This window comes from Zingiber officinale, chromosome 8B (genome assembly GCF_018446385.1).
Source record: "Zingiber officinale cultivar Zhangliang chromosome 8B, Zo_v1.1, whole genome shotgun sequence".
Classification (NCBI taxonomy): domain Eukaryota; kingdom Viridiplantae; phylum Streptophyta; class Magnoliopsida; order Zingiberales; family Zingiberaceae; genus Zingiber; species Zingiber officinale.
In genome coordinates, this window is record NC_056001.1 from 106,714,344 (window position 1) to 106,857,480 (window position 143,137).

The 143,137-nt window shown below is 36.9% G+C and overlaps 11 protein-coding genes across 16 annotated transcripts; 7 read left to right on the forward strand and 4 right to left on the reverse strand.

Moving 5' to 3' along the window:
- Positions 1-21,440: 21,440 nt before the first annotated feature.
- On the reverse strand, positions 21,441-24,294 carry LOC122017187. 2 transcript variants are annotated; one of them, XM_042574727.1, is made up of 7 exons: positions 23,886-24,292; positions 23,710-23,796; positions 23,420-23,641; positions 23,098-23,262; positions 22,380-22,433; positions 22,162-22,308; positions 21,441-22,084 (listed from the first exon to the last, which is right to left on the reverse strand). In XM_042574727.1, exons 1-7 carry the CDS (start codon positions 24,114-24,116, stop codon positions 21,707-21,709), a joined length of 1,284 nt encoding a protein of 427 aa, XP_042430661.1. In that variant the 5' UTR covers positions 24,117-24,292; the 3' UTR covers positions 21,441-21,706. The 2 variants fall into 2 exon arrangements, with proteins under 2 accessions (XP_042430661.1, XP_042430662.1); XM_042574728.1 differs by lacking the exon at positions 22,380-22,433 and having other exon boundaries at positions 23,886-24,294.
- An 8,197-nt stretch (positions 24,295-32,491) lies between these two features.
- LOC122017022 (probable methyltransferase At1g29790) lies at positions 32,492-34,279 on the reverse strand. The gene has a single exon (XM_042574484.1). The coding sequence runs from the start codon at positions 34,034-34,036 to the stop codon at positions 32,651-32,653; it is 1,386 nt and encodes a 461-aa protein (XP_042430418.1). The 5' UTR covers positions 34,037-34,279; the 3' UTR covers positions 32,492-32,650.
- Positions 34,280-36,219: 1,940 nt separating this feature from the next.
- Positions 36,220-41,816, reverse strand: LOC122016482 (single myb histone 4-like). Its single transcript, XM_042573786.1, has 6 exons — positions 41,531-41,816; positions 40,171-40,370; positions 39,363-39,447; positions 37,348-37,431; positions 36,535-36,817; positions 36,220-36,445 (listed from the first exon to the last, which is right to left on the reverse strand). Exons 1-6 carry the CDS (start codon positions 41,678-41,680, stop codon positions 36,414-36,416), a joined length of 834 nt encoding a protein of 277 aa, XP_042429720.1. The 5' UTR covers positions 41,681-41,816; the 3' UTR covers positions 36,220-36,413.
- A 248-nt stretch (positions 41,817-42,064) lies between these two features.
- On the forward strand, positions 42,065-51,569 carry LOC122016481. Of its 5 annotated transcripts, none has more exons than XM_042573784.1 (12): positions 42,065-42,225; positions 42,335-42,356; positions 43,121-43,191; positions 43,275-43,445; positions 44,467-44,583; positions 44,673-44,754; positions 44,831-44,941; positions 45,013-45,080; positions 50,086-50,620; positions 50,740-50,943; positions 51,016-51,108; positions 51,240-51,569. In XM_042573784.1, exons 3-12 carry the CDS (start codon positions 43,139-43,141, stop codon positions 51,270-51,272), a joined length of 1,467 nt encoding a protein of 488 aa, XP_042429718.1. In that variant the 5' UTR covers positions 42,065-42,225; positions 42,335-42,356; positions 43,121-43,138; the 3' UTR covers positions 51,273-51,569. The 5 variants fall into 5 exon arrangements, with proteins under 5 accessions (XP_042429718.1, XP_042429716.1, XP_042429715.1 ...); XM_042573782.1 differs by lacking the exon at positions 42,335-42,356 and adding an exon at positions 42,471-42,529; XM_042573781.1 differs by lacking the exon at positions 42,335-42,356.
- Positions 51,570-52,647: 1,078 nt separating this feature from the next.
- Positions 52,648-59,737, forward strand: LOC122016483 (IAA-amino acid hydrolase ILR1-like 1). The gene is made up of 5 exons (XM_042573788.1): positions 52,648-53,051; positions 53,336-53,461; positions 55,162-55,476; positions 58,814-58,942; positions 59,099-59,737. Exons 1-5 carry the CDS (start codon positions 52,677-52,679, stop codon positions 59,501-59,503), a joined length of 1,350 nt encoding a protein of 449 aa, XP_042429722.1. The 5' UTR covers positions 52,648-52,676; the 3' UTR covers positions 59,504-59,737.
- A 4,095-nt stretch (positions 59,738-63,832) lies between these two features.
- LOC122013386 (signaling peptide TAXIMIN 1-like) lies at positions 63,833-64,736 on the forward strand. Its single transcript, XM_042569646.1, has 2 exons — positions 63,833-64,105; positions 64,216-64,736. The coding sequence occupies exons 1-2, from the start codon at positions 63,993-63,995 to the stop codon at positions 64,337-64,339; spliced, it is 237 nt and encodes a 78-aa protein (XP_042425580.1). The 5' UTR covers positions 63,833-63,992; the 3' UTR covers positions 64,340-64,736.
- Positions 64,737-79,884: 15,148 nt separating this feature from the next.
- On the forward strand, positions 79,885-82,207 carry LOC122014145 (serine/threonine-protein kinase UCN-like). Its single transcript, XM_042570325.1, has 2 exons — positions 79,885-81,318; positions 82,107-82,207. Exons 1-2 carry the CDS (start codon positions 80,115-80,117, stop codon positions 82,205-82,207), a joined length of 1,305 nt encoding a protein of 434 aa, XP_042426259.1. The 5' UTR covers positions 79,885-80,114.
- A 9,708-nt stretch (positions 82,208-91,915) lies between these two features.
- LOC122016485 (pyruvate decarboxylase 1-like) lies at positions 91,916-94,682 on the forward strand. Its single transcript, XM_042573789.1, has 7 exons — positions 91,916-92,403; positions 92,494-92,657; positions 92,725-93,286; positions 93,379-93,467; positions 93,559-93,676; positions 93,999-94,187; positions 94,275-94,682. Exons 1-7 carry the CDS (start codon positions 91,975-91,977, stop codon positions 94,443-94,445), a joined length of 1,722 nt encoding a protein of 573 aa, XP_042429723.1. The 5' UTR covers positions 91,916-91,974; the 3' UTR covers positions 94,446-94,682.
- Positions 94,683-94,994: 312 nt separating this feature from the next.
- Positions 94,995-98,835, forward strand: LOC122016486 (malate dehydrogenase, mitochondrial-like). The gene is made up of 7 exons (XM_042573790.1): positions 94,995-95,316; positions 95,422-95,595; positions 95,716-95,884; positions 95,970-96,031; positions 96,123-96,247; positions 97,754-97,871; positions 98,454-98,835. Exons 1-7 carry the CDS (start codon positions 95,065-95,067, stop codon positions 98,592-98,594), a joined length of 1,041 nt encoding a protein of 346 aa, XP_042429724.1. The 5' UTR covers positions 94,995-95,064; the 3' UTR covers positions 98,595-98,835.
- Positions 98,836-99,678: 843 nt separating this feature from the next.
- On the forward strand, positions 99,679-114,107 carry LOC122016487 (splicing factor SF3a60 homolog). The gene is made up of 13 exons (XM_042573791.1): positions 99,679-99,998; positions 100,113-100,229; positions 100,461-100,565; positions 101,611-101,756; positions 102,073-102,169; positions 103,866-104,030; positions 106,800-106,871; positions 108,019-108,168; positions 108,764-108,841; positions 112,096-112,224; positions 112,782-112,928; positions 113,568-113,718; positions 113,823-114,107. Exons 1-12 carry the CDS (start codon positions 99,825-99,827, stop codon positions 113,712-113,714), a joined length of 1,527 nt encoding a protein of 508 aa, XP_042429725.1. The 5' UTR covers positions 99,679-99,824; the 3' UTR covers positions 113,715-113,718; positions 113,823-114,107.
- Positions 114,108-116,065: 1,958 nt separating this feature from the next.
- On the reverse strand, positions 116,066-120,110 carry LOC122016489 (inactive TPR repeat-containing thioredoxin TTL3-like). Its single transcript, XM_042573793.1, has 7 exons — positions 118,920-120,110; positions 117,946-118,141; positions 117,681-117,862; positions 117,271-117,604; positions 116,975-117,179; positions 116,785-116,891; positions 116,066-116,699 (listed from the first exon to the last, which is right to left on the reverse strand). The coding sequence occupies exons 1-7, from the start codon at positions 119,828-119,830 to the stop codon at positions 116,547-116,549; spliced, it is 2,088 nt and encodes a 695-aa protein (XP_042429727.1). The 5' UTR covers positions 119,831-120,110; the 3' UTR covers positions 116,066-116,546.
- Positions 120,111-143,137: the final 23,027 nt, after the last annotated feature.

The following is a 143,137-nucleotide window of genomic DNA, read 5'->3' on the forward strand; positions in this document are numbered from 1 at the left end:
TTGGTGGCCGGATCTAAGAAGGAGAAGAAGGAGAGAAAAGAAGCCTCTTTTCTAGCATCTCTTGGAGCATGGTGGTGGTGGCCGAACCTCTTCATCCTAGGAGAAGTTTTGATGGCCGAAACTTGTAAGGAAGAAGAAGGTGCTTGGTGGTTCTCATCTCGGAAGATCGTTGCCTACACAACGTCCGAGGTTAGAAGAGGAATACGGTAGAAGATCAAGAGGTCTTTCTAAAAGGTATAACTAGTAATTTTTGTTTCCGCATCATACTAGTTATTTTTGGAAATAATACTAAATACAAGAGGCATACGATTCTAGAGTTTCGAATTTGTTTTCGATATAGTGTTCTTTTGTTTTTCGTTTCCTTGTGATTTGATTGTTCTTTTCGGTTAACCTAAAGTTATTTTAGGAAATTAAATATTAGCTTTCCATAAAAGGTTTTGTCTAGTCGGTGGTGGTTGCTCCCATATCCAAGAAGGCCATGTGCCTCGCCACGTCAGTACTGGGAACCAATTATGGAAATTAATATTTAATGGAATTAATAACTTAAGGTGACTTGGGTCGAACGTGTTAAGTTCCGCAGGAGATCCAAGTCAAAACCTAAAAGAACAAATAGATTAAGTTTTGGATCAAACGTGTTAAGTTCCGCAGGCGATCCAAAATTTAATTTAAAAGAACACATGGTAGCTAGGAAAAGGTTCAGACCTTTGTACAAAATTTTTGTACAGTGGAACCTCTAGGTTTTCCGAGTAGCAACCAACAATTGGTATCAGAGCTAGGGTTTTGCCTCTGTGTATTTGGTATTAGTTTAATTATGCACATGTCATACATAATTTAGGCAGGTTAATAGTAGGATGTGCTAACTTTGTGGATGCAGGATCCAACTATTATGGCTTTTAGTTATTATGTGTGTGATTGGACCCTTGGGCATGTCAAGGGCATTTATCTGTGTGTGCATGATTGTATTAAAATATAGCAGGAGCTGTATTTAGTTTTATTAGGATTTTATTTTTGATCTAGATACATGTACATTCCTTTTATGGAATATAGGATCAAAATGTAAAATTCTATTTATGTCGCGGATCGAATCTTGCAAAGCATGGAACCTTCTAAGGACCAGAGGCGCAGCGGAACTAGGAGCAAGATGGATGCCACAGTTAGACCCGATGGCGGTGGCCAAATATGGCAGCAGCTTGGGATGACAACACACGAAGGACAACTAGAGATAAAAGCCATAATAGTTGAAAATTAAATTTTCTATTTATTGCTTTTATATTGTGCTGTGTGTGCATGTTAGTATACATGACTAGTAGGCTAGCATAGTTAAAATTCCTCGTTTATAAATAACTAAGTGGGAGAGGGATTTTTAAATAAATCCCATGGTCTCCATTACTGGTTTGTAAGTGATGCAAACAAGCTTGCGCGTTGGCTCTGAGTGCCTTCCTCCATAACGGATGAGCTTGTTTGTGGATCACTAGAACAGACTTCCATTTTTGGATGACTATAAGAAGTTAATTAAGAGCGTGTGATCTTCCCCAACGGAAGGGGCATAATCTTATTAATGGACTTAGTGTCAAGTAATGGTATACACTTAGACACATCTAATAGTATCCTCCCCATCGGAGTCACTGCTATTATTTGTGTGACCAAATGAAACCAACTATTAATTTGTCATAAAACTAGGTTGACAAGATAATAAAATTAAAGGGTTAAAACCCTCTTACAAATGATTGATTTTGTATCGTCCACACTAACGTTGCATACAAAATTAACGGTGTTTGAGATAATTTTATTTGTCATAAAGATACGTTGACAAGATAGTTAATGGGTAAAACCCTCCTTTTACAAATGTTGAATTTGTATACGTCCACACTAACGTGGCATGCAAAATTCACGGTGTTTAAGGTGTTGGTGAATTTAAATAATATTGTTTGAGGAATCAATATTTTATTTTAAATTCAAAAAGTTTTGACCAAATATTTGATCAAAGACAGATCAACTATTAATTTTATTCGTCATAAAGTAAAGTTGACGAGATAATAAAATTAATGGATAAAATCTCCTCTTTGATTTTGTATCGTCCACACTATCGTGGCATACAAAATTCATGGGGATTTTAAAGAATTGATCTTGACCAAATATTTTTGTGATTCTTAGGATTTAAAATGTTTGTCAATCCCCTAGTTGTTATACTATAGAAAAGACTTAGTAGTCCCAATTGTAATGATTGAAAATAGGACTTGGACATTAAGGTAGACTGTCTTCTTAGAACTAAGAACAATATAGGTGTATTTAATTCATTAGTTGAAACATGTTTAGTGGTGTTATCTACCAGAACCTGGAGTGTAGATACAGATGCCATCAATCATGTCCGCAATTCATTGCAGGGTTCCAGGAAATCTGGCAACTAAATGAAAATTAAAACACCGTCCACATGGGCACTACTGTAAAAATGGTAGCTGTTGCAGTGGGAGATGTTTATCTTTTGATAAGAATAAAACATGGATTTTTGAGTAATTGTCTTTACGCACCAAGTTTAGAAAGAACTAGTTTTCAGTTTCTAAACTATTCAAAGAACTTGATATTCTGCCTCTTTTAATAACAAAGTTGTTATTAAGAAAAAGAGGGAAGTTATCTGTTCTGGTACGTTGGTTGACAATTTATAAATCTAATAACTCCCACGATGCAACAAATGGAAATTAGTAACACATCTTCTAATTTTAAGAGAAAGCAACCTTCGGAAATGAACCATTAATATCTTTGGCATCTAAGGCTAGGTTATATTAACTTGAGTAGGATTCATTGGTAGCTGATGAACTTTTGGGTTCATTGGTAGTGGAAATCTTTCCAACCTGTGAGTCTTACTTGGAAGAAAAAATAACCAAGAAGCTTTTAAGTTTAAGGGTATGGAGTCAGATATATTGAAATTGGTTCATTCTGATTTGTGTGATCCTATGACTATCCAGACAAGAGGTAGTATTGAATATTTCGTCTATTTTATAGACAACTATTCAAGATACAAATAAATTTACTTAATGTACCGCAAGACTAAGTACTTTGATTAGTTCAAATAGTACAAGGCTGATGCGGAGAAATGTTAAAGTAAAAGTCACTATGGTTAGAACATAGTGGCAAGTACCTCTTGGGAGAATTTAGGAGTCACTTATCAGAAGTAGGGATTCAATTCCAACTAACTGCACCTGGTACACCCCAACAGAATGGTGTAGAAAAAGGAAGGTATATGACTCTTATGGAAATAAGTAGATTGATGAGTTATTTAGAATATTACCAAAATCATGTTTAGGATATACTCTGGAAACGGAAGTGAATATAGTACCTTCCAAAGTCAGAACTCTCTACTCATATAGAATTGCTGAATGGGCGTAAGCCTATTTCGAAGCATATTCGGATTCGGGTAGTCCAGCACATATGCTGAAGAGAGACAATGATAAGTTGGATAGGAATTCACTTGTTTGTGGGTTATCCTAGAGAAATGAAAGTAGGTTTATAGTCTTAAAAATCAGAAGGACATTGTTAGCATTAATGACCGATTTTTAGAAAAGGACTATGTAATAAACCACGTGCCCATAAGAAAATTTGTTCTTAAGAAAATAATAAAAGACATGTCTAACCTAGTACCAATTGTACAAGATGAGATACCACAAGGAAACTGCAACACGTATCACAAATGATACACAATTGCAGAAAGTGCCTTGTCGTAGTGGGAGGGTTGTTAGGCAACCTAAAAAGATTCATGTTTTGGGAGAGTTTTTGGACTCGATCCCTGGAGGACATGAACCTGATCTCCGGACATATGATGAAGCACTCCAAGATAAAGATGCAATATCTTGGCAAAGAGTAATGAATAACAGAATTAGAATATATGTATTCTAATAAAATCTGGAAGCTTGTAGAACCACCAAATGGTGTAAAAGCCTTTGGGTATAAAAAGGTCTATAATAGGAAAAGAGGGATAGACAGGAAGGTAGAAACTTTCAAAGCAAGGCTAGATGAAAAAGGAAACTTTTTCACTGGTAGCCATGCTTAAGTCTATCCGGATACTTTTATCTATTTGGTAAGTGGATGTCAAGACAACATTCCTTAATGGAAGTCTTGAAGAAAGCATCCATATAAAGCAACCAGAAGGGTTCATTGCAAAGGGCTAAGAGTATCTTGTGTGCAAGCTCAATTAGTCTATGGACTGATGCAAAGCTTCAAGGTCTTGGAACATCCAGTTTATCAAAGTAATCCAGACCTATGGATTTATTGAGTAAATGGATAAGTCTTGTGTATACAAAAGGTGTGATGGAAACGTGGTGGTATTTCTTGTACTATACGTAGATAACATTTTTGGTAGTTGGAAACAATATCAAAATGTTGTCAGAAGTAAGGGTATGGTAGTCCAAATAATTCGATATAAAGGACTTGGGAGAATGTATATATTTTTGAGATCAAAGGATCGCAAGAAAAATATACTTATCCTAAGCTTGATACATCAGAAAATCCTTGCTCGTTTTAAGCATGCAAAACTCCTAGAAAGGTTTCTTACCTTTTAAGCATGGAGTGTCTTTATCTAAAGAGATGTCTCCGATGACATCAAAGGAGATTGAGGACATGTAGGCAGTTCTTTATGCTTCGGCAGTTAGACAACCTAATGTATGCTATGCACGAGATCAGAAATCTATTTTGTCAAGGACATAGTTAGCAGATATCAAAGTAACCCTAGACAAGGACATTGGATTGCAGTAAAGCATATATTAAAGTACCTTAGAGGAACTAGAGATTATATGCTAGCTTACAAGGCAGTTAATTTAGTCCCTGTGGGTTGCATGGATTTTGACTTCCAATCGGATATGGACAATAATAAGTCAACCTCGGGGTTTTGTGTTTACTTTAGGAGGTAAAGTCATAACTATGGAAGAGTGATAAGCATAGGTATTTTTCTGGACTCCACCATAGAAGCTGAGTATATGACAAGCCTCTGAGATAGCCATAAAAGCTGAATGACTCAATAACCTCAAGATAGACTTAGATATGATTTCTGGTTTGCCCAAAGATTATTACAATTTATTGTAATAACATTGGTGCAGTAGCAAACTTGAAGAAACCATAAGTCTATAGAGTAAGAAAACACAATAGAGCGCAAGTACCACCCAATACATCAGATGATAACCTAAGGTCCTTAAGGCAAGAGCTTTTTGAAAGGCATGGGAATCAGATGTATGGCAGAAGATACGGCAGCTTAGTCTTTTAGTATAAGTGGGAGATTGTTAGAGTGTATACTAAAAGCCTAGCTTTTGGTATAAACATTTATCTAGAAATAAGAATCACATTGGTCAAATGTTTACATTTATGATAAATGTAGTTGTTCAATTAATTTATATTGTAGATAACATGGTGTGTAGTGTCACACACAGAGGATCATGTTATCAGTACCTTATAAATTATAAACAGTAGATCACGACCATAATGGAAAGGAACAAACCATTGGAAGGTCGTAGTGTAATTAGGTATTAGTTTATCTTAACTATATAATTACACTAGTACACTTAGAGTGTATTGAGTAGGACCATTAGAGGTCATTTCTTTTATACTGACTTTATAAAGAAACAAAGACCTCAGTTATTATAGAAGTGTGTGCTCTTAATCCTAATATAATAACAAGCACATATATTTGATATTTATTTCTTTAATTTATCAATGGGTGAGATTTAGTTCGATGAATCAATAAGCCCGATAAGTTGGGAAATGATATCACTTATAGTGTGTGTTGTTGATTATAGAAGGAAACTGTGTCCTAGTGATCTAGGTTGAGAATGTCCCCAAGAGGAGCTCATAAGGATTGTCATGTTAAACTCTGCAGGTGGACTTAGTCCGACATGACGATGAAGTTGAGTGGTACTACTCTTGGAGCTAAATATTAATTAAGTGAGTTGTCAGTAACTTACTTAATTAGTGGACATTTGTTATCTTAAACACAGGGAGACTAACACACTCATGATAAGAAGGAGCCCAAAATGTAATTTGGGATTGGTGCGGTAGTTCAATAATAGTTCTCTAGTGGAATGAATTATTATTGATAAAATTAAGTTGTGTGTTCGGGGCGAGCACGGGATGCTTAATTTTATCGGGAGACCAAAACCAATTCCTCCTCTCGGTCCCTATCGTAGCCTCTTAATTATAGAGTACTATACCCACCTATACCCACCTTCTTACTCATCCTATAGGGGCCGGCCAAGCTAGCTTGGAGACCAAGGTAGGGCCGGCCATGGGTATGTTCATGGGTGAATTCATGTGGCCGTCCCTATTAAAATAAAAAGGAATTTTAATTTTAAAATTTTTCTTATGTGGATAATATAATTTAAAAGAGAGTTTAAAAATTTAAATCCTTCCTTTTATAAGATTCTACAAAAGATTAAGAGAAGAGTTAAAATCTCTTTCCTTATTTGTAGATTAAAAGGTTGATTTTAATTTTGGTAAAAACTTTCCTTTTAATTATATTCATGATTTAAAAGAAAGTTTGAAAATTAAAAATTCTCTTTTATTAGTTTCTACAAAAGATTAAGAAAAGATTTAATATCTTTCCTTATTTGTAGATTGAAAGGAGATTTTAATTTTTAGAGATAATTTTCCTTTTTAGAAATTATCCACTTGTTTAAAAGAAAGATTTTAATTTATAAAATTTCTTTTTATTAACCAATCATGAAGGGATTAAAATTATTGGAGAAATTTTTATAAATTTCTAGAAACAAATTAGGAAGTTTTAATTTTTATTTTAATTAAAACTCCCCTTGTTTTGGGGAGAAGAGTGGCCGGCCATTATAATTTGAAAAGAGAAAATTATTTTAATTAAATAAATTTTCCTTTTCAATGGCAAAAGAATTAAGGAAGTTTTTATTAAATTTTCCTTATTTGCCATGACCAAGGATTATAAAAGAGGGGGTAGAGGAGGCTTTAAGGTGAACGACTCTATTCTATTTTTCCTCTCTTTTCTCCTTGGGTGTGGCCGGCCCTTTCTTTCCTCTCCTCTCCTTTGTGTGGCCGTAACCTTCTCATGGTGGAGATATCTTTGGTGGCCGGATCTAAGAAGGAGAAGAAGGAGAGAAAAGAAGCCTCTTTTCTAGCATCTCTTGGAGCATGGTGGTGGTGGCCGAACCTCTTCATCCTAGGAGAAGTTTTGATGGCCGAAACTTGTAAGGAAGAAGAAGGTGCTTGGTGGTTCTCATCTCGGAAGATCGTTGCCCACACAACGTCCGAGGTTAGAAGAGGAATACGGTAGAAGATCAAGAGGTCTTTCTAAAAGGTACAACTAGTAATTTTTGTTTCCGCATCATACTAGTTATTTTTGGAAATAATACTAAATACAAGAGGCATACGATTCTAGAGTTTCGAATTTGTTTTCGATATAGTGTTCTTTTGTTTTTCTTTCCCTTGTGATTTGATTGTTCTTTTCGGTTAACCTAAAGTTATTTTAGGAAATTAAATATTAGCTTTCTATAAAAGGTTTTGTCTAGTCGGTGGTGGTTGCTCCCATATCCAAGAAGGCCATGTGCCTCGCCACGTCAGTACTGGGAACCAATTATGGAAATTAATATTTAATGGAATTAATAACTTAAGGTGACTTGGGTCGAACGTGTTAAGTTCCGCAGGAGATCCAAGTCAAAACCTAAAAGAACAAATAGATTAAGTTTTGGATCAAACGTGTTAAGTTCCGCAGGCGATCCAAAATTTAATTTAAAAGAACACATGGTAGCTAGGAAAAGGTTCAGACCTTTGTACAAAATTTTTGTACAGTGGAACCTCTAGGTTTTCCGAGTAGCAACCAACACCTCTATCCTTGATATCTAGATTGATCAATGAGGCATAGACCGTGTCATCCTCTTCTCAACCTTTGTGTTTCTTGATCTCTAAGTAGACACACTCAATCAAATAAGGTCAATATGTCATATTGACTCATTTGTGCATGGTCATGCTTTCTTGTGTCCTATTAATCAAGGGGCCCACAGATATCGCTTCCGTCATATGGAAGTGATAGATCCTGTCTACATTACTCACATCCCTCGGCATAATTTATTGCATACTCAATGATCGACTTTATTGTCCACCTTGATACAGATGGCGTTTGACGATACCAAGGTATACAACTCCTTATGTAGGGAATCATAGTGACTTTAGGTCTAAGGACTACGCATACCAATAGTCACATGAGAATATTTATGACACTCATATAATAATGATCCATGAAACATTCTCATGGTGGGTCATTCAGTATATATTCTCTAATATATACTCATGTGTCAACCTGATATCTCATATCTATGACTTGTAAGATTAAGTCATCTGATGACCTACATGCTAGTCTCAATGCATTAATATTGTCCTTGTATATTAATGCTTGACTAGGAATAGTTAAGAGTAGTGTTCTATGTATATCTACAATATCTCACTATCAATTCAACCAATTGATATACTGTATATAAAAACCTACTACCCAAGGATATTATTATACTTATTCAATCGGTACTGAACTGAAATAAATATAATAACCAACTTTGCCTTTTATTAATATTAAAATATATGATACAAAAATGAGTCCTTTACAATTATTTCATAATCGGTACTAGGGCTAATACTAACAACTTGTTCCTCTGAAGCAAAGGCCCAAGGAGGCACTGAGAGCTTATATCAAGAGGTTCAACTAAGTGGCCATGGATATCCCATTGGTCTCTCCAGATTTATTAGTAAGTGTCTTCTCGCAGGGACTTCTAGAGGGTGAGTTCTTTCGCTCACTCATCCAAAGGCTGCCAAAAGATTTCAATCACCTGCTCATGCACGCCACCGAGTATATAAACATGGAGGAGGCCCAAGTGGCATGAAGGAAGGAAGTGCCCGCCGAGAAGACCGCTCCTCCTGAACGACAGACAACCAATTATCAGCCACCAAAGGGCCCTTGGTCGGAAGTAGCACAACCACACTTGGAGCCCCGAACCCATGTTGTGCAGCATGTAGCACCAGACCGACCAAAATTAATGAGGGAATGAAAGCATCCACGGTATCCACTTGCTTGTCATGCCAGAAGTATCATAACATCCCGACCGACCCACCTAGGAAATGAAAACATCCATGGTGTCCTGTCCGTTCTGTTGGTCCCTTGCGGCCAGCAAGAGGGGGTGACTTTCCCTGCACAAAATAAGACAAACAAAACCTTTCTCGAACTTTACAACTTGATTAAAATAAACACTTGCATAAAATGAATTAAGAAACTAATTAAAAAGAGAAAGAGGCACAGAGGTTTTACTTGGTTTGCAATTAGGGGATTGCTAATCCAAGACATTGAAAAGCCCACTAAAGTCTCCTTCAAGCGGAGAAGCCTCTTACGGTAGTGAAAGCTCACAATTACAAAGCTAAACTCAAATGAAATCATTTACAAGTATTGTGTTTAGCTTCTGGGATCAAGGTTATATTTATAGCCCTGATTGAGGTGCCTGGAAGGGGTCTAGGTGCCTCGGGGTGGATAAAATTTTATTCATGGCACAATGGATCGCAACAGTACACGTTTCGATAATTTTTCTGGTCTCAGCACCTGGAAGGGTTCCATGTGCCCGAACAGTGAGGCGCCCAGGTGATCCAGGTGCCCGGACCAAAGTCAACCTTGTTATTGACTTTTTGGTTCGGACTCTCACTCTAGCTCTACTCGCTTGTGTGATATTGGCCATCTGGAATAGGGCTTAGCCGAACCTATTTTTTAGCCTTCTCATATAACCTTCCATTCCGACTTCTCGTCCCTTGAAAACGTCGTGTGCTTCTTTCTCGTTCGCCAGCGTACTCTTCCGCAGCACCTCGTCCCTTAGAAGCACTGAACCCGTCGACTCTCTCCCGTGTCATCCTTCTCGCTAGCTGTGTCTTTTGCTCAACTTCCTATGCTCCTAAGTTCCTACACACTTAGACACATGACATCAAAACATAACAGGATCTAACTTGACTTGGTTGATCATATCAAAACTACCACGGGGTACTTACACGTTCGACCAGTGGAGTTTAGATATGGTTGGACCATTTCCCAAGGTGATCAGTCAGCGAAGGTTTCTACTCGTGGCAATAGATTATTTCTCAAAATGGGTTGAGGTCGAGCCACTAGCCAAGATAACCAAGCATATGATTATCAAATTTATATGGCAAAATATCTTGTGTCAGTTCTACATCCCTCATTGGCTCGTCTCAAACAATGGAAAATAGTTTGTAGGACGAAAGCTCAAGGAGTGGTGTGAGGACTATGACATTGCACATGCTTTCACTTAAGTGGCTTATCTATAGAGTAACGGTCGGGCGGAAGTCACCAATAGGGAAATCCACAAAGGAATTGGGGCTTGGCTCAACCACGTTGGAGGTAGTTGGGTCAATGAACTCCCCAGTGTATTGTGGGCTCATCGAACCGCACCAAGAGAGGTGATCAGCATAACCCTATTCCATCTGATGTACGAGGGTGGAGCAGTGGTTCCAGTGGATATTGGAGTAGAGTTAGACCAGGTACAACTTTATGATGATGGAAACGCCGATCAGAGACTCATGTAGCTCGACTTGATAGATGAAGTGCGAGATAAGGTCGCTGTTTAACTAATGACATACTTGCAATACATGAAGCAGAGCTATAACCGAATGGTCATCCCAAGGTCATTATGTTAGATTTTGAGGGATGTCCTAAGGCAATCGCCTTACAGTTTTTACTAAATATAGATTCACTATTTTAGTGTATATTATATATTTGATTGTCTTAAACTCATTTACTGAATGTTCGCAATATAATTCATAGCATGAGAGAAATTATGATTGAATCACAACTAGTGATTATCTCTACATGTGCAATTATGAACGTGTTGAAATTTTTTCAAATTCATGCATTCGGACATTATCAATTCTATAAAACTAGTACGAGTTATACTCCTTGGTTCGCCAAGCAGCTATTTTCTAACTGGCTGGAGGCATTGGGATATCGAGAGTTAAACATGGATGCTAGTTATGATAGCTAGTTCATTGGAGTGACTCGTTGTAAGACTTCATATGGTTATCTATATATATGGATATGTTTGTGAAGCTCTTACTGGAGCTCGAGTGTGAGTTTCCTTCGACTTGAGGCATACAAGTCATTTTGGTCATGGAGACTTATACTTTGACGTCTTAAGCAAGCACCTCATTAACGTGTGGACCTGGGATGATTGGGTATAAGTCAAAATGCCCGAAGATTTTTGGATAACCCATAAAGGATTCACCGCTCCTTGCGAGGAGACGTATACCCTATGGTCACTCGTTAGGATTATTACTCAAAATCTTTAGCCAAAGCATTACATGTTAAGAGTATGAAATTCTTGTACATATATATGAGTAATTTGAATTCGTAGAACAAGGAAGTATTACTTAGGTTAGGTGTGACGTAGTCAGACTAGTAGGCATAGACGCATAGATCATGTCTTGAACCACGTGAGTATAAGACTAGTGAAAGGAACAAGGTACGACTCACTGTAGCTGCTGAAGGGTTTAGAATTAGTTCTAAGATCAACTATGATTTTTCAGTTAATTGGGGATCATGATGTACTACTAGGTGTCACTCATGATCATTCTATAATTAAGTAGTTAATTATGGACGGTCAAGATAAATCGGGAACCTATTGGGTCACACGTACTAACGAGTCTCTAAAAGATGTAAAATAAGTTAAAGAATAGGATTCTTAAATCAAGAGATAAATGTTTGGTTGGATCATACATAGGATAAATATGAAAATATTTGTCACGATGAAAGTGCGGATGGGTTTCATCTCTTATGATAGAGTTGAACTATATTTGGTTTAATCATGAATTAGTCATGAACCAACTTGGTTTAGTTGTGAATCAAATCAAGGGGTTAATTGGCTAATTTTTGGTTAAAGGATATTGGGTTGAATTTGAGCTTTCTAATCCAACTCAAAAGAGGATTATATATAGATGTAATTGAGAGATAATTAGATAAAAGTTTCATTATTTGATTGATTATGCTTTGTAAACCCAATCCTCTTCTCCCTCTCCTCTCTCTCTCTCTCGCCGCCAACAAGAGGGTCCTCCCTCTTGTTGCCGTGACCACCATAATGGAGAAAAACTCTCCCTTGTGTGCTTCTTTTTTTCTTTCTCTTGATCCCTCTTCTTCACTCACGGCTAGTAACTTTTGAAGGAGAGGCTTGCACTCAAGGAGTTGTCTTGAGGAGCTCGATGTGGATACGAATAGAGGCGAGGTTCGACAACGTAGCTACGGTTGATGCCCTTCTCGTTACAGATCATCCGTATGGGATATTTAGCATAAATTTACTTTCCATAAAATCTTAATTATGCAATCATATTTGGTATGTTGTATCCTTGTATGTGTGTGGTGTGTGTGATATAATAATTAGGAATTATTATTATTTTCTTTTCCACTACGCATGTTTACAAAACGTGTTCTAGTACATACCCGCATCGGGCATATCCCAACAGTGGTATCAGAGTCTGATCATGCTTCGACATGATCGTAAAATTATTTTACGATTCATAATTAGTGTTGTAATTAATTTTAAAAATTTTTAGAATTATTAAGGATTTTTCTATTTTTGGAAGTTTCTAAATTGTTAGGAAATTCTATTTTTGGAAAGTTTCTGATATAATTTTGACAAGTTAAATTTAGAAATATTCTTTTAATATAGAAATTATTATCTCTAGAATTTTCAAAAATTTAAGAAATATTCTATTTATAAAAAATTTCCTAATTTGTTAGGTAATACCAAATATGAAAAGATATTGAAATTTTAAAAAAACTAGATCTGAGATATTCTAAATTAAATTATAGAATTAATTCTTTCTATAATTTTCAGATTTATTAAAATATTTCATTTTTGAAAAGTTTTCTAAATTGTTAGAAAATACCAAATTTGGAAAAAAAATTAAAAATCATTAAAAATCTAGATTTGAGATATTCTAAATTAAATTATAGAATTAACATTTTCTGTAATTTTCAGATTTATTAAAATATTTCATTTTTAGAAAGTTTCCTAAATTGTTGGAAAATACCAAATTTGGAAAATTTTAGAAAATCATTAAAAAATTTAGATTTAAATTATGTGTAATAAATTAAGAAATATTAATTATTTATTTCCTAAATTATTAGAAAATTAATTTGAAAATTTGTTTCCAAAACAATTAAAGATTCTTAAATAATAAAAAGATTCTAGATGAAATATGTTAATTAAATATACAAATTGATTTCCTAATTTGATTAGATAAATTTTGATTTGTTAAAATATTTATAATATATTTTTATTTTCAAAATATAATTATAACATATGCAAATTTATGTCATGTTTATACCATATTATATGTCATGTAGATGCATTAATTATGACATGATTAGATTTTGTCATGCGTGTGATATGATTAAATCTTATCATATGTGTGATGTGTCATGCTATGTCATACATACAATGTGTCATATCATCATTTATGTCATATGTGTGACATGTCATGTCATCATTTATGTCATGCATGTAATATCCTTTAGATAGAATATTTGTATGATATAGATGAGACCAAATCCATTACATAATATTAAAACATACAATTTCCAATAATATGGTAAGAACTAGAGTTTAAGTTCTTATTTGAGTTGTTGGTCAAAGTCAAGCTCAAACTTGAAATCAAATATGCTCAAACCATAGAGATGCAATCTCATGATTAACGGGTCGATTTTAAACTTGAAACATTGATTTATTGTGCTAAAGTCATGATCAATGTGGATAGAGGTGAAGTTGAGTGATATGCATTTGATGCATACTTGCTAATGTGTTAACAACCCAATGTTTATGTGAAGATAAATCACTTGCTAGCATAATGTGATAGTTGCATATAAGTGATATGCAATCGGTAAGCTTGTTACCTACCGCTATATCTAAGAATGACTTGTTGGCCAAAGTCAAGGTTATTCTTATATGTAGTGGATATCAACCCACTTGGAGAAAACCTACCATCTCCCGAATTCAAAAATAAGGGTATTTGATTTTGATAAATAAGCGGGCTTTATATAAATTGTTTACATAAATAATATCATGTCTCTCATACATTCTAGTTTTTGTATTTCTACATTAATCATTTAATTATGACTTCTGTTAATCTGCGTTCGATTTTGGACTCGAATAAACTGACTGGGCTGAACTTCTTGGACTAGTTTTGAAATTTGAGAATTGTTCTTAAAGCTGAGAAACTAGCTTATGTCCTTGATTAGCCTCTTCCTACAAGTATTAATGTCGATGCAACTATGGACCAATTGTAGGTCCTTCAGAAACATAAGGATGATTCTGTACTTACAAGTTGTATCATGCTAGCTGCTATGACTCCTGAACTACAGAAACTGTTGGCGCAGTGGGGCCGGCAAGAGAGGGTTGAATCACCTGGAATAGAAAAATAAAACCCTTCCTCGATCTTCAACTCAAATTAGTAGCACACTTATATAAATGACGTTAAGCAACTAATAAATAAGGAAAGACACAAAGGAATTACTTGATTACAACCTAGGTGGTTGTTAATCCAAGGTGGTTGCAAAGCTCACTGAGAATCTCGTTCGTGTAGGCAGAGAAGCTTATTACACTTTTCAAAAGCTCAGGAATGTGCTAGGAAATGAGAACTAGAGTTGATACATATTTCCTAGGTCCAGGAGTCTTTTATAGCCCCTGGAAAATCTTATCTATAGCTTGAGGGTACCTCCAAAGGGCTTGGAGGGTGCCTCCAGCGAGGCGCAATGAATAAAGTTTATCCACTGAGAACGACTACTTTGACTGGCCGAAGGCGCCTTCCATACTCATGGAGGGCACCTTCCATGCTTATGGAGGGCGCCCTCCATACTTATGGAGGGAGCCTTCCGCCTGAAGGTGGCAGAGGCGCTGGCGCGCCTCAAAAGCGCTGGTGCGCCTCGGAAGCGCCTTCAACCCTTGTTGAGGGTGACTCCAGCAGTCTTCATCAGCTTCTTTCACTCTTCTACTGCTCCGATCGCCTAGGTGACTGTGGCCAACCAAAATAGGGCTCACACGAACCTAATTTTCGGCCTTCTCCTCAAGCAAGCTTTCGCTCCGGCTTCTCGTCCCTCGAACGCTGCATACGTTCTTCTCATCCACCGGTGTACTTTTCCGCAGCACTTCATCCCTCTGATGCACAGAGCCTGTCGGCTCTCTACCAGTGTCATCCTTCTCGCTAGCTGTGTCTTCCGCTCAACTTCCTGTACTCCTAAACTCCTGCACACTTAGACACAGGGATCAAACCAAAACAGGACCTAACTTAACTTTGATCACACCAAAACGACCATGGGGTCCAACAATCTCTCCTTTTTTAATGTGCATCAACCCAAGTTCAAATTAGGGTAAAAAACAAACAAGATGCAATAAAAGAAATTACAAAATATTTTAAGCATAAAGTTGCAATAAAAGAAATTGCAACATCAAGTATAATTCAACTTGATTTATCAAAATTCATACTGATAAAATAGAGTTATCAAAATTCAAATTTTGAAAAAAAGAAATCTTAACCCTTAACCTCCCTTGAACTTGTACATATTCCTCCCCCTTTGATCACATCAAAAAAACTAGGGTACTTAAAGAGTTTTAGTAAGGTCAACAATTAGTTTGAGTTTAAGAAAACAAGTTAAAAATTTATAATTTTTCTAAATTACTTGAAATGTTCAAACAATTTACAAATATTGAAAGCATAAATATGGCATGCTTGTCAATTAAATATTCAATTCAGTAATTAGTTTCCAAACTGTGGTGAGACCCTAGGCCTTCTTGGTTATTAGATCATCAACCACTTTCTAGATAAAGCTTCTTAAAGAATTAAACATTTAATTTTCTTTTCTGAAAGCTCAAAGAAAAATTCAGTTCAAACATGATTTTGGAATCCAATACAGGTTCCTTCCTACTGGGTTAATAAAAAATTTGCGGGGTACATAAATTTTTAGAATTTTCCTAATTTGTCCCTGGTGTTTCCTAACATACCAATTGATTTTACCATAATTTCTAAATTTTGATTTTTGAAAATTGGTTAATTTCAAACATGCATGTTCTTTTAAAGTTTCAATTTGTCATTTTCTAATTTTGAATTGTTAAATAAGTTTAAGGGACATGTCTTTGCTAAGTTTAATTTAAACTCAGCATTTTCTTTTTCTAATTTGACTAAATCTTTAGAAAGAATCTTAATAAACTGAAAGGACTGCTTGGGCGATAGAGTACGTACCTCACTTACCTCATGCTCTGATACTCCCCCTTCATCGTAGCTTTCTTCTTCTGATCCTCCTCCTTCATCGATGCTCATCTCTGAGCTGGTTTCATCTTCTACTTGGTGGTTAGCTAGTAAAGCTAGTCCGGAGAAAGCTTCGACCTCAGAATCGGAGGATGATGATTCATCCCATGTGGCCTTCAGATTCTTGTGTTTAGAAGATGTTAATCTTTTGGACTTATCTTTCTCCTTGTCTCTCTTCTTCAATTTTGGGCAGTCATCCTTGATGTGCTCTTCTTTGTTGTAGTTGTAGCATCGGACCTTTCTTTTGTTTTAGTAATCCCTTTTTGTCTGTGATTTAAATTTATTAGATCAAATAAATTTATTGAACTTCCTTACCATTAGGGCTTCTTCGTTTTCATCAATTGATTCTTCGAAGTTTGAATCGTTTGTTCTTGCCTTTAGGGCAATGTTCTGACTCGATCCTTTTCTTTTTCCTACACACCGAGATTCATGTAATTCGAAAGTAGAGAAAAAACTTTCTAAAGTACTTACCTCGAGATCCTTGGATATATAGTAGGAGTCTACTATAGATGTTCATTCAGGTGTTCTTGGGAACGCATTTAATGCATACCTTTGTGCATCCCGATTCCTTATCTTTTCTCCAAGGTTTGATAATCCGGTGATTAGCTCCTTGAGTCTTCCGTGTAGTTGTGCTATTGACTCTCCTTCTTCCATCCGGAGGTTCGTCAGTTGATTCCGAAGCACGTCTCATTTCGCAAGCTTTGTTTCGGAAGTTCCTTTATGCAGTTCCAGGAACTTTTCCCAAAGTTTCTTTGCTAAGTTGTAATCTTCGATTTGATTTACTTCCTGGGGTGGAAGTACGCTGAGTAGGTGGAACTCGGCTCGTCCGTTTGCTATGAAGTCTACTTGCTCCTTCTTGGTCCACTGATATTCTTCTTTTTCTTCTCCTTGGGGGGTTTTTGGAGCTACAAAACCGTATTTAATTATTAGTAAAATTTCAAAGTCTGTTTTGAAGAATACCTTCATGTGTTTCTTCCATGACAAAAATTCTCTTTCAAATTTTGGTGGATAAATCGTTGGTCCGACCATCATCTTGATCTTGATGCTTCAGTCAGTGGTTAGTCCTTCTAAGGCGGTTGGGCTCTGATACCACTTATTGGCGCAGTGGGGCAGCAAGAGAGGGTTGAATCGCCTGAAATAGAAAAATAAAACCCTTCCTCGATCTTCAACTCATATTAGTAGCAAGCACACTTATATAAATGGCGTTAAGCAACTAATAAATAAGGAAAGATAATTACTTGGTTACAACCTAGGTGGTTGTTAAACCAAAGTGGTTGCAAAGCTCACTAAGAATCTCCTTTATGTAGGTGGAGAAGCCTATTACACTTTTCAAAAGCTTAGGAATGTGTTAGGAAGTGAGAATTAGAGTTGATACATATTTTCTAGGTCCAGGAGTCTTTTTATAGCCCCTGGAAAATCTTATCCGTAGCTTGAGGGCGCCTCCAGCAAGGTGCAGTGGATAAAGCTTTATCCACTACAAACGGCTACTTTGACTGGTCAAAGCGCCTTCCATACTCATGAGCTTTCTAATTCGGTTGGATTTGAGCTTTCTAATTCAACTCATTAAAGAGGATTATATATAGATGTAATTGGGAGAGAATTAGATACAAGTTTCACTATTTGGTCGATTGTGTTTTGGAAATCCAATCCTCCTATCCCTCTCCTCTCTCTCTCTCTCTCTCCACCAACAAGAGGGTGCTCCCTCTTGTTGTCGTGACCACCATAAGAGAGAAAAACTCTCCCTTGTGTGCTTCTCTTTTTCTTTCTCTTAATCCCTCTTCTTCGCTCATAGTTAGTAACTTTTGAAGGAGAGGCTTGCACTCAAGGAATTGTCTTGAGGAGCTCGGCATGGATACGAATAGAGGCGAGGTTCGACAGCATTGCTACAGTTGATGCTCTTCTCGTTACAGGTCATCCTTAAGGTATACCTAGTGTAAATTTACTTTCCATAAAATTTTAATTATGCAATTATATTTGGCATGTTGTATCCTTGCATGCGTGTGGTGTATGTGATGTAATAATTAGGAATTATTATTGTTTTACTTTTCACTATGCATGTTTACAAAATGTGTTCTAGCACGCACCAGCATCGGTCATATCCCAACGCATTCCAAGTCGACGACTTGGTATGGAAAAGAGTGAAGTCAATCGGTGACTTCACTAAGATAAAAGCCCCATGGGGAGGGCCCTACAAAGTTATTCAGAAGCTCCAATCAGGAGCTTACTATTTGTAAGACGAAGATAGGAGAAAGCTCGAGCAGCCCTAGAGTGCTAACCACCTCCAGCCCTATAGGGCCGGGTGAGAGATGTGTGATTAAATTTAGATACACTGTGTAAACATATATCCTGTAAGTGCAGGGGAACGATAAATAAAAATTCAAAGTGTCTCAGACTCTTGCGTCGATCGGCCAAGTTAAAAGTCGAGCAACGACTATAAACCCTTGAGTCTACGAAACAAAAGTCGAGTAGCTATTATAAACCCTTGATACTAAATTACTCAAGAAAAGTACAGCAGTCGAGCGGTGGCTATAAACCCAAGAGTCAATAAAGTCAACAGTCGAGTAGCGGTTATAAACCCAAGAGTCTATGCCAAATAAAGTCAATCGACGACTATAAACCCAAGAGTCGACGAAGTAGCCGAGCGACGGCTATAAACTCGAGAGTCTACGCTAAATAAAGTCAAGCGGTGACTATAAATCCAAGAGTCGACCAAATCAATAGTCGAGCAGCGGCTCTAAACCCATGACAGCAATTGATAGCCGAGCGGCGACTCTAAACCCTTGGGAGAAAGCAGTTTCAATGTCCATCATAGCTGGGCGGCGGCTCTAAACCTAGGTACGTAAATGACAACCGAGCGGCAGCTCTAAAACCATAGCAGCAAGTGGTAGCCGAGCGCGACCTTAGAAGCCTAAAATCTTCGATCAACCATGGAGGTCACGAAGACACTGCTTATCTACTCTGTCGAACTTACATCCTCCTTCGACTAGACTTGAGAGAAAAGCTTATGATGCGGTGATAAAGGGGGCCCACCAAGCATGGGTCAAGGGAGGAGATATTAGTTGATGTAGAAGTCAAAGTTAGGGTGGTCAACTCCAGGGAACCAACGAGCTCGCCCAAAGGGGGCCGAACGGAGGTCGACTTCAACCGCCGATCTGGCTTGAAGGGTTCGATCAGCCACAAAGCTCAACAGAGTGGATCGCTCGTCGAGACGGGATCAGTATACCCAAAACATCATATGCTCGCAACTGACCGAGCGAGTGCCAAGCCATCCGGAGTTCATGTACAGTTGGATCATAAATAATCTGTCGAACCAAGTCACTACGACAAAAAACAGCTAAGGTCGACTAGACGAAGAGTCCCGACCAAGCGGCTACTTCGCTCGGCCAAACAGTGGGATCCCTCCCATATCTCTTAATATCCCTCTGGGAGGTAATGCCGGTGACAACTGGGTATGGTCAATAGGCGAATCGTATGACGAAAGCTTCTACTATCTTGTCAGCGATTTGCATGCCCTGTTAAGGTATGGTGTCAGAGACACTTTTCTGACATGTCCTTTTATAGGATGATTGGGAAAACGTGCTCACGCCTTGAGGAGCGTGCACGTCGCCTACTGTAGCACTATATAAAAGGGGGTCCACGCACTGACGAAGGTATGTATTATTCGTTATTTGCGCTTGTGCTTTTACTGCTACTACGTTGCTCCGCCTTCTTTCTATTATTCTGGTGACTGACTTGAGCATCGGAGGGCCAACGTCGGGAACCCCTTCCCTAACCTAACACTAACATTCTGTGTGTTGCAGATAGGAACATAGTCTTCACGAGGTCAATAGAGGAGCCACATCCCCAGCTAGCCTCCTCCATTTTCAATCAGGATTAACATGTATTCAAGTTTAGTTCAATAAATTAGTTAAACTTATTCATTTAATCAAGCTTGTATATATTAGATAAATATAAATAAACTTTTACTAAGTTAAACACTAAATTTATTCGTGAAGTAGTGCTAAACAATTAGGAGCATCGGCCTAAATGATGGCGGGCAAGTTCAACCTTAGAAGAAAACCCCTAATGGGGCACAAGTGAGATTATCCACGATGCAATTTAAGGTTGAACTGGAACTCTTCCAACATTAGAGTTTTAGGGAGACCTTGTCACTACAAGATAAACAATGATTAACGATCTAATTAATTTTCATCACTAAATTAGCAATGGAAATAATGTTTTGTCACTAATTTAGTAACAAAAAAAATATCATCACTGATTAAATATAATTAGCGACAATATTTATATAATTAGCGACAGAATAAATATTTAATTAACAACTGAACATTAATTTGATCGTTAATTTTGTAATAGAATTTAAATTTCTTTACTAATTCAGTCATTAATAATCAATTTTCTCGTAGTGTGAACCCTTCTGAATCATAGTTAGAAAAAGATTAGCACAAATATAAATGCATGCACAATTAGAGTTGCAAATGAACTGAACATTCATGAATAAACTTAGTATTTGACTTAGTAAAAACTTATTTATGTTGATACAATACATGCACAGTCAAGTAAATAAACAAACTTGAACAATTCATTAAACTAAACAAATAAACTTAAACACATATATATTCAGTTCATTAATGTTAGTGAACAACGTTTGTCAACAATGTTCATAAACTATGTTTATTAATAAAACTCTTATCAACATGTTAAATAAATAAATAAAACTTTTAAAATGAATAAACAAGTTTGATTATCAAACTCAATTACCAATTAAACAAGTAAAAAATTTGAATTAATCAAACAAATTTGAATTGAGAGCTCGATAACATTTAAACAAACCAAGCTCAAGGTATGCGCAAGCTTGAATTGAGAGCTCGAAAATATCTAAATAAACTAAGCTCAAGCTCATAAAAAATAAATCAAGTTAAGTTTGAACAATTATTTCAAATTCTTGGTTTATTTAGGCTTGACCGGCTTAACTCAATTACCTTATCAAATAAGTTTGAACATCCCAAATTTGGCTCAGTTCACCTTCTTTACAACCCTATGCATAATAATCACACAACATTAACATTAAGATTAAAAAAAAACTTCGAACAAAAATAATCAAAAAATCACAAGAGCAAAATAATAATCTCCCAAGTTTAATTTCCTTTGCATTTACAGAACACGGAGCCATCCAAGAACACTCTTCTATGAGCACAACAAGAAAACAAAAAAAGAAGAGAAGATTTTCTCTCTAAAAATACCCAATAATTTTCTTCTTCTTCTGCTTCTTCTTCTTCTTTTGTTTTCAACAACAAGAACAAAACAACAAGAACAAAAATAAAAAACAAAAACAAAAATACATGTCAATATATATTTATATAACCATTAATTTCTAAGGGCACCTCACGTTCCTCCCCGGCCCTCCGTAGTAGAAATAGTTCCCCCACACTCTGTTCATCCCTCCTCGTATGCTGTAGCAATTGGGGTGGTCAGCTAAGAGCCTGAGGTTGGCCATGGGGATCAAGCTGTTGTCCCAGTCCACCAGCTGCAGGTTGCGGAAGTAAGCAGCTCTGCGGAAGCCTTCTTCCGCGAACTGCCCGCTGCCCATCTGCGTCGACGTGTGGAAACCCGACGACTGCGCGTTCACAATCTCTCCTCCGAACTGCACCATGTTCGCGTGCTCCGCCAGGTGACTGAACAGGAACGCCGGCCAGTACCCCACCAGCAATCCCGACCCCAATTCTAGCCACCAGTGCCCATGCTTCGGGTCCTGTTATTTATACGTAATTTTATCACCCATTTAATTAATGTGATGAGTTTATCTGGAAGATAATTAGTAATTGTTACCTTCCACACCAGAAGATCGATGTCGAATTGGCCGCCATTCGAGGCTGAGATTGGTGAAATAGCTGCTCCAATGGCTATCCTACTGTCTGTCTGTACGAAGCCTGAGCACAAGAGATTGTAGCAGCCAGTCTCTTCATATGCATCCGTCTGCATAACAAAGCGTCTCATATATCTGACTGTGTTAAAAGTACATGCTTGATAGTAATGTAATTACTTACAGTCCAGTATGTGAAAAATCTGGGCCTGCTGTCTCCATATAGCTGAGGACTTACCTGATCATGAGAGTTAATTATAAATGTCAAGCAGTTTTTTTTCTTCTTCTAAATATCCCAAATGATTTCTTTTCTGATGTTATTGATCAGAGCAATCAGTTTGTGGCCTGAGCTATCAAATCTCACAATGTGCAGCGTGTTTGTGTCTTGCTCTCTCTCTTCAAACAAAGACTAGAGACAAATTGTCAAATCTATTCAGCATTTTGCATTTTGTACTTAATTTTCATAATACTCCAAGTATATTCCCAGAATACCTTTCTATTCATGTTATTAAAACAATTTATCATAAACTTATTATAGGAATAGAATAATGATACTCATTAATCAACACCATCAATGAGTTATTAGGACTTTCCTAATTAAAAAAAAATTAAACTTTTAAATTTCCAATGATGTAAATCTATAAAATGATACTAAGAAGATTTCTAAAGATATATTAATTTTGATTTGAAATGATTTTAACTTCTTTTAGATCCATAGTGAATTTCGGACGAAAACCGACCGATGGCAAGAGGCATTCCGGAATAGATATTATGAAAAATTAGGTAAATGCCGAATCTAAAATGATGTGGAACTGAAAGTAAGTTTTTTTTTTTTTTCTTTTCTGAAGAATGGAAACTGAGGATAGGCTTTAACTCAAGCAGAGAGTGTTTATTAATTTTACCTGCCATCCAGCTTCAATGGTGTTAAGATCATCGCCAAAGGCTCCAGAGATGACCCAGATCTGCGACAAACTGAACTCTGATCCAATCGTCACTCTCGGTTCCCAGACACTGAGACTAGCTTTTGCACCATAATACTGATCTCCCATGGCGTAGCCAACAGCATGCTGCAGAGCAATTAACATGAGGCAGTAATGGACAAGACACCATCAACTACGAGGTGGACGAAGGTATGCATGCCTTGGAAGCATTCGAAAATACATTAATTAACTCGAGACAAAATAGATGACGGAGAGGAAGTGAACAAGGATGAAGGAGAGGGACCTCATGGCCGTTGTTGGTCGAGTCGCGGCGGAGCCGCGCAGCGGCCGGCTTCCTTCCGAATCGCCGGAGGGAACTGGCTCGCAGAATGTCTCCCGCCGTCGTCCTCCTTATCGGCACCGTGCCTTGGGGACATGACTCCCCGGAGATCGTCCAAGCTTGCAGGCTCACGCCGTTTGCTGCACTGATGTTCCATTTGTGGCCTCTCGGTCTCTCAGGAGGATCCTGGGACAATTGACTATCGATATACCACAAGAACAATTTTTTTTTTTATTTTGTTTGGTGAAACGTACCAAGGGCTTCTGTCCTCTGAGCTTGGGATGATCGAACGAGGGCTGGAGATGAGAAGGAACGCAGTCAATGACATCACCATCAGGGCTCTGCGTGCACAAGAAGAAAGAAACAGAGTTATCTCCAGCTCAAGAACAGTAACCCCAAGAGGCACAGAGAAGGAGACGACGGGGGCTGCCTCGATCGTCTTCACGGCGGGTCTGTTGACGCTCTTCAAATGGGCCGTGATCCAGTGATGCAGTGTGAGGTTGACCGCAGGCGCCGCCGCCGCCGCCGCCGAGGCAACAGGACAAACAAGAAGCGCGAGGAGAAAACAGCAAATGAGTAGGTTGTAGCTAGAATCCATGGCCGAGGATTTTTGGAGCTGCGATGCCTTCCCTCTTCTAGAGCTGTCTGTTTCTGTGGGCATCGGTGTGCTTGTCTTCTTCTTGTATCTTTCATTTGTCCCCTTCAGTAAAAGAAATTCCCCATGCCCGGGCTCTCTGTTCTACTCACTTCCAATTCACAGAAGCACCACTAGCTCCAAAGCTAAGAAGCACAAAACTAACAATATCTCCATGTTAATTTGATGCTTCCTCTCGCTTTATACTGCAGAGTGTCTCTAATACAGGACCAACTCAATATATTAAAGAGGGCATAATTTTTTTATTTGGAACTCAAAATGAGACTATCTATATGAGATCTACATTTACTATTGAGGAATTCTTAATAGTAAGATTTCATACCCAAATCCATCAACTACGTGTGCAAAATTAAAAAATCTAGGTTTGTTACTAAGGAATTCATAACTATCAAATTTCGGACCCAAATCTATCATTTTTAAGTCCTCATCCGAGCCTCTGAACATGTTTTTATTATTTTTGATAATTTATATGTTTATGGTGTTTAGGATAATTTGTATTTTTTTTTAGTATATATGAGTCAAGATTTACTTATATCAATGTCCTATTTTAGTAATTTTGATCTCTGTTAAGGAATTTTTTTTTGAGAAGATTTATTTTCTTTCTCTAAAATTGATATTCATATATTAAAAAAAATCATTTATTAATCTTAGGTCTAGAGTTTATATAAATATATCTATTTAACTACATGAGGATTTATCATATAGGTTGCGTTTGGTTAAAGATAATGTAATAAAATTTGTAATTTATATTATAATAAAATGATAAAAATATCCTGCGAACATTTATCGTTGACCATCGTCGTCATTGCTTTGCCTGGAGGCGACAACAGCAGCAGCCGGCAAGGGAGGTGGCCGGCGGCAACGGCAACGGAGGCGACGACCGATTGATGCAGGAAATTGACTAAGAGTATATTTTACATTTAAATTTTAGTCAAACATTAAACTTAGAATATAATTGGATTACATGTTGGCCTTGTAAACTAAAATTTTATTATCTTTTGTAATAGATATTATATTATCTTAACTGTATCAAATAAATTAATCAATATTGTAATGTAATTTTAATTTCTCTTTATTAATAAAGTTTTTTTTTTTTTGATAAATATTAAATTCCTCTTTATTTTTAGAGATTTCTCTATAATTCCGTCTTCTTATAAGTTTTTAGGGTAATCATTATCGTATTCGATATCAATCCCCAGTTCCGACAAGAGAAGAGAACAGGTCTTGCAAAACTAAATAATGTAATATTAAGATGAAAGAAAGATTTCAGACTTCGTTAGCAAGCCTGCAGCTTTTACTCCTTTTCTCTTCTTTTGATTCGTAATCGTTGTTGCAACTGGACCACTGAGTCGTCGAAGGCACCGTGCATGGGTTTTATCATTAATTCCTTGTTCCTTTTCGGTAATGGAGTCGAAAGTGGACTCGCAATTCATCTACACTTTCTTTCTCAGTTCCCTAGAAGTTCTTCGGCGTCTTAAACAAATCAAGTTTTGTAATATAAGGAACTGGAAAGACTCTGCAGTGAACTGTAGTTGTGCTCTTCGGAACCACTCCATGCTCTCGTATTCGATTACAGTGACGACTGTGCTTGAAATTTCCACTAAACCTTAAAAATCAAAAGGGCAGATTTATCTAATCGTCACACACACATCATTTTTTTACAAAAAAATAAAAATAAAATAAAAGAGAATTTTATTTTATGAGAATATCCTTACTTTCATTATTATTATTATAATTCATATGAATAACAGTTAAACATATATCAACAGCTAAATAGTTATTACAACATGAATTAATCAATATAAGCTTAATTATCATAGTAAGTTTAAAACAGTTGTAGAAACTATTAAGTGGTGGTTATACTACTATAAATTTACATGTTATAACAACTATTATTTAAGATACTACTTAATAGTTTCTACAACTACTAAGATGTATGATTTAGAATATGGATAGTGACGTAATCAGGATTTTTAATTAGGAGAGTTAAATTTTAAAAATTCATGAAAGAAGAAAAGAATAACTTACAATTTTTGAAAAATTATTATTTTTGAGAAAAATAGAGAAGAAGAAGAGGTAAAAAAGGGGAACTTTACTTTCTTCGTTAGCAACCTTAACTAGTTTCGATGAAAGAGAGCAGCAACTGTTGCTGCATTTCTTGCTTGTTGGAGAAGAGAAGGAAGAAGAAAAAAGAACTCTTGTACTTCAGAAGAGGAAAGAAAAAAATTATAGATTTACTAATGTTAGAGAAGAGAAGGAAAAGAAGTTAATCAAGAAGAAGAAAAAAAAAATAAAAGAGAGGAATGGGCGAAAGGGTGTCATATGGTATGGCGGGGATGTAACATGCGTAGGGAGAAGAGGGAGAGAAAAAAATAAAAGATTTAATTTTGTCCAAAATATCCTAATTTATTTTAAATCATTCGAACTTGTTTAAACATTAAATTTGGTTTGGTCATAACTCAATTTCAAATCAATCCTGATTTGAACTAACATAATTCTTATCTCTGTACCTATCCGTTGAATTTAGTTCAAACTCAATTCAATTTTAATTTAGCTTCCTTACTTCATGTCTTATGATTTAGTTCATCCGTTTATTATTATATATTTTATTTTTAAAATTTAATATTTCAAATTACAATATTTTCTCGTAAAAGTGGTACCAATAGATAACTTAGGTCATGGACTTTCCAAATATATGATCAATTTCATTTTTTGACAATGAATGGTGATGAATCGATTACTCAAAATGACTATGGGGACTTTCAAATAGATATATTATTCTTGAATAAAATATGAGAGGGGGTGGTCGCACCCCCTCTCCTTAAGGTGGCTACGCCCTTGGATATAGGGTTTAAGATTTATAATTTACTTATAACTATGTAATAGCTATTTAGTAATTTCTACAATTGTTTTAAAGTAATTTTGATCTATTTATTATGCTTTTGATAAAATTCAACTCATTTTGAGCAATTGATAAAAGGTATTTTGATATAATAGTAATCAAGATTTATAATTCAAGAATTTCGGATTTAGTATTTAAGATTTAGTTACTGCAATATGAGCTTAGTTTTGATCAATTAGAATAATTTTAATAAAATTTAAATAATTTTAACTAAATTAGTAAAAATATGTTTTAATATAATAATACTTTATATATATTAATTTTAATTAAAATAAAATAATTAAATTTTCACACTTTAGTGGCTACTCGAAAAGGTACTTTCAACAATGGATATTCTCAAAAGATGTCATTTTAACTTATTTTTTTTTTAAAAAAATTGTCCATCTAGCAATTTGATAAATCTGGAATGTCCTATTAAAAATTTTTTTTTGTTAATCCAACCGGTTAATCTTAAAGGTGAACGATATGGTCTCATCAAAATTTTTCATTGACCGTAAAGATAAATTTAAAAATATAGATGAGTCTTGAGGAATGACCAACGGCAGAGTGATTCAAGCTCCGTAGATGTTCGAGAATATCCAGCATGAAAATTGACTACTCATTCATTGCATAAGCATACCATCCTATTATTTACCATCACACCGTAATCCCATAGGCCATCCAATTGATCTTTGCCCTATTCTTTACAATCTCTCGTTAAATTATTTTCACAATTACCGACAGTGTTGCCTCAAGCACGTACGGTGACTGTCAGCTAGTTTGGTGCCTACAGCAACCAACGTATGGGGTCCCTGCCTCCTTTACGTCGATGCCTCATGTATATGTCTCCCACCTCCAACTCTTCTCTTCTCTTCTGTTCTCACTTCAAATTAAAGGCATGCTCTCTACAGCAGATACTTAATATACAGATATTGGCCCACTCCTCCACTCACTTGAACTTTGAATGGATTATATATTAAGGTATCTCACTGAAAGCAGTGCTGTCCAGATTGGCCCAGCTATCGATGTAAAGCAGCAAAAGTGAGGCATGGGCAACTAAATATGATATTTCTGGATCCATCACAATCCTTTTTACTGATAGACTACCACCTATTAATGTAAAATGTGATAATTTTCACGCCAAACCTTCCTCCTAATAGACTATCAAATCTATCACATGATTACTGACTTGGCTACCTCTTATGACAATAGATTACACCTATTGACAGTAAATTAACGAAACCATCATCTCATCGACCTTTCTAAGTGTCCCTTACTGTTTGAAAGGGAAGTAAATCACGAAGTTTTATCTAGTAACAACAGCGTATACGAGGAGTTAAAACAACCAACAAGACATTCCGCATTACTGAAAATCGACTTCATGTGTATTGACAGTGACACTCTTATATGAACTAACTGCGCTAGTCCGTGAAGACAATAATAGGTTACCACATATATTTATTATAGAGATTACAAAAGAGACACACATGTGGCAAAGGTGATTCGCTCATCCCAGCGCTCCTACCAATCCATCCTTAGACAAATACGGAGGAGGTAAATCACAGATGGCTACTAGCCATTAGTGAAAGTGACCAAGGCAAGAGGGAGGGCATCATCAGAAACCTTGTATGACAGCGCCCAATATTTCAACCACTGTGTCGTTCGGGGGGTTGAGAGAGACACATGTTTATATTATCCTAGAAGAGTGATGATGCAATTCCTACGTAACAGTCTACGTCTTCGAATTGTGTTCGTACCATGTCTTGCACATTCGCACACATATTGAGAATCCGTCCCACGTTTCCCACTCATCCTCCCATGCATTTGACCTAGTTTTTGATCGAGCTTAACTCCGATTTGATTATGATCACATGGTTTCACCTTTAATCTTCTGGCCCGACCCAAGCCTAGCTAGACTTGAGCCAGGCTGGTTTGTCTTGAGCTCAGCTATGAGTCAAGCTGCCCTGGCTCTATGTTGACCGAGTTCAAGGTCGGCTACATGGTGCTTACTATCTCCGGCATATCAAGATCATTGATTTTGAACGAGAATCGATGAATTTAGAGTTTGCAATTAGAATTTGATAGATTTTCTCTATGGTATAAATATAATCCATCATTATTATTCTCTAGAAATAAACATAAAGTTTTTCCTTATGTGTTAGTTATTATTTCAAAAGTTAATAGCCGTCCGTAATTTACCTCCTCCATATTAATCTTGAAACGAGTTGATAGGGATGTTGAAAACGAATATATTCATCTTTTACAACTATGGAAATAAACATAAAGTAGGACGGAAGGATTAATTCATGGCATGCCAGTCTTGATGATTGGTTTGCCTTTGGAAATGGAGGTGGAGCAGCACTGCCACTGCAGTAAATTCCAGCCTTCGCAGCCCACACGTCTAAAAAGAAAAGGTGTGAATTGTAGGAGAAGCAACAAATAGTGGCAAGCACACGGCTATGATTCTATCAGACATGCAGAGTCACTATCTTTCTTTTTGGGCACTCAGCCACTAACTTACTAAGGAATTGGTGCGAGTCTGTGTGGAATGATCATATTGCAACGAGGAAGATGTTCATCATACAAGTCACTGTTAAACGATCAAGAACAATCAATAGACGAAAACCTGTTAACAACGAAGAATCGGACCAAATATGGAGATGAGGTGATCAACTAGATGATAGAACCACAGATTCTCTACACAGACGATGATGATTTAGAGATCAGAATATCTTTTAGAAACTAACCATGTGACGCTGGGTAAGATAACGATTATCCTACGGGCTACAGAGAAAAAAAGAGGACAACCCGGTGCACGAAACTCCCGTCATGCGAGATCTCGGAGAAGGATCCATTGTACGCAACCTTACCTTGCTTTTTACAATAGGCTGTTTTCAGGATTCGAATCCGTGACCTTTTGGTCACATAGCAATAACTTTACCGTTACGCCAAGCTCCCCTTCGCTACAAAGAAAAGAAGATTGAGGAGAAAATAAAAAGAGGATCCTCCTAAAACAAAAAAAAATACGCTGCTCTCTAAATTTTACCACAATAAGAAAATTTTATTATGAATAAAAGATAAATCAACGTTTAAACAGAAGTCTTATATACCATAACTTAAGCCCCAAATAAAGGAAAGAATTACAATTAACAGATCTTAATTTCAATCTTAAGAAAAAAGAAAATAGATCTTTTACCCGTAAAGGAAAGAACATAACTGAATGATCTTAACTCAAAACAAAACAAGATGTAGATCAAGACAAATCATCTCATATAAATACCAAGAATATCAAAATCATCCTAAATACCCCAAAAATGAAAATTAGCAAAAATAACAAAATGACTCTGAAAAGGGTTTAAACGGTGGAATATGGGGCCAAAACTTGACAGTTAAGGTTTCACCAATAACAAATGTAGGTTTTCAAATTTTGCACGTATGATCACCAACAGAACTTTATTCTGAGTACTGAGTCAAAAGTCATGCTCTTTTGAAGTTTGAAAGGTCATATTGGATTTTAACATGAGTTGGGTTTGCATCACCATGTATTGTTAACCGCTAAATATGAACTCAAGTTTAGGGTTTGACTGAAAGATTTAATTTGTATATAAGAAGACAGCTCTTATAAACTTTGGCAATGGCATGAATGGGCTACATCAATTAAAGAGATTGAAGAGAAGAATTGAACCAAATGTTCATTCATCAATAAATAGAAAAATCTATTAAAACTATACAACTATACAAATGAATCCAAAACCGTATAAAAGGATAGGAAAAGGGTTACACTAGGCCTTAACAATGAGCATTTAAGTATATCAATGATCACCTCATGAACTAGAAGTGTAACCATATTTATTGTTGTCATATCTATTTTGAGGATTCATTCATTTCGAACCGCCAAAACACACATCCTCATGACTAAATTCTGGCAATGAGGTGAAACACCACTATACTTCTTAAGGCTATTTCTTTTAGCCTCTACCTTTTATAGTGGTAAGGCAAACTGTTTGAACCTAGAAAATACCAACTCTTCCTTTTAGTTCTTACTCATTGCTTTGACATTCTTCTTGCAACAATTTAAGAGATCATTGCACTTTTCTTGGAGCCCTCAAGATCAAATTAAGTGATCATTAGAAAATTTTAAGTTTCAAGTACATTTTAGTCATTCAAGTGGGGTAAAAAAGGTTTAATTCAACTACAGTTCTTCAAAGAGCCAACTGATTTCTAAACTATATGACCAACAACTATTGTCAACCTTGGCAAAATGTAGTATATATGCAATTGACCAAACAAACAGAATGAACTGAGTAGGTCAAATATGCTGGAAGAATTAGGCAAATCAATCAAACCAAACTTAAAATGAATGATTCTATTAGTTAAACTATTTCATTACTACAATCAAATAAAGGAATCAAATGGATTATTTTCCCTTTCTCTTCTATTTCATTCATTCTAATTCTAATTCTACACCAAGGGCTTGACTTCTCTTTGATCTTGCATGGAGACCTCCACTATCCACAGCATCTCAAATGTTCATTCATGAATAAATAGAAAAATCTGTTAAAACTATACAACTATACAAATGAATCCAAAACCGTATAAAAGGATAGGAAAAGGGTTACACTAAGCCCTAACAATGAGCATTTAACTATATCAATGACCACCTCATGAACTAGAAGTGTAACCATATTTGTCGTTGTCATATCTACTTTGAGGATTCATTCATTTCGATCCGCCAAAACACACATCCTCATGACTTTAGAAAAGCACGCAATCACAATGATAAAATTCTAGCAATGAGGTGAAGCACCACTACACTATGATAATACCAAATTCTTCTTAAGGCTATTCCTTTAGCCTCTACCTTTTATAATGGAAAGGCAAACTGTTTGAACCTAGAAAATACATACTCTTTCTTTTAGTTCTTAGTCATTGCTTTAACGTTCTTCTTGCAACAATTTGAGAGATCATTACACTTTTCTTGGAGCCCTCAAGATCAACTTGAGTGATTAGGTCAAACATGCTGGAAGAATTAGGCAAACCAATCAAACCAAACATAAAATGAATGATTCTATTAGTTATAATATTTCATTACTACAATCAAATAAAGGAATGAAATAGATTATTTTCCTTTTCTATTCTATTTCATTCATTCTATACCCCAGTGTAGAATTTTTTTTGATAAAGCTAGAGTACAATTATCAAAGGAATAAAAAATAGAATTAAGCTCCAAAAGAGAGTCAAATATCCAAATCAACAGATAACAAGTGATGAGATTTTTTCTAACAAAGACATGGCTTTACAAAACTGGATAATAGAACTAAAACAAAAAAGGGAATACTTCTGCTCTGTTAAATTTTTGATAATGATCGAGCCAATAAAATATTAAAGTGATCAAACATATCAAACCTTTTTAACATGAACAAGATCAATCATGATGAACACACTACAAATTATGATGAGCCCAATAAAATATTAAAGTGATTAGACTCATTAAGCCTTTTGAACAATGAGAAAGATCATTGTGAACTCATGCTAACAATTAGAAGGGTTAGAACTATCAACAAAACATAAAAGCAACAAAAGCTTAAGCTTTCAAGTGTTGTTCACCTGAAAGTTGGCATTGATGTCCAAATGTAACATTAGTAGTCACCTTCTCCATTCACAAAGACCTCGGCGGCTTTTCTAACAATGCGGAGAGATACACCTCGTCTTTCGACTTGAAAGAAATCACCCACTTGCGCTTCTTGTACCTAAACTGGAGGAACATGTATATGTAGTCATCAAGATCCTTTCTGCTACAGAAGAACTTGTCCAACCACAACAAGCCCCCCGGCCTTAGCACCCTGTCCCAGTCGAACAAGAAAAAGTCCAATAGTTGTAGATCAATCCAACCATCAAGGAATACACTAGAGTGTATCAAATCCATGGTGTTGTCGAAGAATGGCAGCCTTTGATTAAGTGTTACATACAGAGGGATTAAACCCCTAAGTGCAATTGTCTCACTAAAAGGAGCTCCCAAATTCAACGAAGTCGACACAATTGTCACATTCCACTCCCTCATTCGAGCCGCGAAGCTTCCTGTTCCAACACTAACATCCAATCCAATCCTGATTTCCCCTGGTTTAACTGCAAGAACATCAGCAATCAGGAAGTCAGCTAGTGAGACATTGCTAACCCATCTCAGCTTCTCCTTCTCAAATTCAAAGCATCCAATGCATTTGGAGAAGCTCCTCCTCGGATTCCTACTCGACAAGCACTTGAAGTCCCTGCATTTGTAGTTACTCCACCTCACATTGCGATCGTCTGGCATAGTCCACAAGGACATGTTAATTGGAAGTGGCTTCTGATATAGGTTGGATGCCGGAGCCAAGCACCTTCTCCGGGGAAGAGGGTCACAACCTCCGAGCATCAACTTTTGTGCTAGATTCCAATCATCTTTGCAGTAGGAGCCCATGTCGTAATCCATATACTCCTCCAGTTCCTTTCTCATGAGGACACAAGCATGGCCAATGGTGTTGTAGGTTCTATTAGTACCATACACGCTCAACTTCCCGTCCTTGTTGCCCTTTCCGGTGATATACTTCCTTGTCTCCTCCACTGTGAAGAAGTTGATTAAGGGGTCCTCCACTGCATCCGGTTTAGGAATGCGAACAAGAGTGAGTGCGACGTGAACACTGTAAAGAGGTTGCATCACTTGCTCTTCGAGGAAGATTCTGAACTCGGTGTGAGTGATGTTTTTGACAGCGATGCTCCTTTTGTTCTTCAAGCTGGACTGAAGCTTGTTCTGGATATCAGAGATCCGGGCAAGGACCTCTTCGACACGGTCATGGAGAGCCGTAAGGTCATAGTCAGCATAGCCATTGCTCATCGTCTGGAATTTTTGGCAGTTCTCTTCATTGGCATCGAGAAAGTATCCAACATGAAAGAAATGGTGAAGGCTTGCAACACTTAATATGACGAAGACGACCAAGATGATTTGCAGAATAACAATGGCTCTAGTGAACGAGGATCTGGGAATGTGCCGGGTCTCCATCCTCCACCTCATACGTAAATGAAGAAAATGATAGAAAGGAAGAACTCTCCTCTCTGTATCTCTATCTTTCTTACTTTCCTAACAGGCAATTCGTAGAGCAACTTGCAGGCACGAAAGAACTTCGCAAAAATGTCGATCCGACCCAAATTTCGACTCTCGGAACTCTTCAAAAAGAAACCATGCCCGAGGAGATCTAGCCCACAAAACGAGGCCTTCGACTCTTCGAATTCTACGAACAGAGAACTACGAACAAACGAAGGTACCTGCAGAGCAGAACAGAGCAAGAACGTGCAGAAAGAAATTTAGCATCGTCCAATGCATGCATTTATTGACGAGAAAGCTTCTGATTTGACGAAGTATGAGCCGAATAATTAATGGACAGCCAGAATCTGGCTAGTTAGAATGGACTTTTTAGTAATTTTAAGGATTATTATTACTGGATATGTAAATAATATCATATTTTATAGGTCAATTATACATTTTCCATTTATTTTAATATTTAATTTTTAAAAATTATCACTTTATATTGATATTGATGATTAATTACATTTCCAATGACATGTATTTATCAGAGACGTGCAAATTATCTCTCTATATTAATAACTAATTATATTTCCAAGATAACATGCATTTCTAAGATATATTCATTCATTAAATGAATCCTTTATAAATACGAATTTTTAAAAATCTTAAAATTTTTCAAGAATATGAAATGTTCTTTTTTATTGCACATACTCTATTCTTAATGAACTGAAGTTGAAGAGTCTCGTATGTTTTGCAATGGTAAATCAAAATACATGGGAGACCATACTATCATTAAGAAACTCATCTTGGCCGCCAATTCTAAAAATTTCATTCTCTCAATAATCTAATCCTCAATATCCTATTCTATCGTTTCCTTCCCTTTGCCAATAAATATTATTTTTTATTCTTATTTTTGAAATGTTATTATTTTTTATATAAATTTGATACGGATTATGAGATATTTCTCTATGTGATAGGGCCACCTCCATAATTTATGGATCCAATCCAAATTTCCATAATATGTAACATCTCATAATACGGATTATTGAATAAAATCAATCCTTATTTTAGGAGCTAATTAGTAATTTTTATATATAAATATTATTAATAATATTTAAAAGTAGTATAATTAAGAACGAATTATTAATTTTTTATAGGGAAATATCATTAACCGTTTTTAATAAATTCTCTAAATGATTTCTAATAAACAAGATTTACGGATTTATTATATATAAATATTAGTAACAATATTTAAAAGTAGTATAATTAAAAACTAATTATTAATTTTTATAGGAAATCTAGCGGGCCAGTTTCCAATAAATTCTTTCACTGATTTCAAGTTTCTAATAAATTTTCCAATTAATTTTAAGTAATTTCAAGAAAAGAATAAGTAATATTTTAAGTAAGGGCTAATTAGTAATTTATTAAATATAAATATTATTAATAATATTTAATTAATTTTCTAACTAGTCAGATTCTGGTCATATAGATAATTATCATATTGTTGATCCAAAAACATATAACCAACTTGAATTTCATAGTTTAGTCCACCAATAACTAAGATTGCCGACTCGTACATAGGGATGATCATTCGATTAATTTAATATTAATTTTGTATAAATTTTTTTTATTATTATTTTAAATAAATTTAATTAATTCGATGTTAACTGAAATAACTAATTCGATTAATTTAATTTTAATAAAATTTTGATTTAATTCAATTAGTAAATATTAAATTAATTTTTGATTAATCCGATTAATTTATGTATCGAATTAATCAAATGCTCACTTTCGACTCTTGGAAGGAGTTGGTCAATTTGTTGGAACTGATGTTGTTGGGGGGCGAGTTCACCCCTACATGCTCACCCCTACCCTACTCGTACGATAGCAATGCTATGCACATGGGATCATTGACTTTTGGAAGGAGTTAGTCAATTTGTTGGAACTGATGCTGTTGGGGGAGTTAATTAATGCCTTGTCCAATCGGGAAGTATTCAATATTTCAGATTAGTTATCCATGTGATGTGTGTACACATAGTTGAATGTATAATTTTTTGACAGGCTTAACTAGCAATTGACTTGATTAACTACATTGATGCATATCAGCAAGATATAGTTGAATGGATGAACGCAAACAGCATCCAAAAACAAAGTAAATAGACTCACTAGGATGCTCAAGTTCTAGTTTCGCCAATAAGTTGGTTTATGTACATCAGTCCGGTGTTCATGTTCATTTGTTAATTACAAGTTAAAACATCTGCCAATGGCTCTCACCTTTCAAGCTAGCATTACAACAAAGCAGTTCAATAGCCAATGAACCCTGGTGAATTGGATGATACCGATACCTTCTATTCTCACTCGAAGCTTACGCAACAGTGACAATCTCACCTCTTGAACCTGTAACATCAAACGAACAAATCAGTATTTAGTACGAAGAGAAAACTGAGAGAAACACAGTCAGTGAAATAGCAATTATGTGAAGGTACATCTCTCAAAAATCTCTTTTGCCAGTAGCAAAAGGGAATCAGTTTCTTCAGCCATCTGTGCAATCTTCTCGGCCTCCTTGACAGCTTCGGAGGCTAAAAATGATTTGGCTTCGGAATCTGCTATTTTGTAAGCAGCAGTTATCGCAGCCTCTTCTATAGGGTCCATGGCTTTTGCTGAACTGGTATTCTGAGGTACCCGAGTTCGATTTACTGGGTCTTTTGGTTTGGGAATAGGGGTTTTTGTTGCAAATGATGAATCTTTCAGCCTGTAACCCTTTTGGACCTACAACATGATGAACCAACAGAGAACAACCATCATTTGTACTTGCAAAGAAATAGTATGTTTGGTTTATCAGATAAATTTAATAAATAAGCTCTCATTCTTAAAGATCTGGCAACTAGTAAATACTATATATTGCGCGCTACTAAGCATTTGGTTCATGATACTGATGCTGTTCTAGCTGGCGAAAACATTAGGCTGCACCAACCTTTTGAGGGTGTTGAAACTGCCTCATAAAACACTCTGAATCATGTTACCTAAATTGAATATTATTTGTGGAAAGAAATAAAGAACCCAAAATAGATGCGTTGCATTTTAATGGCCCAAAAACATTCATGTTTGGCCATTAACATATTCCAAACTAACAAAGGTATGTAAGAATCCATATCCAATCATTGATTAAAACATATTCATTTGACATTAAAAGAACATGATATTCCTTCAACAATAGTCAAAATATGTTTAAAAACTAAATACATGTTATAAATAACATACTCTAAAAACATCAACCAAACGACTAAAGAGTTGTTTACCCTTTCTATTTTATTCTGTGCAACAAGCCTTCTTAACTTGGAACTAAGCACCCTGCGGAAGTTTTGTGGCACCTCTTGTCTTTGCTGCATAAAATAGTAGGGATCAACAATCACTGACTATTGCAAAAATATGTGGATTTTATGAGATTTTCAGTGGCAAAGTGCCAAAATGTACACGCTAGAAGCCTACACAGGTATAATTTTCATAAGATACAAGCATCAAAAGATTCCCCATAATACACAACTTTGGGGAGTAATTTTTAACAAACAATACCTGATATTACCAATAGTGAGTTTAGACATGATACAAGGGTTGATTCAAAAATATCTCAAAATGTCAGCAGAACTATTGGATAAGAAATCTTATTTGACAACATAATTTCGTGTTCTGGGTTTTGAACAATACCAGAAGCCATAAAGAGAAAGAAGACCAGTTAATAATGAAGCCAGCCAAATGGTTATGGGATCAACTAGATAATATAAAAGGAAAGATAAACATAGAAAACATTGCAATGCCCACATTTGAACACAATGCAAAATTACACAAGATGTCCCCTCATTTAGACTCTCCAAAAAATTCCATAGTTAGGTAGAATGAAACATTCTCTACACAGATGATGATATAGAGGTCAAAACATCTACGTACTTCCTAAACATCAGAGATCTTCAGCACAATATTCAATAGGAAACATCACAGTGACTTTGAAATTGGTAAAATCAGATTCAATTAAAGCTCGGGCATCTTGAGTATTCAGCATAAAATTTATGTATTGGAAAAGAATACTAACCAAGTAGACAAACTCAATGTAAAATTGTTAAATAGTATAATAGATAAATCTATCCAATTTAAAAAGTAAAGCAACAAATAACTATTAGCTAGAAATATGGCTAATTGCTCAATTCAGCTATCAAGAAATGCTTGCTTTTATGTATAAACTTTTGAAAATGTAAATATTAAAATCACAGGTCATCTCGTTGTCCAAAGTAATTGTTAATCTGTTGAGGCAGTCTCATGTTGCACTATTTCATAATCTTATGCCACATAAAGACATTAACTTGGTAAGATGGTTTGAAGTTTGGTGATAAATGGTTCTTTTAACAATTTTTCTTTGATACCACCATGTAGCCTCTGATTCTGAAATAGACACATGGTCATGTCATGTTTGCTGATTAACAATTATTTTGGACAATAAACTAGTACATTATTTTAATTTATATTTTTAAAAGCTGATATACATATAAATATAATATATAATTTAAACAATTCTTAATTTTGATTATAGTTGGTGAAATCACAAATTTTATGCCATGTTAGCAAATAGCATTTAACCCCTAAACATAACAGAAATGATTATGGACATAACAATCGTTTACTTCCAAAGTGTTCTAGTCCAGCCTATCTTCAATAGCACAAGATGCAATTCGTAATAAAGAATTAATATTGGTTATACATGATAAAAAAACCCATGAAGAAACAAACTGAGGGATGGCATATGACAAACTAGTAGTTTGAAGAAGTTCAAGGGCCAAGCTAGTAGTTTGAAGAAGTCCAAGGGTCAAGCTATGATGAAAATCATACACATATATACCCAACATATATATATATAGGAATTTGTTGCGCTGCACTGCAAATGTCTGTGCCTGTCGTGCTCGCCTGAGAGGGGAGGGGCCCACGTGGCCACTGTGGGCCCCTCCCCTCTCACACGAAAATTAATTACTTTTTCGTGAAGCATTGGTTAGAACCTCCACAAAGTGCAATTAAGTTCAAATTTTTAGAACCTTTACCATAAAAGAGGTGCTACATTATTCTCTTGTCAATAGTATATAAAGAAAACTTTTCGATACCCAATATAACTGCACAAAATATGAAACTCTGAGCATACTTGAAACGCCAATCAACATATGTCTAAACATGTGGATCTGCCAATCTTAGGAAGCCAAAGAGATAAAATGGACAGTGTGTTTTTCAGTTTAAAACTAAACTCATCCAAGATAACCAGGTTCTAATCACAAACCTCTATAAAACTGAAGATAGCACCAATTTCTACTCCATTTGGTTCTTGCATTGAAGTAATTGCCTCAATTATTAAAGCAGTGTATCTGACAGACAACAAACAAATGATTCATATAAGAAAATACTCCTATAACAAGACAAAGTACGGAGAGTCCATAGTTAATAACACATAAGAAGAAAGAAAAGGAAGACATTTAACATTTATTTATTTTTAGTTGGCACCAGATATCCAGCTTATACCGACTAATCTTGGGGGTGACCGGCCCAGTCCCACGGAAGTTTCCCACCGGCCACCAGGTAAATAGAGAAGCGCACACAACGGGCGGCCCATTAGCCCAACGTTCTTAGTTCAACCTCCCACTAAGGGAAATTCATCCGTTAATTCAAAAATAATGGTGGCACCGACATTTAATATTTATGAACCTACGGATTGTTATTTCGTATGCACCTAGGCAGATCTAAGAAATCTCTATGAAATAAGTTATCAAAACTGAAGCATCATGATGCTACAGATTGTTATTTCATATCATTTCAAGGGCAAGTTAAGAAAACATGAACCTACTTTATAAAATACTATTTCAAGCATGCCTGGCAAAACTTCTTCTCAATTGAGATAAATCATCATTTTCCTGTATAATTTTTTTTTAACTTGTTACAATGTGTGGCCCTCGTACTCTGAAGAAAGTAAATTTTAAAGATTGAAGAAATAGTCCAGGAAGGGGATACTAGATCATGATGGGAAAAAACTTATTTAGACCCAAGAGAATACTCAATTGTAATGGAAAATTGAAACAGATAACATTATGTACCGGGGAGGATTTTTTCCATCTTGTGCACTTTTTGTAGCATCCGGAGTTGTAGGTGATGCATCTTTATGTGGGAGGGGAGTGGGAGCAGCGCTTGGGGAGTCGGATTCTGGAATGGCTGAAAGAGGCTTTGGCCTTGGTGTTCTCATCTTTTCTCTAGAACCTTGGCCACTGGCACTAATGCTCATATTCCTCCATTTGTCCTAATTACCATAACTAGTGGATCAAATATGATTACAATGGAAAATGGAAAGAAAAAAAAAAAAAAAAACTAAAATCATATCATCCTTTAAAAAAATAGTAATGGCTTTACTGAGATAGTTGTCTATCTTTCTTCAAAAGTAAAATTTACATGCAAAAATGAAAGTACAACACCTATCCCAGATCACAAAGTTATAAGGGTAAACAAAATATACTCATGGAAGGAAAATCTGTCAGTACAAATGCTATGAGTGTAGCAAAGACAAGTGAAGAGCAAAAGCACTCCAAATATTATGGTTTCGTTACCAGAATGAAAGGATGGGAAAACTTATCCTTGATCACAAATTTACTAGGGTAAACTAGATTCACTCATACAGTGGAAAATATTTTTACAACCGTAGCAAGCATGAGGAGAGGAAAAGGACTTCAACTAATATGGAGAAATATGGATCATAACATACATCTAGGGTATATAAACAATAATAGTAATCTTAAAGATCACAACTACCTCAGTAATGGTCAAACACTTCCCCAGCAATTCAAAGTTCCTGTTTAAATTGTTATTCAAGCATTATCTCCAATTACACATCAAAAACTTAGGACCTCCTAAAACCAATCTATGATTTATAGAGCAACGGGCAACCAAGGGAAAAAAATAATGTTCAAAGTTACGTTTTTTATCCTAGTTTCGTTTGATTAATTTTGTTATAAAATATATAGCTAAAGCTTATCACCAAGAGATAGTAAATCTAAAAGGTTAAACCATCAAGTTATTTAAACCTTAGTAGTTCGCACAGTAGAGAGAGTCGGACACCAAATCTAAGAATGATTGTATAGATAACAAAACAACACTTGGGTTAGATAATACAATAATACACCGAAGAAGCAACAAAAGTGGAGAAGTATCCAAATAGCGAATACTAAATATCACTAGAACACAGCCTGATTTTCTTTGGCTAAATAAACCTGCAGACAAGACAGATGTACGAATAGATTGATCAAAAGCGTTGTTCGTTAGCTCTAGTGATGTTTCCGCTCCATTATCGATTTCAACTCGAGAATCATAAATGGGATAAAGAGGACATAACCAAAAAACTAAACCAGGGAAACTACATACAATGGAGTAAAGAAATCGACATAAACCAGTAAAGTTGAAGCAGACCTTGAGGTCGATGTTTGATCGGGTGGATAGGCAGCGGCTGAACTCGGGATCCTTTTGGATGGTCCTCCATTTCCCGGCGCCATGCTTGTCCACGCCGGCACGCAGCGCCTCCTCCTCCTCCGAGGTCCATTTCTGCTTCGGGGCTCCCATGACTGTTCCGACTCTTCCGCTACCTCACACCGTACTTCGGTCACTCGTCGCTTCTTCCCCCTCTTCTTCCTCCGCCCGATTAGGGCAGAACTGAATCACACCCCATGAAGAGGATCCCCTACGAGACAGGATCCACCTTAACTAGTTTCCTCCGTGTGGGGACCACCTAACTCTACCAATGGGAAAAAAGATTTTGAGTGATTGGTGTCTCGGACGAGGCAGGTTGGTTCGCAAGCGATTGCCTTGATCCATCGACTCCTCGGCCAGCCAGGATTGATCATCGCGTGCAACGATCTCTGAAAGTTGGCAGAGACTTGTGACCACGAACGACCAGGATCTCACAACTTTCCGAAAAGAACGGTTCAGATGCAGTTTATCAGGAGTTTCCAATTTCGAGATGATGGTTCGCTCGCAGAGGATCCCATCGTTTTGGTCCTTCAACGGGCGGCGACTACGAGTACGCCGAGGAGGGAGTTCGATGCTTTGGACGGAAGGTATTGCCCACGGAAATTTCCACCGGCCACATCCGCAGCGGCCGTTCTTAGGTATGCACGAAACTGTATATGTTTTAAAAAGTAGGACGAAAAAAGCAGGCCCCTAATCCCTGCTTGTTCATCCCTGTCGAATATTTTTTATCGGCATTGCTGCTAGCAGTCGACACGAAACATCAAACTTGGTAAGCTCCGTTTAGTGTTGATTGTCGAGTTCAACATTTGCTAGTAGTTTCTCTTCTTAAAGTTTCCTCCAAGCCTTCGTCGTCTTTCTCCATTTTAAAAAATGGATTTTTTAGGTTTGGTCTCGTAATACCTAAAACTGCTTGGCTCGGGATTTGTAGAAAGCTATGGCTTGGTAATGCGCTGAACCTGGATCAACATGCGTTTGCACTTTATATTGATCTGCTTCACTTGACAACCTTGAGAAGAACATGTTAGTGCCGTTCTAAAATCAACTCCCCGTCTGTCTGTGGCTTCGCTTCCCTTTTAAAAATAATGTAATTTATCCCTGAGAAAAGCATAATTTGGGAAGCTTATTAGCAGTAATAATCATGTTTAGTCCTCAATATGATACAGCCAGCATTTACTTTCATTCTATTGAGCAGGCATGGCTCTAGAGAAGCCTATAATTCAGCAATTGATTCATGTTAGGTCAAGGAAGTTGAAAGAAGTGATACTTACTTATAAATTCAATTTTGACAACCACCAGCTATAGCTGTCTTATTTTTCCCTCAAAATTTTCCTTAGAACTGATAATTCATTAGTAGATTACTAGATTTTCAAGAGATAGGTATGACTCCCTTAAAAATGACAGAGTAGCTTTCTTACTGAATCATTAGCATGAAGATTGTTGTTCTCTTCTTCTTCTTTTTTTGGCAAGTAGATGCAAATTCATTCTTTTCCCAGAAGGAGATGCCTTTATGATCAAAGTTTTTGTACTATGCAGGGTGTTTGCTAGAGAACCATGAGTGCAGGCAAGTGGATAAGCACGAACGAGTTTGATCAATACTTAGAGAGGTAAGTTCATTAATTTAAGGCTTCTAGTTGTTAGGTTTAACATCATGAATGCGTCTAATTGCTAACTTTGACATGCCTTGTAGTGTCATATGGCCAAACATTCCGCAAGATAGGAAACAGTTGTTCAATCATGTTAATTCATATGTATTTTCAAGTTATGTGATGAATGAAAAAAGAAGGAAGAACTTGGTTCGATGGTTTGTGAAACAAAACCCATTCTCCACCAATTACTTTGTGATCCCTGTATGCATATGGTAAGTAGTCTTATGTTCTTTATTTTTGTGGATGCGTAAGTCTTGTGCATGTATACTAAGTTTGTGTTAGACGGTTGTTCTATATCTTAGTAAGGGTGGGCAAAAAAATTGATATATTCAATGCAAACCAAAAATCAAACTGAACTAACCCAAAAAAATTTGGATTTTCCAGGTTTCAGATAGTTTTGGGTATTCTGTATTTTGTGTTTCAGAGTTAGATTTCCAGTTTGTTTATATAAATCCGAAAAAAACTTCTATAACAAATGCATATTATATAAGTTATATCAACCATATTATATATGATCTATCAACTAACTCATTAATAATTATACATTTTATGGTATTAAATATCAATTGTATATCTGATTTTTTGTAACTAGTTAATTTTAGAGAAATTGAAAAGCCTTGACTTGCTTTCCTTGTCCTTTGCCTTCATAATTCCTATATTTTGCCTTCCACCTTTCATGATGTCACAAGATTGATCGATTTGTTTCCATCACCTGTCCCTATCTTTGTCATCTCGTCTTCTTCTTCCAAGTTGACAATTTTGTTTTGATGCCCTCGAGATGAGCATGCAAATCACCTACCTATGCCCACACCATAGATAAGCATTTAAATTACTTAGGATATCTAAAACTATCTATAAGTATCTAAATCATGATTGGCCTCTTGGTAAATTTGAAGTTAAATATGACTTAGGTCACAATGAGTTTGCTACCTTTTGAAAAAATTTTACATCATTATACAGCATGATCGAAATTTAACGGATCTTTATTTGCAAGAGAGAAGCATGAGGAGACAACCAAGGAGAGGATTAAAGAAACTGAAGAGAGTTATATTAGCAAAAAAAGAGTCAGAAGAGGTGGGGCAGGAAACAATGAAGACAATAGACACAACTGCATCTTGTTGGATTCATCTAGATTTCAATTATATTAATCCAATCATGATTCAACACAATCTTAGCTAGGAATCTTTTATCTTTAGTTGAGTCGAATAGTTGAGAATGTGTTGGCATATGCAGGAGCCATTGGAATGTAGTGATTTTATGCAATCTTGGCACTGAGGATGGTTGCATCATTATTCTTGACTCACTCATTGATATTGGGCTGCCTAGTCAGCAAGAACCTTGGATTAGAAGGTCTTTCATTTTAATTAGTAATTTCAACTCTCTCTTATTCTGTTTTCATTGATTTCAGTTGGCACTGAAGATGGCTAATTACCATGCAGAATTTTACTTGACGTTTATAAAGAAGCAGAAAGACCTGAGGATGAAGAATCTATTTACAACATTCCTCTACATGTTCCTCATGTATATATATCTTCAGTGATTTTTTTTGTTGGCATTTTTCATTACCCTTAGAATGTTAATATTCTTGTTAGTACAGATGCCACAGCAAAAAAATGCCCATGAATGTGGAGTTTATGCATTATACTTCATATTCCTGCTAGTACGGAGAGGGCTTGGAATTTTTCTCCCAGAAAAACAAAATAATAATGTAAGTTTGTTCTATAAGTCATGTGATCTTTGAGTATGAATAAAAATGAATTTTCTTTATCTGACATGCAGGAATGCCATGATTGGTTTTGGATAGAGGAATACTATAGGTTCAAACAAGAAGTGTGCTCATATCGTAGGTAATTTGTAGGATTTTGATGTTGTTTTATTGTTACGATTGCATAGCTAACTTTCTGTACCTATAGTAGTTGTTAGTATAGTACTGAGAATTTTGTTCAAGAGAATATACAAACATTTGGAATCACCATCAAGCTTGCATCAAGGATTGTCATAAGTGGGTTGATTTGTGATTCGAATCATCCAATTCAATTCAGTGACAATTTGAATCAGAATCAGTCTCATACAGTTCAAATCAGACCTATTTGGTGCGAAATTTGCGATTCCATGATTCTGATGTGGGCGTCGAGGTGGACGTCGCTATATAGTTGGAAGTAAATTAGTTACTACCTAATTAACTACTGTTATAGTGGAAATAAATTAATTATTGCCTAATTAGTAGCAAATAAATAATAGCCTAATTTAACTACTACGATAGTAGAAACAAATAATGACCTAATTAGTTTTTCTATTTTTAATTCCTTGTTTCCTTTATGGGTTGATTTTTCCTGAATCGTGTCATGTTTGTGTCATGTTTGACTCCTTATATAAGGAGTGTTATTATTAATAAAGCCGTTAGACCAGATGATATTCCAATAGAGGTATGGAAGTACCTAGGGAAACAAGGTATGGAATGACTTACACAATTATTTAACATAATATTGAAAACGAAAAAAATGTCTAATCAATGGAGGATAAGTACTCTAGTTCCCTTATATAAGAACAAGGGAGACGTACAAAATTATGCAAACTATAGGGTATTAAACTAATGAGTTATACCATGAAACTTTTGAAAAAAGTAATAGAAAAAAGATCAAGGAAGGAAACCACAGTGATCGAAAATCAATTTGGGTTCATGTTTGGAAAGTCGACAATAAAAGCTATACATTTTCTTAGACAATTAATTGAAAAATATCGGGAGCAAAAATAAAATCTATATATGACATTCATTGACTTAGAAAAAGCTTATGATAGAGTCCCAAAAAATATTATATGGAGAATTCTAGAAAAGAAAGGTATTAGCGTAACATATATTGAACTAATTAAGGATATATACGAGAATGTAACAACCAGAGTAAAGACTTCAGGTGGATTAACTGAAGCATTTCCAACAAAGATAGGCTTACATCAAGAATCGGCTCTAAGTCCCTATCTTTTTACACTAATTATGAACGAACTCACTACGCGCATTCAAGACACAATACCGTGGTGCATGTTGTTTGCAGATGATATTATTTTGATAGATGAAGCACGTGAAGTGGTAAATGCTAAACTAGAATCTTGACGGAAAACACTAGAAGAGAAAGGTTTTAGGCTTAGTAGATTAAAGATAGAATGTATGGAATTTAAGTTTAGCAATATTAGAAGTAATGAGATAATTGTTAAGATAAGAGAGAATGAGTTCCCCGGAACCGAGAGCTTTAAATATTTAGGATCATTTTTGCAAAACGATGGAAGGATTGAGAGAGATGTCTTACATAGAATACAAACAGGATGGTTGAAATGGAGGGGAGCGTCGAGTATTTTATGTGATTGTAAAGTACCTCCAAAACTTAAAGGAAAGTTCTATAAAATCGCAGTTAGACCTACTATATTATATGAAACTGAATGTTGGGATATGACTCGAACACATGAGCAGAATATGAGAATTGCAGAGATGAGGATGTTAAGGTGGATGTGTGGACATACGAGGATGAACAAAATAAGAAATAAGAACATGAGAGAGAAAGTCAGAGTTATATTTATTTAGGGAAAACTACACGTTTAAAATGGTACGAACATGTAGTAGACAACCAATAAATGCTCCAGTTAGGCGATGTGAAACTATGACAAACACGTATATCAAACGAGGAAGAGAAAGACAAAAAAAGACTTGATTAATAAAAATAAAATAAGATAAAATGTATTGAAGTATAGGTGATGATATAGTAGGAGATAGAGTTCAATGGTGTAAAAGAATTCATATAGCCGACGAGTTATATTTATTTAGGGAAAACTACACGTTTAAAATGGTACGAACATGTATTAGACAACCAATAAATGCTCCAGTTAGGCGATGTGAAACTATGACAAACACGCATATCAAACGAGGAAGAGGAAGACAAAAAAAGACTTAATTAATAAAAATAAAATAAGATAAAATGTATTGAAGTATAGGTGATGATATAGTAGGAGATAGAGTTCAATGGTGTAAAAGAATTCATATAGCCGACCCCACCTAGTGGGATAAGGCTTGGTTGTTGTTGTCGTCTTTATTATTATTATTATTAAAGAGAGGAAGAAAATTTGAGTAACTTGGACTCTGTCTAGGACGTGTTTTCCCCCTCCCCTTTTCCCCTTACGTGTTGCATGAGTACGGATCTGGATCTCGACTTGTAACTGGATCCTACACTCAGGACCATAACAACTTGGTATCAAAGCCGATCATGGGTGAGACAGATCCTATCACATCCAAACTCGATGCCTTCATAGAATGATTGATCTCGCAACAGCAAGTTCTCATGGAGCAGATTACCTTCCACTAGTGAGAACTAGAGGAGCAAATGGCTGAGTTATCCCGGACTGTTCAAGAGACAAGACGACAGCGTGTGCCCACCGCAAATAGCCCTACTAGCATGGAATGTGACCCTTCCAAAGCCTCGGAGGTCAAACCTGAACCACCAATTAGTGGCACCCTGTTTCTGCGGTACTCGAAGATGGAGTTCCCCTCCTATTTTGGAGAAGGGTATCTACTGGATTGGATTAAAAGGTGCAAAAAATTCTTTGCCAACCAAAGGACCACAGGAACCGACAAGGTTGGCTTTGCTGCCTTCCACTTGGTAGGAGAAGCCCAACTTTGATTTGATCAGATGGAACAAGAAGAACCGGATATGACTTGGAAGTAATTCAAAAATCATTGTCATATCCGCTTTGTGCCGCCTGTGAGCAACAACCAGAGAGCTCTTGATAGAAACTACCAACGACAATTCCAATCCCACCTCGCCCGGACCTCGGACCTCCGACCACAACAACAAGTTGATTTGTTCACTACAGGGCTAGTTGAAGATCTCTATATCGACATCGAACTGCAGAAGTTTGAAAACCTAGGCATTGCAATGAATATGGCCAGTGCATTAGAATGAAAGCGGTGCTTCCATCAAGGCAAGGGGTTGCTGAGCACGAATTCAGGCAGGACCACAACCAAGCTCAACACCAAAAGTGGAGGCCCTCCTTTGGCGAAGACCAAGACAACGGGGGGCATCAACAAGGAGACTCCACCTGCTTCATTCTTCAAGCATCTGGCCTGCACCGAGATGGCAGAACGGAGAGCCAAGGGCCTCTGTTTTAATTATGATGAGTCATACTCCATGAGTCACAAGTGTAGACGGTTGTTTTGGATTAAAGTGTCTGATGATGATAAAGAAGGTGAGGAAGAGGTGGAAGTGGATTCGGAAATTTCCCTCCATGCTATTAGTGGCATTATACCCTGCTTTTGAGCTTAAGGACAAGCTCAGCGTCGAGGAGGGGAGTGATGATGTGGATGCCGAGGTGGACGCCTTTGTTGAATGCCGCTATAGTTGGAAGCAAATTAGTTACTGCCTAATTAGCTACTGTTATAGTAAAAATAAATTAGTTATTACCTAATTAATAAAAAAAAAAAATAATGGTCTAATTTAACTACTGCTACAGTAGAAACAAATCATGACCTAGTTAGCTTTTTTATTTTTGATTCCTTGTTTTCATTATGAGTTGGTCTTTCCTAAATCGTGTCATGTTTGACTCTTTATATAAGGAGTGCTATTATTAATAAACAGAGGAAGAAAATTTGAGAAACTTGGACTCTGTTTAGGACGAGTATTTTCCCCTTCTCTTTTCCCCTTACGTGTTACATGACCAAGTACGGATCCGGATCTCGACCTGTGACTCGATCCTACACTCGGGATGATAACAGATTCCTTGAATTGAATCAATTCAACTTAGTCCTATTAAAAATGTTACGTGAAATTAGGGTTAAAAAATCCCTTTGTGTTTTGCCTTCATTGGATGATCATTCATGTCTCCTGTCCCCTAGCATCCTTCCTGATGGTTGTAGGCATCTTCTTTGTTAGCATCCCTTCCTTTGTTCGTATCTTCTTTGTCAGTGCCTTCATGTCTTGGCATTGTTCTCAGTAGGCATCATGGATCAACAGACCACTTCAACAGTGGGTGTTGACCACTGGAGACTAGTGTTTCATTGGCTTCTTCCCGGAGAGTCTTCGCTCATAAGAGGTCTCAGCTCCTCATCCTTCAATAATTGAGTTTGACCAGCAGACATCTTTGACACTGGACTACTTTGTCGAAGGTTGTTTCTTCAGTGACTTCTTTTTGTCTTTGACAGAAGACCTTCTTCCAACCCTCATCTTTAACCAACAACAGTATTGTTTCTTCTCAGAGAATGTCAAACCGAGTTACAGAGACAACTTCTCAACATGATTATGTTTTCTTCCTTTTACTACTTCATTGGTGTTAGTTTATTAATCATATTAGGGTAATGTATTACTGTGTTAAATAGAATGTTCTTGCAAATTTTAGTAAGTAGAATTTTTTTTGGCTTATTTATATGATTAACATGAACCTCACGATTCACGATTCAAATGATTCATGATTCGAAAGCATCAAAACAATTTTTGATTGAAACTTTGATTTGATAACCTTGATGTGCAGTATAGGCCCATGTGAACGAATACATGCCAGAATAATACAATCAACTGGAAGAATAACAAATATTGCTAAATCAATTTATGAGTTTGTCAGCCAAGGCAATGATATTCTTTACAGAAACATATTGATTTGTTTTCAAACCATGAATTGGAGTTTAATTCCATTAGAAACTAGAACTTGATTTTAATTGGAATATGAATAACTAATGTTTGGAAATCATGTTAGTTGTAGAGAAATGCCTTGGTCGTTTATTTAATTTCGTGTTCAAGTTCACTTCATATCTTCTATTATTGGTAATGGCATGATTTGTCTCAACATCCCTGTGAAATGTACCTTTGTTGCACTTAGTCTGTTTTCCGAACAAAAACAATATCAAAAAACCGGTCAAAGAAAAACGAGACAACAGACAAAGCAAGAGGAAGTTAAAGATGATGTGGAGGTGAAAGATTACATATTGCTTGATGAACAAGAGGAAGAGAGAAAGAATGAAAGAGATGTGCAAGAACAGGGACAAAAGAAAATAAAGGGAATGGCACAAGTGAGATCTGATCGGCCAAGGACTCGCTCCCAATTAAAAGAGGCAATGATAAAAGGGAGACAACAGTCATGCACATCCACAAGTGGAGATGACGTCGCTTTAAAAGGAATGGGTGAACATCACTGTGTCCTGGTTGCTTCAGCAACGAGTGCTTTGGATATAGAGACTAAGCACAAGATTCACATCCAATTCAATGGCAAAGGGAAACCTAATGATAAAAAATCTACCAAATTGTTATCTGCCTTTTTAAGAAAGATTGCAACCGACGCTGTGGATTGCCCGCTTGATATGAAATGGACAAAGATGCCAATTCAAAAGAAGCAAGATTTGTGGGCAAAGGTTCAAGTAAGTTTCGAAGAGAAGTTGAGCAAGGCATTTTCTTTGTTTAAATATTTTCCCTAAACTATAAAACTACTGCTGTGTATCTCCAATCAGAGTACTTTATGCCGTCAATTATGTTACAGGAGAAGTTTCTTGTGCCAAAATCAGCTGAAGATTATATTATGAGGTTAATGGCCAACAAGGTGAAACACCATCGGCGAGTAATTAAAGCCTCATATTATAAGGACGGTGCAACTAGAGAGAAGAACATCAAGAATCAACCAAATTGTGTGTTGCCTGAACAATGGGCAAACCTAGTTGACTATTGGAGTTCAGACTCCGCAAGGGTGAGTTATACGTCTAATATTTCTTTTCTTAAAATACTACATACCACTTATAACAATGAACTGTCTCTGAAGGAACTGTCTCGAATAAGGAAGCTAGCTGGTCGAAATAAGCAGCCAAAGAACCATAATGTAAGGAAGACAAATTTTGCACTTGGAAACAAGAAGGTAAACAATAGTCATTGGCATGCAAGTATGGAACAACTTAGCTCCATCATGCATTCGATCTTGCAAGATAAATGCGTTTCGCGAAGCACTAAGAACTTATGGATCTTGTACTTTGTTTCTGGAAAATGCAGGTGAGGAAACAGTCAAAACTCGAACGAGAGTAAGCTGTATGCTTAACGACCTGAGGCAACAACAGCAATTGGCTTGAAAGGGAAAATGGAGTAGAAACAAGCAGCATTTGCAGGATAAAAAGCTTAATTGTTATTGATATAGGCAAGAGTGTCAGACCATACTCTCTTAATTCAAAGTCGAAATCATTTCTTAATTCAAAAGTTGAAATCAAGGTTGCCAATTGATCTTCTTATTATACTGTCTCGTGAATCTTGTAAAATATGTTGGAATCTGAGAGAATGTACAATTATATACTCTTTCATTCAATAGAATTATGATAGATTGAGGAAGTTGATGTTCATTTATAATAAAAAAATGTATAAATTCATATTATTGCTTATTTAAATGAACTTTCTTGTCAAATGTTTATTACTTAGAAAATCATTTGTAAGGAATCTATTATGTTCTTGTCCTTCTTCTATGTACTATTATCACAAGAAACCTTTGAAAAATATTGAATGGGTGTTCTTTGCAAAAAGAACGCTCATAATTGAACCGCGTGGTCCGATCGCAAAATAACTCAAAATTAAAATAATGCCCACATGTGGACGACGATTCGATCTCATCCCTAAAAAACAATAATATATATATAATCCAAATATTAAAAAAAATTAAAAATAATCAATTCAATCCAATAAAATTCTTTAATTAATAACTAAAATAAATTTAAAAATAGTCATATCAATTTATTCAAATAATTATCATTCTTATAGTCCTATTAAAAGAAAATCTTAATTACTTAGAAGATCTAATACCTAAAATTAGGATTAATCACTAAAAAAGTCTAACCATTTGCATTCCTAAAACCACTACGCCGTCCTATTATTCGATATGGATCGCAATCATCAACTATTTTGTTATGCAAATTTTTTATTTTGCCCCTCAAACTTTTCCATATATTACTCTCACGATAAATCTTACTGCCCCTGAGTGATTTAAGGCGGAAAATTAAATTCTTGGGCTTTTTTATATATATTTTGGTATTAAATGCTGATGGAAGGTCATTGTCGTGTCCTCTGCTAGTTTATTCTCCACGTGCGTAATTGTTTGAATGATTAGGAAAACAATCCACAAGAAATCCCTAGAATTAAATATGAAAAATATTTTTATTTTAATTAAGTTAGAAAAAAAATATTTTTTAATCTAGAAATGCGTATTTTTAGCTAAAATTTTTAAAAAACAATTTATATCGCAGTCGATTTTGTTAACTTAAGACTAGTAATATGTCGCGTGTTCCTATTTCTGATGTACCCAGCTTGCGTTTGGCTGAGAGAATTGATTCTCGCGGACGCAGAAGTGGGTCCATCTTATTGTGTGGAGAGTGAGATGTTGGGTAAGTTGTATGCGCTCTTGTCTGCTCTCGTTTCCTTAATAAAACCCCTAAAAGCTGCACGGGAATGGAAGAGCTCGGAAGAGAAGGGAGTGGCTCGGCGATGGTTTTTGCGAAATTGATTGCTTTGGTGGCGCTTTTCGATCTGGTGAGGTCGGCGAGCGTAGCGGGGTCGAAGCTTGACGATGCGGCGGGATTCCTGGAGAGGGCCAAGGAGGCGGAGTTCTTCGATTGGATGGTGAGTGTCAGGAGGCGGATTCACGAGAACCCCGAGCTCGGGTACGAGGAGTTCGCCACCAGCGAGCTCATCCGGAACGAGCTTGATGCTTTGGGGGTGACTTATCGGTATCCGATCGCGGTCACCGGGGTCGTGGGATACATCGGCACCGGGAAGGCTCCTTTTGTTGCGCTCAGAGCTGATATGGACGCCCTGTCGTTGCAGGTTTTGGCTACTTGAATTTCATTTCATTTCTAATGCAAACATGGAGAACATGAAGTGATCGGAAAAAAGACATCTTGTAGCTTTTTCTTGATGTAAATCGATAGAAAAATTTTGAAAGAGATGAGAAAGTAAAAAATTGAGTAAAGACTGGCTGATCTAGGAATTTCATATTACTGGCGCCACAGTTTGTTTGTGACTGTTGGTGCAGTGATGTTATTTGTTTGGTAACCTTTTTTGCTTTTGGAGAAAAAAATCTTTTTTGACGCGTTGCTTACTCTGAATAGGAGGCGGTGGAATGGGAACACAAGAGTAAGGTTCCTGGCAAGATGCATGCTTGTGGCCATGACGCACATGTTGCCATGTTGCTTGGTGCTGCTAAGATCCTTCAAGAGCATCGTGAAAATTTGCAGGTTTGTCATTCACCAGAACTATTTTGTATAAAGACGACCTGGAAAAAAGTTTAGGGAGATAATTTATTGAGAAAATAAAACTTCTCCAATTAACTTGTAAGTAATTATTCAATAAAGTTTCATTAAAAATTTGCTATAGAAAGAATTTGTCAGATGTCTCATGCGTTAGAAAGTATATTCTTCAGTTTGCATAAATTATGTTTTCATGTGAAGAATTAGTAAGAGGCATCTGCTTATGTATTCAGATTCTATTTACATTTGAAAGTCGAGTGATTATTCAGATTCGGTTTATGTATTTTAACAGATAGCCAGTAAAAAATTCCTTTTTTGTTATAGTCCTCTTTGAAGATTTCTTTGAATCAATCATAATCTATTTGAGCTGAGATTTTCATACATATTGCAAATTTTCTCATATAAGATGTTTCAAGGTAGTCAAATACTTGTCCACAAGCTTAGTTGATGAAAATATCACTTAACGCCAAGCAGGAGAATTGCCCTACCTGGGACTTGATTTTATTATCAAGTGATTCTTTGCTTAATATTGTCATCATTAGATTTCCAGGCCTAATATGGAAGACGGGTATATGCATGTCAGCATTTGATGACTGAGCATCTTGTCCTACATTGGCATGGAATGGAAAGCTTAAAGACTAAGAGATCTTCGCCCTTCGAGGCATCATTTGACAAAGGGCATAACTGTTAGGATCTCACTTCTAAAATACACAATAACTAGGTGACTCTATGATAACATGACCTGGACCAATTATAACAGAATGACCTCATTATAATGGAGTCATCTGTGGGAATAACACATACTTTCATTCTTGGAATGGGAGGTTCTGATGGGGAGGCTTTTATCCCACATTAGCAAGGAATGGAGAGCTTCAATGGCTTAAAAGGATCCCCCCCCCCCCCCCCCGAGGGCCTATTCATTCATTGGGTGGATGGACTGGACCTAACCTGTTAAACAGGTGGGATCCAGCCCACCCAACCAATGAATGAGCAAGGGACCAGGACCCAAAGGATCCCCCCCACACACACAACACACACACACAAAAAAAAAAAAAACTTCATCCTTCAATATTCCTTTTGAAAGGGCAGAGTCATCATTCTCTCACTTCTATAGCAGAAAAGACCTCAAGTTATCCGTGATTCATGCTTCAAGCCTATCATCAAAAAATAACCTCCTCAATATCCATTACATATATGACATTCTAAATTTCAACTAGATCTGGAGCCTTATTTTTTATGATGCTCGAGAACCGAGATTGACGACTATTTTTGGTTACATCTGAGCATGCATCTGTGTGCATGTATTGGAAATATAAGTTATTTATTCTCAGGTTAGCAAGACAAAATGTGCCATGTATTGTATTCCACCATCATTCTTGGGTTGTATTGATTAGTAACTGCTTCAATCCATTCTATTACCTTCATTTTAATTAACTGATGTTCCTCACTTTGCAAAATTTCCTATTTCTTCCATTTCATCTCAAAGCTAGTTTGCTGTTTTATTGGAAGAGCAAAGCATGTCAGTGTGGTCTCTTAATTATTTCAGATATAGAACCTTCTAATTCTTCTATGAGTCTACTGATATTATGCCAGTATGGATAAGTTATTTGTTCTAGTTTTCAAGATTTTATTTGATTGCTTTCGGCTAGTTGATTTTAATGCTCAAACTGTGCTTGTCCTGGAAATAGGGAACTGTTGTGCTCATTTTTCAACCTGCGGAAGAAGGAGGTGGTGGGGCAAAGAAAATGATAGAAGCTGGAGTTGTTAAAGATGTTGATGCTATTTTTGGGTTTCACGTAGCTCCCGACATACCTTCTGGTACTGTAGAATCAAGGTCGGGTCCAATAATGGCAGGGAGTGGGTTCTTTGAAGCAGTTATAGGTGGAAAGGGAGGTCATGCTGCCATCCCTCAACACACAATTGATCCAATTTTGGCAGCATCAAATGTAATTGTGAGTTTGCAACATCTTGTTTCTCGTGAAGCTGATCCATTGGATTCACAGGTAAATTTTCACACTAGCCAACCCCACCTAGTGGGAAGGCTTGGTTGTTGTTGTATTTATTCTTTCAAACTCCTTGCTTATATCTGTCTTGGCAACATTTTGATCTAGGTTAATACCATTTCCCCCCTTTTTCCTTTTTGCCTCTGTGCATGGCTAGGGTGTTGATGGCAAAATGATTACAAGAAGGGTCACAATATGAACTTAGACAAGCATAATATATGTGGGCCTAATAAAACAAAAATGTGCTAACTTAGAGCCTCTAGGGAGATAAAGTATTAATTTTCAACTACCTCTCCATGTTTTGGTTATATTATTGCATCCAGACTGTTAATAATAGTGAAAAAACTGACTTTTTTGCAATATGCTGTCTCCTCCAGCAGTTAGCATACAGCATATTGGTCTTTTGACACTGAGTTCATTGTTATCATTAAATCTCCTCATCATTTGTCTTTTGCGTATCATTTGACAAACCTTCTATGGATAAGCTGTCCTCTATTATGAACTAAAGAATGCTTGAGGTAACTTAATGCAGGGCATTAGAATAAACCTTTTTTTCCAAATAACCCAAAGTAAATTGAAATGTTTGAATTATATAAAATTAATAGAATGTAGTGTTAAAAAATATTAAAATTTGGAAACTGACCTTGTATCTCATGGGACAAAAATGTATATAGAATCCCTTTTATTCTCAAAATTATTGAAACTACAAGTCTTCCTCTTTCTTTAAGAAGTGTCATCATGCTTGTATTCTATTACCATATTTTTTCATTGATTGGATGGTTAAAAAGGAGATTAGTCACTCAAAGTCTTCTTCTCTACTCTAGTACTCTTTATCTCAAAATATGTGATAGCTTTACTGTCTGTCTCTATATATATATTTTTGAAGTAATAGCTAGGATTTTACTGTCATTTAACATTTTCTCCTCTTTTATTTCTTTTTATAATAGCTGGACACCTATTGGCTTTTGATTTGCAAGTTATCTAAATTTTTTCCTCCATCTTTGTAAGCTTCATATTCTCACAGCATTTTTAGATCGAGATGCTAGATGCTTAATACTTGTCCAATGAATACTTTTTGATATCTTCGTCAAATGGTTTAATGGAACACATTTATCTATTGTATAACAAATTGGGCATGATTACATATCTTTCCTCCGGTTCAAGTATTAATTTAGTTTCATATCAAATCAATTTCCTATGAAGGGGAGACTTGGTGTAACGATAAAGTTATTATCATGTGAGCTTGAGATCACGGGTTCGAGTTGTGGAAATAGCTTGATGCAAAAATGCTGGTTAGGCTACGTACAATTGACCCAATGTGGTCTAACCCTTCCTCGAGACCCCGCATTAGCGGGAGCTTCGTGCACTAAGCTAATTTTTTTTTTTAATCAAATCAATCTCCTACATGCTTAATAGCTCTGTTATGTTGTTTGTAGCCAACTCTCTCACTATAGATATCTATTGAATAATAGAGTATGTGAAAATGATTATTTCATCCTCAACTGTAATTCATAAAAACAACGAAAAGAGTTGACTAGTTTTATTTCAAGAATATCACTATATGCATGATTCGTTGGCATAAATATATGTAGCAAAGCCACTTGTATGGAACAATGTGTCTTGTCACATCATTTATTGTGGTACTATGTTCAATGGCGGAGCCAAAAATCTTACAGCCCGGATCCTCTGGACCGCTTTTTGCGGTCCAGGGGATGGTCCCTTGTTGTGGATTGGTGGGGATGAATAGTCCCCACCTATTTTATGAATGGGGATTATTCATTTCACCAATCCATATTAAGGGGCCATTCACTGGACCGAAAAAAAGCGGTCTAGAGGATCTGCCCTCAAAATCTTATAACCCCTAGGCTGATCGGAAAAAAAAAAAAACATCACCTATTTTCCTCTCTTTTCTTCTCGGGCTAACCTATCTTCCTCCCTTTTCTTCTTGGGCTATCCCCTCATTTTTTTCCTTTCTTCCGTCACAAATCTGACAGCTGCTCAATATCATCGGTGTTGGTCCCTCGGGCTACAACCTGGGTAGGCCATCACCCGGCTCCACTCTTGACTATGTTGAGTAACATGTTGACAGTTCTATAGATCATGGCAGCACCTCACCCGCTAATATTTGGATCTCTGATACAAATTAATACCTGGTGTATAGATATGATAGCCATTGCAACATCCTTTTCTGCCAAAGTTAATTTTCCTAATTTGTTTTATTGTAGCACTTTTTGTAGAAACTCTGTAACCAGCCCGGATCCTCTGGGCCGCTTTTTGCGGTCCAGGGGATGGTCCCTTGTTGTGGATTGGTGGGGATGAATAGTCCCCACCTATTTTATGAATGGGGACTATTCATTTCACCAATCCATATTAAGGGGCCATTCACTGGACCGAAAAAAGCGGTCCAGAGGATCTGCCCTCAAAATCTTATAACCCCTAGGCTGATCGGAAAAAAAAAAAACCTCACCTATTTTCCTCTCTTTTCTTCTCGGGCTAACCTATCTTCCTCCCTTTTCTTCCTGGGCTATCCCCTCATTTTTTTCCTTTCTTCCGTCACAAATCTGACAGCTGCTCAATATCATCGGTGTTGGTCCCTCGGGCTACAACCTGGGTAGGCCATCACCCGGCTCCACTCTTGACTATGTTGAGTAACATGTTGACAGTTCTATAGATCATGGCAGCACCTCACCCGCTAATATTTGGATCTCTGATACAAATTAATACCTGGTGTATAGATATGATAGCCATTGCAACATCCTTTTCTGCCAAAGTTAATTTTCCTAATTTGTTTTATTGTAGCACTTTTTGTAGAAACTCTGTAACCAGCTCAACATAAAACTTATTGTGAACTTTACTTATCCCATACATTTTCAGATGTTCAACAAATAGATATCTAGCAAACGTGGCATGGCCTGTGAAATGCTGTATATGTTGAAGTTACCATATTACAATTGCATGATGCTATCGCCCATTAACACGGTCTAGTTTGTGAAGGAAGTTCATGATGATGTGGTTCATCGTAATTCTCCTAAGAAATTTGCCTTCACCCCAAGTGTGATTACTTCTGGAACAATACAACAATCGATATCCTTGAAAAGGAAATAGCCAGTGTAACAACAATTTCAGATACTCACAAAGTACTGGCAGAATCATTTGGTTATTTCTGTAGGAAAAAATCACAGCCATTTAACTTTTCTAAGACCCCACAATCATTTAGCTATTATTTCCTGGATTCTCGCCCTTAGAGACCCCACAATCATTTAGCTACTATCTGCAACTCTGTTACTTATAAGTTGCATCATCTGAGAATAAATTTCTCGGGGCCTTTTAATTGCAGGTAGTAACAGTTGCAAAATTTCAAGGAGGTGGTGCATTCAATGTCATTCCTGATTCAGTTTCCATTGGCGGCACCTTCCGTGCTTTTTCCAAAGAAAGCTTTTTCCAACTCAAACAACGAATCAAAGAGGTTTGAGATTCAATTCACACTTCTCTAGCTCCTTAGTTTACAACAATCACACTCAACTAAACTAAAGATTTGATAATGGACATGGAGACAGTTTCATGTTTGATAGATTTAGTGTATACCAATTCGCTTAAATGTTTTTTCCTATTGTTTTCTTAGGTTATCATTGCGCAAGCATCAGTTCAAAGGTGCATCGCAACTGTTGATTTTCTCGACAAAGGTTATCCTTTCTTCCCTGTTACAGTAAACAGCAAGGCTCTTCATGGCCATTTTCAGAAGGTGGCTGAACGTATGCTTGGGGCCAACAACGTAAGAGACAAGAAACCTGTGATGGGATCAGAAGACTTTTCGTTTTTCAGCGAGGTTGTCCCTGCTTACTATTATTTCGTTGGGACAATGAACAAATCAGAGGGACCCGTTTACCCTCCGCATTCCCCATTCTTCACTATCAATGAAGAGGCACTCCCATACGGCGCGGCGCTTCATGCCTCACTGGCAATGAGCTACCTCTCCAAGGATCATACCACTTCACCATTGACGGCAGAGGTTCATGACGAGCTCTAAGTTCTTCTCGACTGTGCCTACTGTCTTTCACTTAAAATGAAGCCCGGTATGCAGGTTTGTCGTGTCTAGCGAAGATCATGTTCTATGCTTAAGCTTCATACCAGGCAAATTCTTGATCGTACAACTGAATATTCTGTATTTTTTTTCATATCAAATGTTGGAACCTCCATGTAATATATGAATCTACAAATCCAAGGTAGCCAAACATATATTAAGGAATGAATTATTATGCCACTAATGTTTGTTAAAAGAGGCTTTAAATAAGTTAACATTATTCGTTAACAATAATAGCTTAGTGTTTATTTCACATGATATTACTTCCCGAATACATAATTTTGTAGAGAAAATTTATACTGTGAAAGTATTTCTTATGTTTGTTTCTTAGAAGTAGACACAATTTGATTTATCAGTTCTATCAAAACATAATCTGAAAGAAACAAGGCAGTGAAAATGATAAAGGGTACAGGTTACATTTCTTTTTCTTTATTCCTAAACTTGTATTACATGTAAATCATTCAAGAGGAAAATTGTATCATTAGTGAACAAGAAAAAAAAAACTACTCTTGAAGCCAGGAAATTCCATCACCGCCACAACAACCGGAAAGATAGAAACCAGGAAAGGAAAGAAACAGCCAATAGTCCCAGCCAAAGAGTAACCCGACGCCAACCAAACGGGCAGGGATCTTCTGGTCCAGGATCCCTGGACCAGCCCTGGGGTCCAGAATTTTCTGAACAATCTCTGTCGATACTGCATGACATCACAAACTCTTTCTGCCAATGTAAATCAATTTAAAGCATGAAACACTGATTAACAAGTGATCAGGAAAATACGGTCGAGCTTTTCCTTTGGATACAAAAACATTTTTATCGATCATTACATACAAGTATACGATACAGTGGGATGATAACAAAACTAGTTCTAATCCCTGTGTAGTTTCTTTGAGCAAATAAGTGGAGTCTGACTCTGATGAGGTTTCAAAAGCCCCTCATGTTAAAAATAATTCTAATGACACAACATTGAGATTTAATTCCATGGAAGATTCAACACCATGGACATAAACGAGTTGGTACTTGAGTAGTAAATTGCTACATAAGAGCAAGGACTGAATCCCTAGGGATTTTATTTCCTTTCATCTAACTATAGGACCGACAATAAAGGACGCTTGAGGTGAGCATAATCACCCCTTTTGCACCACTAGTTAAAACATCCCACAATACCTAGGATTGAGTCTACTTTAACGTCCAATCTTACACTCAAATAAAAGGACTGAGCCATTAATATGCCAAATAACTTTTTTTTAAAAAAAAAATTGAAAGTCTAAGTTACTGATAGTTCGCTCACTAGCATCATGTAAGACCTAAAACTCCTCTGGGCTAAACTAAGGCATCATTGGGACTAGCATCATGTAAGACCTAAAACTCCTCTGGGCTGAACTAGGGCATCATTGGGCATGACATACGCATGCACCACGAGATTACAATAGATGAATATTGTGGACTATCAGAACTTATGTACACGACTAAAATTATTCTAACTATGTTATTTGACACTAGATTATGAGAGCTTTTCCTTTCTATTGGAGACTATTCAATGCAACAATAACAATCAAGTTTTATTTTACTGGGTGGGATTGGTTATATGGATCCTTCTATGCTATTGGACTCTATTTTCTATTATATCATTATTTATATTTAAATAAATTTTATCTTGTTTTATAATTAATAATCAAGTTTTTTTTGTCTTCTTCATTTGTTCATAGTTTCATATCGCCTAATTGGAGCACACGTTTGCATCATCTTAAACGTGTCTCTCGAAGTTTTTCCTCATTAGATGCAACCCCAACTTTCTCTCTAATATTTTCATTTCTTATTCTGCGCATTCTTGTATATCCACACATTCACCTTAAGATTTTTATTTTATACTCATGTGTTCGCATCATAGCCCAACATTCAACTCTATATAACATAGAAGTTCTAGCAATTTCGTAACTATTTCCTTTAAGTCTTAGAGGTACTTTACAATCACAAAGAACACCTAACGCTTTCCTCCATTTCAACATTCTCGCTTGTATTCTATGTAAGACATCTCTCTTAATCCCTCTATCCTTTTACAAAAATAATCTTAAATACTTAAAACTATCAGTTATAGATCATCTCTTATCTTAATAATTGTCTTATTACGTTTAATATTCCTAAACTTAAATTTTATATATTATGTCGTTACTCTACTAAGCCTAAAACCTTTTACTTCTATCATTTCCCGCCAAGAGTCGAGTTTAGCATTTACTCTTTCACATGTCTCATCTACCAAAATAATATCATCTGCAAACAACATGCACCGTGATGTTGTATCTTGGATGTGTCATGATTAGTGTAAAACGATAAATACTTAGAACTAGTCTTTGATATAACTCTATCTTTATGGAAAACACTTCGGTTAATCCTCTTAAAATCTTCACTCTTGTCATTGCATCCTCATATATATATTCTTAATTAGTTTAATATACACTATGTTAACACCTTTTTTTTTTCTAGAGTAGTCCGTATAATTTTCCTTGGAACTCTATTATAAATTTTTTCTAGGTCGATGAATACTATGTGTAAGTCTTGCTTCTGTATAATTTTCAATTAGTTGCTAAGAAGATATATAGCTTTTATCATCGATCTTTCAAGCATAAATTCAAATTAATTTTTGATCATCATGGTCTCCTTCCTTAGTATTTTTTCTATTAGTATTTTCCAAAATTTCATGTTATGACCCATTACTTTAATACCCCTATCGTTTATATAATTTTGTAGTCTCCTTTATTCTTATATAAGAGAAGTAGAGGACTTACCCTCCATTGATAAAATATTTTTTTAATTTTCAATTACAGGTTGAATAACTTTGTGAACTATTCAATACCTTATTTCCCAATACACTTTCATACATCTATCGAAATATCATCTGGTCTAACTGTTTTTCTATTTTGCATCTCATTTAAACCTCGCTGTACTTCTGAAGTTTAAATTCTACAATAAAAATTTGTATACTTATTTGACTTACTTAAATTACCTAAATTAAGTTGATCATCTAAACTTTCATTAAAAATTTGATAAAAATGCCTCTTCTATCGCTCTTCCTAATCATTTAGGAGTACCCTATTGCATTCATCTTTAATATATCTTATTTCGATAAGATCTTTTGTCTTCCTCTCTCTCACTTTAGTTATTCTATAAATGTCTCATTCCCCTTGTCTTATATTCAATTTTCGACATAAGCATTCAAAAATATTATTCTTAGCTTTATTCACTGCTTTCTTAACCTCTTTCTTAGTTATTATATATTTTTTAAAATTTTCTTCATTCTTACAAGTATATAATTCCTATAGGTTGTTCGTTTTTTTCTTCACTTTCTTTTGAACTTTCACATTCCACCGTCAAAATTCTTTATTTGGTGGTGCACGTCCTTTTGACTTAATATACTTTTGACTATTATTTTTAACTTTGATATTATTTTATCCTATGTCATATTTTAATCTTCTAACGGAAGATAAAAGAAAAAGAATGGCAAGCATACACCTAATGGAAGATTCTTAATTATTATTTCACCTTTGTAGCACTATTTTCCTATGAAATTTCTATGAAATTAGGTTGATCATCTCAAGCTAGACATTATCAAACTTGATTAATCATTTTTTTTTTTTTGGATAAATTGACGGAGACACTGGGACGATAAACGTATTCGTATTTTGCCTTGAGAGCTAAAATCCATCCCCATTCATCTAATAAATACATTACGAGCACAGATCTCCTGGACCACTTTTTTGTGGTCCAGGGATGTGTCACTCGTATTTACGGTCGGATCGTGGTCGCGATCCGGTCGCAAATTGTTACAATCCCTTCCTGGGTTCATCGTCCCCATCAGATTATAGTTTTTGTTCGGAGCGGGCGGTCGGAGGTCGTCCGAAGGCCTCCGGTGGTGGATAAGTGACCAGGTTACTGAGTGCCAAGCAAAGATGTCCTCCGGGCGGCCTCTAACCGTCCGCTCCGAATAAAAACTATAACCTGATGTGGACGATGAACTCAAAAAAGGATCACAATCATTTATGACCGAATCACAATCATATTTCAACTAAAAATACGAATGATACATCTCTTAGATCATGAAAAATGGTACCGAAAATCCTGCCTCATACATTACCGTACACTGGACGTTTGTTGCACAACAACTGGGTGGCATCAGCCCGAAGACGCACCCGCGGCGTTAAAATGTGAGATGCACGTGATCAATTATATGGGCCTTATATGATGTCCACCAACGCGTCCAAATAGGCCTGTGAAGCACTACTGCACCGCTGCACGACAAACTGGACGCTTCGCTTTCGTCTTCGACTACGCCGCCTACCAAACAAACATCCTTATCCTCTTCAATCGCTCGTCTCCCGATCTCATTCTCCACTCGCCGCTTAGGATTGAGGATTCAAAGTTCGAGGAAGATAGAAGAAGGATGTGCTTCGAGAGCGACAGCGAGTGCCGGCCGCTGGGTTGGTTGCTCGGCCTCCCCTTCGCCTTCCTCGCCCTCCTCCTCTCCGTCGTCGGCGTTCTGGTCTGGATCGTCGGGTACGTACCGTGGTCCAAACCCTAATTACCCCTCCCGTCCGATCCTCTAATTCGTTCTATCTAGAACAGTCGATTGAATGAAAAGAGTTCTGGATCGAAACTAATTGCAGGTTGCTGCTCTCTTGCGTCTGCCCCTGCTGCCTCTGCGTCACCATCCTGGTGGAGTTCGCGATCGAGCTCATCAAGGCGCCGCTCCACGTCATGCGGTGGTTCACCAAACAAATCCCCTGTTAGTCTTATTCCGATCGTTGATTCATGCGAGACGATGTTTTCCGGGTCTGTGCGATGATTCTTCTTATCTTCCCTTCTTCTACGACGAATTTCTACATTCTTGCAAGCAATTGAGAGGAATAATTCGCCCACGCGGGTTATCTTCGGAGGACGATTTACTCCATTATTGAAAGCAGAAATCTGTTTCGGTTGGCTAATCCAGTCCGTTGGTAGTTTCGTTTCAGTGGGGAATCTTGTTCTTGGAAAAAGCAGGATGAATTATGCCATAATTTGTGATTGTTTTCTTTTTGGAATGTAGTACCACTACCAGTCGGTGGTTCACAGTCTCGCTGTTCAATAATTTCTATTGTTGCCCCGTGGATTGGCGTAGTTGGTATTGATATTGATGTTTATTTTAATAGATTTTGAATTAAGTTCTCAGCTAGTATAAAATGACTGTGAGCTCCCCATGCAAATGATTGTAGGCTATGTTAAATTATCCATGCGATTTATCTGTCGGACCGGATATCCGGAGAGCAGATTTCTTGATCTTTGTTTTTAGATTAAGAGATGGATCATTTATAATTATTATAGGATCGTAGTTAGAATTCGATTTTAATTGATTACAATTTTTTCTGGGTTTAACGATCTTTTTATATTACAATTTAGTTCGAAGAGGATGATAAGAGGTTGTTCGGAGGCCATCGATGGTGAACAAATGATTAGGTTATTGGATATTGAGCGGGGATAGTTTTTTAGTGATCTTTGATCGTCTTGTCTAAATCAAATTATAATCCGGAGGAGACGGTGGATTAAAAAAAATGATAATTAATTATGTTCAAATCACAGTCGTAATTAGAAATGAGATCCTCCGCTCTCTCGGATATATGCTCCATTAATTTAATACTTTGGTTCCTCAATTTTTTACAGCATGTAATATTATGCAAATGTATTGTAATCAACCTTGACGAGAGCATCCACAATAGCTTAGGATATTTCTCTCAAATATTTATGGATCTCATTTCTACATCATTTTTTAAATATTCCACTATTTAAATATCTCAACTTTCATAATAAAATATCCCACCAATTTTAAGTGGAGCCCATCATATTCAATTAAAAAAAACAAAAAGTAGTAGCAACACACTTTTTGTGGGCCCCACATGAGGAAATCACCGGGCACATATGTGTGCCCGGTGATTTCCATTAATCCCTCAAATATCCCTCACAATGGGGGATATTTGAGAGGGGGGATATTTGAAAAAATATCCTTTCCAAATATTCCTCATTGAAGATGCTCTGATTACATCAATGGCCTTGTCACCTTTTTTTTCTTGACCGATGCGACTATAAACAGTAAAAGGACGTTTATTATTCAATTGTAATAAATTGAAGGACACTTCAAATTATTATTTTTCGAAAATATATTTATTTTCATAACAATTTACGTAATAATAATAATTATAACATAAAATTTGATTATTTCATTTTTGTGAGAATTATTATTATATTAAAATATTTTTTTAGAAATTTAATCAAATTTATTTAAATATTAATCATGTCTGAGAGCTGAGTCAATGGACGTTGGGGATGTGACGCTTTTGTTGACTGGTTGAGGACTCTGAAGACAAAAGTCTCCTGCTGGTGTGGACCTGCAAACACAACGTCGAGCGGGGGAGGGGTTCTCCGGCGACGGCCCTCCGACGCTCAAGTAAGATCTCCGACGAAAAAAGATTAGAGCAAAGAAGAAACGAGAACTGTAACTACAGTATATATGTGAGCGTACCTCCGCCGAAGTCTAGGGGGTCTTATATAAGGCTCCCCAGAGGCGCGTGCACGCTCCTCGAAGCGCGCACATGATCCCCGAGACGTGCACGCTCCTTAAAGCATACCCGGAATGGGTGTGTCAGAAAAATGTGTCTAACGTCATACCTTAGTAGCACAAACATATATCTGACGTGACAGTGGAAGTTTCCCCCGTACGATTCCCTGTCTAACCATGCCACCGACCATGCCTCTTGTCGGCGGCACTGGTTCCTAGGAAGATATCACCAACTGCTCCCTTTGTCCTTTACCGGGCCGAGCGTAGGAACCACTCGGCTAACGCCTTTCCCTGGCCGAGCGAAGGAACCGCTCGGCTAACGCCCTCCAGGCGACACCAAGGTCGGACCGACTCGGATGTCCGCTCGGCCGATGATTTGATGTCCGACTCTGTCTTGTCGAGCGAGGGAGCCTTAACTGTCGGGTTGTTGTCGTGTTCCTAGGTAGCCTAGCGGGATGTCTGCTTGGCCTTCGTCTCTTCCCACTCTGCCTTATGAGCGTCGGAAACTCAGTGCCCGGTCGAGATGTCGGGTCTGTTATTCTTCCTGCCGCTTGGGAAGGTATCTCGCCTGATCGGTCCCCTACCCTGGGTGTTGACCACTTTGACTTCTGACCATTTTGACTTCCTATCATGCGGACCTCATTTACCACCGGATTACATGCCTCCTCCTCAAGTCTAGTCGAAGGAGGCTGCAAGTCCGACTGACTGGACAAGTAGTCTAGTGGACGGCTGGCTGGTCGGCTAATAGATGAGTGGGATCCCGCACGGCTACCGTATGACTGATCTTTCTCCTCGGTCGGTGCTTCGTGCCTTTGTACTTGGATATTTTGGATACTTTTCCTCACCGCTTCCGAAGGGGCGCGAGCCGGCCGGATAATGTTGACGTTGTCCGCATCTCCTCATGATGTGCGCAAATCACCTCCATTAAGGCCGAGCACACGCTCATTAAATGCTACCCTGTGGGAGGACACCACGTGTCATTGGCGTAGTCACCGCACGTTCGAGGTGACAGCTACTGATGTGACGTTTGACGGTTCGAATTCGACGGTCGGATGTGCACTCCGATTCTCGTGGCCTAGATCACACGGCTCCGTTCAGCCGTACCCTATCTTTATAAAGCCGCCTCGCCGACTCCTGCTTCATCGCTGTTGTTTTCATGTTCGTGTGTTCCGGCGATTGTCCGCGTTCAGTGCCCCGGCGATTCCCGACTTTCTCCTCTGGCGCTCCATTTTCCTATAAGCTTTGCCTTCTGTTCCTTCGTCTTCTCTTCTGGCCTTTACTGTTTTCCGGTGTTCCATCGTTCTATTTAGCGAACCCCTTGTCGATCCTGCTCCGTTTTTCCGGCAATCCCCTTAGCGAATCCTTCTGCTTCTTTGTTTTCTGACTATGGCCAGTTCCTCTCAGCTAGGGGTGTAAATGAACCAAGCCGCCCGTGAGCTATTCGAAGCTCGATTCGATAAAAACTCGTTTGAGCTCGTTTAATGAGGCTCGTTAAGATAAACAAACCAAGCTCAAGCTTCGCAATACTCGGCTCGTTAGCTCGTGAACACGTTTGTTAAGCTCATGAACCAACTTTTAAATTTAAAAAATAATAATTTTGATATTAAATTTATAGATTTTACACTCTACTTATGAAAAAATATAGACAAATATATTAAATTTATTTATTATAATGAAATTATAAATTTTAGTAAGAATATTATAATTTTATCTAAATATATAATTTAATTTTTAATGAATATTTGGATTTATAATTTATACTTATTAAGCTCGTTTAGGCTCGATAAAAGCTCGAATAAGCTCGTGAGCCATGAATATATTCGTTAAATAAAGCTCGAGCTCGGCTCGATTATAAACGAGCCAAGTTCAAACATTTAAAAGTTCGGCTCAGCTCGGCTCGATTACACCCCTACTCCCAGCCAGTCGACCCCCGCCCCTGGTCTCTGGTATACCACCATGGAGACCAGGTTTGATGCGGGTGATGTGTCACACCTTATTAACGCTTTTGACATCCCGCCCGACCACGAGATTGTCCTGGTCGGACCGTCCGATCGGCCACACCACCCGTCGACCGACACTATCTGTTTCTTCCGAGACCAGTTCGTGGTCGAGCTCCGGTTTCCCATTTATCCATTCATAATCGAAGTTTGTAATTTTTTTCGAATCTCGCTCGCCCAGCTCGTCCCCAACTCCTTCCGCCTGTTGTGCGGTGTGGTGGTGTTGTTCCGCGTGCACAACATCCCACTGACCCCTCAGGTCTTCCACTACATCTACCACCCCAAACAATCCGAGTTGGGCACCTATCTGTTTCAATCTCGTATTGGCCTGGTTTTCTTCAACAAGATGCCCTCCTCCAACAAACACTGGAAGGAGTACTTTTTTTTATTTAAGACTCCCCGAGCGGCCCCACTTCTGAACTCAATGGCAGACTGCCCTGCCACCCCCGCCCGAGCTGAAGAGGTGCAAGACTCAACCGGATTACCTCCACGTCACTAATATGTTGGTCGGGCCGAAGTTCAACATTCACAAGTTGTTACCAGAAGGCGTGATGTACATGTTCAGGCTAAGTCCGAGCCGAGTGAAGCTCCCGAGCAACCTAGGTATGGAATTTCTCAATTTTCTTCCTTTGAGTCTAACTGATTTTGTTCTTCTCTTGCAGCCGACATCATGATGCGTGCCCGAGCAGCTGGTATAATGAAGACTAAGTAGGTCGAGATCGAAGCAGCTGCTGCTAAGGAGATGAAGCGGTTCGGCTTGACTCCGGTCGGCTCGCAAGAGGGCACAACTGGGGAAACTACAGTTGCGGGTGACAGGACCGCTGAAAGGACACCCAATGTAGGAGGGGCGATCGAACCAGGCTTGGTTCGCGACACCCCACCCGTCATTCCTGCTAAGGGATCGGGGTCCTCGGGCGAAGAAGTACCGCTCTCCCGCAAGAGGCGCTGAACGGAGGCGTCATCCCGATCTGCTACTTCAACCGTCCAAACTTCTGCGGGGGGAGGCGTCCCGTCCCCAGCCCTCGCAACAGTGGAGGCTACTTCCTCCGATCGGACTCCATCCATGGCTGAGCTACAGGAGCCGCTCTCCGTTCAACCAATCACCTCCCTTCCTCCGGCTAGACAGAAGATAACCTGATCAGCCATTCTTCTAGTATGCTCTGCCTAAGCCTCCGATCCTTCTGCCTCTACCCAATCGGCACCAGGCGAAAGACGATCCATCACCGCCACCCTTTGCCTACCGATTGAGGATCTTCTCACGCCGAGCGACCAGCCCAGCTCTCCCCAGCATCAAGTCTACATTCGGGGTCGGCTCGCCCACGTCTGGGAGGAGGTGAGGGTGCGAGCGGCCATGAAGCCCCCGGGTGCGCTGGCCGACAACCATTTGGAGATGTCCACCGAGGTTAGTATTTGCGTTAGTTCATAAGTCACCTCCGCTCGGCACTAATTTTTGCTTGCAGTACTGGGTGGAGAATATCGTCATGTGCCAGCGGCTGCCCCAAGTGGAAGATGAGCTGAAGAGGCACAAAATTTCTGGAGAAGCCTCTTCCCAGGGACTGTCATCCGCTCGTCTGAAGGCTGAGCTGGAGTTGGTTGCTACTCGGAAAGCCTATAGGTTCCACTGTACAAAAATTTTGTACAAAGATCTGAACTTTTTCCTAGCTACCATGTGTTCTTTTAAATTAAATTTTGGATCTCCTGCGGAACTTAACACGTTTGATCCAAAACTTAATCTATTTGTTCTTTTAGGTTTTGACTTGGATCTCCTGCGGAACTTAACACGTTCGACCCAAGTCTCCTTAAGTTATTAATTCCATTAAATATTAATTTCCATAAAAGGTTCCCAGTACTGACGTGGCGAGGCACATGGCCTTCTTGGATATGGGAGCAACCACCACCGACTAGACAAAACCTTTAATAGAAAGCTAATATTTAATTTCCTAAAATAACTTTAGGTTAACCAAAGAGAACAATCAAATCACAAGGAAAAGAAAGAAACAAAAGAACACAACTTCGAAAAAACATATTCGAAATACTAGAACGTAAGCCTCTTGTATTTGGTATTATTTCCATAAATAACTAGCATGATGCGGAAATAGAAATTACTAGTTATACTTTGTAGAAAAAACCTCTTGATCTTCTACCGTATTCCTCTTCTAACCTCGGACGTTGTGTGGGCAACGATCTTCCAAGATGAGAAACCACAAACCACCTTCTTCTCCTCCAAGCAAGGTTCGGCCACAAAAGACAAGCTTCACCAAGGCGCAAAACCAAAATACTAACCAAGCTCCAAGAGAAGCGAGCGTTATCCCCTACTTCTTCTTCTTCTCCGAGTAGTATCCGCCACCACAAGAACTCCAAGGGAGAGGGAGAGGTTCGGCCACCACAAGAGGAAGAGAAGGAGATGATGGCCGGCCACACCAAGGAACAAAAGAGGGAGAGGAATAATAGATGTTGTATCTTGTGAAGGCACCCTCACCCCTTCTTTTATATTCCTTGGCCTAGGTAAATTAGGAAATTTAATTACAATAAATTTTCCTTAATTTCCTTGACATGATTTAATTGAGAAAAATAAAATAATATTTCCCCAATTAAACAATGATGGTCGGCCAAATCAATAGGAAGCAAATTGGACAAGTTTCAATCAACAATTAAAACTTTCCTTATTTGTTTCCGGAAATTTTAAAAAATAAAATTTCTCTTTAAAATCTCTTCATGGTTAATAAAAGGAAATATCTATAATTTTAATTTTATTAACATGTGAATAATTTTAAAGAGAAAATAAAACATCTCTCCAATCTACAAATAAGGAAAGAGATCTAATCTCTTTCTTTAATCTTTTGTAAATCTTTTACAAGAGAGATATTTTAATTTTAATTCTCTTTTAAATTAAATCTTCCACATAATAATAAACATTAAAATTAAATTTTCTTTTAATTAATTATGGCCGGCCCTACTAGCTTGGGTTCAAGCTAGGGCCGACCACCTTAAACCCAAGCTTAGGCCGGCCCTAGCTTGGTTCCCAAGCTAGCTTGGCCGGCCCCCTTTAGGTGGGTATAGAAGGTGGGTATATGTGGGTATAGTACTCTATAAATAAGAGGCTACGATAGGGACCGAGAGGAGGAATTGGTTTTGGTCTCCCGATAAAATTAAGCATCCCATGTTCGCCCAACACACAACTTAATTTTATCAATGATAATTCATTCCACTAGAGAACTATCATTGAACTACCGCACCAATCCCAAATTACATTTTGGGCTCCTTCTTATTATGAGTGTGTTAGTCTCCTGTTTAAGATATCGAATGTCCACTAATTAAGTGAGTTACCGACAACTCATTTAATTAATATCTAAGTCCAAGAGTAGTACCACTCAACCTTATTATCATGTCGGACTAAGTCCACCTGCAGGGTTTAACATGACAATCTTTATGAGCTCCTCTTGAGGACATTATCAACCTAGTATCACTAGGACACAGTTTCCTTCTATAATCAACAACACACACTATGAGTGATACCATTTCCCAATTTATCGGGTTTATTGATTCATCGAACTAAATCTCACCCATTGATAAATTAAAGAAATAAATATCAAACATATGTGCTTGTTATTATATTAGGATTAAGAGCACATACTTCCATAATAACTGAGATCTTTGTTCCTTTATAAAGTCAGTATAAAAGGAACGACCTCAGATGGTCCTACTCAATACACTCTGAGTGTACTAGTGTAATTATATAGTCAAGATAAACTAATACCTAATTACACTACGACCTTCTAATGGTTTGTTCCTTTCCATTCTGGTCGTGAGCTACTGTTTATAATTTATAAGGTACTGATAACATTATCTTCTGTATGTGACACCACATACTATGTTATCTACAATATAAATTAAATGAACAACTACAAACAAATGTAGATAATTAGACCAAATGTGATTCTTTATTCATAATGAATGTTTACAAAGCTTAGGCTTTCAGTATACACTCCAACACTTCTCACGCCGAGCGACCAGCCCAGCTCTCCCCAGCATCAAGTCTACATTCGGGGTCAGCTCGCCCACGTCTGGGAGGAGGTGAGGGTGCGAGCGGCCATGAAGCCCCCGGGTGCGCTGGCCGACAACCATTTGGAGATGTCCACCGAGGTTAGTATTTGCGTTAGTTCATAAGTCACCTCCGCTCGGCACTAATTTTTGCTTGCAGTACTGGGTGGAGAATATCGTCATGTGCCAGCGGCTGCCCCAAGTGGAAGATGAGCTGAAGAGGCACAAAATTTCTGGAGAAGCCTCTTCCCAGGGACTGTCATCCGCTCGTCTGAAGGCTGAGCTGGAGAAGGTCCAACGACTTCTCACTGAGGAGCAGCAGAAGTCGGCCGAGCAAGCCAGCAGGCTAGGCCAAATTGAGGCACAATTGAAGACTTATGATAGGAAACTTGATCTGGCCTCCACGAGGAAACAAAGAGTCATCGCCGATCTGGAAGAAAAGAACAAGGAGGCTCGACAGTTGCCCGAGGATCTGAAGAAAGCAAAAGACTCCCTGTCTACCGAGCGGGAGAGTCGATCGGCTAAGGAGGCTGAACTTCAAGGCCAAGTGAAGCGCCTTGAAGAGGAATTAGAGGCTCCGCCCACCGCTCTGAAAAACCTATCAAGAGGCCGAGCCAGGTCGCTTTGCTGTCCTGAAACAACAGTACCTCCGCTCAGAACCATTCTTGGAGAAGGCGACCACCTGGATTATCCACTCGTTCGAGTTGGCGATCTACACCACGCTCGTCCAGCTGAAGGCGAACGGTCATCTCCCTGAAGCTTTCTCCGATAGGGATGTCAACTGAGTCTAGCTTCTCGAGGCTATTCCCGATGAGGCCTTTGACTGTATTGAGTGAGCGAGGGGGCGCTAGAGTGTTTTTTATAAGCCTTAACTATATTCCTGCCGTTCGGCAGCGTCTATCAATGAAATCTTTTTGCGTCTTTTTCATATGTTGTTTGTTTGCTAAGTATTTGGTCGCGCAATTCCGATCGGATATGGCGCCCATACTTATTATTGAAATATTCGCGTAGGATCATACTTCCGAGGTTTATAGTCACCGCTCGACTTCAGTTTTAGCGTCTCTGCTAGACGATTTTCTAAGGTCGGGGTTTAACGTCGCCGCTCGATGGTCTTCAAGACAGAGTTTTTATAGTTGTCGCTTCGATCTAGGGTTTAATGTCGTCGCTCGACGGTCTTCAAGGCGGGATTTTTATAGTCGCCGCTCCGACTCTAGGGTTTAACGTCGCCGCTCGAGGGTCTTCAAAGCGGGGTTTTATAGTCGCCGCTCTGACTCTAGAGTTTAACGTCGCCGCTCGACGATCTTCAAGGCGGAGTTTTTATAGTCGCCGCTTCGACTCTAGGGTTTAACGTCGCCGCTCGATGGTCTTCAAGGCGGGGTTTTTATAGTCGCCGCTCCGACTCTAGGATTTAACGTCGCCGCTCGATGGTCTTCAAGGCGAGTTGACCGTTCAGCGGTAACTTTGTAATCCTTGCTTTAGATTCTAATCCTGCAACCGAAGGACGTAGAAAAATGAAGATTACATGGTATTAGTTACATCAGCGCACCTTTCACCCAGCTCGGTATGGCTGGAGGTGGTTTGCACTCCATGGACGCTCTAGCCTTCGTCCGTCCTCGTCCTCTAGGTAATAAGCACCCGACCGGAGCTTTCCCACGACCTTGAAGGGTCCGGCCCAAGGAGCCTCCAGCTTGGTGACATCCTCGACTGGCTTCATCTTCTTCCATACAAAGTTGCCGACATGAAAACACTACAAGAAAAAAGCTAAACAACAACGCTTTTTTGGCGTTGTCGTATGTACTTAAAAGTGATGTTGTAGAAAGTCATATCAAAGACAACGCTTTAAAAGCGTTGTGGTTGGTCACAAAGACAACGCTTTTTAAGCGTTGTCTTTTCGTTCTTAAAAAGCGTTGTTATAGATGCTGTTGTAAAAATGCACATATCAAAGACAACGCTTTAAAAGCGTTGTGGTTGGTCACAAAGACAACACTTTTTAAGCGTTGTCTATTCGTTCTTAAAAAGCGTTGTTAAAGATGCTGTTGTAAAAATGCACATATTAAAGACAACGCTTTAAAAGCGTTGTGGTTGGTCTCAAAGACATTATTTTTTAAGCGTTGTCTTTTATTACTTAAAAACGTTGTCTTTTTAAATTTATAAAAAATAGTGTTTTTCTTAATTAAATAGCAAAAATTATAAAAAATACTCAAAATTTACATATAATTGAATATCCACAACCACAATCATTTTTATAATAAGACTATTTAACAAATAAATAAAACTTTATATTATACAAACAAAATGTATACATATTGATCCACAAATTAAATTTGTATCATACAAGTTATCCTTAACTTCATGACAATAATTTTTCAAACACACAAGTTTTACAAAACCTCATCATTGACTAACCACTGTTGTTGGTGTCCATCGCATGGAATTGCTTCTTTAAGTCCAGCAATCTCTTCTTCTGAAAGGCTTTCAGCTATCACTCTTAGAGCCATCTTCTTCAACTTGTCATCATCACACCTGGGGTTGTAGGCAATCAAGAAATTTTGTATGAAAACTTTCATACATGTAAATCTCGTACTAAATAATATGTCAATGTTATATATACATGTAATTCATACCGTAAGTGTGTTTATATCGTAACTGACAAGTTTTCTTTAGGGCCAACTTCTACTCAAGCTCTTTAAACACTGCATCAAAATAAAAAAATTGGCATTAGTTCTGTGCTAAATGAAAATCATATTTAGAGGAAAAAGCGGGAGTGCTGTAGATGGATATGTTAACCAAGCATATTAATGTTTGACCTGTCTTTACAAGTTCTAAGCATATATATTAACCAAGCATATAACCTAAGAGGAATAAGTTACAAAATGCTACTTGATGTTTGACCTGTCTTTATTGGATTTTGCGGCCCCGGTCTTCTTGTAGTCAGGCACAATGCAATACTTGATGTTGACTCTACCTTTGCAGTTGTTTCGGCTTGAGGAGTGGCAAAGAATGGTGGAGTAGAGGATGGATTTCAGGTATTCATCCGTGCCATCGAGGAAATGACTCCAGTAGGTGACTAGCATGTTGACCAGGGCATGCTTGGAGAAGATGACTTGTTTCAGAAGCCTTTTAGATCAAAGATACGAAGTGCATTGTTATAAAACTAGATGCACGAACACTTGCTTATACGGTTCTTGAAATAAAATACATTCGTAACCGTCACTAGCCCAAGCTCAATAAGGAAAATTCACGGTAAATGTGCATAGTATACCTCAGATACTGCAGATGATAGGGAAGGCCAGAAGACAGTTTGACGCAAATATTGAGATTGCCCAAGCCAATCCATGGTACTAATCCTGACAGCTCCTCCAAATCGCACTGACTTGATTGTGTCCACCCATCCTTGTTCATCAGCTTGGAACCTTTGAAATGAAAGTCTGCATTGGGTACATGGAAAAAACAACAAAAGGGAGGATAAATGATAGCCACCAACCTAATTGTTCACAAATATCTGTATAAGTTATTAAGGGTGTTCATAGAAGTTGATCCTTTAGCCGTGTCTGTTAGATGGTCAAATCTAGGCGCCAACTCAAAAATGTTGGCGTCCAAGTGTTAGTGTTCAACTACTTCTGATTTTCTTCATCTTTGAATTGTTAAATACATAGGGTATTTATAGGGAATACTCAAGATGTATCTAAATAAATACATGAACCAATATTAAATGACATACATTCATCATCCGAAGAGTCATTCATGAATCCTCCAATATTCATGCTCCAGATGACCATACATTAGATTATAAGTCCAATTAATTTGATTGCAAGGTTGTAAACAGTCCTTGAGGGCTATTGATAGTGATTCCAGTACGTACTGGAAAATAATGGAACAAACCTATGAAACAGCTATCAAGGGATTCACTTCAACTTCCCTAAACCAAAGAAGAAACAGATGGATTACAAAAGAAAACAATTTGCACCATCAAACTGAAACTTATAATAAGCCTTAATAAATTAATGAAAAAAGAATTGTTTAGAAGTTCACTGAGAAACATATGAAAATACAACAAATGCAACTGCAAAAAAAAAATAAAAAACTAGTATCCAATTAACTTTTTTTATACTTTCGGATCAAAAGGTCAAATTTATATACTTTGGTTCATGTTCAAGCAAGAGGATAACAATCTCATCGACAGTTAGTATTTCCTTTTAATATAGAACACTAAAAGAAGGAATATCAATGATGAAACAAACTGAAAATGCGAGCTACTGAGGCGTGAGCAATCTGCTTGAACAAGGTAATCATGCAGCGTTGGAACTCTGTCGTGAGCATCAAAGACCAAATATTACCAAATATTAAGATCACTGACAAACCAAATAATACCTTATTTTTAACAGCTATCTAGAGGATCTGGCTTTTTGACTTGAAGTTGGTTCAAAGAAGACAAATCAAATATACAAATACTAAGATGAAAGCATAATGAAGTAGTTAACTTTTTCTACTTTACCTGATTATAAGATCTACAGCTTCTTGCTCAATATTTTGCTGCAAGAGTAATTATTAGAAAAACAAACCCAATAGTGGAACAAAAGCTAGATAAAGAAACTAGATAATTTACACTGACAGAACTTTACAGAATAACATATAATACAGTGCTTTGTACTTGCATATTAATCCAGAAAACATCCTTTCACCTAAGTGACAATTTTTCCAAAACATCATCATTCACAAAACATCATCATTCACTAAAAATTTTCACAAGTTTTTAAACTTCAGTGACAACTTTTCTTTGGGGTCAATTGCTCAAGGTCGATCTGGTAACTATGCACTGCATCAAAAAAATTGGCATTAACTATGATTCCACCAAAAAAAACCACCATTCCATGAACTTAAATCTAAATAGAATTATGGCAACTATCATTCCATACCTATTCATAAATATGATCTTGTATGCACTCCGCCAACTCGGACCGAACCTCATCAATTTGTTCACGAGAGTACCCTATTTTTGTGAACTGTGAGCATACACAATTTATGTTAATGGAAAAAATAATCAACACCGATCACTTTGCAATTTTAAATAGTTTATGTCAAATAATTTGAGATAAGCTAAATAATGTTACTATTGATTGCAGCGAATCTCTCTCAATAGTCTCAACTTCTTCAATAATTTCTCTCATAAATCGCATCACAAAAAAACCACATTGTTTCGCATCCGGTTGTTGAGGAGCCTATATATAGTAATTAGAGTCAAATTGTTAATGAAAATTATACACATTACAATATATGTTAAACAAAAGTACACATACCTTAACTACTTCCCACTTAACATTTTTCCTACCTTTCCTTCCCTTGGTTGAATTAAACAATTTTAAGGCCCTTCATACGTTAAGAATATTTGTTAAATAAGATTTTTATTATAATAAATATTTACTAAAAGAAATCTGAACTCACATTTCCATTACGTATTTTGAATCATCATCGCGAATGCGGCAACTTAGGGAATCCAGCAGGTAAATAGCATCCTTGTAAGGTTCAATAACACTAAGATTCCAATGGAAACTAGGCAAATACATAGGATTAGATCATAAAATTGAATAAATTAAATTATCGAAAGGAATCAATTGAAAGTGATGTTTTACTTCTTGCTTACCCGACATTACATGGCACTAACACTAGTTGATCTGTTGATGCACTTGTCAGCTTATCTGCTAAAAGAGTTGCCCTTTGATTCAGGGTTTCAAGCTTAACTGATTTGTCTTGTGCCGTTTTTGCCAGATATGGGAGTTTGTGAGGATTCATAAATCTGAATTTCTTTGTCTTGGTATCTTTCACCATCTTTTTATACAGACACCTATCATTGCAAAGAAAAAAAATATTTAGATACTAAATAATAAAATTTAGATACAAAACACTCATAATAAGTTGGAAAAAATAATGATCACTCATAACACTAAGTTATGGCTGATGATAGTAACATCCATACATGAGAACTTACTATGAGCAGTCTTGCATATTAAACATACCAGAAATGTATACATGCAAATTCTTTTATTTCTTGAGGACAAGCACATTTAAGATACTTAAAAATATACAAGAAAAAAGATATGAGCAAAGTACTTCCTGTCTAGAAGAACAAATGGCATAAGGCAAACATTAAGGGCCGGTTGAAAATGAATGAGCTATATTTATGTAAAGTGTACCACATCAATTGATATTAGTAAACCTCTCAATAGAAATGATGAACTATTAACTTAATGAGAATAACATGGTATGAGAAAATTACTAGAAGTTGAATTTTTCAAGAGTAAACTTGTTCACACAACAATATTAGTAAACTTCTTGCAGTTCAAATCCGGGATTTTCTGTCTTGCTAGATATTAGAATTTCCCAGCAAACATAAAGCAATGCAGTAATTTCCCAGCATAAGTAAAGCAATGCAGTTGCAACTGAGAAAATAATATTTAGATACTAAATAATAAAATTTAGATACAAAACAATCATGTGGATTAAAAAATAATGATCACTCATAATAAGTTGGTGAAATTGTAACAATAAACCATAATAAGTTGCTAAAATTGGGAAGCAAACATGTGATGAAAAAGTTGTTGAAATTGCTTAAATAAACTTACTTACCATATGTAGGCAACGATCAAATTTCCTGAAATTGACTCCAAATGATACAAAGAATTGATGTCCTCAAGGTCAAGAAAAAGTTCACAATCTTCATCAAACACTTCATTATCTAAGCACATTGATATACATTTTCCTCCATCTAGAGCATGCTATAGAAACCTAGATACAAGGTCAAGAACGTTTCAAACCTGGTTGATTTATCTGCATCTGTTCTATAGAAACTCTAGCTATCACCTCTAAGTTCTCAATGCATTCACCATTAATTGATTGCAGCAAAAGGAAACCACTGCATGTAATAGACTTTTCGACTTGATCTCTTCTCCAAGTAAGAACATTTCAAACCTAGATACCTAGTAAATCCACATCTGTTCTATATAAACCCGTCACCTCTAAGCTCTCAATGCATTCATTCACCATTTACTTCCTCAATACATGCTCTAGTACTGAGAATTCAAGCTATGCAAGGAATGGCTGTTAAACTCCTCATTACACTGCTTGCCTTGGCTTCCTCACGCAAAGGGTATGCATGCATGCAACTTTACTCTCAAAAACTAGAAGATATATTGAAGTCATTATCAGAAGAACATGAAAATTTACTTACAATCTTCTGTACTGTGTCCACCAAATCTTCACCTTCAAACTCTCCTCCTTTGTTGGCGCGTCCTTTCTTCCACATAATAGCTCTATTGATGTCATTATCATCACATAATTCAGTCCCCTACAACAAAGAAAAATCAAATAACAAATGTGAAATAATTTAATGTGAATCAATTAGAGGGTTCTTAGAGGAAATATATTTTAAAAATACTTACAATTTCTTCAGCAAAGCGTGCATACCCTTTGCGTGAGAGTCGATGAGGATATCTATTTTTTTTCCTTCGCTCTTTTTGTTGATCACTGAGTTTCTAGTTATTTCAAACAGGTGACATATCAAATTTGAATAATACATAATGAATTATGATCGAATAGTTTCAAAAGAAAAAATTTAGAATCTTACAATGAAATCTTCAGAAATGCGACTAATGACAAACGCACGCCAATCTTCTCTTGTAATTTCAAAGCCAACAGGTGGCTCATTCAACTCCTCAGGTTTGTCACGCCTGCTTAAAATAAATTTTTGGGTGAGATGGGTCTTGTATTGCCTCCACTTACTGTTTGCAGACCTCAATTTTTGGGTGAGAGGAACACACGGAGCTTGAGCGCTTGAGCTGCTTCAAGAAGAACAAGAATCGAGCGAGATGTGGAAACAGAGACCATTGAGGCAAACACTCAAACACGTTACCTGCATTGTATAGGTTGGTTGATCCAAATTCAAATGGATGAGGAGGTGGTGTTGGATTTGAACCAGATCAGGGCGGTTCGCGTCCTGGGCCGTGGAGCCATGGCCTCGGTCTTCCTCGTCAGCGCCGCACCCGGCAGTCGCCTCCCCACGCTCTTCGCCCTCAAGGTGTTCGACAAGCAGTCCGCCGCCAAACCCCACGCTCTCCGCCGCGCCCGCTGGGAGCTATCCCTATTGTCCCGCCTCTCAGCCGCTCCCGGTGATCATCACCACCCGTTTCTCCCTTCCCTCCTTGGCTCCGTCGAGACGCCGGACCTCCTCGCTTGGGCGATCCCCTTCTGCCCCGGCGGCGACCTCCACGCCCTCCGCCGCTCCCTTTCTCCTTCCAACGAGGAGGCGTTCTCCGCGGACGCGATCCGCTTCTACCTCTCGGAAATCGTCACCGCTCTCGCCCACCTCCACTCCATGCGCGTCGCCTACCGCGACCTCAAGCCAGAGAACGTCCTCCTCCGCTCATCCGGCCATATTATGCTCGCCGATTTCGATCTCTCCCGCCACCTCCCTGCCAGATCGACCACCCACTCCTCCCTTCCTCCTCCACTTCCCTCCGACAACCACAGCCACGCCCCCCGGAGGAAACTCACACGCGTGTTCTCCTTCGGCGCCGCGGACGACCAGATAAAGAAAGGGAGGTCGGCGAGAGTCTCCCCGGCGAGTCGCCGTAGGACGAGTTCCTCGTCCATCTCGAAATCCAGAGAAGGATCCGGTGGTGACGACGAGCGGTCGTTCTCGTTCGTGGGGACGGAGGAGTACGTGGCGCCGGAAGTGGTGCGCGGCGAAGGGCACGGCTTCGCGGTGGACTGGTGGGCGCTTGGGATCCTGGCGTACGAAATGGCATACGGACAGACGCCCTTCCGGGGGCGGAACAGGAAGGAGACGTTGCGCAACATTCTTACGCTGCCGCCAATGTTCCCAGGCCGGCGCCGCACCGATCTCACTGACATTATCGAGCGGCTCGTGGTCAAGGACCCGGAGAGGAGATTAGGGTTTAGTGGGGGTGCGGAGGAGGTGAAGGCGCACCCTTTCTTCGATGGGGTGAAATGGGAGCTTTTGCCAGAGGTGGCGCGGCCTCCGTTCCTGGCGCCGGTAATTTTACCTTTCTTTCTTCCGTTCCTCCTACTCTCGAATCTGCTCTGCGAGGAAGGAACTAAGATCGAAGGGTTCAGAGGAGTTGAGGAGCCGTGAGAAGATTAGGAAGGGTAAGCTGACTTTGATTGAGGAGATGGGGAAATGCGAGATTAGGGATCTCGACTTGGAGGAGTTGGGTCGGCGTGAGGAGTTTTGCGTGAGGAGTTTGGGTCGAGATTAGGGTTCAGAGGAGATCACGCGGCAAGGAGAGGAGAAGGCGCTCGTGGAGAGGAGTGGAGAGGAGAAGGCGCTCGTGGAGAGGAGAAGGAGAGGAGAAGGCACTCGTGGAGAGGAGAAGGAGAGGAGAAGGCACTCGTGGAGAGGAGTGGAGAGGAGAACTCGTGGAGAGGAGTGGTGAGGAGAAGGCGCGCGCGCGTTGAGGGTTTAGAGTTTAGCAAAGCGAGGGCTGCGAATTTATTTTAAGTGAGTTTAGGGGAAACATACACAACACTTTAAAAAACGTTTTTTTAAAAAAATGTTGTCTTTGACCATAAACAACAACACTAAAGACAACACTTCATTAAAAACCGTTGTCTTTAGTAAAAAGTAAATACCATAGACAACGCTTTTCACTAAAAGCGTTGTAAAACAAAGAACGACAACGTTTTTATTAAAAAGCGTTGTCTATTGGGTGTTGTTGAATGCAAAAATTCTTGTAGTGAAAGATCTAGGTATTACCCGCTTGTTGTACAGTTGAGTAGGGGCCGAGAGAAAACTTTCTTGTAGAGTTGATCCCCAATCAGTGTGAATCTTCTTGCTCTCCTTCTCAACTGGTGAGCTTCCTCTCGATCGGACGGTGTAATTCTCGATCACAGGAACTCTGTCAGTGTTGTCCTCCAGTCGTTTGGGAAGGTGAGTCCTTCCATCCGATCAACGTGTGCCACCAGCGATACTTGCTCAATCGGCTGCGATATAACAATAGGCGATATGGAGCTGGCTAGCTTAACCAGCTCATCTGCCACTTGATTTTCCGCTCGGGTATCTTCTGAATAACCACCTCCCGGAAGTTGGCTTTTAGTCTTTCAAAGGCTTCGGCGTAGAGCTTGAGTCGAGTATTACTTATCTCAAATATTCCTGTGAGTTGCTGAGCGGCTAACTGGGAATCCGAGTGAATCAAGACCCTGATAGCTCCAACATGCCGAGTAGCTTGCAGGCCTGCTATGAGCGCCTCGTACTCGACCTCGTTATTAGTTGCCCGATATTCTAGCCGAACAGACAGATGCATCTGCTCTTCCTGAGGGGAGATCAGTAGTACACCGACTCCGTTCCCTTGCCGAGTGGATGATCCGTCCACATATATTCTCCAAGTGTCTTCTGACTCGAGATTCTGTACTTCAGTGACAAAGTCGACCAAGGATTGTGCTTTGATGGTCGTTCGGGGCTGATACTGTATGTCGAACTCACTAAACTCCGTTATCCATTTGATCAGCCGCCCGAATGCCTCTGGATTGAGGAGGACTCTACCAGAGGGTTGCTTGTCATTACTATGATCGTATGCGTAGGGATGTAAACGAGTCGAACCGAGCCGAACAGTATCAGGCTCGAGCTCGGCTCGTTTAAGTTATATTCGGGCTCGAGCTCGGCTCGAGCTCGAATCGAGCTTTTATCACAAGGCTCGAGCTCGGCTCGTTTTAGAATTATCAGGCTCGCGAACAGTTCGAGCTCGGCTCGTTATTAGCTCGATTATCAAAGTTAACGAGCCTAACTCGTTAAGCGAGCTCGGACTCGTTTTCGGGCTCGTTTAGAGCTCGTTTTTGGCTCGTTTTAGAGCTCGTTTTTTGACTCATTTAAGGCTCGTTTTAGAGCTCATTTTTTTGGCTCGTTTTAGAGCTCGTTTTTTTGGCTCGTTTAAGGCTCGTTTTAAGGCTCGATTTAAGGCTCGTTTTTTTTTGCTCGCGAGCATATAAACGAACATGTTCGCGAGCTCACGAGCTGAATATCCTTAAGCTTGAGCTCGGCTCGATAAAACTGTCGAGCTCGAAATCGAGCTCGAGCTCGGCTCGATAAGATAAACGAACGAACTCGAACGAGATTTTTACCGAATCGAGCTCCGAATAGCTCGCGAACCGTTTGGTTCATTTACATCCCTACGTATGCGTGAGGAAGATGATCAAAGCCTTCGAGCGACGAGTACCAGCGCAAAGACAAGTTTCTCGAGACCAGTATAACGGGATTCAACATCTTTTAAGACATAGCTTAGGAAGTACACTAGTTGTTTCTCGTCGTTCGGTCACACCAACGCCGAGCCGACAGCGTGCTTGGTCGAAGATAAATAAATGTGAAGCGGCTCGCCGGCCTCTGGCTTAGCCAATACATGCAGATAATTCAGATATGCTTTTAGTTCTTCAAATGTCTTGTCGCACTCTTCGTCCCATTGGAACTTGATAGCTCGGCGCAGTATCTTGAAGAAAGGGAGGCTTCAGTCAACAGACTTGGAGATGAATCGAGATAAGGCAGTTATCCAACCGGTGAGGCGCTAAGTTTCCTTCAAATTTCTTGGCAGTGGCATATCTTGCAGCGCCTTTACCTTACTAGGGTTCGCCTTGATGCCCTGCTCGGTGACGATATAGCCGAGGAATTTCCCACCCTTTGCACCGAATAGACATTTGCTTGGGTTCAACTTAATTCCATATGTGCAGAGCGTCTGGCAACTTTCTTCTATATCAGCACAGAGGTCGCCAACTCAGAGGGATTTGATGAGTATATCGTCGATATATACCTCCATGTTCCGTCCGATCTGCTACCAGAACACCTTATTCATGAGCCTTTGGTAGGTAGCCCCAGTATTCTTTAGTCCGAACGATATCACATTGTAGCAATAGGTGTCATCTACTGTGATGAAACTCACCTTCTCTTGATCCTCCCGGGCGAGCGACACTTGATGATACCCTAGATACGCGTCCAGCATGCATATCATCTTGCACCCAGCTGTGGAGTCCATCGTCTGGTCGACCCTTGGCAGTGGGTAGAAGTCCTTTGGGCATGCTTTATTGAGGCTTCGAAATGTTAGCTAGAGCCCTAGAGCCAATCATTTGATGATTGTATTTTGGGCTTGTTGTATCATATTCTATATAAATAAAGACATTTGATTTTTGGTTATTATACTTACTTGTATTGGTGCCAAATAAACTAAGTATAATAACGTCCTTGAGTAGAAGGTTTCACCTATATCAATCGGTTAGTTGAACCGATAGTGAGATGATATAGAGAACACTACTCTTAATCATTCCTAGTCGAGTATTAACATTCAGGGACAATGTTAATGCAATAAGACTAGCATGTAGGTCAACTCGATGACTTGATCTCACAAGTCATGGATATAGAGATATCAAGTTGACACATGGGTATGCATTGGAGAATGTATACTGAATGACCCGCCATGAAAATGTATCATGGATCGTTATATGAGTGTCATATACTTTCTCATGTAGCTATTAGTATGACTACTAGTCCTTAGACCTGAAGTCACCATGGTTCCCTACATAAGGAGTTATGTACTTTGGTTTTGTCAAACGTCACCCGTAACTGGGTGGACTACGATTACTGGGTATGTAACAAATTATGCGGAGGGATGTGAGTGATGTAGATGAGATCTATCCCTCCTATATGATGGGAGAGACATAGGTATTCTTGATAGAGTGAGACCACGAAGTGCATGGCCATGCCCAAATGAGTCAATATGAGATATTGAGCTCATTTGATTGAGTGAGTCTACTTGGAGTTCAAGATTTAGATTGATTAGAGGATGACACGGTCTATACCTCACATTGATCAATCTATATGTCTAGTATAGAAGGACACTTGTCATATATTGTGAGGAGTCGCAATTAGTAGTCACAAGGTGATGTTGAATCTCAACATTATTGTAACTTGGGTAGTAATGATGTATTGCTAGATACTGCTCATTACTTATGTTTCTAAATGAGTTTAGGGGCATTGTCAACGTTACAAGAAACTATTGGGTCACACACAAAGAACAAGTGGATGGAGATTAGGTTCATATGATGAACCAAGAGGATTAGATTCATTTGATGAATCAAATTGGATTAAGAGTAATCCTAATTGGGCTAATTGAGTTGGACTCAAGTTGATTCATGTGTTCAATGAGTCTAATTTAGATTATGACTCATTGAATCAATTTAATTAAATAAATTAAATTCATTATATTAAATTGGCTTGAATTAAATGGTTGGATTAGATCAACCATGAGAGAGATTAAGTCAAGTTTGACTTGACTTGAGAGGAAGATGAAGAGTCAAGTTTGACTTGACTTTATGCCACCTCATTGGTGAGTTGGCATTAAGTGGACCAATGATGATGCTTCACATCATCATGGTTACTTAAGTGAAGTGCCACCTCATGGGAGTTACCAAGAGTTGTGACTCTTGGTATCCCATGGAGGTTACAAACCACTTAATTAGATTAAAAATAGTTTCATTTTGTAAGTGTAACTCTCATTCAAGTGATCTTCCTCCTCCTAAGATCTCTTCTTGCTCCTTCTCTTCTCTTGGTCGTGGGTTTCAAGCAAGGGAGAAGAAAGGAGAGTGAATCTAATCCAAGAAGAAAGGTTAGTGAAAGTCACATAGAGATTTTAGAGGAGTGTGTTCTCTTCTTTTCCTTTCTTCTTCTTCCAATCCTACCCGAGAGCCCTAGAGAGTGCTAGCACACTTGTGGTGCTCTCTTCTCCATCCTTGTGTGTTAGAGAACACATCTTGTTCGTGTGGATACTTCTAGAGGATTGTCTACGTTGACAATCACGAGATCCGGCGTACCTTGGACGAGCAGGATTCGCGAAGGGCACGCATCGAAGGTATAAGATTTTCTCCATGTAGATCTAAGTGTAGATCTAGGTAAACTCGTATTCATATGTTTTCAAAATTTTTCTTCGCACGGATCCGTTGGCTAAGGGGTTTCGGGGTTTCCGCGACGCGAAAAAGCTATTTTCGCGGCCCGAAAAACCCAACACGAAAGTCGATGCAAATCCTCCACTTGTTGCCAGGCTTTGAGACTAGTACTACATTTGCGGGCCGGCTCGGGAACTGAACTTCTCTGATGTGGCCGACCTCTAATAGTTTCTCTACTTCAGCTCGGATGATCTGATTATGCTCGGCGCTGAAGTCCCTTTTCCTTTGCTTCACCGGTTTGACATCCGGTCGAACGTGAAGCTCATGTTGCGCTACGCTCGGGGAAACGCCGGGTAGTTCATGTGTGGACTAGGTGAAGACATCACTATTTTGCTGAAGACATCTAATCAGCTTGTCCTTCTGCTCCACTTGCAGGTCGGCAGCTATGAAAGTCGTTGCATCTGCTCGACCAGGGTGTATCTGTACCTCTTCTTGGCATCCGGTAAAACGTGAAGCTCATGTTGTGCTACGCTCGGGGAAACACCGGGTAGTTCATGTGTGGACCAGGCGAAGACATCACTATTTCGCTGAAGACATCTAATAAGCTTGCCCTTCTGTTGCACTTGCAGGTGGACAGCTATGAAAGTCGTTGCCTCTGCCCGGGCAGGGTGTATCTGTACCTCTTCTTTTTCTTCATAAACTAGAGTAGGAGGTTTTTCGATTATGACATTTACCTCGTGTCGGGGAATTTTCCGAGCGGACTTAGCCTCCGCCTTCACCATCTCGACGTAACAGTGTCGGGCAGCCAGTTGATCTCCTTTGACTTCCCCGACCCGACCCTCTACGGGGAACTTGATCTTCTGGCAATAGGTCGAGAGTACTGCCCGGAATTCGTTGAGGGTCGGCCGGCCCAGGATGACGTTATAGGATGATGGGGCATCTACGACAATGAAGGTGGTGATCCTGGTCCTTCGAAGTAGCTCCTCTCCGAGTGATATGGCCAACCTTGTCTGACCGATCGGCTGGACCTTGTTGCCGGTGAACCCGTACAAAGGGGTTGTCATCGGTAGCAACTCGACCCGATCGATTTGGAGCTTGTCGAAGGCCTTCCTGAAGATGATGTTGATCGAACTCCCTGTGTCAATAAATATGTGATGAATAGTGTAGTTGACAATTACCGCACTGATGATGAGGGCATCTTCGTGCGACACTTCGATCCCATCAAGATCCTTGGGATCAAAGCTGATTTTGGGCCCATTCGCCCTCTCTTGGCTACAGTCTACAGCATGGATCTTCAGTCGTCTAGCATACGATTTTCGGGCTCGGTTGGAATCTCCGCTGGTTGGTCCACCAACTATGATGTTGATTTCACCCCGAGCGGCGTTGCTTCAATTTTCCTCCTCCCGAACGGAGTGCCCGACTTGCCTGTGTGAGGCTGGGGCGCGGTCGTCACTCCTTGCTTGATGATGATGTCGCCGCTCGGGTGACTGCCTGATCTCCTCTCGTAGTTCAGTACTTGGCCACCTATATCGCAGTTCGGGGGAAGGTGATCGACGACGATGACTCCTGGGAGTCGGCTAGGCGACTACAGGAACTCTGCGGCAGTCTCGGGTGTTGTGGGTCGCGGATTGATGGAAGACACGGAACATAAAAGTCCCTACCTTTCCCTTGGACCTTGGTCGTTCGGCTGCCACGTGTTGGACAGTGTGTGACCTTGCTTCCTAATGTAGTCGTGCCACATCGGCTCAGGGCCCTCTTGGAGGCTGGTGGCTGTTTGGCGGTCTTCGTTCGGCGTGCACAATCGGTTCTGATGGCGCTTCTTTCCTTCAGGCCGCCTGAACTTCCTCCACGTTGATATACTCGCTGGCCTTCTTTAGCATATGTTCGTAATCGCGGGGCGGCTTCCTGATGAGCGAGTGGAAGAAGTCTCCGTCGATGAGCCCTTGGGTAAAGGCATGCATCATAGTTTCGGATGAGACCGTGGGGATGCCCATGACCGCCTGGTTAAAGCGTTGAATGGAGGCCCGTAGAGTCTCTCTCAACCCTTGCTTCATAGAGAACAGACTGACGCTGGTCTTCTGATAGCGTCTGCTGCTCACGAAGTGGTGGAGGATGACCGTCCTGAAGTCCTTGAAGCTCTGAATCGATCTGTTCAACAATCTTCGAAACCAATGTTGTGCTGAGCCAGACAACGCAGTGAGGAAGACTCGGCACTTAACTCCATCCGTGTACTGATGAAGGGTTGTAGCGTTGTCGAATTTGTCGAGGTGGTCGTCCGGATCAGTCGACCCGTTGTATTTGCCGATCGCCAAGGGTGCGTAGTGCCTTGGCAGAGGATCTTGCAGAATTACCTCATAGAATTGGCGGTTGATCCGTTCGGGAGATGAGTCGGCTTGGGGCGCTTTACCTTTCCTTGCGCCCCGAGCGGGAGGTTTGTCCGATGAGGACCGGTCCCGATTCGCTTACGCGATTTCAGATGGCGTCTGGAACAAGGCCCGATAGAATGGAATTGGGGTGGGTGGCACCTCCACCTACGTGCCGGTTAGACCCTTATTTTGTCCCCATATGGAAAGTTATTCCGACCGGTCTTCTTGCGCAGCTCGGCCCCCAGATGCTGAGGTTGCTTGTTGCATCATCCGATCGGCTAGCGCCTTCTGTTGCTGCTCTATTATCTTGGCCGCTCGAGCCTGTATGAGCGCGTCGAGTTCCTCTTGAGAAAGCGGCACAGTGTGCTGGCACCCAACTTCTTTCATCTCCTTGGCTCGGATTCAGGTGCGTTCCCACAGACGACGCCAATTTGATCCTGTCCGAGTGTTGAGTCGATGGACGCTGGGGATGTGGCGCTCTTGTTGACTGGTTGAGAACTCTGAAGACGTAAGTCTCCTGCTGGCATGGACCTGCAAACACAACGCCGAACTGGGGAGGGGTTCCCCGGCGACGACCCTTTGACGCTCAAGTAAGATCTCCGACGAAAAAAGAGTAGAGCAAAGAATAAATGAGAACTGTAGGTACAGTATATATGTGAGCGTACCTCTGTCGAAGTATAGGGGTTCTTATATAATGCTCCCCAGAGGCGCGCACACGCTCCCCGAGGCGTGTACGCTCCTCAAAGCATACCTGGAATGAGTGTGTCAGGAAAGCGTGCCTGACGTCATACCCTGTTTGACCATGCTGCCGACCATGCCTCTTGTCGGTGACACTGGTTCCTAGGAAGATATCGCCAATTACTCCCTTTGTCCTTTACCGAGCCGAGTGTAGGAACCGCTCGGTTGACGCCTTTCCCTGGTTGAGCGAAGGAACCACTCGGCTAACGCCCTCCAGGCGACACCAAGGTCGGACCGACTCGGATATCCGCTCGGCCGATGATTTGATGTCCGACTCCGTCCTGTCAAGCGAGGGAGCCTTAACTGTTGGGTTGTTGCCGTGTTCCTGGGTAGCCGAGTGGGATGTCCGCTCGGCCTTCGTCTCTTCCCATTCTACCTTATGAGCGTCGGAAATTCGGCGCTCGGCTGAGCTGTCGAGATGTCGGGTCGGCTATTCTTCCTGGCGTTCGGGAAGGTATCTCATCCGATCGGCCGCCTACCCTGGGTGTTGACCATTTTGACTTCCTATCGTACGGGCCCCGTCTTACCACCGGATCAAATATTATTAAAATTATTTTAAATTGATCAAAATTAATTTAAAATAATTATAGAAATTACTGAATAGTTACCGGTTAAATCTTAAATTTTAAAACTTTATATTCTAAATATAAGATAGTGTTATATCCAAGATACTTAACTAGATCAAAATTATTTTAAAATAGTTGTAGAAAGAATTAAAGTAGTTGCTACTTGCTACCTAATTAAAAATAAATCTTAAATCCTAAACTTTAAAATTTTAAATCATAAATTATAAATTATAAATTTCAAAATTATTATATATTAAAATATTCTTTAACGATTTAATTAAAATTATAGAAGTTAACATAATTATAAAAGCCACTTGTGGGTAACTATTATATATATTATAATAATTTATCATAATTAAAATGAGGTAATATCGAATTTGAGACGTTCAATTTAGTTCTATAAAAAATTTTATCTATCGTCAGGATAAATTAAAAAATACTCACAATAAGTAAGTCAGAATCCATGATTATACTCTCTATTTAGAAGAAAAATATTTACAAATAAATCATAACTGAAGATTAAATCGTTGATGTTTGAGTCATAACTTAACACCCTTTCACATAAAATAATAGGACATCTTTTGTAAAGTATCCATTTTAACTTCTCTAAATATATAATTTAACTTAAATTTGGGAAAATTTACATGCATTCCCCATTGGCAAACACAACTTTGCATGCATTCCCCAATGAAAAAAAATCTTTCTTTTCACTCCCTAGTCTAATATACTTACATAATTGCCCCTGATATTTTAAGTATAAAAAGTCTAAAAATGAGTATAAATCCTCTTAAATTCAGTACATTAAACTAGAATGTTTTCTATCAAATTGAGTACGATTCTTTTTCCACCTCAATTGGATAGAAAATATACTAGATTTTCTTTAAATGGTACTCAATTAGATGTAAAATATACTAGATTTTTTTAAATGATACTCAATTGAATGAAAAATATACTAGATTTTTTGCAAATGGTACTGAATTTAGGAGGAATTATATTAAATAGGAAAAAAGTCGTACTCAATTTAATAGAAAATATACTCGATTCTAGTCTAAAATGCTGAATTTAATAGGAATTATACTCATTTTTAGATTATTTATAGATTATTTATACCTAAAATATATGAAGGACAATTTTAATTAAAAATATACTCGAATATACTAGGTTTTCTTTAAATGATACTCAATTGGATAGAAAATATATTAGATTTTCTTTAAATTATACTCATTTTTGGACCTTTTGTACCTAAAAAATCTGAGGGGCAATTAGGTCACAATATTTGCATGAGGGAGTTGAAGCAAATAAAACTTTGCATGCAGGGAGTGGAAACAAAGTTTTTTATGAGTGGGGATTGCATGCAAAATTCAAGTTGTGATTGGGGATTTTTCTCTAGTTTACTCCTTAAAAATTTTATATTTTAAGAAAAAATCATTGCAAAATTCTCAAATTAAAATGAAATCTATTTATTAAATATTATTTAATTTGGAGGAAGAAAAGATAAAGGAAATAAATTAAGGCAAAAATAGATATTAAAAAACAATAAAATATAAAGATAGAATAAATTATAAGGAAATTGATATATTAAAAATATATATATTTAAATTTAATTAATTAATTTTTTTATGATAAATTTTAAATAGAAAATTTGATGCTATTAATTTTAAAGATGTAGGGATGACTGTGGATTAATGGATGAATTAAGAACGCTTGATGCTATTTATTATTATTATTATTATTATTATTATTTGTTTTTTTTTTTTTTTTTTGTTTCCCCCGGTATTCGGTCCTCCAGCAGGGGGCGCTTCGGCGAGAAACCCCGGTTTCCGAATTCCGACAACTGTTTCTTTTTCATTATTAGTCACGTTGAATAGAAGTAAAACCATTCGTGGTGTCAAAAAGTAAAACCATTCGTGAAATGCGCCGATGATTTATTATTTTATTCATTCTGCATAATCTACGCCGGCCGGCGTCTTTGTCTTTTGCAGTGGAAAAACTGTATTTTGACTCACCCAGTTTCAAGGCAGCAGACGAATCAGTCGCCCATGGTTTCCACTTTCCAGTGTCCACTTCCACTGTAAACGCCTCATCTGCTTTCCATGTCGCCAATAAAATAAGGCCCTTGCTTTGTTTGCTTTCCCGTATCAACCGGCCGCGAGCGATTCGAGCAATTCAGACTTGCGTTCGATCGGCTTTCAGAATGCAGGACGGCAGCGCGCGTCGGGGCCCGGGGACGCTGGGGCGGCATCTGGCCCGGCGGCTAGTGCAGGTGGGCGTCCGCGACGTCTTCTCCGTGCCCGGCGACTTCAACCTCACCCTACTCGACCACCTCATCGCGGAGCCGGAGCTCAACCTGGTGGGCTGCTGCAACGAGCTCAACGCCGGGTACGCCGCCGACGGCTACGCCCGCGCCCGCGGCGTCGGCGCCTGCGTCGTCACCTTCACCGTCGGCGGTCTCAGCGTCATCAACGCTGTAGCCGGCTCCTTCAGCGAGAACCTCCCCATCATCTGCGTGGCCGGCGGCCCCAACTCCAACGACTACGGCACCAACCGCATCCTCCACCACACTATCGGCCTCCCCGATTTCTCCCAGGAGCTCCGATGCTTCCAGACCGTCACTTGCCACCAGGTCCCCCAACCTTCTCCCCCCAATTTCGTTGCGAAATTTAGGGTTTATCCGATCTTAAACACGGCTTCGTTGATCTGCCCCAATCTGTAGGCGGTGATCAATAATTTGGACGATGCGCATGAGATGATCGATACTGCAATATCCACGGCTTTGAAAGAGAGCAAGCCCGTGTACATCAGCATCAGCTGCAACTTGCCGGGGATATTTCATCCCACCTTCGCAAACGAGCCTGTTCCCTACTTCCTCGCGCCCATGTAGGTGTTCGGTGCTCTCTCTCTGTCTTCAATTCTCGTTAAAATGAGAGACGATGGTCCTTCGCAGGGTGAGCAACCAATTAGGACTGGAGGCTGCCGTGGAAGCAACAGCAGCATTTTTGAACAAGGCCGTGAAGCCAGTACTGGTCGCCGGACCCAATCTGAGGGTGGCTAAAGCACAGCAAGCTTTCGTGGAGCTCGCAGACGCGTGCGGCTATCCAATAGCCATCATGCCATCAGCCAAAGGACTGGTACCGGAGCACCATCCTCACTTCATCGGGACTTACTGGGGCGCCGTGAGCACCAACTTCTGTGGAGAGATTGTGGAATCAGCTGATGCTTACATGTTCGTCGGCCCGATCTTTAACGACTACAGCTCTGTGGGGTATTCTCTCCTGATCAAGAAGGAAAAAGCTGTGGTGGCAAAGCGGAACCGTGTCACTGTCGGCGATGGCCCCTCTTTTGGTTGGGTTTTCATGGCTGAATTCTTGGCTGCACTGTCTCATAAGCTGAAGAGGAACACTACTGCTATGGAGAATTACCGTCGTATCTACGTCCCTCCAAGCATGCCGATGAGACGAGAGAACAACGAACCTTTGAGGGTTAATATCCTTTTTAAGCACATTCAGGCATGCCTTTGAAAATCAATTTCAACTTCATTTCGATTCAAGTTTGTGCTTGTTGTTTGTATTGAGTTTGTCATATGTTTTCTTTCAAGCAGAGTATGCTGAGTGGAGAGACCTCTGTCATTGCAGAGACTGGTGATTCATGGTTCAATTGCCAAAAGCTTCATTTGCCGGAGAACTGCGGGTGAGTTGGTCGTCGTCTTACCATTGTGAATGGCTGGGAATTGTGATCATGAAGCCATCAAACGGTTGACCTAGTGATACAATTTTCTCAGGTATGAATTCCAAATGCAGTACGGATCAATTGGATGGTCAGTAGGTGCCACTCTTGGATATGCTCAAGCTGCCAAGGAAAAGCGTGTTATTGCTTGCATAGGAGATGGGAGTTTCCAGGTAAATTGTTAATCTGTTCTTAATGATTTTTATAAAATTGAAGAGCTATTATTGTTGATGAACTAAACAAATATAAAGAGAAAACATTATTTCTTGGATATTTTTCCTCTAAATTCTTCATTCTTTTATTTACTACTCAAATATCCTTCTTTTTGTGTGGCTCAAATGAGGTTATTATCCATGATTCAAATGTAATCATACAGTTGCAATCTCTAAGACTAAGAAATGAGATAGCTCTTATGTTTTCATTGCCTTCATTTTTCTTTTCATGATTACTGATTATCACTGTTGCTCTTCGATAATTGGCCTATAAATTCTATAGGTGACTGCTCAAGATGTATCTACAATGATCCAGCAAGGGCAACACAGCATTATTTTTCTCATTAATAATGGTGGATACACTATCGAAGTAGAGATCCATGATGGGCCTTACAATGTGATCAAGAACTGGAACTACACTGCAGTTGTTGATGCCATAAACAATCAAGCAGGCAAATGTTGGACTTGCAAGGTGAGTTCGTTGCAAGTCGCGACCATTGATGACAGATCTAAGTTTTGAAATCAGTTTGACAGGGAAAACCCTGGTGGTTTATTGCAGGTGAACACTGAGGAACAATTAGAAGAGTCGATAGCCACAGCCACTGGAGACAAGAAGGATTGCCTGTGTTTTATCGAGGTAATTGTGCACAAAGATGATACGAGCAAAGAGCTTTTGGAATGGGGATCAAGAGTCTCGTCTGCTAACAGTCGCGCGCCAAACCCACAATAGAAAAACTGCATGATATGAGTAAAAACTAAGATCTTTTTTCCTTCACAATCCAACTAGGTGTTGTATCGGGGTCGGAAATGAATAGATTACCTAAAGTTGATGATCCAGGGGTTTGCTATATCTTGTTCACCCTTTTGATATTGAAATTGTGTTCAGTATTTCTGCTGCCACTACAATGTGTTGTATCAGTGTAGCCTTTGAATAAAAGCTATCCAATTGTGCTCCATTTTTACATCAGAATTCCTGTGCACTTTACAATTATTCTGGGCATCGCAGGGCCATTCATTTTCTTATCAACTTCCATCCTCAAATCCTTTACTTTGTGTCCTTTTTTTTTTTTTGCAAAATCAAAAAGGCGTCCATCTTTTCCAAAGTCGATGAGTTCTCCATTTTCAATTAAAGTCGAATAGATATCTTAACGCTATCTTTATATTTGAGAGGAGTTGAGTAAAGGGTAGGAATGGATAAATAGGGAGAAAACAGTGGCATGCGGATCCCACGTGCTTCACGTCCGCTTGGCCAGCCCGCTTGCTTATAACAAACTGCGGATCCATCCATCCACGCATTTGCGTTCCGCTGCGGTGAGTGGATCTCTGTCTCTCTTACTACATCGGAGACGATGAAGAGCTTCCTGGTTAGATCTGTCGAGTCAGCGCTCAGACGTGGCGGAGCCTCCTACGGCCGCCGCCTCTTCTCCTCCGACGCCGCCCCTGAGCGCAAGGTCGCGATCCTCGGAGCTGCTGGTGGTATCGGCCAGCCCCTCGCCCTCCTCATGAAGCTCAATCCCCTCGTCTCCAACCTCTCCCTCTACGATATCGCTGGCACCCCTGGCGTCGCCGCCGATGTCAGCCACATCAACACTCGCGCCCAGGTTTGGAAATCTTCCTTCCTGTTTCTCTCTGCCTTTTTTTTTCGATCCTTGCGGGGATTCTGATCGGATCTAGGGTTTCGGGTCTGTCATTTGATCGATCTCCAGGTGGCGGGCTATGCGGGTGAGGATCAGCTTGGCACGGCTCTTGAGGGTTCCGATGTCGTGATCATCCCCGCTGGTGTGCCGCGGAAACCCGGCATGACTCGCGATGATCTCTTCAAAATCAACGCTGGCATCGTCAAGTCTCTCTGCACCGCCATAGCCAAGTACTGTCCTAACGTAAGTGTTTTTCTCTCCTTCACCAACAAACTATTGCACTTCCTCTTTGTGTTCGTTCCCTCCAAGCGTTTGAGGAATCATGGTCTATAAGGAGAATTAACTTGTGTTTCTTTTAATCAGGCTGTTGTTAATATGATAAGCAACCCAGTGAATTCAACTGTACCTATTGCGTCTGAGGTGTTCAAGAAGGCAGGAACATACGATGAGAAAAAACTGTTCGGCGTTACCACTCTTGATGTTGTCAGGGCTAAAACCTTCTATGCTGGGAAAGCTAAGGTTCCGGTGGCTGGTAATGCCTATTTCTTGTCGTATCTGATATTTTCATAATTTGGTGAGCAAATCATCCGAGTTAAACGATGCGGTCGTTTATACAGATGTTAATGTTCCTGTTGTCGGTGGGCATGCTGGCATAACAATCTTGCCTCTGTTCTCTCAGGTGATTGCTGGGGATTTGATGTAATAATGTCGTTTCTGTGTTATGAGCCTATGATTAATCTTTGATAGGTTAAAATTTCCTTTTTCCACAGGCCACTCCTGTTAGTAATGATTTGTCTCACGAGGATATCAAGGCTCTTACCAAAAGGACCCAGGATGGTGGGACGGAGGTTGTGGAGGCAAAAGCTGGAAAAGGCTCAGCAACTTTGTCAATGGCGTAAGTTACACATCTTATTCTATTATTTGATGATTCAGCTCTCTTTCATTGTTTTGAATATATTGATCCATGTCTATCTTGGAAATTGTTATTTCCTAGTATTTCTCCTTGACTTTTCAATGTTATGTTGAGAAATTTGTGTTTGGTGCCTTTAAGAGTTCCTCACTTCTCTTTCGGATCCAGGTTTCCTCTTTTTCTATTGAAACAGACAAGAAGCTATATCTTACTAAAGTAGCTTTTTCATTTCTATTAATTTAGTTAGTCACATTCTGTTTATCCTTTATATAACACGAGATAACATTGAACCAAGGTGATGTTCTCCTTAGAACCATGATGTTTCTCACAGTCTGCCTAGATCTCTCAAATCCTACTTTCTTTGCCTGATTAAACATATTAATGCATATAAACTTTTATTGTCGATATTGTAACACCTGAGTTTAGAATTTTGGGCTTATAAAGAGGGTTTATAAGTTTACAAGAGGAACTATTATTAACTTGTGCTTAAACATTTTGAACTAGTAGTTGGGCGTAATAAGTTATTGGGCTAGTTTTCTCATTTATGTGGGTTTAAGCTCAAAGCAAAGCATCCATAGGTACCAATTACTACTACATTTTAAGTTTCTTAAGTAAACAAATTTCAGATGCCTAACTTTAGTACATGAATGTGTGGTGTTCAAATCAGATGTAGGAATGATGATATTTAGTTAGTTCAATAAAAATTCAGTAAGATGATGTGTTGTTTCATATAGTTATGATTCTGATCATTTTATCTCCTATTATGTTATTCCTGTTTCTTGTTTTTAAGACTCAAGCCAGGTTTTACATTCATAATGACCTGTTGGTCTAGAGGTGTTTAAGAAATAACCCACCCTAAACCTCACTGGAGCCTAAGATATGGGCAATTTTGGGTCTTGCTTTGGGTTTAACGGTTTGATGTTTTGGTTTTTAGTGGGATATGCTGTTTTTCTTCTTCTTTCTGACTTATACATACATTTTGGAACTGAAATCCAAACCAGTGCAATCATTTGTATTGAAATTTATATCCTTTGCCTGGATGTGTCAAGCAGCGATGTAATATTTCCCCAGAGGTAACCTGACATGGCATAATTTTGAGTTTCATATATGAATTACTTTGAACCTAAACTGTACCACCATGTTGTCATGGTTTGACTGAATTGCTTTGGTTCTAAAGTTCACACCAAATTGTTTTTGTGACCTGAACTAGTTGGACAGCATGGATTTGGTTTAATACCATATGCAACCTTGAACACCTACCTGTTCAGTATTCCATCTTGATTTGCTGTTGCTCATATTATTTATGTTTCATCCTTCACCTATTAGATTCTAAGTCGCCTTTTCATTTTGAAATTTAGTGATTTATTGCTTTTTCAATTTGGAATTTGGTGAATTTTGCCTTTTCATTTTGAAATTTGGTGATTTCTACGTGGTGTAACTGCTGAGAAAGAATAAACCTATCGATTGAAGTTAACTGATGGTCCGATGCAGATATGCAGGAGCCATTTTTGCAGATGCGTGCTTGAAGGGTCTTAATGGAGCTCCGGACATTGTTGAGTGTTCATTTGTGCAGTCAAGTGTTACCGAGCTGCCATTTTTTGCATCTAAGGTCAGTTACATTCTTGTTGGCTTGCTGATTAAACAAGCACGACCTATGCTTTAGGATGTTTAAGCTTATTTGATAAGGTAGCCGAGCCAAACCAAGCTAAGTCGAATCTAAAATTAAACAAGCTAATGAAATAATTATTCAAGCTTGACTTAATTTATTTTTTAAAGCTTGAGTTTGATTTAAGCTTGGTTTATTTAGATATTATCGAACTCTCAATTTCAGCTTGATTGAAATTTTTACTTGTTTGATTGGTTATTGACTTTGATAATTCAAATTTGTTTGTTCATTTTAATTTTTTAAAATTTATTTAGCATGTTGATAACAGTTTTGTTAATGAACATGGTTCACGGACATTAATGAGCTGAACACATGTGTTCAAGCTTATTTATTTAATTGATATTGTGTGTATTAAATGAGCTTTTACCAAATCAACATCAAACTTATTCATGAATGTTCGATTCATTTATAGCTTTAATTACACGTTCGATTCATTTATAGCTTTAATTACATGTATAATATAGCTTCAAATCCCTGCTTACTAACTGCATACCTTCATGCTATTCCCGCTTTGTGTTTCGTCAGGTGAAGCTGGGGAAGAATGGAGTGGAGGAAGTTTTTGGACTTGGCTCTCTGTCTGATTACGAGAAAGAGGGCTTGGAAAATCTGAAGCCTGAACTAAAAGCCTCAATCGAAAAGGGTATTAAGTTCGCACAGGAAAATTAAGCATTAAGTTCCCAGTTTCACAAAAATTTTGCTGTTGCAAGTGGAGGGGTCAGCATCTCAATTCCAGCTTTGGTACTTGTTTTAATAAATTGTTTCCAGAGGCACAGTCAAATCTATCATTCACAAACTGTTCTATATGATTGGTTAGGTCCAATCCATACTGCGTAATTTTCTATTGTTTTTGTCACCATAAGAAAATCTAATTGATTGTTTAATAAAATTAATTAGCATTCTCTGATTAGCTCGTGTAAAACATAATGCTTTCTCGTAATTGTTGACTGAAGTATACTCTAATCAACATCGTTTTCTTTTCTTCGTCTTTCCAATAGGGGAAAAAAAGCCAACAAAATTTTTTCTATCCAGATCTTCAGACCCTCAATCCTGGGTACTTTCTTGGTTTTTTCACAATTTACATGTTAGATCGAGACTTAAATCTGGTTAAAATTCACTACGGTCTCTCCTATGTTCACCCTTTTATTTAGATTGGTTTTTTGACAATTTACACGTAATTCACTATGATCTCTCCTATGTTCTAGTTTTGGATTGAGTCAATGAGCTGGAGGGCGGTAGATGGGTCGTCCTTTGCTTGACATCCTACAGTTTGTCCATCGTATGTGGCCTCCGGTTGATTGCCTCAATTCAAAATCATCCTACAGTTTGTCCATCGTATGTGGCCTCCGGTTGATTGCTTCAATTCAAAATTACAACTTAAATAGGAAGATAAATGTAAAGGAGATCATAACTAATTTCAGTTAGATTTTGACCGTGATTCAATGTACAAATTGTGAAAAGGATCCAGAAGAGATTAAGGATTATAAACCAGCGGAATTAAGTTCATTTTTTTAAACTATTTTTCTTTAGGGAAGAAAGAATAAGGAATTTATTATTATTATTATTATTATTTTTTAAAAGGACAAGAATATTTTTCAAAAGTTATATGTTTATTTTTATACATGTTAAAAAAATAGGAAAAACATAAAATTTTAGATAAATTTCAAAAAAAAAAAATGTATGTTGGTATTTTTTTTTGAAAAAATTATCCGACAATAAATAAATAAATAAATAAAACTGGCCTACTATCAAATGTTTTCCTAGCTAATTGACAACCATTGTGCAGACGGAGTTCGATAAAAGAGTGTTTCCACAGACTTGGCCAAAACAAAACCCTAACCTCTCCTCTGGCAACGAGCCTCTCCTCTCTTCACCTCTACTGCAACTGAGAAGAACGCCATGTCTTCGACTCTCCTTGAGGTGACGCGCTCCGCCCATGAGGACGTGGAGCGCCTCGAGCGACTCATCGTGCGAGAGCTCCAGCGCGAGCCCGACAACAGCCGAGACCGTCTCTTCCAGAGCCACCGCGTCCGCCACATGATCGATCTCATCACAAACACCACAGATAAGCTTGTAATCCCGTGTTCTCATATCCTTCTATTATGTAATTTCGTCACATTATCTTGTTGTCTGGCTTAAGCGTCTGATGTGCAATTTATTTACGTTGATTTTTCTTCTCTCTGCAAGATTGATGTATACGAAGACAAAGACAGTGCGAGGAAAGATGAAATTGCGGCGCTTGGCGGGCAGACTGCAACTGGCGCGACTACGCTCTTTGGTGCGTTTTATGATAGGCTTAAAGAGGTGGGTGTTCATTCAAGCTCTAGATATTGAAAAAAAAAACTACCATTTATTTGGTGGGCATTTGCTTCTGCTTCGGATTTGGCCGATTTTACATGGTTTAGTGCACAATTCTCCTTCCGATATTCAATATGATTTACGGAGATCTACACAATACTTTATGTTGATGTTTAGGAAGCTTGATTTCATAATTTTTTCAAAATTTTGCATGATTCTGAACTTTACCTTGTGCAGATCCGTGACTACCATAGGAGACATCCATCAGCTCGTGTGGTTGATACAACTGAAGAATACGAAGAGCTTCTAAAGGAAGAACCACATATTGAATTTAGTGGCGAGGTATCTTAGGAGTCTGTCATAATTTTGTGCTTGCTTTTTCCTTGCGAAGGACACTTGATTCCATTTTTCACATGAAATCAATTTCAAAGATTGAGATTCAAAGCGTGACACCAACTTGAAATTTATCCCACAAAACACAGGATTCCTGCTTCATGATCTAGATTATCTAGTTACTTTCCTGCAAACTTGCTTATTTTTCTTTGGGTTCTTCCATATTGGTTATGTCTGTGTCTTCAATATATGATCATTGATGGGTGAAGGAATCCAGTTTAGTGAAATCCAAACAGTTCAATTGGTTTGGCACAATAATTATATATGTTAACATATGGAAGTATTGTTGCTTAACTCAAGCTCTGACTATATTTTTGCCAAACTAGCTTTTGAGTTTGAGTTGTACTTTTCTTATGGTAATTCAGTTGATCTAGTTATCAAGGATGAGTTTTGATGAGTTAAGTATACTCAGTAACTCAAGAAACTGAAAATATTCTATTCCAACAAACAGCTATAATGTTCTAACTAAGCCCAGTAATATGAGTGGCAAATGGCGAATGTATGAGTGCAGTGGAGATGACATAGTCATGGAAAAATGAATATTTTCTTTTTTTGATGTTTGTTCACTGTGGTGTGGAATCTTGTGAATAATAATTCTTTTGTTTCTTCCAATCACGATGAGGAATGGGATAGACGCCTTTGTGATTTTTGGATTTTAATTTCTGCAGGATTTTGTCATTGTGCATGCAGGATCATGCTGGCACACAGGGTAAGCTTTAGGTGTTTATACATCTTCGTGAATCGTGATCATATATCTGATGCCTTTCTGAGCTAGGCTGTCCTGCAATTTTTGATAATTGGGCAAAGCTTTTCTTTTCATGGCGTTATGTTGGGGTGGATGGTTATTCTAAATAAAAATGAACTATGCACTTAATATATTTCAGAGTATACTATGTTTATTTCTGAGAGTACCTTCTGAGATATCAACACGCAATTGTGTTTTGTGGTACTACAACATAATTTTCTATTTATGTATGTTTGGTTGTTTTCACAGGAAGCTTTTGGCCGATACCTTGATATGCATGAGCTATACAATGAGTATATCAATTCAAAGTTCGGGGATTCTTCTACAGAGTACCTGACTTTCTTGGATTCATTTTCTCAAACTCAAAGCATTCCATTCCATCTGAAGTTGAGTAGGTAAACCCTGACTTTATATTTTGGCGTCTCTTATTTGTATTATTGCAAATGCCAATGCATCATAGCCATCACAATTAAGTAGTTTTTGTTTCATTTATGATTTATTTTCACCCATTTTCTGTGGAAAAGGATGTTCGAGAGGTTCTTTCTTATGCTTTTCTTTTAATTGTCATATAGTTCTCTCTAGCTTTGTTAATTTATTCAGTACTTTTTAACATTATTTTTTATTTTTCTTTAGTAGCGATGCTATGCCATAATATGAATGGAAAAAAAAGACTTGAACTGCTCTGACTTTACTTTTTGTTAATTCTGACAGACAATATAAGGAATATTTGGAGCATGTTTTGCAGTATCTTGTATCATTTATGGAACGTACACAGCCACTACAAGATCTTAATAGGTTATTTGAGAAGGTAAAGTTGCTGATTTTTTTTCTGCTAATGAATTCTTTAAGTTAATAACTTTGATATACATCTACTGTATTTTATTCTATGAATACTTTAGTTAGCAATACTAATGTTCTCTTGGATGAGAGATTGATCCATTGACTTGTTAGACCCAACTATTGACCTAAATTTCTTAAAGTCAAAGATAATAATAGCTTACCGTCTAAGCGTATCTGTTTTTTATATGCCACACACCACCTTTCTGGACTAAAGTAGGATGTTAAACTTGTGACAATATTTGTTAATGTCTAAAGTCCAATTCATGGCCCATAATATTCTTAAGTTGGCTACACATGATGTCCAATGATGGCTCAACCATCACATAGGCATCCAATAACACAGCTTGTGTAGTTGAAAAACTGACACATTAACTCAGGCTTAATTAAGTATTTTGACAAGTGGTTCGGCCTAACAAATTAATGTGATGGTTAAACCAGACAAATTAGTGGGTCGATTCTTTAATCTAATGGGTCTTGAGAAAATATAATTTAAGAATTTGATTGTTTTAGAAAAAAATTATTATCTTCTAATCTTGCATTTGATTATAATGTGAAATGTCTTATTTTCATCTTTCTGTCATCTTAACAAGTATCTCTAATTTCAATGTAAATTTACTAATTGGTCTTATTGGAAAGCAATTGTATTGATCTTGGCACTGCCTAGTTTAATTTTATTTGAGTTGCCCATCAATTTGTAGTTTGACTGATATGAGTTCATTAAATACATGGCCATCATGTATGGCTGCCCCTGTACGAGAGAAGGACAATCTCAATCTCTTGTTAAAGCAGAGAAAGAACACTAAATCTACTGAAATTGCTAAATAATGATCATAAGTCTAGCTAGTAGTGGGCTTCAAGTGTTGGCAATTTTATACCGCCATTTGATGGCCCATGATGGTATATTTAATCCTATGTAAATCCTGAAAACTTTGTAAACATGTTCCTAAGATTTTTTTTTGAAAAGGTAAAAATGGTTTGATAGTAGCAATTTAAAATAAAGAATATTTAAAGATATATTTTAAGTGCAGTAAATTGTATAGTAAACTATTTATGTAAATTGGCTATGACTAATTATGGGCAATGTGACAATAGTATTTTGGATATGACATGCACAAAAAGGTCCCATTTACATTTTTCAATCGTAGTTCATGATCAATGCTAAAAATCAAATCAACGAGATCAAGTAATCTTCACAGTTTTGATCAAAACTATCTAGTTTATTCACATGATTTCATTTTTTTTTAAATATTTTGTTGTTTCCTCTACTTCTAGTCTTTTCTCAATTAATCAAAATATGAACATGATCTCATTTTCATGCTTTTCTTATCTAATGAAATTGCATTTATTATCCTAAAAAAATTGAATTAATGAGATCTAGGATTCATAAAAAATATAATAAATTTTTTTTGTAAAGTTTGTTTCTAAATATGTTTTCTTGCTTTTCCATATTTTGCTTTATTTCTTTTGATGTTTTCGTCAATTTAAATTTATATTATTCTGTGAACCTTTAATCTGGTAGATATTGACTTAATTTTTTAATCACTTGTTGAAGCTGAGTTGACCACATTTGCTTAGTGGAAGCTATTCCAAATTCATAGAGTGATATTAATAAACGGTCTTTTTACTAATATAGCATAACAAGAAGTTTATTTTTCTCGTAGCAGCTTGAAGTTGAGTTCGAACAACAATGGGCTGATGGGAAGGTTTTGGGATGGGAAAACAAGGGTTTAGACAGAGATCCACTTCCATCACAAAGCGATGAGCTTGATCTTGAGTATTACAGTACACTTGAAGAACTTATGGAGGTTGGACCTGAAAAATTGAAAGAGGTTAGTTCTTTGCCCCTTTACTATTTCTCTAAGCTGGCAGTCTATACAATTCATTATCCCCAATGGTCCTATGTTTTTCAGTTTTATTCTGGTGAACACTGACGTCAGTTTATTTCAATCAAATTTATAGTCTTACATCATCTACTGATGTTGTCAATGACTAGGCTCTGCTATTTTTTTTGCCTGCATTGCTATTTTTCGCTTGGTCTGTTTGTTGTGTGATACTGATTTCTTACTATTTTTTGGAATAAATGAAAGGGCAGTATAAATTTGGGCCTTTCTTGGCCTGGTAGCTTATTTCATATTGTATTTTACAAAAAAAAAAAACATTTCCCAAATAACAAGATTGTTTTGAAAATGGGATTGACGCTTTAAAAGTTTCGATAATGAACATTTATTGAGAAACAGTTAATTTAGCTGTTTCCATGACAGATTTACTATAATGAAAGTAGGATATAATAGTTCACATTAGGAATAGGGTTGCGCTTGGGTTGGGTTGGTTCATTTTTTTAGAAAAAGTTCAACGCTTGGTTTGATTCAAGTTATGAAAACATCCCCATTTGAAAAAAAAAACTTAACTACAATTTTTTAGCTTGGTTCGTGTTTCAAGGATCTCAAATTTTTGTATTTGGGGATTTTGGATTTGTTATACTACACTGCACATTTCATAGAAAATGAAAAGGGCACTCTTTATTATCATTATCATTAAGAGTGCCTCATTTTAAAAAAAAAAAAAATATCAAAACAGCATCTCACTTATAATTTTCTGCTCAAAATATTCCTTTGTTCTCAGTCGGTCTAACCGCAAGAATATGAACTGGCAACCTGACCACCACCTTGGAGCTACTTTAACCAAAGCAGGTCCAGGGTTGAGCTGTAGCTCCAAAATGGTGCAGCTTTGGTCAAAGCAACTCCATCGTGGAGCACACAAGCTATTTTGGGCATAAAATTTTAGGTGGGGCGTTATTTTGATAATTTTTGGAATTGATGATATGGATAAAAAGGGCGTTCTTTTGATTTTCTGCTACTGAATTGAACTCTACAAAAGCTCTAGCACTAGAATTAGACCTATAATTCACAAAAATTGTATATTGAATGCAAGTTCTTCAATTCACAAGAACTATATATTTAGATTAAAAAAGAAACATAGTTCCTATTGTCATGTTTCAATTGTAAGTCACTGATAGCAATAGACTAAAAATTAATCAACATTTCTTCTCACTAAATATATAGGATCCAATATCCACACAACTAAGAGAAATTATCAACGATGAGAACTGAACATGATGAGCTATTTACCATAAATTCTAATCAGCTTAAATGTAACTGCATGTTACAAAGAACGTCAAAAGGAATGCTGGACATAGAAGGGTTGCTGATTAGATTTATGTTGCAATGTGGAAGAAGAATTAGTGGAGGTGAGGGGTGGACATAAGCAATATATTTTCTTAGAAAAACTCAATTTTTTAGTCAGTTCACTTTTCAGGATCTATTGGTAATCTATTGCTCTAAGCCATAAATCAGGACACACACCAAAACTTCCAAACAAGACTTGCCATGACAGGTTGACAGTAAGCCTGTTGTGGAAAAAAATGAATAAACTTTGCTTAATTAATGTGTTCATAAGGAAGAATAAACACTTTCAAAGCATAAATCTCAGTACAAAAACATTCTTGCAACTGCAGAAAAGGGATGCAACGTGGTATGGTTCTTGCAAAAAAACACTATGAAATATGATATGCAGCCATAAAAAAATGAAAATTTCAACTTATACTACTTTTATGGATTCCCTAATGATTAACCTGATAGAAATTGAATTGACAACTTATCAATCAACTGTCACTGTGCATAGATCAATTGAGTAATTTACCAATGAAAGTTATATACTCTCCTTCCAGGATTTACAAGTCATTTGTTGATGATGCACACACCTTCATAATCTTAGTTATATATCCAATTACAAATGTACATGCATCTCTTTTAAGGAAGGATCATATAAGTATTAAAGTATGTTGTTCGCCAAATGAAATAAAATGAATGTGGCATTCTCAAATCTAAGGATCATTTAGACAGACACCTACCTTGCATGAAACAGCAAGCCACATGCAACAATTGTTCTCTGGGATTTTATAATTATCAAATTACTTAAGATAACAAATTTTATTAAACAATGCAATTACAATATATAATGAAGTGTCTATACAATCTGATTGCTCCTAATACTAAGGCACCATCACTAACAGTACCGCCTTGCATGATTGGTACTTCAAAGGAAATCAAACTTTGATTATGACATAGTTTGAGGTGGATATTGGAAACTATAATAAACTGTTAATGTTTAAATGAATGCCTTTTCCCTCCAAATTGCAGCATTGCTTCCAAAGGGAAGAACGACTAATGCTCTCTCTGGCCGTGCTTACTGTTAATTTTGCTGAGGCTGATTACTGACCATGAATGTTCTCTCTGGCTATGCTTATTGCTTGATACTCTCGGGGCTTGATACTGACCACTTATGTTCTCTCTGGCTGTGCTTACAGAAAGGCTAAGGCTAAGTTTCATAGAATATCCATATGGTAGCTAGTTTTAGGTGCTACCTGCTAGGTAATTCAGATTAATGTTTGTGGTCATAGTTGGCAAACTTTTTGAATGCTTCTTTAAAATGCTTTAATATAGACTAATTTAGCATGCAAAATTGTTAGTATTTCTTTTCAGTGATTTTTTTTATGCTTATGATTATTTTCCATATGCTGAGTAATGACAACACTTTAGGCCTTGGCGGCTCTTGGCTTGAAAACTGGGGGTACTCTTAAACAGCGTGCAGAGAGGTTGTTTCTTACGAAGGTTAGTAGTAATGCCTTGTTTAACTATTATCACTACTTTGGGTGTGTGTGTGTACCTTGGTTTCAGTTTCCATCTATAACTAGGCAAATTTATCCTTAATCTTTGTAAGTTTGCTTGCTTCTAGTTTTTTCTTTCTGTTTCATATTTGAATAAGCATCAAGGCAAGTTATTTTGCCAAAATTTTATAGCTTATATGGATAAAATTCTTTATTGTTTCCTTATTTTTGCACAGTAATTTTTGACCATTCATTTTCATGATTGTTTAAGGTAAAATAAACTGTGTTCCTAGATAGACGAACTATGTTTCATCTGGTGGAATCTTTTTGCATGGGATTTCTTGTTTTACAACCAGTGATAAGATGAATATTTAGGGTTGGTCTTGATTTTCTTCCCCTTACACAGTGATCACAATTACTTCCTGGATTTTAAGATCTTATGATCCTGCATCACAAATTGGCCTTGGCATTTGTTTCCCAAGTAGGATTTTAATCGAGATGATATCTTATACATCCTGATCCTAAGTTTCGATACTATTATTAGGTACGATGTCAATGTGAAAACTTGACTTAATGGAATATGCTGACATTCATATAGGTTCCCTAAATTTATCTACACATGTTAGGTTCATGTTGTGAACAAAGAATATGCTTGCACTAGCACTCACTTAACTTTGCTACAGCTTACAGGTTCATTATTGTGAACAAAGAATATTGTGAAGTTTCAATAATACATCCATCCTGACAAGATAATTTTAAGTCCTTGAGAATGCTTCCAAATTTTCTAAACTGTATTTTGAAATATAGACAATCAACAATCACTGCTCATACTGGAGATTGGGCTATCTTAAGGTATTGATACCACTAATCCTCGTCATACCAAGTGGTATGACGTGGTACACCACTTGCTATAGTATATTTTGCCAATTTGCTTAGATTGTTATCAATTTTGGATCATGCTTTAATCCTATAACCTTGTCATCACATTTCATACTTATCTTTGTTCACTAGCTATTTAGTTTTCCTAGATTTTTTTTGTCTTCTAAAGGTCATGCACAGATTTCTTTGATTTAATTTAATTTGATCTGGAAATTTGAGCATGGTTGTGTTTGTTTCTTATGGATAACTTGAGCATCTTGGTTCCCTTGTAGAACACTCCTCTAGAGCAACTTGATAGGAAGCATTTTGCAAAAAGCTCACGTAACTCAGAGAAAAATGTTGCCACTGATCAGATTAGTTCTAAGAAAGAAATCGCTTTAATGGAGGCAAAGTTGCATCAATTATGCTCATTCAAGCATTTTGTACACACATCTTTTTTTAAATTCTTTCAGGAGAGAATAGTGTTGATAATGTTCGGTTTGATTCTAAACACTGAACTTTGGCCTTCCATGATTTCATATCATATGATGGGTATATTATTGAAGTAGAAATTGCAGGTTATGTATTATGAGAGTGCACTATGAATTCTGTAGATTAAGCTATCGTTAAAATCGAGGATGTAGTGGTAAAAAGAGGAGGGGAAGGCAGTGAGAGAAGGAATTTCCTATGAATTGTATATTTGCTAAGAGAGGGCTGTAAGAGAAACAAAGAAAATGACAAAGTTACCCCTTTCATCGTCATTCCCAAGACATGCTGGTTAAACTAGTTTCTTATAGACTTTTTCATCTTTCTCCCTTCTGTCCACCTTGAACTAAGAGTGGGGAAAGGAGGCCTAATAAACTAGAGAAATGATTGTTTTCCCTTCCTTTTCCTTCTATGTTGGCTTCCTTCCCTTCGAGTAGACAAGTCCAGAATGTGTAATATGCATGCACACTACCATTTAAAACCAGAAGTACACTGTGCTTCTTACTCTCTCATTTCTTGTAATAACAAATGGTCCCATCTTTTTATTGGCAGGTTATTGATCTAACTAAAGAAAATATTGAAAAGAAGCAAGCTTTAACATATGAGGAAATGGAAGCAGAACGTGAAGAGGTAACCTTCCATTCATCAATGAACTCTAGGATTGTAACTTATAGATAATAGCTGTTACACTCTGTGGATAGTTGCTGATGAAATGTATTTTGATCTTGCAATACACTTGTAGACTTTGCAGTTTATGTTTTGTTCAGTGTATAATTGCCTGTTTAAATGATAGAAACTTATCTCTTTGGCAAGCCTCTTACATGGTTGAGGATATTAAGGAGGATGAAGCTGGGTGCGTAGCTAAATGTTGTGATGTAGTTAGAAGTAAGAACGTGGAAGCTCATGCTGTGGCTAAGCTAGAGATGGTGGGGGCTGTGATCTTAAAGTGGACTTGGTAGGAGGATATTAAGGAGTTAAGGGCTTGGTCTCTAGCTAAATGGCGACATCTATTTAGAATTAGGAATATTTAGGTTCTTGCTGTGGCTAAGGTGATGATGAAAGGGTCTTCAGGTGGAGGTTAGTTTGTAGTATTGTAGTTTTCTGAAGAATTTAATGTAATAGTTGCTAGCTGTTTAAAAAAAGCATTTATAATTGTCTTTGCTTTAGCAATATTCGGCTTCTCCAATGTTAGGCCATCAGGTTAGGCATGCTTTTTGACTTAAAAAGAAGCCAGTGATTTCTGTTTGCTTGCAGAGAAATGAGAGGAAAGGAAATATTGTTGATAAAAAGTTATTATTTCATCCTATTTCTTTCCAAGTAAACAAGAAGTAGCTTCTGTGTATTTATTCTGAATTCTGATTGACTATTTTGCGTCTTGAGGTGTATCAAGGTTTTGTGGACCTAATATCCTAATCATAACTGAAATAATTGGGACCCATATTGGTTCTCTTTTTGTATGTTAGAGAGAAATTTGTCATATTGTTGTTTGAATAGCCTACAAAGCTGCTAATTAGCTGTCATTTGTAGAACACTGCAAGCTGCATGCAATATGGTTGTGCAATTATATTTTCTTGAATCTCAGTGCCAAGTTTTTTGGTAACATTGTTATATTTTGGCTGTAATTTTTTTTTTTTAAAGAAGTACATGCAGGTAGTGTGGCTATTATGTAACACATATGTGGTGCTAATAGGATTGCGTATGTGCCTCATGTTAATAAGTTAGTTTATGTTATTTATATTCAACAAAATGTGATTTACATAGTTCTTAATATCTTAAATCAGTACTTAATGTAATGAACTATTTTCAAGTCAGGGTAACTAGGTTTGGAGTCTTGCTTCTCATTTGAAAAGAGGAAGCTTTTTCCCTAGTCAAGCATCATACATCGATATTTTTCAAATTAAATATTTGATTTCTATTCAACTAAATTAAACCAATTTGATCAATGTCTGTCATGAAATAAAGCTGACATTTAGAACAATAAATAAATAAACAAATACTTTAAAATATTTATATTCAGTAACAGTGCAAATAAATATAACATAATATATAAGGATGCTTTTATATTACAAAAGGTATGACAATAAAAGTAAAATAATTACATTAAACAATAATATAAATGTATAATAAAAATATTTAACTTGTGGTACTTTAATCTGTGTTAAGCATTACTGCCAATGAGCTAAAATGATATGTAAAAATAAAAATAATCAAAGATGCAAAATAGAAACTTTTGAAATAAAATAACTAAATTAAGATTAAATATTAAGTGCAATAAATTAAATGTGAAATCTATTATATGTAAAATATATATGTCAGAAAACACACTTTTTATCATCTAATTTTTAGGGTAAATATAATTACACTTCACGTAGTTTACTGGTATTTTATATGCCCTCTCCCCACCCCCACCCCCACCCCCACCCCCACCCCACCCTCTCTTTAAATATTCACTTTAGTCCATAATATTCATTATTATATTACATTTAATAAAAGTTTATTCTATTTTTTTTTGTTATATAATGATAGTTTTTTACTAGATATGATCATTGAGAATGAAAGTCAGAATAAAATTAACATATTACAACATATTAATTTGAGTTAAATTAATAGATACTATAGATCTAGCATGGATATTTTTGGTAACATGTCAATATATGGAATACCAGTAAACTTCATGGATGCACAATTTGTTGGGTATGTTTAGTTGTTGCCTCTTTACAATTTTATATCAGCAACTGAACATTCAAAATAATTTTCATCTGTGCTTAATACCAACGATGCTGACTTGCAAGTTTCAACCTTTTGGTGTCTGCCACATGGATATTATCATTTATCCCATAGCTGAAGGCATTGAATTGTATGTAAGATTATATACTACTAATATCAATCTTTTAAGTTACTTTTAACTTTGTAAGAAGAAAATTTTGGTCTCCCTTTACTTACACTTTCAAACTAAATTGATTCAATATTTCAATTATTGATTTAGGTCTTTTTTCACGTGTTTTGGTCATATTGTTTCACTCTCACATTTTAATATTTGTTGGAGCTATCTCTCAATCTTTTTTATATAAGTTCTTAATCTTAGTGTAATCATCTTTTCTACAATAACTTTTGTATGCTTTCTTAACTTAGCTACACTTCAATCCTTAATGCTTGATTTGTCACACCATAAATTTATAAACTTTTTTTTTAATTCAAGGGGCACATAAGGATCACAAAAGACTCTAAAAGCTCCTCTTATTTTTAACTACCCAATCATCTTCCATATCAACTTGTTGAATAATAGATGGGATACCATTAACTAAATAGTTAGACTTGTTATCTATAAAGACTGGAACTAAGCAACCTTTGGAAAGTAGTATTTTCTTGAAACAAAGAGAACATTAGTCTGTTGATTATTTATATTTTATGCTGTGTTGTTTGTAAACTATTTTTTCTCCACAAACTCTTTGTGTAGGTCTAGTTAATCAGCTTGGTTCTGTGTGCTAATTGAATATAGAAGCATTAGGTATATGTGCCCCACATATATACTATCTGTTATATTACAATCTTTAATCAGATCTATATTAGTCTTGCTACAGCATAGAATCCAACTTCATAAGCACTGGGTCAGCCTCCAGATGAACATGTAGCCACAAAGGAATCTGTGAGTAATGGTTAAAGGATACATAGCTAGCAAATGCAGGCAATTAATTCAACGGTTAAAACCTTTAACTACTTGTTTACTCATGGTTTTCTCCAGTCCTCTTCCAGAATTTGGTTTTATGTATCAAAAAGATTTTGTTAATAGAATTATATCTTCCTTCCATCTTTAATTTGCTTCTGTATCTTAATTGCCTTAATTTTTTTTCAAGTTTAAATCACATTTTTGTTACTTAAATCAGGAGGTGACACAAGCTGACTCTGAAAGTGATGATGAGGAGCAACAAATCTACAATCCTCTAAAATTGCCAATGGGCTGGGATGGGAAGCCTATTCCTTACTGGCTTTACAAACTTCATGGACTTGGACAGGTGTGCTTACATCAGTCCCTATGTTCATGCAGCATGCAAATTTTAGACTTATCTGATTCCTTTAATTCATCATGTTATTCTTTTATGTGGTCCAATGTAAGCAAGCCTTTCACAGCCATCTGTGATTATAAAACTATTGTAATCTATTTTAGAATTTCACCTTGTCAATACATGGTTCATGTGAAACCATTCATCCAAATGTGCGTGCTATCAAATTAATGGTTTCATTTTATTGTACATAAGCTTTTGCTCTTTTTTTTAATACGTCCATATTAATACTCAATAATTTCATAGCTTTTCCTGTTTGTGCCGATGAAAGAAATAGGCAATAATTTCATAGCTTACAAGTATACTCCGTTTAGTGCTTTTGTTTCCTGTGTGTTTTTTTTGCTTCATGGATTTCCATATTAATTGTTTTGTCTACATAGCCGTGCATGAACTATTGTTTATCTACGTAGTTTGACCGTGAATTTTCTGTAGGATTTTAAATGTCGTATAATGCAAATAGTTCAGAGTTGCTAATTAACACGAGGGATCATTTTGTTCCTTTGCTGTAGGAATTCAAATGTGAGATATGTGGGAACCAAAGCTACTGGGGACGAAGGGCATTTGAGCGCCATTTTAAGGAGTGGCGTCACCAGCATGGCATGCGCTGTCTTAACATTCCTAACACTAAAAACTTCAATGAGATCACGTCCATCCAGGTAAATACAGACATTTACATTTACTTCAATGAGATCCCATCCATCGATACAGACATTTACATTTATTTCATAGCCATGCTTTTGAATTCAGTTTAGTATATGGCTCCACAAATTCCAAAATCCTGCAAATATATCACTAGCTATTATTGATTGCTTAACCTTCTAGCATTAATTTGAATTTACACATTATAAATTCATAGTAAATAGAAGTATTCATAATAATTTGAGTTTATTTTTTTTAAGTATTATTTATTTGTATAGAACTGTATACATGAAAGTCAGCACTCTGAGACAACATGGTTGGTCTAATAGTGTATTTTTACCATCTTTGTAGCCTAATAGGAATAAATGGTTCACACGTTTCTCTAAAAGACTACTTTTCATTATAGCAAATTTATTTTATTTTCAAGTTATTTCTCTATCTTCATCATTATTTCATTATTAAAAAATTGGTTTAGATATTTTAACTCCTAGAAATTTTAAACTTTGTGACATCAATGCAAGCGTAAGCAATTACCTATACCATTCACCATGGTAAAAGAAATCTCACCTTGAATGTTACCCATCACTCACTATGGTAAAAGTCATGCGATTGAATTTCACCATATTCCTTAACAGAGCTATTAATTCCTTCATCAGGAGGCAAAAGAACTTTGGGAGAAAATACAAGAACGTCAAGGAGTCAACAAATGGAGGCCCGACCTTGAGGAAGAGTATGAAGACAGAGAGGGTAACATCTATAACAAGAAGACATACACTGATCTGCAGCGCCAGGGGCTGATTTGAAGAGGTGATCAGTTTCATTTGATTATTGGGCAGTTTGTTTAGTCTTGTTATTCTGAAAAGTGCAATTTAAATTAAAAAAAATGTAACATTTTTTTGTTCGCAACGCAGGATCTGAAGAGATTTCAGCAGCCAATGGAGCTTGTTAAAGCCATATCAGCTATTTAAACGCATTTGAGCCTTTTCTACTATCATGTATTCACATTCCAGGATTAAGGTTTGCCACTAAGTGAGTGTGTTAGGTTTAAGGTGTTGTATTGCATTAGTAAAGTAACATTTTTCAACAAGTGCTCGTGATTTATGTGGAAAGTGCTCGCCATCTGCTAGTTGTCAATTAGCAGGAGTTATATTCGAAATACACAGCATTGTTCAATTTTCAATCTGTTTCCCTCGCCATGTACTAGTTGGTATATTCAATTTACGTTGAGGGTAGCAGATCTAGTCTACGAAAAATGTTAATCAGTTATCAAAATAACTTGAGAAGCTTTCACAATGAATGATTTATTAGTTTAATCGTCTATTAAAAAAAAATAGGCATTTACCAAAATCATCTACGATTAGAGCCATCTCTTCTAGTGCTGGATCTTCTGCGCTCATCAATATTCCCTCGTGATTTCTTAATGACGCTGATAATTTGAATTTAAATTAGTCGACAACTATTAGGGATGTTAAAAATGAATCCGACTTGACGATCCAATCCGAGTCGATTCGAAAAAAATCAGGTTTGGGTTGGGTATTTTCGGGTTCGGGTTGGAGAGTAAAAAAGTTTCGGGTTGGGTCAGGTCGGGTTCGGGTTGATCCAGGTTGACTTAAATATAAGATTTTTTTGGGGGTTAAATTAAATTTTATTTTAAAAATTTAGATGTTCTTATGTATATTAATATCATGTTTGTATGATAATGATGGAATATTAAGATAAAAGTGAAGAATTATAGAAAAAATAGCTCAAAAAAATCGTTTTGAATAAGATTTTCAGATTATATGGGTCGGGTTAGGGTTGATCGGGTTGGTCGGATTCGGGTTCGGACTGAGGTATTTTGGATTGAATTCGGATTCGGGTCGGGTTCGGATTGGGTTAAAAAAAAAAACTCAACCCGATCCAACTTAACTCGACCCACCCAAATTGACACTCCTAACAACTATAACAACAAAAATTATTGTTTCATTTTTTTTTAATGTTTCTGTAAGAAAAAATAAATCAATTTAAACATTTTCCCCCAAAACCACCAAATTTAAGGAGAAATAAATCTCCTTAGATTTTTCCTATAAATTTATTTATTTATTATTAATATTTTTTTTTTTATGTCTTTTAGTTCTCTCCATTTTTCTTCCACAGTACGCAGCACTGTCCAGTGCCTTGCCCTCGGGGGTAGCCGTTGGCCTCACCACAACCTTCCCACGGCTCCACCAACATGCATGCTTGCGTTTAATGGTCTCGTCTCGTGATTCTCTTCTTTTTAAGGCCCATGTCTCGTCTCCTAAGTAACATCCTACTAGTAAACATACTCTGCACCAAGTATCCAAGAATTACGTTGCAAAACAGAAGCAGTTCCAGTGCTGTATATTAAAACACCCTTTAAAGCTTGTCCGTTCTAGATTTACTTAATAACCTCTTTAAAACCAGACGGAAACATAATTAACATCCATTAATTAAAAAGAAGAAGCTTTTATCAATTTAAATCTACTTTAACATCAGCTAATGGATTGGAATAAAAACCTGCTACCAAATAGTGGGTTCAGAGTCCTCTAATAGTAAGATGCCAGTGCTTTACAAGGAAGAAGGCATCTCCACAAACAAATTGTGGACCAAATTCAGAACTCCAGGCTCTGGCTTTTGGTGCTCTTTAGGCAAAAAAAACAATGGTGATGGGATATCCAGCGCAATGAATGCATCCAACAACTATAAGGCAATGATATTCACCGCTTTGTAGCAGTGTGCATTTATGTGAAACCTAAATCATCAAGCTTGGGGGACCATTAACACTAGGCTTTATGCTGAGATATGTGAGGCACAAGGAAAGCCTTATGCCATGATGATAAATAAGAACAGTCCAATGCACAAAGCAATTAGTGGGGTTTTGGGAAAAAGTTTATTACATGTAGTTTGCAAGAAATTATTTTCAAGACTTGAACTTGTGACCTCTAAATCACAGGTAACGATTTTACCGTTGCGTCAAGGCTCCCCTTCCTATGTGATGATAAATAAAATCACAAGGCAGTACGCAGAACACATTAGTATATCATTGTATCGTAGAGCAAATTTTCAGATGAATTGTGTCTGTTAGTAAAAGGAAAAAAGAGCTTAAAAGAGCAAGTAAACTTGTAATGGACATGCATTGTGGAAGGAGAAAGAATTCATAAAGTTATTTTATTTGGTAGAAGTGGTAGCATATCAATTCCACAAGGATTAAAAAAAAAATCAATGAACATCTCTTTTTCCCTCTCCCGGTCGCTCCTATCTATCGACTAACATCTTCAGCTTCCAATAATCTGTTTGTGTGCCGTATATACATGCAGCGAACAGCCAACAACTTCACTCGATCAAACTGCTCGAAGAGCAGGTACAGGCATATATGGAAGATAAACGGTGGACTGACAGGGAAAAGGGATGAGATTGGATATAGCAATAATGGAGCAGAAAATGGTAGGAAAGAATGAGCAAAATGGGCAATGTTGAAGCAAAGTAAAGTAACCGTGGATGAATATGAGCTCTTTTTTGGATTCAGGTTCACTCTTGGACACAAATTGAGTATCTTGTAGCTCAGTTTCTAGACTAAATGAGGAAGCTGTGAATTTTCCAGGATCTATCAAAATTGCTCAATTGCTTCTGTCACCTTAAAGACTGTAGTGGCTCACTGATGACTCCAACACTCGATGGCTGGGGCAGATCATCTCCTTGACTCTTCTTCCATTTTTGTAGATCTTAAATGTAGGGACTATCCTAACATTCTCAGCCTTTGCAATAGCAGGACTACGACTGATATCAACCTTTTGGTACAAAACGTCAAAGCAATCAGAAACCATAATAGAAGGAAGACAACAGAAGATTGTGATGCAGAACCTAACACATCACCTTGAGAAAGTTTGTAGATGGATGTCGGTTGCACAGTGCATCAACAAAAGAGGATAATTCAGTGCATTGTGTGTTCAAAGCTGCCATGAAGTAGACAACTGAAGCTCCTGAAATAATAAAACCAACTTAACAGAGGAGCAACGTAGACAATAGAACTAGTAATCAATAGAAGTGAAAAATCAAAACTGACCAGGTAAAGATACTGCTGCATGGAATTGTTCCACGCTAGTGACTTCCTCAACATCTCCACCGAACTTCAAGTTAGAGACATCCTCACCACGAGAAGTCTTTAGTGCAACCTGGGCACGGAATAAGGCTTCAGCGACATCATTGTCCCCAGGAAGCTCTTTCCTCAACACTTCATAATCTCGTACAGCTTCAGCCCAGCGCTCAAGCTAATTATGATGTAAGACCGATGAACAAAGAAAATTCACAATCCTTCTATAGAGCATACAATGTCAAAGAAGCAAGATTATATGAGACAACCTTGGCATAAGAATCAGCTCGTCTGAGGAGAGCCTTAGTGTAGTTAGGTTGGAGTCTCAGAGCTTCATTGCAATCCTCAACAGATTTACCCCACTGCCCAAGCTTAGAACGGCATGCTGCTCTATTGCATAGCAGTACTGGGTTTGAAGAACTGGACCTTAGTCCTTCCCCATAAGCTGTACAGGCCTCAGCAAAATTTCCAGACTTAAAGAGCTCATTTCCTTGAGCCCGAGCTCTTGCTGCTGATCTTATGCTGTTCAATACTGATGTCACTTCCACGCTCCTAGCATCTATCTGCCTGGCCTTCTCAGCAGCTGTTACTGCATTCTCAAACCTACAATATTCATTTTTATCTCATGACCTAAGAAATGATTTATGGTATGATATATTACTCTGAAATAGTCACTTACCTTCCCAATGCCATATCAACTTGCGCTTTAACAATGTAGAAATAGGAATAGGAGAGCATACCAAAGATTTTGGTAGCGGGGAGTACATGGATTGAATCTTCAACTTGAGATCTGGTAAAAGTTGAGTCAGCCTCATCAAACTTTAGGAGGTTGAGGAGAGATTCTGCTCTCATTGCAACAAACTGCAACATCAATTAAAAAGTAAATTAATGACATTAAATTTGCCTTCAGAATGCAGAATAAATAAATAACATGCAGAATTTACCAGCATAGAAGTATCCGCTCCTGCAGCAATTGCAGCGTCAGCTTCCCTTAATGCGCCCTTCCAATCTCCTATCCTTCTTGAAACTTCACAGTTCCCCAAATGCCTCTCTACTTCTTGCAGCTTCTGCAACTCAACAGGGTCGGGTGGTTGTCCAGTCAAGAAAAGGTGTTTCCTTCCATCTTCAACAAGCCCCAACCTGTAATATGAAATGGTTTAGACTAGGAAGTATCATATCTAAAACCATTCGAAATTTGAAGATAAGAATCCGAGGCAGTCATAACAGAAAATGTGAAAGGAGAGTTTGGGGAAATGTCATGTGAAGATGGCAAAAAACAAATCTACTATAAACCATATTCAAATCTCAATCAGTTGATCACCATGCTAACTAGGATAGATATCTAGGATTTTTTTTAATGTTCTGTTCAGAATCTGAACTAACAGTTCACATGATGAATTGCAAAAGGTCACTCCCTAGGAAAACAGTGTATAAACTAGTAAGAGAACATTGCACATCTCGTGAAGGAACCAGAGAGAAAGAACGTGACATGTACTATAAGAACTTCAACCAACCGTCTACTCAAATCAGTTAAATCAAGCTCTACGATGTTAAGAAAAACTATTTAAACATAACACTAATTCATCAACACAGGAAGACAAGGAATGAAAAAAAACTTCCATTATCAGTGTCATCACTTGAAAACCAACAAAAACATAAACTACCAATGGGATCAACAGAAAACAGACACCTTTAGGATGAAAAGAACGCAAAACAGCGGAGATCTTCCAAACATATGGATCATAATTGTGTAAAAACGATCCATAGAACTTCAAAATTAACCACCAAAAGTTATATGCTAAGGAGAGAAAGGAGCATCGATTGATTACAAAGCGCATTTTGTAGTGAGGAGAGAAAGGAGCACCACCGAAACCAAGAACAAGCAAGTTAACAACACTTGAATGGTACTTCTACTCACCGTATGTATATACATGCTAGGCGATGCTGCGCCCGCCCGTTGGTCGGATCCAATCGGATTGCCTCCTCGCATTCTCTTGCTGCTTCTCCTACCCTGCCGAGACCCACAAGAGCTGCCGCACGATTGCTACGGCATGTACTATTTTGGGGGAACATGGCAATCGCTTTATCATAGAGGGCCAAAGCATCTGCATACTGCCCTTTCATGTAGAGCTCGTTCCCGGCCCTTGTTATTTCCTCGGGATCGATTCTGCTGAAGTCTCTCCTTGCGCTCGAATCCTCCATTTTCCCTCTGCCAGCAACCCCACCCCGGATTACGCTACCATGACCATAGTTCCCGGTACCAGAACCAAGCACATCGGACCTCGGCGCCGTCCTCTGCATCAATCCGGTCTTCCCGATCTTCCCCGAGGGGAATATGTTCCCCGCAGGAAGCACATTGGCTACAGGAGAGCTGGCCGTACTGTTACCAGCGACGCCAGCGCTACTGCTACTGCCACTGCCACCGGAGTAGATCTGCGGCCCAGAACCCGATCGACGGTGGAAGGGGCTCCTCACATTCTTTATTTCCACGGATACCGGGCTGTTCTCACCGGACAGCTCGCCGGAATGGCTCCGCCGCGCAGCGTCGGCCACGCCCGCGCCAGGAATCCCAGCCCGAGCGACAGCGGAGGCATTCGCGACGGTCTTCGCTGAAGCGGATCCGGAGGAACTGGAGCAACTGCTGCTCTGGGATGGGTTGCGGGGCCGTAGAGGGGAGACGGGGGACCCGAGGTCAGGGTAGTCGGGCTTGTTCTCCTCCACGTCGAGCGCCGCCTTGAACCTCTCAACCACGGGCTGGATCCGGTCGGGTGACGCCGAAACCGAACCGCTTCCCTGCTCCGGCCGGCCTGTCTCGCCGGCGCGCGACATCTCGGCCGCCTCGTTGTCTCCGCTTCGGATATCCCGTCCGCCTCCTGCTTCCCCGCTTACCCGTAAACTCTCACAGTAGCAATGCCTACAGGGGAGGAGAAACCGCCACCAAACAGTACAAGAACCTCTCAGGGAGCAAGAAATGCGAGATCTCGAAGTGGGCAAACCAGACCGGAGAAAGCAATGGAGAACACTAAGATCTCAACGAGAGATCAAGGAATGTCAGATCAGAGAACGCAAGCAAGGAGAAGAGAGAAGAAGGAGGAAGAAGAAGAAGAAGAGGAAGAAGGGAAAGAAAAGAAGAGTGAGGGAGCAAGAAACAAATAAATAGAACCTCCATTTTCCCTGTGTCGTGACGTCTCAAAAAACAAAATTAATATTTCTGGATACGTATTTATTAATTTAATTAGTATTTTTAATCGGGGGCCACAAATTGATCTCCCACTTTCGATCCATCCCATGACCAAACCGCCCACCAGAATCCGCCTCCTAGCAATCTATTTGTGTGAAATTTAGGGCGACCATGGGGGTGTTTAGGTAATTTAGTAGAGGAGACGGGAGGCAAAGGCAGGTGGTCATGCACCGCGTTCCAAGTGCCAGCTGGCCTGTTGAGGGGAGCCCGAATGGCTCCATTCCCTTGCCAGCTAAGCGTAAATACTTCAGAAGGTGATCCGACCGCAGCCCATGGGTCTGATGGAGTGATCCAATAATTACCATAGTGACGAAGCCAAGTCCATTTTTCTCTGCTGTATGATTTTGTTTCCAACTATATATTGCCATATTCTTCCTGAAGAGAGAGTTTCTTCAGAGTAGGTCAGTAGGACGGAATTCTGTAATGCGGCGTGTATAGTACAGAGGATAGATATGATAGGAGAGAGGATAACACAACATATTCATGTCCCTAAAAGAAATTTTTTTTCCCACCAAATCACTTGATTATAGATTATAAATTAATCTTATAATTTATTATCTTTTATATAGAAGGATGTTTTAGATAAATATAATCATCTTTACTACTAAAGAGGATGACACTGCATAAACCCAAAGAATGGATAAGAAAGCTAAGTTCATCAATTGGACAAGATGCACTAATACATATATCTCACAAATTTGGCAAGAAAAAACTATGACGAGCAAGGATAAGTATGTCTGCAGGATCTGAGTTAATGATGTGTGAGAGATGTCGATGAGTGAATACATAACCTTCCCTATCAGTACTAGGGATGTGAAGGAGTTACATTGCTCACGGTCTATTCGGATCTCGATTTAAAAAAAGAAGTTCAATTAAATTCATTCGATTAAGTTATTGAATTAAGTTCGAATCTAAATTCGAGCTCAAATACATTATCGAGTTGAACTTGAACTTAACAGTATTTAGTTCGTGAGCTCACGAATATATTCATTTAGAGGCTTGCAAACGTACTTGTTAAGAGGTTTACGAACATATTCGTTAAGAGGTTCATTTAAATATCACCTTCCCAATTCCAAAAGAGAAGTTATAAAGACAAAATTAAAGATTGATCTACTCCTACTCTCTCAATCCAATGGCTGAGATTGTTCCAGAATCCAACCAATTAAATATGAGAAATAAAAATTGTTCTCTCTTTTGTGCACAATTTCTTATGGTCAAACCCTAGCCTACCCCATCCATCGCCTCATCAATGTCGTCGACCCTTGGAAGATCACCAGTCTCCCGAGAAACCCTCGTCACTTTGTTGTCACCTCGTCATCTCGTCTAGGGGAGGGAAAAATATTAAAAATTTTGGTATACCGCATATACCATACCGATATATACCGTTCATACTAAAATTTTCAATATTGGTATAAAATTTATTATTTTTCAATATTTCAGTATATATCGAAATACTGAATAAATTATTTGTAGTAGCTACTGGTTTATAGATGTTACAACAGCACAGGAAAAACTATATTGTAATAGCTACTAGGTAGTAACCACAGAGAAAATTGTGTTTTAGCTGCTACAATGTATTTGTCGAGTAAACTTTAAGAGATCATAATTATTGATTCTGGATGAACCATATAATGCGCAATATATCAAATCGAATATATTTGAACGATCTTCGATAGGATATTTGTGTGTCCTATGATTCAATCCGAAACAAAAGTTATGATATTTCAAAGTTCACTCGGCAAACACATTGTAACAACTACTAACTGGTAGCTGCCACAACACAATTTTCTCCAGTGTAGCAGCTACTAGTTTGTAGATGCTACAACAGTACAGGAAAAACTAAAATTGTGTCGTATCAACTACTGGTTAGTAGCTACTACAATGTGTTTGTCGAGTAAACTTTGCGAGATCATACTTTTGATTCTGGATGAATCATAAAATACACAATATATCAAATTGAAGATCAATGAACGAGCTTCGATTTGATATATTGTGTGTCTCACAATTTAATTTGAGTCAAAAGTTATAACCTCTCTGTTGGTGTAGTTTACACTAACAGTCTAACTCAGGTTTTGATGAATGACAAGTGAGTTAAGTTAGATGTTGTTGTGATCTAATTGCTTAACCAAGTGTACAGGAGTTGATGAGTCTGGATGACCTGACACCTAGCTAAAATTCAGCTAGGTCCGTCGGACCAGATAATTGGTGCGAAGCCCAGATAGGTCAAAGGGTTGACCTAATATTTGGCAGGAAGTCTGCTTGGGTCCACAGGACCTGACGACCGGTAGAAGTCTAGTTGGGTCTGCAGACCTGACAACTAGCATGAAGACATGGTGGGTCAAGAGGTTAGTCAACCGACTGTAAGTTGGTAAGTAAAAGTTAGTCACTGGAGGAGAGTGACTCGGTGAGGACGCGTCCCGGTTAAGGGACTGTAGGCGTTAGTCCAGTTTAGGTCTATTTTGGATCCCTAAACTGAAACTTTGACTAGTTCCTAGTCCAGGGAGGACAGGTGCTAATTATTATTACTCATGATGATTATGCTAACACTTATCTTGCAGGTTATTATTTTATTTATTGGACTAACACGTTTTGCTGGGTAAGAAGAGCACAAGAAGCCTCAAGTGAATAATACCTGAGGTGCCTTCAAGCATTGGAAGACGTCTTCTGTAGGATAAAGGTTAGAACTCGTCGGCGATAAGGAGCAACAAACTTAGGATCATATTTCTCAGGTTGGAGGCGCCTTCAAGCCTATAGAAGGTGCCCTCCACGCCCTTTATAAGGGCATCTCGACCAAGCTTCAAAACACAACTCATATATAAGTTTATACGTGTCCAATTGAGGTTCCAACTGCTCTAGCTTCCTATTGCAACTCTGCCACAATGCTACTACACCCGTCTACCACTAAGAAGCCGCTCAAACACCGAGCTCGAGTCGACCATCTCCGAAAAAGTGTTTGGTAACATTAATCTTTGTAGTTAATTATTGCAAACGGACGAGTGCAGTGTGTTGTACTCCATCCCCTCTTTCGGTGGTTTCGGGAGAGGCATTTTAGTGGATTATCCATCGATAGGTCCGCGGGACCTAAGTATTAGAATAGGAGTCGCCGAAGTCTCCGAACCAAATAAAACCGACTGAGTTTTTCTTGTGTATTATTTTTTTTAATCTTTTCCGCTGTGTAACTCCTTTTAACTCACGATTCTCAATGAACATAATTCACTTCCCTCTCACGATCCAACAAGTGGTATCAGAGCAGGTTTTGCTTTGAATTAGTGCAACCACTAATCAAGCCAGGGGGAGTTGTTTTATTCTTTGGATTTCAGTTTTTCGTATTCTATTTGAATTGGTAAAAGTTTACCTCTTCAAATAATTATTTTTCGTTAGATTTTTACTCGAAGTTGGTGCAACATCATTCGAATTCCTCGATATCTTTTTTATTTACTTAAACTCTACTAATCAAGACGAAGTCTTGGTATACCTTTCTCTAGTTCTCTATTTTAGTGATAAATGACCCAAAATGAAGGATACAACATTGTTCGTCCTCCACTATTCAACAGGGACAATTTCCCATATTGAAAGAAATAGATGAAAGTGTACCTGAAAGTCAACTTCGACCAGTGGTTCAACATCACCAAAGGATATAAGACGCCAGTCGACCACAACACCGGAATTCCAATGGACCTATAAAATTAGAATCTGGAGATGAAGAAAAATGCCCAGATCAACTTCAAGGCTCTTAACACATTCCAGTGCGGACTAACGAAGGAGGAATTAAATCGCATCGGCCCGCACGAAAATGCAAAGGAACTATGGGACAAGCTTATAGAACTACAAAATGCTGGAAGGAGAATCCGCTAGTCGGTTGCATGCAAAGATAAAAGATATCCTCAACGGGCTTCACACAATCGACCATTAGATGGAGAACCAAGATCTGATAAGTTATGCTCTAAACACATTCCCTCGAAATGCATTGTGGGCATCCATCGTGGATGCCTACAAAATCTTGAGGAATCTATCCAAATTAAAATTAGATGAACTCTTTTATGAATTATAACTGCACGAACAGACTAACACAAATCCGAGAAAGGTATTACTCTTATTGTAGGAACGTCAAAAGAAAAATCCAGATCTAAACCAGAACCTAAAGATGAGTCTGACCCAGACTCAAATGATGAAGAACCTGGTGAACCTGGTAAGAAAGATGTTCACTAAGAGAAAGAAGAACTTCACCAAAAAAGACCTGCAGAAGATCAACTCCACTTCCAATTCTAGCAACAACAAGACAAACGCCACGTGCTTTGGATGCAACAAAAAGAGATATTACAAGAATGACGGCCTAAATCTCAAGAAGAAGAAATCTCTCAAGGCAACTTGGGATGAATCGTCCGCAAAGGAATCATACAGCGACGAACCAAAACACATTAATTATCTCGCGCTGATGGCATACGGACCAGAATCGGAAAGTGAATCGAAAGACGGGTCCCAACTTAAATTGAGCCACAAGTTCACATTTGTTTCTGAAGGTTTCGACGAGGTACAATCTACTTTAAGCAAAAATAAAAATTAAAATAATTGCATGTTTACATAGGAAATTAACTATATTTGAAGATCAAATAAATGAACTAAGCAAAGAAAATAAAACACCTAATGAACAACTAAAAACAAATTCAACAACTGAGCCGATTCAAGCTAAAATCCCAACTCAACTCGCAAAACTTGAGGAAGATAATTCCAGATTGAAAAGTGAAGTACTTAAACTAAAACAACTACTAGAAAAATTTACAACTTGATCTAAGTATCTTGATGTAATACTTGGATCATAAAGAGCTATCTACAATAAGTCCGGACTTGGATACAAGTCCAGCTCAACTAACAAAACCTTTATATTTTTAGTCAATCAACATAAAAAATAAACCAAAACTTGGGTTCCGAAAGCGTTCCTAACTACGCAAGTAGAAATCAATTAATACTACGTACCTAAACATAAAATACACTATCTAAAATCAATTAAATCAACTTTAATCTTAAAAATTAAACCCTCTAAGCTAAATTCAGTAAAATCAACCAAAGCAATAGCTAAACCTAAATTAAATAAAAATAAAATTAATTTAAACTCAAACTATAACCAAGTCTATTATAACTATAAAGAAAATCGACACAAACCCAAAACTTAAAACCTAAGTCCAATAATTCAGGGAGAGGTTCCAAACTAGTTGACACCTCCAAAATCAACAACTTACCTAGGTGGGTAACTAGGACTAGTCTAAAAAGGGATAAAAGTTTAACTTAATAAACGGTACTAGTGAAGTTTTAGATAATAGTATATTAGGGAAACTCTGCCTATACATGTCTAGGAAGATATGATTTCAACCTGGTGCATTTGGCCTAGTGAAACTAACTGAATCTACCCCTTACGAATCCTAACTGGTTAAATCAGAGTTTTATATTAAGTTCAGTGGATAGAACTATTTGAAAAATTTTGAAGCCGTGGTTACTCTAATAATGTCTAGGTGACTCACCACAGCTTGGAAGTTTATCCAAAGAATGTATGTTTGTTGAACCCAAAGCTAAACTTGAATCTAACACAAAGTTAAACCAAACCCTGAATTTCAATCTAACTCATCTCACAAAATCATAGGATTCCCTGATTGAAAATATAGATCGAGTGAGATGACTAAGAATCAAATTAAATTAAATTAAATCAACTCAAATAAATTAAATTAAATTAAATCAAATTCAAATTCAAATTAAATTAGATTAACCTCCTAAATTATTTTTTAACTTAACTAACTTAAATTAATTTGGAACTTAAACTTGTATCTTAAATTAATTTCTTAAGCTAATAAATCTTTGACTTAATTAATTTTTAACTCAAATTAATTCTTAAATAACTTAATCAATTTTTTACTTAAATCAGTCTTGTTAATAATGACTCCCACTTTGTGTAGGAAATCTAAGTGGATATTGGACATTGGTTGTTCCAAACACATGACTGGGGATCTCACCAAGTTTACCCAACTAACATACAAAAGCCTAGGAATAGTTGTCTTTGAAAACAATGACAAATTTAAGGTAATTGGGATAGGTGATATCGAACTCAAAACTAACTTTATTGTTAAAAAATTATTACTTATTGATAATTTTAAATATAATCTACTTAGCATCAGCCAGTTGTGGGATTCTGGACATAAGGTCAGGTTTTTATCATCTGAATGCTTAATCAAGTGCATAGATAACCCTAACATAAATCTAAACGGGTTTAGGAAGGACAATATCTATGCAATTAACCTAACCATCTTTTCACTTAAGTGTCACTTGACACAGAAAGAAGAAATTTGGTTATGACATAGAAGAATGTCCCACACAAACTTAGAAACTTAACAAAGTCAAATGACTTAGTTAGAGACTTACCAAAATTATCTAACTTAGATTCAATAACCTGTAATGCTTGCCAACAAAGAAAGTAAACCAAATCAACTCAAATCAACAAATCAAACTCAAACAAATTATGTACTAGAATTGTTGCACCTAGACCTATTTGATTGCTATGGAATAAAGTTAATAAATGGGAGTCTCTATTGTCTAGTAATAATAGATGATTACTCAAAATTCACCTGGGTAAAGTTTTTAAAAAATAAAGATGAAACATTTAAAGTTTTCAACAATTTCTATAAACAAACTGAAAATGAAAAAGACAACAAATCAAACGAATTAAAAGTGATAACGGAGGTGAATTTAGGAATCATAACTTTAATACATTTTGCCTAGAAAATGACTACCATCACAAATTTTCATGCCCTAAATACCCCAACAAAATGGAATAGTTGAAAGAAAGAATAAAATCCTACTTGAAGCCTCCAGGATAATACTAAATGAATATCAACTTCCTAAATACTTTTGGGTAGAAGTTGTTAGTACAACCTGTTATGTACAAAATAGAACTACAAAAAATAAAAATTATAATAAGACTTCATTTGAACTCTACTATAATAAAATACCTAATATCAAATATTTTAAAGTGTTTGGGTGCCCAATTTACATACTAAATACAAGAGAATACTTGGAAAATTTTACCTCAAAAGTAGAAAATAGAATTTTTTGTATGTTACTCATTAAATAGTAGAGGTTACAGAGTATATAACAAAAATACACTAAGAATTAGAGAAACCATAAATGTAAAGTTTGAAGAATTTAACCTTAACTTAGAATGAACTCAAATTCAACCAATTGATTTTATTAGAGGTAGCAATAGTCAAGGGGGAGCAAGTGAAAACCTAATTCAAGAACATGAAGAAGAACATCACCCACAAGAAAATGAACAAACTAGAACCATAAGGGTCAACCCAAACCATCCACTTGAACAAATAATTAGTGACCCCGACCTAAGAGTCCAAACTAGGTCAGCTTTTAGAAACTAAGCTAAATAGCCTTAATTTCTAACATCGACCCCAAAATAATAGAAGAATCATTAAGTGACCCAGATTGGATCTTAGCCATGCAAGAGGAATTGGCCCAATTTGAAAGAAATGAAGTGTGAACTCTAGTTCCATTACCAGAACATAAAAAAGTAATAGAAACAAACTAAATGAAAAAGGGAAAGTTGTTAGAAACAAGACTAGATTAGTAGAAAAAGGGTTCAACCATATTGAGAGACTCGACTACAATGAAATTCATGTCCTTATTGTTAGACTTGAATCAATTAGAATGTTGTTGAGCTATGCGGCCCATAAGGGTTTCAAATTATATCAAATGGATATAAAGTCGGCATTTCTCAATGGATTGATTAAAGAAGAGGTATATGTAAATCAACTCCTAGGGTTTGAAAACTTAGAACATCCTAATCATGTGTTCAAACTAAAGAAAGACCTTTATAGTTTATAACAAGCTCCCAAAGCTTGGTATGAAAGGTTGACCATATACTTAATCTCAAACAACTTCAAACAAGGTCAAGTAGACCCAACTCTCTTTGTAAAAACAATTGATCAAGATCTTTTTATAGCTCAAGTGTATGTAGATGATATAATATTTGGGCCAACTAACTCAAAACTTCTATAATAATTTATAACATTGATGGAACAAGAATTTGAAATGAGTCTAGTAGGACAACTAACATTCTGCCTAGGTCTACAAATCAAACAAACAAATGAAGGAAACTATGTTTATCAATAAAAATATACACTTGAATTACTCAAGAAATTTGGAATAGAAAACTCCAAAGACATTAAAACTCCAATGACCACCAATGTAACCCTAGATAGTGACCTAAATGAAAAATCTATAGACCTCAAATATTACAGAAGTGTCATAGGAAGCCTACTATATCTAACTACAAGTCGACCTGATGTTCTATTTGTAGTTAGTATGTGTGATGTTGGTGCAATTGACCTCCAGGATTTCGATGTTTGACAATATGACCAAGGGTTGACTCAAATAAGACTTGATGTTTGGGAGAGAGAAGTCTAGTCAGGACTAGATGACTAGCAAAGATAAGTCCTAACCAAAGGTTAGGCAAAGTGGAAGTCCTGATGAGTGAAGCCGGACCCTAGTGAGTGAAGCTAGGTGGTGGAAGTCCCGGTGATTGAAGTCGGGCCCTAGTGAGTGAAGCTAGGTGGTGGAAGTCCCGGTGAGTGAAGTCGGACTCTAGTGAGTGAGGCTAGGTGGAGGAAGTCCTGGTGAGTGAAGCTAGACAATGGAAGTCCTAGTGAGTGAAGCTAGGCAACCCTAGGTTATACTTGAATTTTGTTAATACTGTTCTAACTCAGTATTGCAGGGAAGCTCAGCTAGGTCGACGGGCTGACCAGGTAGCTGACACGAAACCCAGATGGGTCGAAGGGCTGACCGGACGTCTGACAGGTAAGTGAAGGTAAGTCACTGGAGGGGAGTGACTGTGAGAACGCGTTCCCGAGAAGGGAACTTAGGCGCCGATCTGACTTAGAACAATTTCGGAACTCTAAGTCGAGATCTTGACTAGATTTCGGTCTCGAAGAGACAGAATCTAAGTTATACTCTACTTGTTGAACTTAAACTGTGCTAACATCTTATTTTGCAGGGTATATACATCATATGTTTGCCTCCGGACTAACGTTTTCTTGCAGGAAGCTGTTGGAAAACTGGGGTCCGGGCGCCCGGGAGGGATCCGGGCGCCCGGAAGGCGAAATTCTATCCCAATGTCACCTCGCCAAGTGGAGCTCACTGATTGGCTCAGCTACGTCACAACCAGGGTGCTCTGAAGGTTCCAGGCGCCCCGAACCTCATATATAAGGAGGGTCAAGGCTGGAGTCAAAAACAACAACTCTCAATTCGATCTCTGGTGCTCCTGCGACGCTGCTGACAACGCTCTACCTTTCTATTCTTCATTTTTGTCAGTATTATTTTCTTTATTAGCATTCGTGTACTTTAAATTGTAAACATTTTCAAATTGCTAGTGAATTACCCATCGAAAGCACCCTTATGTGCTGGCCTTGGAGTAAGAGTCGACATAGACTCCGAACCAAGTAAAAAACCTACTGTGTCACTTCTTTTTGTTCATTCTTTTCCCGCTATGCACTTACTCTACGAAAATTTTGAATTCGATATTCACCCCCTCCCACTCTATCGAACGCTTACGATCCAACATGTGCTAGGTATCAAACTTACGCTAAGGATTCACATTTGGCTAATGTTAAAAGAATTTTTAGATACTTAAAAGGAACATCCAATATAGGAATGTGGTACCCTAGAACAACCAATTTTGAACTTATAGGTTTCTCTGACTCAGATTATGCCGGCTGTAAACTAGATAGAAAAAGTACAAGTGGTGGTTGTCAACTACTTGGATCATCACTTGTCAGTTGGGTTAGTAGAATGTAACACTGTGTCGCTTTATCTACTACTGAGACAAAATATATAGCACTAGAAGAATGTGTTGCACAACTACTATGGATGATGCACACCCTAAAAGACTTCAATCTAAACTTTAAAAACATAAAAATGTTAATTGATAATATTAACTCAATCAATTTAACAAAAAATCCAGTACATCATTCAAAAACTAAATACATTGAAGTTAAGCACCACTTTATCAGGGACCATGTCATTAAATGAGATATTGAACTCAATTACATTAAGTCCAAGTCAAACTTAGCTGACATATTTACCAAACCACTCCCATGACAGTGAATTTAACAATTTACGTTGATAATTAGGAATGTGTTTCATAGACTAGGACTACTACTTTTAATTTTTTTAATAGTTTGCGAATTCTAGGAAAATACTTTACTTTTATTTTCTAAAATTCTCATTTTCTTAGACTTTCAAAATTGACTTTAGCTTTAGTCTAGATCAAATCCATAGAAAGTATAATCCTATAGATCTTGGACTTGAGCATCTCATAAACACACTAGGTCTCTTTTAATTGTGCATTCAAAAATCTAGAAATGCGTGAGATGCATGGGCAAATTGTCTGGACTTAAGATGCTTATATAAGTGCATCATCACAAGTCTGGGTGATAAATACGAAATAACAGTGATAAGGTTAAGTAATTCATCTTAGTCAAATATTAACTGGAGACATGTACTTAATTTGACTAACCAATTGAACACTGTTATCTTCTGATAGTCAGTTAGTAACTATCGGTTAGACATTTAAGGACAATTTTTAGATGACTATTTTCCTTAAAGAATATCAGATACAGGGGAGAACACTTTCAAATTTTTTTTTAACTTTCTCTATTGAAAATGAAAATTATGTTTTCTTTGGATTTCTTTTACTCAAAATAACTTAAAAGCATTTTGAATTCTTTTGAAAGGATCTTTTGAAGACATTTTTTTGATAAAGGATATTTTGTAAAAGTCTTTGGAATTCTTAAAAATTTTCTATAACAAAGGCCTATTTTGAAAATTACTGGTTATTTGAAATTATTTACTAACCTTGAATTTTTTTAACATTTACTAAAGTTTTTTTAACGTTTACCTAAAATTACTTTGAAGATTTTTCCTTAAAAATATTTGAAATCCTTAAAGTTAGGAAACTTTTTTAAAAATATTTCTTTGTTTAAAAAAATGTACTTTACAACTACATCAAAAAACAAAAATTTTGTTTAAAAAGTATTTTGAAAATATTTCTAATTCTGGTTTAAAATTGCTTTTTTGAAACCTGGTTGTTGAAAAAGTCTATTTTGAGATTGCATTTATTCTTGGAAATTTTACTTAGCAATTTTTAAAAAAAAGCTTACTTTCAAATAGTTTACCTAACATATTTTCTGGAAAATCATTTTGAAAAGCTTATAAATTTTGGAAACTTTCTCGAAATTAAGTGGAAATTATTTTTCAAACTATCTACATTGCAAAATGTAAGTTGCAAAATATATTTTAGAAAAATACTTTGAAATTTTTTTTGTTTTATTCAAAAGTTATCTTATTCACTTTGAAAATTTTTAGAAAATCACTTTTGAACCCATTCTTTCAATATTTTGAAAAGTTAGCTACTTTAGCAACTTTAAAGTTATTTTGCAAACGTTAGCTTTTAAAACCTATTTCAAAAATTAAATTAAAATTTCTTTTGTTCTCGAAAGTTTTGTAATTGTTTTGCAAAAATTTTATTACTTTCATGCTTACTTTGCAAGACTTACTTTGTCCCATGCTTACTCTGCATATTTTTTAATGAATGTCAAGGGGAAGAATTAGGATTTAAGTTAGAAAAAATCAAAGAAAATTAAACGAACTTAACTCTAAAAATTAATCAAGAGAACCAAACTAACTGTCTTATTTTAGACTTCTCTTAAAATTATTTTTTGTTATATGTTTTGCATATTTTTTTATAACTCTAACCCAGGTTATCATTGCATAAAAAATGTGGAGATTGTTGGTACAGTTTGCACTAATGATCTAACTCATGTTTTGATTAATGACAAGTGAGTTAAATTAGGTGTTGTTGTGATCTAATTTCTTAACCAAGTGTGCAGGAGTTGACGGATCTGGAGGACCGGACACCAGGCTGAAATCTAGCTAGGTCGATTGAACCACATAGTTGGTACAAAGCCCAGATATGTCAAAGGGCCGACCTGATATCTGGCAGAAAGTCCGGTTGTGTTCATGGGACTTGACGATCGGCAGAAGTCCAGTTGGGTCTGCGGACCTGACAACTGGCATGAAGACCTAGTGGGTCAAGAGGCTAGTCAACCGACTGTAAGTTGATAAGTAAAGGTAAGTCACTGGAGGAGAGTGACTCGATAAGGACATGCCCCGATTAAGGAACAGTAGGCGTCAGTCCAGTTTAAGTCCATTTTGGATTCCTAAACTGAAACATTGACTAGTTCCTGGTCTAGGAAGGACAAGAGCTAATTATTATTACTCATGATGATTGTGCTAACACTTGTCTTGTAGGTTATTATTTTGTTTATTAGACTAACATATTTTGCAAGACAAGAAGAGCACAAGAAGCCTCGAGTAAACAATACCCGAGGTGTCTTCAAGCATTAGAAGGCACCTTGGCACTATTCATGGAAGGCGCCTTCGCTGCATGAAAGGCGCATTCGCTGCATAAAGGTTAGAACTCGTCGGTGATAAGGAGCAACAAACTCGGGATTAGATTTTTTAAGTTGGAGGCGCCTTCAAGAATATGGAAGACGCCTTCCACACCCTTTATAAGGGCATCTCGACCAAGCTTTAAAACACAACTCATATACAAGCTTCTACACGTCCGATTGAGATTCCAACTGCTTTGGCTTCCTGTTGCAACTCTGCCACGATGCTGATACGCCCGTCTACCGCTAAGAAGCCGCCCAAACACCGAGCTCGAGTCGACCATCTCTGAAAAAGTGTTTGGTAATATTAATCTTTGTAGTTAATTATTGCAAAGGATAAGTACAGTGTGTTGCACTTGTTTGGACTTTCTTACTCGATCCCCTCTTCCGGCAGTTTCAGAAGAGGTATTTTAGTGGATTATCCATCGATAGGTCCGCGGAACTTGAGTCTTAGAGTAGGAGTCGTCGAAAGTTCTGAACCAAGCAAAACCAACTGAGTTTTCCTTGTGTATTATTTTTCTTTAATCTTTTCCGTTGTGTAACTCCATTTTGTTGGTGCAATCGACCTCTAGGGTTTCGATGTTTGACAATATGACCAAGGGTTGACCCAAACATGACTTGATGTTTGGGAGAGAGAAGTCTAGTTAGGACTAGATGACTAGAAAAGGTAAGTCCTAACCAAAGGTTAGGTAAAGTGGAAGTCCCGGTGAGTGAAGTCGGGCCCTAGTGAGTGAAGCTAGGTGGTGGAAGTCCCGGTGAGTGAAGCTAGGCCCTAGTGAGTGAAGTTAGGTGGAGGAAGTCCTGATGAGTGAAGTCAGACCCTAGTGAGTGAAGCTAGGTGGAGGAAGTCCTAGTGAGTGAAGCTAGGCAACCCTAGGAGGTAACCCTAGGTTAGACTTGAATTCTGTTAACACTGTTTTATCTATTGTGCTAACTCAGTGTTGCAGGGAAGTTCAGCTAGGTCGACGGGCTGACCAGATAGCTGACACAAAGTCTAGACGGGTCGACGGGCTGACCGGACGTCTAGCAGGTAAGTAAAGGTAAGTCACTGGAGGAGAGTGACTGTGAGGACGTGTTCCCAGGAAGGGAACATTAGGCGTCGATCCGACTTAGATCTATTTCGGATATCTAAATCGAGATCATGACTAGATTCCGGTCTCGATGAGATTAAATCTAATTACTATTCTGCTTATATATAAATTATGCTAACATTCTGTTTTGCAGGATATAATTTATACTTACCTCGGACTAACGCTTTCTTGCAGGAAGGAGATTGTTGGAAAATAAGGGTCCGGGCGCCCAGAGGCAAGTTTTATCCCTATTGTCGCCTCACCATGTGGAGCTTGCTGACTGGCTCAGCTACGTCACATCCAGGGTGCCCTGAAGGGATCTGGGCGCCCCGAAACTCCTATATAAGGAGGGTGAAGGCTGAAGCAAAGGAACAACAACAAGATCTTCTATCACGTGCTCTGTTGTGCTCCTGCGATGCCGCGAGGCTACTCCGACAAAGTGCTACTGTTTTCTGTTTCTAATTATTGTCGGTACTATTTCCTTAAAAGCATTTGTACTTAAACTTGTAATATTTTACGAATTGCTAGTGGATTGCCCAACGAAAACACTTAACGAGTGCGGGCCTTGGAGTAGGATTCGACATAGGCTTTGAACCAAGTAAATTGATTCTGTGTTAGCGTTGTTGTGTTTTTCGCTTATTCCGCTGCCTACTCTATATGTCGATAATTTTTTTTAATCGATATTCACCCCCCTCTATCGAATTCATGATCCAACAAGTGGTATCAGAGCATGTACCACTCTGATTTGGTGCAACTACTAATCAGGCAAAGGGGGTCTTTTTAAAGAAAAATTAGATATCATTTGTTCATAAAAAAATATTAAGACCATTTTTTCCCTCCAAAAATATTTTTGAAATTTTTATTTTCATTTTTCACCGTTGGTTAATATTAATAAAATATCGTATTTACCAAAATTTGAAATAATATTTTTATTAATATTGTTAATTAGTGAAATATTATATTGTTTCTCCAGCACTACTAATTCAAGACCAAGTCTTGGGATTTTTTGTTTGTTTCCTTGTGTGTAAGACTAATGTCTCTTCTAGAAGGATAGAGCATCCACGAACCACCTCCATATGAGATGTACGAGACATGAACTGTGGAGGATGCAGATGGAAACCTTTATTCTTATGAACGACCTCAATGGTGGCATGGCACTGAGAAGACCAACACAAAACTCAGAAGCAAACCAAAAGATAATAAAGTTAGTTTCAGATCCAACGGAAAAGCCTACTGAATTAGGGGATGCTCTTAAGGTTAGTATAGTTTACTAAAATATCCCTATCAGTAGTAGGTTAAATAATCTGCATGATGATTCAGATAAGTATGAAATTATCCCAAATATGGTGCATGATAATCTAGATCTATATAATTTAAATTCAATATCACAAAATAATCTAGATTCTGATCAAGTCAATCAAGACTCTGATCAATTTGACATCAACCATGACTTGGTCAAACAGAACAATGACCAAATCAATTCAAATAATTTAGTTAATTTAGAAAATTTAAAATTAAGTCAACATTTAGACATAAGTAAGTCAAACATTAAAATAAATTTGAATTTAAAAATTAAAAATGAGAAAATGGATAAAACTAATAAATACCTTAATAAAGTATTTAATAATCTAGATAAAATCAGTCTAGAAAATGATATCCAAAATCAAGATAATTTAATTAACAAAAAATTAAGTTTTAAAGATAAGACTTATCTAATAAATTCCACTAATCATATCAACTTAAAAGGCGGAGAAAATACAAGGATAAAATCAAACACTTTGATAAAATCAAAACTAAATTTAACAAACTTAAAATTAAATGTTAACGATAACATATTAAACAAAGATAATCTAGAAAATTTAAAATTAACAATTAATAAAAGGTTAAAAGATAAACCTTTAAAGAAATATAATTCAAACAATTTAATTAATTCAAATTTAAAAATTAATAAAAACTTAAACTTTAAAAATAAACTATTAAAGAAAGATAATTCAATTAACTTAATAAAATTAAAATTGAATGAAAATTTAAACTTTAAATACATTCTTTTAAAGGATAATTTGACTCATCTAATTAATTCAAAATTAAACACTTAAATTTAAATTATAAATTAAATAAAAATATAAAAGAAAATCAATAATTTAGGGGAGGCTTCAGAATAGTTGATACATCCAAAACTAATTTACTTGACAGGGTAACCAAAAACTAACTTACTCGGCGAGGTAATTAGGATTAGTTCAAAAGGGATAATAGTTTAACTTGACCAATGGTACTGGTGAAGTATTGGATGATAGTACGTTAGGGAAGCTTTGTCTATGTATGTCTAGGAAAATATGACTTCGACCTGGTACATTTGGCTTAGTGGAACTAACCGAAGCTATCCTTTACGGATCCTAACCAGTTAAACCAATGTTTTGTATTAAGTACAGTGGATAGGACTATTTGGAAAACCTCGAACACATGGTTACACTAATGAAGTCCAAGTAACTCACCATATCCTAGAAGTTGCTCCAAATAATGCCTATTTGTTGAGCCCAAAGCTAAACCTGAATCTAACACAAAGTTAAACCAAACCATAAAACTGAGCCTAACTCATCTCACAAAATTATAGGATTCACTAATTGAAAACATAGATCGGGCGAGATAACAAAGGAATTAAATTAAATTAAATATTTTTTTAAAAAAAACTTAAAAAATTATTTTTAAAGTTATTTTAAAAACATCAAAAATCTTTTTAAAAATTATTTTAAAAAAACATTAAAAATCTTTTTAAAATTTATTTAAAAAATTATATTAAAAACTTTAAATTTTTTTAAAAATTATTTCAAAAAAATTTAAAAATCTATTTAAAAAGTTATTTTAAAAATATCTAAAAATTATTTTAAAAATACATTTAAAATTATTTTAAAAACTTTAAAAATATTTTTAAAAATTCTTTTTAAAACTTTAAAAATCATTTTAAAAATTATTTTAAAAACTTTTAAAACCTTTATCAAAATTAATTTAAAAAACTTTTAAAAATTATTTAAAAAATAATTTTAAAAATCATTTAACAATTACTTTAAAAACATTAAAAATATTTTTAAAATTTATTTTAAAAATTCTTTTAAAAACTTTAAAAATATTATAAAATTATTATTTAAACATTATTTTAAAAATCTATTAAAATTATTTTAAAATTACTTAAAAATTATTTAAAAAATTATATTAAAAATCCTTTAAAAATTATTTAAAAATTTATTTTGAAAACGTTAAAAATCTACTGAAAAATTTATTTTAAAGAGTTTAAAAATCTTTTAAAAATTATTTAAAAAATTCATTTCAAAATCTATTAAAAATTCTTTTAACAACTTTAAAAATATTTCTAAGAATTATTTTAAAAACTTCAAAAATCTTTTTAAATTTTTTTTTAAAACTTTAAAAATATTTTAAATTTTTTAAAAATTCTTTTAAAAATTGCTTACAAATTATTTTAAAAATCCTTTAACAATTATTTTAAAAATTTTAAAAATCGTTTAAAAATTAATTAAAAATTAATTTTAAAAAATCTGTATAAAAATTTATTTTAAAAAATCTTTAAAAATCATTTAAAAAATCACTTTAATAACGCTTTAAAAAATAATATGAAAACTCATTAAAAATTTCATTTTAAAAAGCCTTTAAAAATTTTATTTTAAAAACTCTTTAAAAATTCATTTTAAAAACTCTATAAAAAGTTCAATTTAAAAATTCTTTAAAATTTTCATTTTAAAAACTCCTTGAAAATTCATTTTAAAAACTCTTTAAAATTTTCATTTTAAAAACTCTTTAAAAATTCATTTTAAAAACTCTTTAAAATTTTCATTTTAAAAACTCTTTAAAAATTCAATTTTAAACTCTTTAAAATTTTCATTTTAAAAACTCTTTAAAAAATTTATTTTAAAAACTCTTTAAAAAAAAATTTTAAAATTTTTTTAAAAGTTTATTTTAAAACTCTTTAGAAATTGATTTTAAAAACTCTTTAATAAATTCATTTTAAAAACTCTTTAAAATTTTCATTTTAAAAACTCTTTAAATATTCAATTTAAAAAATCTTTAAAAATTTCATTTTAAAAACACTTTAAAATATTTATTTTAAAAATTCATTTTAAAAATTATTTAAAAATTCATTTTAAAACTCTTTAAAAATTCATTTTAAAAACTCTTTAAAAATTGATTTTAAAATCTCTTTAAAAATTTCATTTTAAAAACTCTTTAAAAATTTCATTTCAAAAACTCTTTAATTAATATATTTTAAAAACTCTTTAAAAATTTTATTTTAAAAACTCTTTAAAAATTCATTATAAAAACAATTTAAAATTTTCATTTTAAAAACTCTTTAAAAATTTCATTTTAAAAATTCCATTATAAAAACACTTTAAAATTTTCATTTTAAAAATTCTTTAAAAAATTCATTTTAAAAATCTTTAAAAATTGAATTTTAAAAACTCCTTAAAAATTCAATTTAAAAACTCTTTAAAAATTTCATTTTGAAAACTCTTTAAAATATTCATTTTAAAAACTCTTTAAAAATTCATTTTAGAAATTAGATAAAAATTCATTTTAAAACTCTTTAAAAATTTCATTTTAAAAACACTTTAAAAATTCAATTTGAAAACTCTTTTAAAATTTCATTTTAAAAACTCTTTGAAAATTTCATTTTAAAAACTCTTTAAAAATTTCATTTTAAAAACTCTTTAAAAATTCATTTTTAAAATTCGTTTAAAAAAATCTTTAAAAATTTCATTTAAAAAACTCTTTTAGAAATTCATTTTAAAAACTCTTTAAAAATTCATTTAAAAAAAATGATCTCTTTAAAATTTCATTTTAAAAAATCTTTAAAAAATTCATTTTAAAAACTATTTAAAAAATTCATTTTAAAAACTATTTAAAAATTTCATTTTAAAAACTCTTTAAAATTTTCATTTTAAAAACTCTTTAAAAATTTCATTTTAAAAATTCAATTTAAAAACTCTTTAAAAATTTGATTTTAAAAACTCTTTAAATTTTTTTTTAAAAAAAACTCTTTAAAAATTCATTTTAAAGAATCTTTAAAAATCTTTAAAACTTATTTTAAAAACTCTTTAAAAATTCATTTTAAAATTTATTGAAAAATTCATTTTAAAAACTCTTTAAAAATTTCATTTTAAAAACTCTTTAAAAATTCTTTTTAAAAACTCTTTAAAAATTCAGTTTAAAAATTATTTAAAAATTCATTTTAAAAACTCTTTAAGAATTCATTTTAAAAACTCTTTGAAAAATTCATTTTAGAAGCTCTTTAAAAATTCAATTTAAAAACTCTTTAAAAAATCATTTTAAAAATTATTTAAAAATTTATTTTAAAAACTTCTTGAAAATTCATTGTAAAAATACTTTAAAAATGTTTTCAAAAATTCTTTTAAATACTTTAAAAATCTTTTTAATAATTCTTTTAAAAAACTCTACAAATCTTTTTAAAAATTATTTTAATAATTCTTTTAAATATCATTTTAGAAATTCGTTAAAAATTATATTAAAAATTCTTTTAAAAATCATTTGATTTTTTTTAAAATATCATTTTTATATTTATTTAATAATTATTTTAAAAATATTTTAAATTTTTTATGAAATTCTTTTAAAAATCTTTTAAAATCATTTTGAAATTTTTTTAAAATCATTTAAAAAATTTTAAAAAAATCATTTTAAAAATATTTTTTCAAATCATTTTAAAATTTATTTAAAATTTATTTTTAAAATAAACTTAAAATAAATTTTTTTAAAAAATTATTTTAACTTGAAAATTATTTTATAAATTATCTTTACTTAAAAATTATTTTATATCTCGTGAAACTGAAAATTATTTTAAATCTTTTTAAATTTAAAATTATTTTTAAACTTAAAATTATTTTAAATCTTTTTAACTTAAAAATTATTTATTTTCAAAATTAACTTATAAATTTTTTTATCACAACTAAAAACCAATCTAAAAGTTATTTAATCATAACTAAAAGTAAAATTTAAAATCAAATTTAAAATCAACTTAACTAAAAATTAAATTAAATTAATACTTTACTAAACTAATTAAATTATGTTAAACTTAAATTAAGTTAAACTTTAAACTTAAAATAAAATTTATATTTATATTAAACTTTAAAATTAAAGTTTAATTAAGTTAAACTTAAACTAAACTCAAACTTATAGTTAAATTAAAATTAAAATTAATTCTAAGTCTATGTTACTTAAATGTAATTTAACAACTTGAAATTAACAACTTATTTAATTTACTTAATTCTTAATCTTATTAATTAATCTACTAATTTAAAAATTATTTTGTTACTTAGTAAACATTTTAAAACTTAAGTTGACAAGGTCTTCTTAAAAGGTTTTAGTGTACAATCACTTTCAAATTTTTTAAAATGTTTTGAAAACTCACCTTCAAACTTTATGTTCTTTTAATTTAAATCAACCCCCTTGACACATAAGAAGTTTTACTTGTGGTTAACAAGAAGTTCTAAGAATGTGTCAAGTTAAGGGGGAGCCCTTAACTTTTAAAAAGTAATTTTTAAAAATTACTTTTGCAAATCTTTGAAACTAAGTTTGAAAAATTACTTTCATAATCTTTTACAAAATGTCTCTTTACTTTACAATTTTTTTGTGAAAACACATTGCAAAATATTTTTTTTAAAAAAAAAACTTAAACTTTCAAAAGTTATTAATTGTGAAAACTCATTTTTGTCTCTTAGAAAATTTGTTTAAAAGTTACTTAGAAGTTTTAAATTAAAAAAAAGGTCTTAAGTTAAAAATTCGTTTTACTTAAGTTTTCTTTGATATTTACTTAGAATTTTTTTTCTCAATCATTTTAAAATATACGTTGAAAGGTGCTTTTACAAACACTTTAGAAAGTTTTTTTTCGCACATTATTGGTGCAAAACCTAATAAAAGCTAACCTTAAGTGCATATCCTTTTGATGTGTGCCAAAGGGGGAGAGTGATATCTTAAGTTAGAAAAATCTTAAGTTAGAAAAGTTAAAACATTCTTAACCTCTCTCAAAAATTTTCGAATTTCTCAAATCTTGAGAATTAACCCTTAAAAGACCCAAGCCTAACTTAAGAAAATTGTCAAATGTTAAAAAGGGGAAGATTATTGGTGCAATCAACCTCTAGGGTTTCGATGTTTGACAATATGACTAAGGGTTGACCCAAACAGAACTTGATATTTGGGAGAGAGAAGTCTAGTCAGGACTAGATGACTAGCAAAAGTAAGTCCAAACCAAAGGTTAGGTAAAGTGGAAGTCCGGATGAGTGAAGTTGGGCCCTAGTGAGTGAAGATAGGTGGTGGAAGTCCCGGTGAGTGAAGTCGGGCCCTAGTGAGTGAAGCTAGGTGGTGGAAGTTCCGGTGAGTGAAGTCGGGCCCTAGTGAGTGAAGCTAGGTGGTGGAAGTCCCGGTGAATGAAGTCGGGCCCTAGTGAGTGAAGCTAGGTGGAGGAAGTCCTGGTGAGTGAAGCCAAACAATGGAAGACCTATTGAGTGAAGCTAGACGACCCTAGGAGGTAACCCTAGGTTATACTTGAATTCTGTTAATACTGTGCTATGCTCCTGCGACGCCGCGAGGCTACTCTGACGAAGTGCTACTGTTTTTTATTTCTAATTATTGTCGGTACTATTTCCTTAAAAGCATTTGTACTTAAACTTGCAATATTTTACGAATTGCTAATGGATTGCCCAACGAAAGCACTCGACGAGTGCGGGCTTTGGAGTAGGAGTCGACATAGGTTTTGAACCAAGTAAATTGATTTTGTGTTAGCGTTGTTGTGTTTTTCGCTTATTCCGCTGCCTACTCTATACGTCGATAATTATTTTTAATCGATATTCACCCCCCTCTATCGAATTCACGATCCAACACGTTTAACTCGTGATTCTCGATGAACTTGATTCAACCCCCCCCCCCCCCTCTCACGATTCAATACTCTCAAAGTTTATTCAGCAAATATATTGTAACAACTACTAACCAATAACTGCTGCAACACATTTTCTCTTTTATAGTAGCTACTAGTTAGTAGCTGCTACAACATAGTTTTTCCTATGTTGTTGTAGAAGCTACTAAATAGTAGCTGCTACAATAGAGAAAATTATATTATAGAAGCTACTAACTAGTAGTTACTACAATGAGCTTATCGAGTAAATTTTGAGAGGTCATAACTTTTGATTCCGAATGCACCATGCAATGCACAATATATGAAATAGAAGATCTCTAAACAAGTTTTGGTTTAATATATTGTGCGTCTCATGGTTCAATCTGAGTTAAAAGTTATATCCTCTCAAAGTTCACTCAGCAAATATATTGTAGTAGCTACTAATCAATAACTGCTACAACATAATTTTCTCTATTGTAGCAGGTACTAACCAGTAACTGCTATAACATAGTTTTTCCTGCTACAACACAACATACAAAATTTTGATATACCAAAATTTTCGGTATGAAACTCATACCATACCAAAAATATAGTATACAGAATTTTCAGTATAGTATTGATATAAAATTTTTATACTAAATTTTTGGTATGGTATACGATATGGAAATTTGGTATCCGTATACTATACCGACCCAACCCTAATATCGTCAGCTCTGTCATCTCGTAGCCTCATCGTCTCCCCAAACCTTTGTCGCCTTATCGTCACCATTGCTTGCCTTTACTCTCCTGAGAGACCAGCAGTCTGGCAGCAACAATCCAATCCTTGATCTCCAAATCAAATCCCCACTAGCCCAACACCGACAATCTCTTATCTCCGTTCTCCAAGCTAGATTTTTTGCTTCCTTTGCTTATATTTCCCTTTCTTTTTCTACTTTTGTAGTTTGCACGAATTTTTTGTTGCTTGTAGAGTTGGAGTGTTTGACCAATTAACATTTTTTTATTCAAATCCATTCTTTTGTTGACATTTTTATATTTGATTCTGAACCAAAACTATGAGTTCGGTTGTAATATCATTGAATTGGATAATGTTGGATTGGTGTGCACGTGAGAAGGGGGGAGGGGGGGATAAATCATGTGTATTTTAAAAATAAAGTATTTTTTTAACTTAAAGAAAAGTGCAGCAAAAAAACTAAATATAAGTGGAAAACACAAGACTCGGTCTGTTACTTGGTTCAGAGCTTTTGGTGACTCTTACTCCAAGGCCCACGATCCCTCAGATTTTATCACTAGGCAATCCACTAAAGAACCTTTTTCGGAACTGCTGAAAAAGAGAATCGAGTACAAGAATTAAGAAAATTGTAACAATCCTACACTTTTATTTTTGCAAGTATATGAAGGGAATGCACAATAAAAATA

Bases quoted from the DNA above. Each gene is read 5' to 3' on its own strand.
- LOC122017187 (XM_042574727.1), bottom strand. From the start codon at position 24,116: ATGCCCACAGAAACAGACAGCTCTAGAAGAGGGAAGGCATCGCAGCTC. The intron at 23,263-23,419 runs GTCCCTCTCCTT...ATTGCTCTGCAG, and splicing joins CGACCAACAACGGCCATGAG to CATGCTGTTGGCTACGCCAT. The intron at 22,309-22,379 runs GTAAGTAATTAC...TTTGTTATGCAG, and splicing joins GATTTTTCACATACTGGACT to ACGGATGCATATGAAGAGAC.
- LOC122017022 (XM_042574484.1), bottom strand. From the start codon at position 34,036: ATGAGGTGGAGGATGGAGACCCGGCACATTCCCAGATCCTCGTTCACT.
- LOC122016482 (XM_042573786.1), bottom strand. From the start codon at position 41,680: ATGGGAGCCCCGAAGCAGAAATGGACCTCGGAGGAGGAGGAGGCGCTG. The intron at 36,818-37,347 runs GTAAACAACTCT...ATCATGTTGTAG, and splicing joins CACAGAATAAAATAGAAAGG to GTCCAAAAGGGTTACAGGCT. The intron at 36,446-36,534 runs GTACCTTCACAT...TTGATGTTACAG, and splicing joins AAAAGAGATTTTTGAGAGAT to GTTCAAGAGGTGAGATTGTC.
- LOC122016481 (XM_042573784.1), top strand. From the start codon at position 43,139: ATGAGTGCAGGCAAGTGGATAAGCACGAACGAGTTTGATCAATACTTA. The intron at 45,081-50,085 runs GTAATTTGTAGG...TGTTGCACTTAG, and splicing joins GAAGTGTGCTCATATCGTAG to TCTGTTTTCCGAACAAAAAC. The intron at 51,109-51,239 runs GTAAACAATAGT...TGGAAAATGCAG, and splicing joins TTGCACTTGGAAACAAGAAG to GTGAGGAAACAGTCAAAACT.
- LOC122016483 (XM_042573788.1), top strand. From the start codon at position 52,677: ATGGAAGAGCTCGGAAGAGAAGGGAGTGGCTCGGCGATGGTTTTTGCG. The intron at 53,462-55,161 runs GTTTGTCATTCA...TCCTGGAAATAG, and splicing joins AGCATCGTGAAAATTTGCAG to GGAACTGTTGTGCTCATTTT. The intron at 58,943-59,098 runs GTTTGAGATTCA...TTGTTTTCTTAG, and splicing joins TCAAACAACGAATCAAAGAG to GTTATCATTGCGCAAGCATC.
- LOC122013386 (XM_042569646.1), top strand. From the start codon at position 63,993: ATGTGCTTCGAGAGCGACAGCGAGTGCCGGCCGCTGGGTTGGTTGCTC. The intron at 64,106-64,215 runs GTACGTACCGTG...AACTAATTGCAG, and splicing joins GTTCTGGTCTGGATCGTCGG to GTTGCTGCTCTCTTGCGTCT.
- LOC122014145 (XM_042570325.1), top strand. From the start codon at position 80,115: ATGGATGAGGAGGTGGTGTTGGATTTGAACCAGATCAGGGCGGTTCGC. The intron at 81,319-82,106 runs CGTGAGAAGATT...GTTGTCCTCCAG, and splicing joins GTTCAGAGGAGTTGAGGAGC to TCGTTTGGGAAGGTGAGTCC.
- LOC122016485 (XM_042573789.1), top strand. From the start codon at position 91,975: ATGCAGGACGGCAGCGCGCGTCGGGGCCCGGGGACGCTGGGGCGGCAT. The intron at 92,658-92,724 runs GTAGGTGTTCGG...GGTCCTTCGCAG, and splicing joins CCCTACTTCCTCGCGCCCAT to GGTGAGCAACCAATTAGGAC. The intron at 93,287-93,378 runs GCATGCCTTTGA...TCTTTCAAGCAG, and splicing joins TCCTTTTTAAGCACATTCAG to AGTATGCTGAGTGGAGAGAC.
- LOC122016486 (XM_042573790.1), top strand. From the start codon at position 95,065: ATGAAGAGCTTCCTGGTTAGATCTGTCGAGTCAGCGCTCAGACGTGGC. The intron at 95,317-95,421 runs GTTTGGAAATCT...ATCGATCTCCAG, and splicing joins ACATCAACACTCGCGCCCAG to GTGGCGGGCTATGCGGGTGA. The intron at 97,872-98,453 runs GTCAGTTACATT...GTGTTTCGTCAG, and splicing joins TGCCATTTTTTGCATCTAAG to GTGAAGCTGGGGAAGAATGG.
- LOC122016487 (XM_042573791.1), top strand. From the start codon at position 99,825: ATGTCTTCGACTCTCCTTGAGGTGACGCGCTCCGCCCATGAGGACGTG. The intron at 100,230-100,460 runs GTGGGTGTTCAT...TACCTTGTGCAG, and splicing joins TTTATGATAGGCTTAAAGAG to ATCCGTGACTACCATAGGAG. The intron at 106,872-108,018 runs GTTAGTAGTAAT...GTTCCCTTGTAG, and splicing joins AGAGGTTGTTTCTTACGAAG to AACACTCCTCTAGAGCAACT.
- LOC122016489 (XM_042573793.1), bottom strand. From the start codon at position 119,830: ATGTCGCGCGCCGGCGAGACAGGCCGGCCGGAGCAGGGAAGCGGTTCG. The intron at 118,142-118,919 runs GTGAGTAGAAGT...TTCATATTACAG, and splicing joins CTAGCATGTATATACATACG to GTTGGGGCTTGTTGAAGATG. The intron at 117,605-117,680 runs GTAAGTGACTAT...TGAATATTGTAG, and splicing joins GTTGATATGGCATTGGGAAG to GTTTGAGAATGCAGTAACAG.